Genomic DNA, 123028 nt, shown 5'->3' on the forward strand with positions numbered 1-123028 from the left:
ATGGTATCAATAATGTCACGAGTCATTAAAAACAATCAGCTGTCCCTATCAACAGAACCATGGAAACATCATTCTAGGTTTGGCTATCAACACTGAAACCTGATGAGAAAGGACTGTACGCAAGCAAAATAAAACTGAGCTTCTGTATTGGAAAGAGAGGCCATACATGACCTCCAAACGCCCTCTACAAAACCCTCAAACCCAAATCTATGTATTCCTTTAAACACATACTAAGTCACTATCCCAGTTGGTTTACAGTCATACTGCTTTCACAATGTATTCATTTTTCCCCTTTCTGAAATATATGTCCAGTGACATTTTACAGCGTCCCGTAAAAGTGAAAGGACATATTACTTCACTTAATCTGCATGCGGGCCAGGCGAGAGGCGCACAGAGACGATTTTCACATATTAGTTTCAAATGTTCCAGCAGCGCCCATCTAAAAAAGACCTAGCCACTGAATTTAATGTGAAATCCAACACTTTTCACAAATTAGCCAGATATTCCTGAAATTCAGACAGATACGTTTCTCCTTCTTCTTTTTTCCCCGGTTTGATCAAAAGACAAGGCGAAGCAGAACATTTTCCTTACACAACCCAGACATGACCTTAATAGGATTAAAATCCCTCAAAAGCCTACCTGAGGTTTCTTTTGGGGCCCTCGCCCCCCACCCCCCCTGTTTCAGCTGTTTGTTTTCACAGGTCCTCCGTGACACGTCCCCTCTGTTGCGCTTGCTCACAACTGTCAGCTCCCATTAAGGCCCAGGCTCCGTCATGGCAGCGCTCAAACGCCCGGGCCACAGGAAGCTCCATCGCAGTCACTTCCTGCTGGCTCAGCAGTGCCGCAGTGGCTCCTTCGGGCAGTGTGGGGAAAAGGGGTGGGCAGAGATGGGCCCCTGTGGAGGCAAGAAGGGGGCCCTTTGAGTCAAAAAATGTTCAAGCATAAAAGACAGGTTGCTTGACATAAAACGCAGCAAAGCTGCCAGGCCTGACACGTATGGCAGAAATAAAACAAAGCTCCGCTGAGTGACTGGGAAACCTGCGTGCGCTTGGGGCGCAGAATCACCGAGCGCACGAGCCCCCTCGAACGTCTCCACCGAGAAAAAATAATCTGTGTTTTGGCAGAAGATGAAGAATAATAAACAGTTGTTTAATTCACACCACACTGTAAATACAGCAAAGCAGTAGAAGGCGCGGGGTGCCATGCTTTATTGAGCTTAAATAAAGGGTATTACCTAATTTCACTTGTGGTTGATTTGTAAATGTTTCAGGTTTTGGAATATGCTTTTCTGGTTGGCTTCAGAACAGGGTTAGAGAAAGAAAGAGAAGGCAGACAGAGAGAGAGAGAGAGAGAAGGCAGATAATTTGATATAAAGCAGGTGCTTAAAATTTCATATTCATAAACAAGCATTGTACCTCATCCTTCTGCACATTACCCAACTGTGCGCTGCATTTTATTGAGGATTATTGCTTAAACATGGTTGGCCTCCAGAGAGGACTGCTGCAGTTTGCCCACTGACTACTGCCAAGACGTGTTTGGAGGCAAAACTGGGCTCAACCCTGAATGGATTGTATTTCTTTGGAAAGGAACGATGGCGAATACACACCATATGTGCCTGATTGCACATGTATATGTACAATATACACTCTATGTACAGGATTAGAGAAATACCAGTGTGTTGGTGTGAAAGGCAATATGTAAAGTGTATATCAAAAGCTAACTTTACTTAGGCCTCCTCACAATGATTAATTCAATGTTGTCTTGTCTTTAAAAGCAAACAAGATGTTCTTACTCCGAAGAGAAAACCAGCACATTTTGCCTAAGGCACTAAGGGACACAAATATAAGGAAAATATAGATATTAAATGACACATTTCCCTACTAACAATCTCTGCTGGAATGGCTGGGGGAAAGGAGAGGAATAACAAACCCATTTGGCTTTTTCCTCTAACACAGCACAGTACTAGGCACTCCATCCTCAGTGATCTGGAATGAGAATTAGGCCCCAGCAACACATTGCTTTTTCAGATAGGCCCCTGTGCTTTCCAAAAATCGTGAGCCATAACTCATAGCACTGATGGCCTGACAGGCTCGGCATCCTGGCCATGAAAGCTCATAGGCTGTGACAAGGTGTGTTCCCATGATGCCTCCCCTATGGCCACGGCTCGTAAAGGCCTGTCAGTGTGTGGTCATGTGACCCGTATTCCGCGGCGGATCCTCGGTTGGGCCATCTGGCCCGGAGCTCCTGGTAGTCCAACTCGTTCTTTAATGTCAAAATGACTGACGTGAGAAAAAAAAAAGCAACTAAAGAAAAAAATGCGCGTGTGAAAGGCATAATTGTCTTTCTGTGTGTGACGAGATGGAATAATATTTATGTGGATCAGCACATCAAGCCTGTGATGAATTCCTCTACCTGACATTCAACAGTAAGGTGAGGGTCACTGTAATGCTATTCTACAAAGAAAAGGTTTATGTCAACTTATTAAGATCTTACCAGCGCGATGTCTTTGGACAGGACATGCGCCTGGGTCACTTTTAAGAAAAGCATTCGTCATTACCTACGATTTCGTGAAAATCTGTTGTATAAATCTCGTAACGCTCATAATAAAAAATAAGACCCATCATTTTCCACATATAAACCATCCCTCCACTGCACAGTGCATTTAAAACACCGGAGCGCACGCAGGGTACTCCTTAACATGGGTTCGAGGCAGCATCACGTCCTCAGACGTGCTCTCCACAGCAGCATCCCTGTCCCTCCGTGTGCCAAGGGTCAGAAGGAGAAAGCTGAAGCGAGCCAGCAGACATGCGAGGGTGAATGGATGAGTGCAAAAGTGTGGGGGGTAATAAAGGGATATAAAAGTCGGGCTGTGGGATCGCTTCTGCGGCCGTAAATCTCGGCCGCTCTCCTTCGAGAGGGAGGGACGCGTCCTGCCGAGTGATTTACGATTTCAGCGTCGGTCCTGTGCAGCCATATCACACTGTCCACACAGTGTATCTCCTTCTATCAATACATCAACAATGTCTCGCCAGTTAAACGTCTTCTGCGTGAAACCTCATACATTAGTATGCGTGTTGTGCCTGGCGGCAATACACCAAGGCCAATTGGGTAGGGTATAGCCTACTGTGAAATTCAAAGAGGAAGAGCGCAGCAAATGCAAGATACCAATATAAATATTTAGACAAGGTTATGGCATATAGACACAGATAACACAAGGTAGACAACAACTGACCAGCAGTGCCAAGGTACACGGGCGCAGCGTATAGGCTATCCTATATCTATTATTCTCAACATATGACATTTGTCTGGGTTGCACGAGCGAATGCTAGATGCGCAGAAAGCAAAGCAATTCCAAGTGCTTGAAAAGCAAATCATTTCACCACAGGTAACACGCCCCAATGGGGAGAAAGAAAGTCAATTCACCAGCAAAGTTTTCCTCTGCAATTTCCCCTCGAATAAACCAGACACACGCTTCCTCTTGAGAAAACCACAATTTTAGTGCGCCGCTGCCCAACATGAAAACTATACATCATTAGTTCTAAGGGATCTTGACAATGTTAAGATAGAAATGTCATTCTCAGTTGCCCTTATACAGCTCGGCGTGTTCCCAGGATGGCAGCAGACTTGTGGACATGACACGGGATATCCCCCAGAGGGCATTGTGATCAAGTGATTGAGGCGAGGCGGCTCAGCGATGGTCGGTCGTTGACCAATAAACTTACCAGCTAACGTTGTACTATAGCATAGGCCTACATCAGTCACGCCACAAGCTTACAGAAACTGTTTACACGCATATAACTCATTTAAATACTAGATCTGACCTACTAAACCTCACTCGGAGTAGGGTGTCCTTTACAAAAAATAACTGTAGTTTATGCAGTTTGCAGTTTTTTAGTAATTCCTTGTTCACAGGAATGCATTTGGGACAAGGGAAATTGCATTGCACTGCGGAAATGGAGTATTTTGGACATGGAAATGCAATGTACTTCAGAAAAACGGCAATATCAGCGTGTTTTTTTTTGTCCCATAACTGAAGCTATTTTTACAAGGGGTTATCAGTTTTGAGATACGCAATAGACACTGTAAATATAATAAAATTCAGCTTTCAGCACTGATGAATATCCTCTAAACCCCAGATAAAAAAAATAGAATTGGCAAACACAGCACTTTGAAACAATATTGGGAGCGTTTATTTGATACCTATGGTTGGTAAACCTCAAAGTCAGGGTGCGTTACTTCAGGAGCCCGGGTGAAAAATAATTGTGGAAAATGAGGTAATGTGTGGCATACGATTTCAGGGTTTATTTATATTGTGGTTGCCGACTTCAACAAATGTAAGCGTATCAGAACTGAAATCACTTTCCTCGGCTCGCCGTCCATGCATTGTTTTCATTATGCACTGGAAGGATGCAAGTCAACCTTTTCCATGTAAGGATAAATGTTTCTCCTGATGTCTTATTGTGCCAGAGGAGATGACTGTGACTCCTGAAACACGTGTCACTACTTCCAATCCCCCGGAGAACCAGCCAGCAACGGGTGTTCAATACCACATAAACCACACACACACGCAATTCCAGTCCCATCAGGGGTTCACATCAGGTCATGAATAGACGCATCAGAAGGGCCTCTAGGGCTCATGACTTAATTATCACCATCACCGCTTTCATTACGGGAGCCTGGTGCTTTGTGTGACATTAGGCTCAGACCAGTTTCACAGTTTGACACGGTCTGTTTGACACATAAACAGGTTCAACAGGTTTAAATGTATGGCTCAATGGATGTGCATTATGAGCTTTTGTACTGCTTTTGTTCACTTTATTTATTACACACATACACACACACTTGTCTCCTTCATAGAAGAATACAATATCATTCAACTGGATTTTAAATGTATTTTGGGGAAAATAAATTGAAAATTAGAATGACAACATACGAGTATATTAATGTCACAACCAACCCTTCAACTAACTATTAAATTGTGAATTGGCATTCAATAGAAAACTGTCAGCAAAGAATTTCAGTTCAATGATATGTTTGTTCATCTTTAAACTTATAACAACATGAATAATAATTAAGAGAAAACAAGACCACAATCTAAAAAAAAAATGTTGTTTTAAAAAGTAAATAAGGAACTGGAACAAAAACAGCTGTAAGATAAACAAAAACAAAATGTATTTAGACTGAACATGTCACTCCATTAGCAACCCTGTCATCCTCCTCTGGCATGCAACACTTCCTTCCTAAATGAACTAAAGCCTGGAGCTTGTAAACAGCCCCATACTGACACAGGAGAAATGTCCAAGAAAAAGACATGGAAAAAGGCAGAGTGAGTGGCGTGTACAGTCAGATGGTGGTCATCCCACTCCCCCTCTCTTCCTTTACATCTTCTTCATCATCCTCATCTTCCTCTTCCTCCTACTCCTCCAGATTTAGCAGGCCAGAAAAGTCATTCCACTCCTGCGGTAGGCACTCTGGAGGAGAGAAAGACAGGGAAAGAGAGAGAAGGGGAGAGAGAGGGAGAGAGAGAGAGGCAGAGGTGGGTGGAGAGAGAGGGGGGTGGAGAGAGAGAGGCAGAGGTGGGTGGAGAGAGAGGGAGAGGGAGAGAGATGAAAATCTGCTATGAATTAGCACTCCAGCTCCACAGAGGCGAAAGGCAGGCCCTTGTTTTCCGGTTTTGTAGACAACACTGGCTGGAATGTCAGATTTCCTCCCTCCCCCTCTTTCATGTTTAATCTAGGCATTTTCTGGTGGTGGCCTAGCACAGACCACTCCAGAGTATTGGAAAAGGGTTCGACCTAAAAAAGACTCCTTTCGGTGTGGTTGACAAGTGGCTAGGACATCTATTTAAGGAAGACTGTGGGGTCTTGGAGGCATTTTATGCATTTTAATAAGGGTGTGGGTATTGCAGCAGAGAGGAGTATGCTTACACATAAGGGTTAAAATAGATGCCCCCACCCCCTCCACCCACTCCAGATGTCATTCCTGTCAGTAATCTTGAGTTTTATACACAAAATATAAATTTAACCTTCATTTGAAATGTTTTATAAATAATATGACCCTCATTGTGCCTTGTTAACAGATTCCCTCTGGGCAAAATTCAGAACAGATGAAAGGATTTATTGACAACCTAAAAGATACAACAGCATCTAAGGACAATTTTATGGTAGTATTTCCATATTAATATAAAACCATTCAATACAAAATGGATATCAAACGGGAAAATAAGCAAACCAACCCAAACTGCCTATTGGAAAAACCACAAATGCACGCAATTCTTAGGAAGGAGATCTTAGACTATCCCAACGAGACGTGTGATATGAATGAATCATGAATTTTAATGAATCAAAGGAGCAACAGTGTGAACAGCAGAGAGTGGAACTTGAGAAGTGAATAACTCATTTATTTGGTTAGGCCGTGCTACTCTGCATGAAACACTGCAGCGTCTGAAGGCCACTCCGGATGAATTGAAGCCTTTACTGATGAGCACTTCAGCCTGTTTCCTACACCAATGGAGGACCTCCAAACCAGAGACACCACACACCGACACCCACACCCTCACACTCACACACACACACACTCTCTCTCTCTCTCACACACAACACAGAAGACCATAGATGGAGTGGCTTCGTCAAGATCGGCTTCAAAATAATGCCCCGAAACTATTTGTAAGCTTCAGAAAGCACAGTGTGACATGCATGAATGAGCGGAAAAGGGAGGAGGTGTAAGAGCCGCTGAATCCCCTGTTCAATTCTCCTGGGGTGGCACATTGTTATATATGTCATTTAATTTCCTCGTCATAAAAGAAATCCAAAACGCAAACCAGATGCTTGCTGCTTGGCCGCGTTTACTATGCGATTTGTTTTTGATGAACGCTTCCCTTTTTTTTCCGGAAAAGTCTCTCATTATCGTGCACTTTCCCAGTTTGTCTGGCATTCTCAGAGTAAATAAGAGAATGGAGACAGGGCCCAAACAGTGAAGAGTTTCATTAAAAAAAAAAAGACAGACAGACAGGCAGGCAGACTGGGCCCTCAAACGAGGTACAGGCCCCTGAAACACAAACTGGCTGGCACTGGAAAAAAAAAAATAACACATGGGGACCAAGAGTGAGGGAGGCCTAAAGAAAGAGAGGGAGAGAGGGATAGAGAGAGAGGGAGAGAGAGAGGGGGAGGGAGAGAGAGAGAGGGAGAGAGAGATCCTGTAAAGGAGACACAATCATGGCCTCCTCCAAGTCTGCCCGAATCAAATATCTGAGGGAAAGAGCTGGACCTTACCGACAGGCCTTCCTTCCCTTACATGATGATCCCCAGGGGGTCGGCCCTTGATTTGCCCAGGCTTCTGTTTCACACTGACATTATCTGCAGGTTCAATTAAAGGATCAGCACAGGGCTCTGCAGATCCCCAATCAGGAGAGAGAACTGTGTGTGTGTGTGTGTGCGTGCGTGTGTGTGTGTGCGTGTGCGTGCGTGTGGTGGAGGGGGGTCTGGATGGATGACTGGGCAGCTACTCTGGGCTCTGCCTCCCTGGACACCTGTATCCATTACAGGGCCGACACCGCTGTGTCGGTTTGTAACAGACGGCCACTTTAATTCACTTCAACTGAAGTTTTGTTTAACTGGTGCTTCTTACAAGTGTTTTCGGTCACACACATTAGTAAGATCCAGAGCCGGATTTCCCCTAAAGCAAGCCTGCAGGAATCACAGTAGGGCAGAGAATCACTTCAGGCCTTATATGATAACTATCTTCACCTTAGGAGTATGCCTATATTTTGGGATTTACAATATAATTAAAACATAGAAAATGATGTGTTCAGTCATGGTCAGAATAAATAAGACTGACATCTCTCACTACAATATATTTGACTTTAAAACAACTGACCACATTTTAAAACAACTGACCATTATATGGTCAGTTATGTGATGTGCAATATGTGATACTCAATTTGATACGAAGCCAAGCAAAACATGGCTACATACAACATCTCTTCTTAAAGAGCAGCAAGCTTCTCTTCTTAGAGGGCAGAAAAGCAAAGTTTAGACGCCCATTCCAGACCGTAGTGACTAGACCCTCGTAATCTCAGGGGACTGGAGCTTGCGGATGAAACTTCCTGTTTGCAGAGTTTTTTTGGAAAATGAAAGACAAGCTGATTGCAGAAATAAACACTCAGCTCCGCAAGCAAACCCCAGCCACCGAGTCTTCGCATCAGTCTCTCTGTCAGAGGGCACACCAACCAAAGGCTAGCGAGGTCTTTGATCATCCAGGGATGGGGTGGGCATTATTCATCACTTGGCTCTGATCAAAGGCTCTCTCTCCAAAATGCATTACGTTGTGGAAGAACGGGGCATGTCTGTATATCTTTCAAATGTGTCCATCTATTAAAACATCAGATGAGGAAATCGCTGAAAATAGCAGTCAGATTAAAAAGTAATGCAATGAGTTTCTACATGATCCTTTACAAGGCGCTGTTTTATTGCGTATTAAGCTTAACAAGTCGGACTACTTAGCCTCAGGTCTCAGCTCTCACTTGAGCAGAAACTAAAATATATCTGCTGAGTGGAATACTTCTGGCGGCCATTCAGTTCAGGGCAATGTATGGAGTTTCACTGTAATAAAAGTTAATGTCTGCTATCCCAGCAATTGTGTCTGAAGCCACATGTGTGATTCCTTAAATCACGTGAATGATGAATGCATCGGTCTCAACAGCTCCTAAAAGAGGACAGCTCAAGGGCCACTGACATAAAATCATGACTGGTCTCAAAACAAAAGTCTTCCTGCTGGGAAAGTTCATTCACAACCCCAGTGTTACAGACCAACCCCCAGCACACACACACACACACACACACAGTGATACGCAGATAAGCACTCAAGGACAAATCCATCTGCTCTCCTGCAGCTATCATGAAAATTCATCTAGGCCTCACTTGAGGAATCACGTTTTAAAACACTACTCACACACCTTACAGGAAGCTGGCAAAGAGAGAGAGAGAGAGAAAGAGGTAGAGAGAGAGAGGGCCCGGTAGAGGAAACATAAATAAATACAAACCCCTTTCTTTCCCCCCTGATGAATGTCTAATATGTGGATATCCAGAGTGGAAGTAAGCGAGATCTATCTCAGGAAGGAGCTCCTTCCTGGATGGGAATATATTTTCATTTTGCCTTGGAGTTGCATTAACAGGTCAGGGACCCAGCATGCCTTGACTTCCTATGATCCTCTTTGGCACTAATTATTTATACTGCACGAGCGGAGAAGGAAAATAAATTAAACGTTTACAAGACGAGCGGCTCTCTGGGGCTGCGTATCAGGTTCTTTCTCCTAGGAGGATGAGGGCCATCCTGAGGGTCATCCTTGCATAAGGCCAGCTACTGGGGACCACGCGTTTAGAGTGGCGAGACACAATATTTAGGAAAAACTACTATAGGTGGCTATGGGAGCAGCTGTCTATCAGACCACTCCAGCCTAGAGGGGATAAGTACAGTACTAATACTGTGATATGACTGGTGCATTTGTTTAATGGTGTCTTAAGTGTTTACTCTGTAGTCACGGCAATGAGAAGTGTTCTACTCACTGAAAAACAGTTTCCCTTCAGGGACAATAAAGCACCTATCCTATCATTCTCACCTGAAAACGCAGACAATAAGGTACTGTACCTACTGTATCCTATCATTCTCACCTGAAAACGCAGACAATAAGGTACTGTACCTACTGTATCCTATCATTCTCACCTGAAAACGCAGACAATAAGGTACTGTACCTACTGTATCCTATCATTCTCACCTGAAAACGCAGACAATAAGGTACTGTACCTACTGTATCCTATCATTCTCACCTGAAAATTACTGTACCTATCCTAGACAAAAAGGTACTGTACCTACTGTATCCTATCATTCTCACCTGAAAACGCAGACAATAAGGTACTGTACCTACTGTATCCTATCATTCTCACCTGAAAACGACTGACAATAAGGTACTGTACCTACTGTATCCTATCATTCTCACCTGAAAAGCAGACAATAAGGTACTGTACCTACTGTATCCTATCATTCTCAACTGAAAACGCATGACAATAAGGTACTGTACCTACTGTATCCTATCATTCTCACCTGAAAACGCAGACAATAAGGTACTGTACCTACTGTATCCTATCATTCTCACCTGAAAAGCGCTTGAGACAATAAGGTACTGTACCTACTGTATCCTATCATTCTCACCTGAAAACGCAGACAATAAGGTACTGTACCTACTGTATCCTATCATTCTCACCTGAAAAAGCAGACAATAAGGTACTGTACCTACTGTATCCTATCATTCTCACCTGAAAAAGCAGACAATAAGGTACTGTACCTACTGTATCCTATCATTCTCACCTGAAAACGCAGACAATAAGGTACTGTACCTACTGTATCCTATCATTCTCACCTGAAAACGCAGACAATAAGGTACTGTACCTACTGTATCCTATCATTCTCACCTGAAAAAGCAGACAATAAGGTACCTATCCTAAAAAAGTAGAAGAATAGAAAAAAAGTGCAAAATGTCAAAGCTGGCGGGAGTCAAAATTTTAGCTTTTAATGCAAAAATGACTGGACCAAGTAAAACACACATCCTTACATAGGAATAAAAAAGATGACTTTCCAGTGCTCGTGAAGGTCTTAAATAATAATGTCTTTGAAGTTATTTGTCCTCCTTGAGCACATATGCTGACGTGACGTCTACCATCCCCTATGGAGGCACTTTCAGAGGCGTCTGAGATAGCGATCACTCTTACATCCTTACAGAACACTGGCACATGAAGTGCTGCGGGGTTTCCTCCAACTCATTCATAAATCCCCTTCACCCGGCTGAATACTGCTAAGTAAGACCTTCTCTCCCACCCTTAGAAAACACTCCACGGAGGTCCTCAGGTTTAAGTCAGCCATCCCACCCACCCACCTACACTCTGCACCACAAGCTCTCTCTCTCTCTCTCTCATACACACACACACAATGAGACAGATACACTCAACCACACACACACTTTCCCTCGTTCAGGACCCTGGCCTTGGCCATGGGTGGTAGGTGGTAGGCAGCTGCTGCCATTAGCAGTCAGGCAGGGGCGCAAGGCGACCCTGTCCAAGAAAAACGAAAGACGAGGAAAAAAAATCCCAGAGAAGGAGGAGGAAGGAGTGGGGGCAAGAGAGTCCAATGCATGGAGAGAGAGAGAGAGAGAGAGAGAGAGAGAGAGAGAGAGAGAGAGAGAGAGAGAGAGAGTGTTGGGCAGTGTGACCAGCTTTCCTTGATGATCTACTGCCAGCTGACAGAATCACCATGGTGGAGGAGCGGCTGCGTACACACTCAACCTTCTAGAGCTCCTACACCCAACACCCCCAGAGAACTTTTCAGAACTACACCCAATACCCCCAGAGAACCTTCTTGAAACTCCAACCAATACCCCCAGACAACCTTCTAGAACTCCACCCAATACCCCCAGAGAACTTTCTAGAGCTCCTACACCCAATAACCCCAGAGAACCTTCTAGAACTCCTACAACCAACACCCCCATGACTTTACAGCCTAAATCCACTGGTTCTAAAAACACACCAGAAGACATCTGAACTGGGGCATGTATGGACTAGGAGGACATGTTCCTGGTCATTCACATCCTGTAGGAAAATGGGGTGGGTGGCCGTGGTGGTGATGGTGGAAGCTGTCACCACATGTCGGTGGTTATCACAACACACCCACTCAGTTTAAACCATTCGCTGCTCACCAGATTCAAAGCCAGTGATTTGGCCAAATAAAAATAAAACTGCACGGGGGAGCGTATTCTGTTCTACTCGGTTTGGTCTTTGGTCTTTAAACCAAACCAAATGAAGACATGAGTGATAGATAGTTACAACCCATTATATTCAAACATAATGACTAGAGGGGAGAACTACAGTAGTAACTGTACTTTGTCTCAATAGAACCTCAACCTCCCTGCCAAAGTATCTCCACATCAGAAACAGTCTTCCACGAACAGTCTCTGCGAGGCCTTAAAAAACATGACTGAATAAACAGATCAATGCGCTCCAAATCCATTCCATGGTGGGGCCTTGTGCTGCCATATGACCCGATCGTCTCGCACTGTTCCCCTCCTCCCTGTGAGTACGCAACTCTCTCTCAGGGAGGCGGCAACACAAGAGAAGAAAAAGATCAAGAACAGAGAGTAAAAGCAGGGATGGATGGATGACCCTATGACTGAGAGAGAGAGAGAGAGAGAGAGAGAGAGAGAGAGAGAGAGAGAGAGAGAGAGAGAGGGAGAGAGGGAGAGAGCTGGGGGGTTCGGCTGATCTTTGATCAATGCTGTGCGGTGTCCTCAGCTTGGCTGTGGCAGCTGAGGTGGCCCGGGCGACAGCCAGAAACGAAGCATCTCTTCTTCACAGCGGAATGACACTCCAATTACCCGAATCGCGCCGGAGGGGACGCACACATGCTCGGCATTAGGGCCCAGTGTTTCTGTCTGCCGCGCGGGCCCTCCGTCATCCTGCTTCTCCTTCTCCTGTCTCCTCCGCTCTCCTCCTCTCTCCTCCTCAGCAGTCAGGCAGTGTGGCAGGCCCAGAAGAGGAGGGCGCCACATTAGCCTTTGTTTGTGTCCCGGGCTGCAATAAACAATGTGCCATGTGAAAGGGTTCTGTGGAAGCTTGGCGCCCCCCCCCTGTCTTCCAGACCCACAGCGACTCACCAGGACACGCTCGGGACAGGATGTTTGAGGAGTGCTTTGCGAAGCAAGGACAACAAAAGCAGAACCTTTTGCTTAAACGGCCCATAAAAACCCAAACAGTGCCATGCGCGCTGCAGAGTCTCGGCACTTTTTTCACAGTTGTTGTTATTTTTTCTTTTTTGGGTCCGCCGCTGCACGAAGGGGTCGCGGGCCAAGGAACACACACACAGGACACGGGGTCAAGCATACTCTGAAAAACTCTCTCGGACATATCGAACATATATAAACACGCCATGGAACCACAGGCAAACAATGAGCCATGTGTCTAAATGGACAGAGATGGTGTCTGGGAGCCACGAGGGCGAGGGGGGGGGGAGGAAGAGGCCTGTTGGGAAGAGGAAGAGCTGCACAGCTCAAAATGTCACAAAATAAAAAAGATTATGAATGGAAGCTATCGGGTCTGCGGATCACCTCTTATCCTCTTGTGATACTCTCATACTGGATCCTGCACCCATCCAACTTTGGCCTGGGATGTGCGTGGCCTTACACTTGAGAAGACGTGGAAAACGTGGAGAAATGCAAGTGACCATGGAAGCAAAACCCAAAATAAAGACAAGATAGCGGGAGCTGGCATGAACGCTGCAAAGTACAGCACTGCTAGCCACAACCATAATGAGATGTGGCCATAAGCTCTCCATATTCATGAGTGGAGCTTAGCAGATGGGCCTGTGTCAGGGGAAAAAAGAGAGAGAGAGAAGGAGAGAGAGAGGGAGTGAGAGAGTGAGACAAACAGACAAACACAAGAGATAGAAGTAGAGATAGAAGGAAGGCCCAAATTTCAGGACCCCTGCAGAGAACGAGAGAGAAAGAGAGAGAGAGAGAGAGAGAGAGAGAGAGAGAGAGAGAGAGAAATGGAGAGTGAAAAGGACAAAAGCAATTGGATGATCAGGCAATCAGACCAAAACAAATCAACGGCTCTGCCTAGAGCCTACTGGAACCCGCTGATCCTCCATACTCATGCATACACACACACGCACACACACAGGCAGCCTGACCAGGCTCTGCCCCTGGCGGCTCAGAGACAGCTAGTCTGCCTGGCTGTCAGAGCTGGGGCTGCACGTTCACATGATCCTCACAGACTCAGTGTCATTCTCCCGTTCAGTGCAGTGCTCTTCTTCCCCGTCTTATCCAATCGCCATCACCCGCCCCCACACCCACACCCACACCCACTCCCACGGCTTTGTGTTCAGATTTACAGGGTCGTATTGGTGTACCAGAATATGACAGACGGAAGGTTTTCACACCCGCAGAGCAAGCAGTAAAAGAGTGCTGTGGTTTTAAGTGTGCCGTCAAGTGAAGACGGCAGAGTTCCTCCTCCTTGCCACACAAAATAACAGAGCGCTGCAGAGGGCCAGGTTGCACGCCAACTTGGCACTAATTGATATCTTCTTGCACAACAAGAGGCAAGTCATCTTATCTTGGCAGAACAGAGTGCTCCATTTATCTTGGGCAGTTGTCTGACTACACAGGACTGGACAACACTGTAATAATTTCCTCCGAAGTGGGGATAAAAAAAGACAACAACAAAAACATAGGAATTCCTCTACAAAAAACAAAAACAAAGTTAACTATGATGGTGAAGAGTCACTCACCAAAAAAATGACACAAGAAAAAAAAAAAGAAAAAAAATTCTCATTCTGTTCTTATGAGTCTACAGTGGTGACAGGGGAAGACCTGGTGAGACGCCGGTGATTTACAACGAAGCGGCACCTCCGAGATTTCTGTGCAAAGGATTAAGAGCTGTTATTGTTGCTGCCAGGCCCCAGCACTCCTCTGCCTTTCCTGTGTGTGTGTGTGTGTGGGGGTGTCCCTGGGAGTGTGGGGTAATGGACCGTACTGTACACCACCTTACTATAGACGAGGAGAGACGAGGAGAGGGGGAGCGGTGCACTCAGGACAAACCCACCGTAAATCAGGGAGCATCTCACAGGGGCCACAGAGAGACAAGAATATTAAGGGACTTCACAAGAGAGAGAGAGAGAGAGAGAGGGAGGGGAGGGCAAGGAAGAGAGATACAGATGGTGTGAGAGAGGGAGAGAAAGAATATTTAGAGAGAAAAGAGAGAGAGAGAGAGAGAGAGAGAGAGAGAGAGAGAGAGAGAGAGAGAGAGAGCCACAGGGAGGGACAGAAAGGGATGAGGAGAGGAGATGAGATGAGGGAGGAGAGAGAGAAGTGAGGCCCAGGATTTCACAGAAAGCCCCGGCTCCCAAACGTTTAAGACCAGAGCTTTGCTCAAAAATAATAGGCAGCCTGTTTACTACGCCGAGAGATGGATTACATGGCACCAAAATAAATACTTCCAGATGGAGCTAGACAAAAATTATGCAGAAAAAAAAAGCAAAATGAAATTTCCATAAATCTGGAGAGAAAGAAATATAAGGGACTTTTTTTTGCTGCCAAGGAAAGCTTGGCTTTGTGTTGTCCAATGGCATCATGCTCTCATATCACAGTGACATGACAAAAACCCAGGCCTGCCAAGTGTTATGGTGCAAAGTACGGAAACAAACACCAAGGTGTTTTGCAGGCTGTATATGGTGTCTGCGTATCCTTTTGATATGCCACTTTATGGAGATATGTAACTTCACTGACATGGCTCACAGCCTGCCAGTCCAAAACAACATTCTGACTCTAATCCATTATATCCCCTTTAAGTAAGGCCTCTACCAAGACCTTTAATAGGACTCCCTCAAAATGCTGACACTTCTGGATGTTGTATTGATAAAATGCTGCCCGGTTGGACCGAGTTCGCCTTCTTTCCCCTCATATTTTTCCATCAACCCATTTCAACAAGATCTTAAAAGCTGACGCTTTAGTCATTCTGCTTCACGGCGCCTCAGTAAAGGGCCTATTCAGGGCCTTCGAAAATAACATGCTCCAAAACCACAGACAAGAGGTGTCTCTGCTCGTGCTGAAAAAAAAAGGATTGTTCAGACGCTCTTTTAACGACCCCTGGAGATAGCTAACGAGCGGAGGAGCACTGGGTTGCCCTCGCCGCCCCTCGACCAGGCCACCGTCCGAGATGTCCGAGTCGAAAGGGGCCCGCGGTGGAATGCCAAAGGAGGCAAACGGCCTGGACGGGCCATTTAAAGCCAGCCTTTATGAGGCATTGAGAAGGGCAAGGCCTCACGGAAAACAGTGAGTTCTGCGGATGTCAGCAGCACAGCACGAGATGTCTGTCCTCGCGCCGAGATACGGAGACGGCGGGGCAATAAACAAAGGCTGAGGCTCATCACTCCCACGGCTGTTGTCGTTGGCACAAAAGCACGCCGCGCGCAGACAAAAAAGAGTGGGACCCGAGAAAACCACAAGTAACGTACAAAATACTGCAGTCACGGCAACTTCTAAATATGCAAGACTGCCAGTAAAGGTTAAAGGTATCCAAAGTGGACTCAGGAGATATGAAGGGGGAGACTGTATTTATTTATAATGTGGACTCACTTTTGACTTCCTTTCTGGTAAATGACTGGCTGAGGTTTTGCGATATACCCCTTGACTCCTGTAGCCAATCAGGGAGTGGATGTGTTGATGTACATGAAATCCAATACAGCCTACTTAAATTCTTGTGTAACCTCAGTTACCTACATGATAAGATCAGCTGCATGTTTATTAGATACACACTTCATGAGTTTCACATATTTGCATTCTTTTACAATAAACACACATAGCTACTGACAGTATCCATAATTCAACCATTGTACATGATGATTACTAAAGTAATGCAAACATGTACAGTATGTCTAATGAAAAACTATAAATGAGCTACAAAACACAATCTAACAACTTGTCATCACACTCATCTTACTCACTCTTGGAGATGGAAGAGTGCATTCCCATGGCTTTTCAAATGAGCATATGCTGCATGGCCAAAAGTATTAAAGAATAGAAAAGATTGAATGTCAAACCAAAACTAAAATAACTATACCTCCTCCTTGACTCCCTTAATTTAATTCTGGAGTTTAATAATCTCAAAATGACTTCACTGTTGTAATACGAGCAAGCACAACTAACAACACTGCCCAATCAAGCAGTCTGACATTTCAATTGCACACTCACAAACAGACTTAATGCTAAATTGTTCTCTGTAACTTGACTTTTAACATTCTTTTGCTGAAGTATTTCCAGATTGTCTCTGTAAATAAACAGCTATTTAGGCTAAAGAGTTTGACTTCTCTTGATTTTAAAGACAGGCAGAGCTAAAAAAAATCTTTAAACCAACTCTTCAGTTGTCAGGCTATGAACAGTGTTCACATGCAACCGAGCATAACAAGAGCTGGATCTGATCTGCACAGTGTACAGGCAAACGAGATGACAACCGTGTGGGCCGGAGCAGGGGTATGGCACAGTTGTGTCAGTAGCCCACTGCTTGCTTGGCTTGGTCTACTGAACAAGCTCTTAATTTTATCTCCGGGGGTTTTTGGGCTAACCATGTGGTAGAAGGCCAGAGTGAAAATTGCTTATTGGTTCAATTAATCATGGTTTTCAAAATGGCCTCAGTCGCAATAAAAATCCAAACCGATTAGATGACGCGCCACACACGTGCGCATGTGTTTGTGTGGGTGTGTGTGTGCGTGTGCATGCGCACGCACACAGACACACATGCCTGTGTGATCACTGTGCAGTGGCTGTGAAGGTCTCATGAAAGGCCAGTGCAAAAATGACCCTCTCAAACATCTGGAAGCCTTCACTTATCATCATAGGTTAGCAAACTAGCAAACCATGGAGCACCTGTTTTTTATATTAAACTAGAAGGGCGTCTCTGACTAACTATTTCCTGCTCCTGTTTACTGCGGGGCAATCAAGGCTGCAACCCAGAGGGCTCCGTCACAGTGACCAGTCATGGTGTTGGCCATGGCCTCTCCATCCAATCCCAATCCCTCCCCAACACACAGCCCAGGCCAAACAAACCAAATGGCCTCTCTCGAACAGCTGCTCCAAGCTAGGCTTTTATCCAAACATCATTATGCATGTTCTATTCTATGTTTGACTTTGACATTTTCCCCACTCGTTTCATTTCAAATTATTTTTTTTTAGAAATTAAATATAAAATATGAGAAATACTATGTAAAGCATACATGGTATGATGGGAAAGTAACATGGTATAAATAAAATGCTATAACGATATTTTGTTATGCATTAAGAAGGGCATAAATCGATTTTTCAAAATAGATTATTTTAGGTGCCAAACAAAACCCAAATAAGGCATCACTCATCCAGCGACCGCTTTCAATTCATCATGTTAGTCTTGAGTGAAATTGCTCATTACCTGTGAATTACTGATTGCCCACAATAGTGTAAGCCTCAAAACTGGCTGTGAGACTTCAGTTTGTGCTCCAAGAGCTATTTCTCAGGCGCAAGCTAGCATTTATGACACCCACACAACTAGAACGGACAGAAAATTATATCTTTCAGCATTAAATTTCACATTTGGTGCTGACTTTGTGCGTGTTGGACAAACAGGTATTTCTTGCCTGAGAACAAGAATTGTGACAAAACAAAACATTGCATTAGATGCGCTTTTGCGTTAAAAAAATGTTTAAAAAAAAAAGATTGCGATTGCGCTATTTAATTCTCCAGTAGAATTATGCAGCTTTTATGAGGAAAATTACACAAACCACAAATTGCTCTCAACAATTCCAATACCTCTGAGCTTGACCACTTTAAAATGGAGCTGCTCGGAGATGATAAATATAACTCTTTTACGGCTCTGTTATTACGCACTGAGAACGGAGAGAGCGGGCCAATCTTGTGGCTGTAGCGCCTGATGGCTTCTCTGATGTGGGCGGGCTGGATGGCACTGCTCTGAGCCTCTGCGCCACAGGCTGCTGCACTCTGCAACGAGAAGAGAGGGAGAGAGGGGGAGAGAGAGAGAGAGAGGGAGGGAGAGAGAGGGTGGGCAAGAAAAAAAAGAGAGAGAGGGAAAGAGAGATAGAGGGAGAAAGAGTGAGAGAGAGGGAAGGGGGGATGGGGTGAATGAGGTGGGAGAGGAAGACGGATGAGAAAGAGGGACATGGATGGGAGTGGATGGAGGGAGAGAGAAAGAGAGAATGAGGAGGGGGGCACACAGAAACACAGCCAACATTACTAAATCAAAAACATAGTGCGACACACACACACACACACACAGCATACATCTACCCCCCGAATTAATATTTGCCGACAATGGATTCAAGGACAAAAGAGGAGAACCATATGGCTAGCCCTGCTCTGCACTTCCACACTGTATATAAGCATCATATGTACAGTGCATTCAGCATGGGAGCTGCTGGGGCTTTATTTGATATACAGGGGCCTGACAGTAAATGTTAGTTAACTACGCTATGCCATATGTGATCTGCAGTAATTGCGCTGTGTCGCCAAATGTATTTGGCTTGTGACGGAAAGGAACAATTTGACTAAATATCTCTCCTAGGAGGGAGGGAGGGAGAGAGAGGGGGTTAAATGAAAAAAAAAAGAACACAGCTTCCCTGTTTTGATTCTTGCAATAAACTGGCTCCAGTAAAACTGACATGGCAGAACATATGAGGAACTGCAACAGAGCTGGTCTTGCCAAGGTTTCCACTGCCATTCTGCATGGGGCAGCCCAGGGGCTGTGCAACGCCTTCGCTGCACTGTGATGGACTGTGGTGGGCAGGGCTGCCCACTACACTTCCTCAGTCCTGGTTCTAATTCCGCCGGCCTAATGCACATCATCATCTCGTCCTCCTCCTCCAGACCGGCCAGCCAGCGAGGCCGAGCAGAATGCTGCACAAGCGGCGACGGCACCAGTCAGAGGAGGAGGAAGACCGTGCGGGGCCGGCCGGCCACACATGACACATGTCACAGGGAGATTAAAGAGTGGCCGGGATCAAAACAAGGCTCAGCGTCTGATGAAGCATTTCCTGAGTCGGGGCCAGTGTTTTTCACTCTTGTCAACAGAACACGCGAGACACCCAGGGAGAAGAGGAGATACAAAGGAAACGCGCTAGAAAACAAACTCCAAATTGATTCCCAAATTGCACACGCATGGTATAAACAACAATGCATGGCTATACTGAAAGAACTTCAGAGAATTCCTTAGTCTGAGAAAAACAAGGTCCAGACTTTCCACAGATCAACTGTCTTTTAAGTGCTCTGCTGAACTCATTCAGTGTTTGCATGCTTGTACTTTTTATGCTGACTTGCATCCTCAGCTATGATAATGATTTGTTTCCAGGATTAGTAACTGGATGTGTGTACTTTGCCATTCATCAAAGGTACACGGTTAAAAAGGACAAACAACTACTAGATGTGAAATCATCAGACTAAACTAGTGGTCTGTCAGTTTAACAATCATCCCTCAATTTACAAGGCCAAGCATTTGGCTCATAAATCATTGGGATCATCTGTGAAGCTTGTTCGTCTTCCAACACCCACACACACACCACACATACACACCACACACACTCACACACACACACACACACACACACACCCCACACACACAGACACACCAGCCCTCACATGCCCAGCCAGCCCGGGTGAGTGAGGCTGCTGGAGGCAGATGGATTGTGGGTGTTGGGGCTTCCTGGCGGCTGGCGCTCGCTCGCTCACTCGCTCACTCACCTTCTTCCTCTTCCTCTGCTTGGTCTTGCTGTTGGGCTCCTGGGCCTGGGCCAGGCCCCCGTTGCCATGGGCCAAGGAGGGGAGTTTGCCCTGCAGGGCAGCTGTGAGGGGGCCGCTGGGGGTGGACGGGGGGGTATTATCCGGAGAGTCAGTGTCTCTCCTGCCAGAGTGGACCTGTGCAAACAAAACAAACAAGATGGCAGCTGATGGTCCTTAAATGACACATTATAATTCTGTTGACATTCTGACATTGTATGAATGATGCGCTTGTATTATATACTGTATGATACACATAAGTCATCCATATATAACGCACATACATAATTCAGAACATAATACCAATCCAGTGGAAAAGTATGTGGTTAGTTTGAGTTTATAATTACTAATTGACATGAAAATATTTCTAAACACACAAGTTCAATAGGGGTTGATAGATGGGGTAAAACCATAGGGTAAAACATGCATTATTTTCTGCTAGCCAAATGCCTTGTCGTCCACAATCTCTTACATATGAAATCTGTACATGAGCCCTGATGTTATTTTTCAGTTTTCATACATTCTTCTGACACAGGGCCAAAAGATTATATGGAAATCATTGCTGGTCTAAATATTCTGGTGTGTATCCATAGGAAGGCTAACAAAACACCCGACATCTGATAACACAGTGGAATGATAGAAAAACACATAGGCTTCATTTTTCGCCCTAAGCCTAACTGCATCAACTGGGGTCTATGTGGATGTCCAGTGATCCTTGAAATATAGCTCTGAAAAGACCTCAGGGTGTACGTTACAGTTATCCTATGTGAGTTAATTCTGAACAGAGCCAACACGTGAGCCGTCAGGCTTTGTGAATGACAAAATCTCTCAGAAGGCAACAGCAACAGCAAGACAACCCAGACTGAAACACCACATGGAGTTCCAAAGCCCGAGTGGCCTTGGCCAGGTCCAGGATGGGAGATCAGAGGTTTGGTGGTTTCGGGGGGACAGATTTCAGCCCCTTCAGTGCAAGCGATCCGGCGGCGCAAAACCACCTTGCACAAACTTGGCAGGTCCACTTGGCCTGAGGTCAAGCCCCTGAGTTGCAGGGACTGGACTGGTTAGCCTCTAGGGGGACTGGCTCTCTAACAGACAAACTGACATAGACTTGCTGACATATAGTGGGAGATCTGAAAACCTGAGAGGACAACATGGTTCTGGTCATCTGGATTACGGGTTGGGGTGACACATTCCAGCCCGAAGCCCAAACCCTGAATGCCTCAGTACAAATAAAGAAGTCGAGAGATGAATAATGACTGCCGGCCACTGTGCACCGCAGCGACCACCGAACCTGACGCTCGGTTACCTCGGCAGCAGAGTTGTGGTACTGGATGAACGTGGCAGAAATAGCGTGGCTGAACGGGTCACCGGCTTTCGGCGTCATGTCCTGCTTGACTAACAGGGCCAAGTCCACTACCTGTGGAGGGGTAGAGAAAGATATAAAGAACGATAAATAAAACTCACAAACCATAATGGGCGTTCAGTTCACATGGACATTCAGCATCACTATGAAGACTTGGTGAAAGCCAAAGTGTGCCGATTGTGAATGGGAGAAAATGGCAAGAATAACATCCTGGAGATGAAGCTGGAAGTGGTGGGTGAACTGGAGGTAATTTTATACTCTATATTTAAGTGAACATGAGAGTGATGGGAGTTAAAGCATGTCTCCTTAGTCTCTGTGATCACTCTGCTTAAGCGAAGCAATCAGACTTGTGGCATACCTGGGCAACTGTCTCATAGGCTAAGTATGACAGAATCTCCATGGAGACAGCATTAGGCTTCACGTCCAGACTGCTGCAGTCAAGCCACTCTCGAAACTTAGAGGCCTTTTTGGCTGAAAGAGTCAAGAAATTAGACACAGACACACACACACAGACACACACACACACACGTCAGTCCACAAGTACTTAAACTTTTCAGAAGTTTCAGGTCATACTAAGTACAAGAGTCTGTTTTTGACATTTTGCTTGTATATAGTGCACATCATGTTACAGGTTATATTATCATGAGAAAATGTCACTTATGTGGAAAAAGAATTTAGGCAACACAGACATATGTTGTATCCCCAGAGGTGAGTAAAACCTCTGGTCTAGGTAGTGTTGGTAGTGTTACATGAAATGTAAATGTGTTGGACTAAATTGAAATTCCACCACATGACCAAGCTTCCCGAAACACAACATTTCCTAAATTCTGTACATCTATCTCATGTACTTGTGGTGATCACATCACCAATTAATTTAACATGAATCACAAATTCCTTTCTTGCGTTTGTGGAAGAAGCACTTCTGGACGTGGTCTGGGAAACATGTGGCAACTGATAATCTGTGTGACCACTGGCTTAATCCAAGACCACAAACTAGACGTGTCGGTCCACACGTCCCCAGATGGGCTAGTACAGGGGTGCGGGAGCTGTGGCCGAGTGAGATCTATTAATCTGCACCGTGGCTCTGTCACAACCTGCTCACAGCTACCAGGAAGAAGGCTGGGGTGCTGGTAAAGGAGACGATCCTGTCAACATGCTATTATTGTAGGAATGTGGCCTTCAGAAATGCACTGCTTGGATTCGCAGCGCACAATCAAGAGGCCTTTTAAAAAAATAAAAAAAGACAGACAGACAGAAGAAACCTCTCTCTGCTCTTTACTGGGTAAAGATGCTTCTGATTCGGCCCACCCCATCGAAAAACAATCCCTTGCTGTTTATAGAAATTGAGGAGATTGTCTGGGTTACTTTCCAAGTCTATGGGCTTCATTTTATCATTCAACACCGAAAGTGGACAAGAGCAACTAGAGCATGACAATGAAACCGTCTTTATTTTTGGAAACAGTTTATCTGATTGACAAAAAAAAGACATATATTTAAAGACTCTGAACACAAACATCTTGAGGAAAACAATGCAACCATGTTTTATGGAGTGATTTATCTGATGAAAAATGACTAGATAATTGATTTGGGTAAAAAATGATGGTAACACAAAGACTTAAAAAAAAAAAAAAAAAAAAAAAAAAAAAAAAAACTTAAATACTTACAGAAGCTGAGCTGTCGACTTTCACAGAACTCCGAGTACTGTGCCATGTCCATGGTTCTTGTCTGTCTCTCCATTCTCTGTTTAGAGGGGTAGAAAAACAGACTTTGTCTGTACAGCATTGTTCTGCCACTGAGCATGCCTAATAGCTGTGGTTGTAAGGTACGCTGAGATTATCCAGAAAATAACGGGCATATTTAACTAATGAATATGTGTGCTAGATTCATTTCACAAAATATGTTATTGATGTATATTATCTATTTTTTTTTTATTTGAATAACTGGCAAGTGTTCCATCATTTTATGAGACTCTGTTTGTGTAATACAAGAAGCTGCAGTTTAGACTGTGGTGTCATTTTGCTTCTCATTCTAAAGTGTGTTACTTGTGGCACTACTGCCAATACACACGAGCAAAAACAAAACAAGCATCACTGACCACAGCAAGGTAAACATACAATTTTGGGGTGAGGCGATGGAGCAATGTTCCGCTGGCCTTTATGAAGGCACAGCGTTAAGAGAGAAAATTCTGTGAAAAATCACACATAAAAAGCACTTAGCCAAATGCATGGGCTCAGCAAAAAAAAAAGATAAAGTCAACTGGGATCAAAGCGGGAGCCATGACTCAACCAACACCCTTGGTGGAGTACAAGTATGGCACTTGTGCCTTCAAAGGAATGACTCGGCAAGGTACAAATTTAGAAGCCCTGCAGTTGCATAACCTTGACTCTGCTGAATCAAACATCCTGAGTGGGCCACAGCTGTGGCCGACACCTGGGCCCGTTTCAGGACCACTCGCTGGCTCCAGCTGCCCAGAGCCCCAGGCACAGGGATTCCCCGGCCTAGGTCACACACACTCACTCACCGAGGGAGTGACCGCATTCCTATCAAGCTCATGCAACACACTGCTCATCCAACAAGACGCCCCTTTGTTGCGTCAGCGCAATGAAACCAAACACTGACGGTAAATGCTTGGCCTTTAATGCGATTTGGAATCCTGGAAGCAGAGACGGCCCTGGCGTACCGTGTAATAACGACGGTCTAATGAAACAAATGGCACGCTTGTCATGCGTAAACAGATCTCTTTCTTCAGCCGGGCAGCATAATCCAAAGACTGTGTTACATCTTAAGGGGCCAGTGTGATCAGTGCGGAGAAATGTTCTCCCTGCATACGATACCAGCGATGCAATTATCCTGATGAACAATCTCACTAGTGTTTGCTCACGAAAAAAAAAGCTAAGAAAATGATGGTATTGAGGTGATTGCACAATAGCGGTATTCATTTAATTCTTGTTTGTTTTATCACAATCTCCTCCATCAATGTGTAATGGTGTTCTGTCAAATCTGGCCAGGAGCCACGGCAGCTGAACTGCAGGTCCTCTACAGTAGTTAGAGGTCAAAGGTCAGGTCTACCACTTGCAAAATACTCCACAAGACTTCAGTATCCAAGAGCCCTCCGTCATGTGTCCAGACCTACTCTGACAAGGAAACACTGTCTGTCCACGGACAGGGGCCAGCAGGCTGTTACGGACCCTCTTAATAGCCAGCAAAATGCATTCAGCCTGGATTTATAGCAGATGGTGTTAAGTCGCAGGTCAGAACCTGTAATTAGACGTTTCCTACACTTGGTCCAATGTAATACCTTTAGAGAGTTCAGCAAACAATAAATTTGTGCGTTCTAGTGGGGTGCAGGTTGTAAAATCCCGCTCAAGGTTTACAGCTTTTTTTTTCTCCAGCTCAAAACCTACGTGCTGCTAATGTCTTTTAATAGGCTGGAGAGCGATCCGTCTCGGAGCCTCAGGTTGGGTAAGTGGGCCTGTGAGAGAGGCGCCGCACTCTATCTCCTCTGGAGGTCTTAGGACAGTCTGACAACGAGTCCGGGGCACCGTGCCCAAACGCGAGGCTTTGCTGGATCACTTTCAGGCCACCCAAACCAACCGGAGTCTTTTTATTTAGTTAGCTGGCAGTCGTTGGAAATTCCATCTCTGAAAATACATATTAATGATGCCGAAAACCCGCCGCTCCCTGTCTGTGCGCAGGGCTGCACACAGCCTCTGGAGCTGTGATTTCTATTAGTGTCGTTAAGAGCCGAGCGGAGTTTGGTGTGCGGAGGGGGAATTCGCAGCAGCCTTCGTGTCTGGGTTCTGGTCCAAATTGGGCTGTGAGCGATACGCGACTGGAGCCGCTGAACTTAAATAACTCTTGTCAACCGTGCTGGCCGAGACAGGAGAAATGTTATGACTGTGGCTTACTGACTGAAGTGAGACGGTGTGTGTGTGAGGGGGGGCGGATTTTTTTTCCTCCAGATGAATGCTATATTTGGGGGGGGGGGGGGTTGATTAAATGAAAACTCTGACCAACCTGCTAATAGCTAAATTACAGCCACAACTGAGGCTGCGGCCCATACTGAGGGACATCGGCAAATATTTGATTTGGCTTGTAAATGCTCTTGCTTAATGCCAGTGTGGTCTGGAGACAGGGAATCTCAATTTGTACCACTGGTAGCTGAGTGATTTCGCTCCTGCCACATATATAAAAAGGTTTCCACTACAGTAAAGTGTTATACTTGCATATGGGTTATGTTTTATTTCTTTTTACTCTGTTTTTATAATGTCCAATACCATGGTGTTCATGGTTATTCTTGAATGTTAAAGTTGCTTTGTGTAAGTGAATATTGTTTCAGTGTTGATAAACACGTTTCATCAAAGTTAAATGTGAAAAAATACGTTCAGTGCATGTGTCTATGTTGGAGAGAAGAATTCTCCTATGCATCGAAGGAGACTGGAAAAGCAGGCAGAAGGAGAAGAGAAGGCGGCGGTCTCGTGATCCACTTGGGCTGTTTTTAATGAGCCTTAACAAAACACATTAAAGTGTGAAAAATTGAACAAGACACCTGATGCTACTTACAGCTTTGACGAGACCACAAAATCATATCCGGAATCTCCCGCTGCATCATGGATAGCAAACAGGGAGAAGGGATGGGAGAATCTTATCCATGACCCCTTAACTAGGTTAGACGTTTAACTAATGTGGACAAAAAATATATATTTTTGCCAATATCACCACAATATTTTTATTGTAGCAACGGTGAAACATTCAAAAAAAAAATCTTTTAAAAATTGAACCGTCTCCCCTGATGATTTTTGCCCAGTTGTATGTATGTTTGCTTGCTTTATTTGTTTGCCAATGAGTCCATCATATTTAGACTGATAGGAAAAAAATCGTTTTGTATCCCCCAGGAAGCCAAAGACGTAGGGAGGGGAGGTTCCACTAAGCTAAGGGGTTTCAAATCTTGGCCTTCTCAGAGTATCAAGGGGAAAGAACACCAAAAATGTAAATCAAGCCAGTAATTCTGGGCTGAGCCCTGTGGTGCTTATTCATCTTCAGTGACATAAAGCGATCCCCGGCCTAACACATGAAGCCTGAGGAGTGTGCCTGTTGGACGCCATGTCCAAAAAATGTCCAGAACTCTTGATCTTCACTGACTGTGTGGCATCATATTTATGACATAACTACAGCAGCCAACAGTGTCTACGGTGAACAAAGTCATCTGAGTTGCCATAAAACACCAAGGTAGAAATGGAGAAGTAGAAGTTGTCATTTTAACTTTACTTTTCAGCACTTTTTTATGTGGGTCAGTATGCAGAATGCATATCCCTCCTGTCCCAGAATAGCATCCTCTGGAGACTGCTGTCATCATGGCATTAAAAATGGCACACAGGGATAAAAACACAAAACAATGTGGATATCCACACAACATGACAAAGAGACTTTTAAGCATTCCCATCTGAACGTGGCCGAGAAAATAACAGATTGTCAGGAGATCTTAGCGGGTCATTGAGATGATTGATGGTCCGCCTGAGGAAGCGCAATCCTCGCCGCTGACAAAAGCCCCAGCATCCTCCCCGTCTGATCACCAGCAGGAGCTAGCCAGCTAAATTATACCTCTGCATGACCTGGACGTATGACTGCCTTGGCTGGGCACATATGTATTTTGGGAGATGGAGCTCTGACAACATACTTGACCAGAGGTTGTGGGTTTGGATTTCCAGTGGAATAATGGCCATGATATTTACACAAGGCTGATTCAAGAATTTGTGCATCAACAAAATATATATTTAGAAATGCAAAACCAGCGAGAGCAACGAGACAATCACATTAAGCACAAAGCATTCTGAAACAAATTCTTTGTTTTGTAAAAAAAAAAAATCAATAAATATTCAGTTGCTATTGGAGCTGTTTTTCAACAGATTCTCATATCAAAATGCTCCAAAATGAAATAGGATAGTAGCAAGGCCTTAAGGTAACACTCAGTAGTGATTTCTACAGAGGCTCTTCCAAACACTTGAATTTACTCTATTTTTATTTCCAAATTTACTTGAATTATGTGCCTGATTTTGAAGTCAAATTGGCAGCATGGCAAAGCCATCAGGGGCGTGTTGTAAGCCACGTGAGAGGGGGCAGAGCTACTTCAGGTGGAGGCTGAGGGCGTAGCAAGATAAAGCAGCGGCTCTCTGTGGGTACGGCAATAAAAAGGCTCCACAGGCCCCTTCACCAGCTCCAGCTAAGTGGGAGGGCCACACGGATATAGTTCCTTGTCCCCCAAAGATCGTTCCTGATAGCTAAAACATACCCATTAAAATCCTAGCTAGGAACAAAGTTTTTTGGGGGGGTGGAAACCACAGTCTTTCTGGGCCACCTCCAGATTGACTGGGACTTGGTTTTAATTGAAACGAGGTGGGTAGGAGCCTCATGGCAGAGGAACCCCCCACCACCTCCAGCCCCAGTCGCTCTTTCTTTTCTCCCAACATGCGATTCTTCAGCCACATACACACAAGGTGAACTTCAGTTTAAAACACCCAGGGTTTAGGCAGGAAGAGACACAAGAAAAAAAAACAGTAGTGTCTAGCTCATGATTTGACCCTCTTCCCCAACCCCCCATAACATGGTCAGAGCCATATGCAGAGGAACCTCCACAGCTTGACCGTATCATTAGTGGCCATTTCAGAAAACCCAAGAGTGTAACGCTGACAGCCAAGTCACTCTTGCCGTCCTGTGTTTGGTTCTGTTTGGCTTTGGGAGGTGTAACTAGCGCTGCGGACTGCGGCTTCGCTGGACCGCCACGCTGCACAGACCGAGGCCGACACCAGAGTGTGACATTATCACACAGGAGGGAAGCCCCAGGCTTGTCCTCAGTGAAAATGACCCGGCTCTTAGCAGCCCAGACATGGGAGATCGTGTGCTCCTGCGGTTTTGTGAAATACCTTGAACGTGTTTAAGCACCTTGCGGACGTGGATCCAGTGGATCTAGTTCCCTGGTGGGTGCATAACAGGGAAACGGTCTCTCTCTCTCTCTCTCTCTCTCTCTCTCTCTCTCTCTCTCTCTCTCTCGCTCTCTCGCTCTCTCGCTCTCTCGCTCTCTCTCTCTCTCTCTCGCTCTCTCTCTCCCTTACTGACCACACAACCACAGTAGACCCACAGCACTGTCCGTCTTTACAATATTTGGCCCTAAGTGTATGCATGTGCATACAGTAGATGAGTAAATGAAGTGTGCGTGCGTAAATGCGTGCGTCGCGTCGCGCAAGCGCGTCGCGTGCGTGTCGTCGTAAGCGGGCGTGTCGTGTCTGTAAGGGCTGTCAGCACCCTTTCTTCCACTCACCTCCAATCTCTCCTGCTTGACTTCGTCCACGTCATCCTCCTCCAGCAGGGCCAAGAATTCCCCCGTCTGGTCAATGGAGCTGAGGAAGTCCTGGACCAGCCGTTTCCTTTTGTTCACACTGCTGCTGCTGTATTTGTCTGTAAGTGGGCACAGACAGAGGTAGGAGGTGTGTGTGTGTGTGTGTGTGGATTTACATCTGGGAAGCAGCTGCGGTTGTTTACACCTGACTCAGTGGAGGGACATGTTGGAGGCTGAATCCACACGACTCCATGCATTGTTTTTTCCCTTACCTTCAGTCACTTCACCCAGACTACACACACACACACACACACACACACACACACACACACACACCTCACCTCACGGCTTGAGGAATTATAACTCACAGTTATACAATTATTTCTTGTTTGACAGGATCTCTATGCAGTGCTACAGGAGTCAGAGGTGTCACTGTTGGGTGTATTGGGGGGGGGGTTACGATGCTGACTGTTTCACTGTTTCAGGGCTTGATGAGAGATCTCTTTGTTCAACCCTGGGTTGCACACTGAGGGCATATCTTGAGGTTCATGACAGTTTATGGAAGGCAGGAGCATAGCTCATAACATTTCTCTGCCCTCGTCAACTTAATGAGATCACTCGCAGGCTCAGAGTCCCAGCAGCAGCAGAGTACAGTGTCTTTCCTTCTGCAGATTCTTATTGTCCATCTAGCTCAGGTTGAGTTTTAAAATCCAATTCACACTGTAAGAAAATGGTTTTAAAAAAGGTTTTCTAGTTTGGTTTCCTGAGTGAGGATACAATACAGACTGCTTACATGAGAAGCAGGAATAGCAATGTTTAGTCTTTCTGAGCTTTTTTTTTCTCCCTGAGGCAATGCCTTGTTCAGGATGATGTCTCAAACTTTTTTTCATCAATTGGATGAAATTTATGACACCTTAATGACTGCAAATTTATGTGACTAAAGTTCTTTCAGAACGGTCACATCTAAACCTTGAACAGACCTGTAATTGTGGACCCTCTAAATAAACCTGGCAACCCAATCAAAACATGAAGAAATGCCACTTTGTATAAACTTGCCTTCACATTGCACAAATTTGTTGACGTACGTAATTAGTCCTATACTTCTGGCTTTAATGTTTTCTAAATTTGCCATTTGATGCAGCGGGGTGTTTACACGAATAAAAGAGCTAGGAAAATCTTGGTTTGGCTATATAGTAAACAAAGCTAATCTGCAGTGATGAAACAGAGGAAGCATGACCATCTTTGATGAAACGACAAGCATCCCACTGAAAATGAAAGAAAAAGTCATTAAATAATTAAATTGTTGCATCTGTATGTTTAGAACTGGTTGCACACAATTTTAAGAATAATAGGTTCTTTAAATTGTGATAGTTGCATGCTGTGTTCCACTGCTCTCACTACAAGCTTAATGGCAGTGTGCTTTGACCGTAGTCTTTTACTTGTTTGTTTAAAAACGAATGAAAACAAATGTCTTTTTCTGTCACTGTATTCTTAGTTTAATTTGCTTTATAGTAAGGAGTTTAGAAAAGACTTGTAGTAGAAGCTAACCAGATGAGACCACGACCACACACACACACACACACACACACACACACACACACACACACACACACACACACACACACACGTTTTTAAGAGGAACACTCAGGACTGATGCTGAGAGACGTTGAGAGGAGCGTGAGGAGAAGAGGAAAGAGGAAACTGATGTTCTTTTTTTTCAGAGCCATCACAAAACATACTGTACTCACCACACCACACGTTCACCCTATGAACTAGCCCTTGCAAACATGCAGTACTCTACACTCTGGCCTTGGCATGGGTTGGTCATGCCCTGTACAGTACTGCATTTGTACACTGGACTGAATTCTGTTGGGGCCTTTTGTGGTAGTCAATGAGTCACCCTTGAGGTACCTCACTAAACAAAATGTTTACAAGGAAACATTTCACAACATCCATCTGAACTTTTCCTGGGAAGAAAAAAGGCTTCATGATGGAGAGAGAGAAGCAGGTCAGAGAGAGAGAGAGAGCGAGACAGAGACAGAGAGAGAGAAAAAGAGAGAGACAGAGAGACAAAGAGAGGCAGAGAGACAGAGAGAGAAAGAGAGGCAGAGAAAGAGAGAGCAGTTCTGTTTCCCTACACAGACATACAGGCTCCTTTTCAATAGACTGAAATGGCGTCTTTTTGGAAGGGCTATGTGTGCATATTATTCCATTTCTCCAGTTACGGGGGTCTTGGATGCAAGGCTAAATGTCCTAATGATTCTCATTTCATGAGAACCTCAGTCAACCTCTTTTTTGGGGGGTTGGCTTTCACTTCCCCCTCGTTGCCCCCTTTGCCTTCTTGGGGATCCTGATGAGAGCAGGGTCGAAGCCCTGGAGGAAACGCTCGGCAAGAACAGGAGCCGTCATGCCAAAGCTTCTGTCTGCATTCTGGGTAATGACTGCGGCTGATTGACTGTGGCATACACAATTACCTTGGCTGACTCCGGTCATTACTAGTGCCTTCATCTCTGACGGGGGAGAGGGGATTGTGAAACTGAACCCCCGAGGCTAGACGGGCCTCGCTCCTCAGACTCTCAGAGACAGAGACAGCGCTGTGCCAAACACCCTAGCAAATGCAATCTAGACTGTGGGCACGGTGGCTGGACAGTAAATGTTGTGCATTTGTGGAACGACTGTGCCAAGGGTGGGTGTGTTTGTAGTAGGGAGTAGGGACCATGCAGAGCGCATGAGCTGGGTGAGGGGCATCGGCCGTACCTTGCTCCAGAGGTTCTTCGTCATCAATGGTCTTGAGGACTTTAGACTTGTAGTCTCGGAACTGCATGTACCTCAACAGCCTCCGTACTTTTTTCTGTGTGTGTGAGAGAGAGAAAGAGAGATGGAGAGGGAGAGAGATGGAGAGGGAGAGAGAGAAGTGGAGGGGTCCAAGGAGAGAGGTGGAGCAAGACAGAAACACAAGATGGGAAGAGAGAGAGAGAGAGAGAGAGAGAGAGAGAGAGAGAGAGAGAGAGAGAGAGAGAGAGGAGGGAATGAGAAACATGAAGTGCAAGTCAGGTAGGGGAAGGCAGGAAGAGAGGGAGGTAGAAGAGTTCAAGAGAGTGAGGGGGGTGGGGAGAGGTCCAGTAGTAAAAGTCATAAATCTGTACAGTTCTGAGAGGAAAGGCACTGTCTTTTTCAACTGATGCAGAAACCAAAGGGGGAAACATTTCATGGATTAGTAATGAAATCAGAGCATGACAGAGTACAGGAACAACCTCTATGGGATGCAGGGCTCACTGTAGCAGAAAAGGAAAACCAATTCCTAGGAATATACCAAAAAATAGCAACCAAGTATTAACATTTATGTTTTACTCAATGAAAGGGCACATGAGCCTATGAGAAAATGTTATATAAATAAAATGAACATGGTGGTCATGGAACAGAACTTTTGGTGCAAACTGAGGTGACATTGGGTACTTGTGTATGTCTGTGTGTGCACTAGTGTGTGTGTGTGTGTGTGAGAGAGAGAGAGAGTGAGAGAGAGAGAAATACATTTTACCTTGTCTTTCCTCATTAAAAACAGAATGTCCTCAGCTGATATGACTCTTGCTCCTCTTAAGAGAGAAACTTCCGCAGCCTGATGGAGCTGAAGAGCAGAGAAGAAGAGGAGGAGGAGGAGGAGGAGGAGGAGGAGGAGGAGGAGGAGGAGGAGGAGGAGGAGGAGGAGTGGGAGGAGAGAGAAGGAAAGAGGGAAGAGAGAGATTTGATTACTAAGTACCTAAGTCTTTGCAGTCATCAGCAATTCAAAATAACAATCCAGGGATGTGTTTGCACAAAGTCCAGGGGAGGACGGCAGAATTAGCCAAACTTAACAGTTGGCAAGGCATCTGTTGTTTTGAAAGCCTTGAATGGAGAGATAACGAGTAGTGTGTTTTTCGAAAGGGTGAAGAGAGGAGGGGATGTAAAAACAGCCTGAGAGCTTTTTGATGTCATTAAGAGTTTGGTCTTGGACACTTCCATTGGAAACCCAGATGGACACCTACTGTAGAATCAAAGCTGGGCAGACAACTTTCCCCTACTGACAAACACATTTGTGACTGACAGATGACAGTCGAACTGAAATCCATGCAGCGCTGTCACCATCCTCCACATAGCTCACAACATGGATAGTCAGTTACATGGGTCCACAATGCCATTTAGTTAGCAGTTTGTAGTTAGATAGTTAGTTAGTCAGTCAGTTAGTTAGTTAGTTACAGTAGTTAGTTAGTTACGGTAGTTAGTTAGTTAGCAGTGTGTAGTGGGATAGTTAGTTAGTTTGTTAGTTAGTTAGTAGGACCTACACATATAAAATAAGTTAATAAAGAGACTTCAAGTTGGAAATGTTTTATATTCTTTCACGAAGTCAACTTCAGCAAAGGGCAATATTACTCAGTAGCAGTTAAAATATAAATGTGTAGGTGTGGAATATGTGGTCCTTCTTTCCATTATTCAGGGCCTAAGCAAAGGTTGCCTAAGCAAAGGTTGCCTATTAAGTTTATTCTGAGGGTGCTTCTAAAATTTTAATGAATGAAAGGATTTCACTTTTATTAGATTAGGCCCAGCGTAGGGAAATTGGGATGCTGCAATCATATGGAAACAATCTTTATAAGGTCTGGAGAGAGTGAGAAAGAGAGTGAGAGTGAATGAGTGAGTTTCTGGGGGGGAAAGGGAGAAAAGAGAAAGAGAGAGGAAGGGAGATGAAGAATGTCTTTTCAGTGCAGCACTATAATTTGGTTTTATTGCTTAAGAGCCAAAACACCTCATCTATCACTGCCACCTTCCTCACAAAATGATAGCTGTCCACATGTAAATCAGCAAATAAAACAGATGCCGTGGAATTAAGCGAGTTCTTTTGCTCTATGAAAAGACTGCCGTGTCAACATCTTGATATTTTTAACCTTAACCCCTGAAGTGAGAAATGGACCAAAAAGCTCGACCACTGATTTAAATCTGTTCAAAACCACTCTGATTAAGTGCAGTGCCATATTAGGACTTGAATGCTGTCTCCATAAACATTGCATATAAAACAAATAAACAACTTAAAAATAAATTTTTAGAATTGCCAAACATAACGGAAGAGGGTTCTTGCCAATAGAATCCTTTTAAATGCTAAAATGGTATTGGCTTGCTAACATGACTGATTGAGTAAATGTGTTAAAACAACACCTAGTTTGTTACTATGCATAGTTCAGCAAAGAATTGGTTTTATTGTATGTATTTATACTTTTACAGGGTATAACAAGATATACACACATAGGTATATAACCTTCTGCAAAGTAATCAGTGCAATTATAAAGCAATGTGTAGCATTCGCCCTTACAGCTTGAAGCATCAAAACGTCTTGGCACAATGTAAATGGTGAAAGCAATGATGGCATCACAGATGTTTACAGGCTTATCCAATAGCATCATAACACTTGTTGACTGATTGCTTGTCTGCAGAAGTGACTGGGTACAGAAATATCTATACAAAATACCCATTATGCATTCATCTGATATCAAATACTATAAATCATAAGGAAAAAGTTGGAAGGTTTTACTGAAAATTATTGTTACTTGATTGGTAATGGTCACACTTCATTTTCCAACCTCCAAACTGTGTATGAGTCCTTTTGGATAAAAAGACATCATTTTTACCTGTTCTGGCAAACGTACAGAACTCCATGTAAGTCATTTTTAGGTGCCTGTAAACATTTGTTGGTCATAAATATGTTTGCCTGCAAACACAGGTCTCAGCATGGCACAAGTGTGAGCAGCCCCCACACAGACACACACACAGGGGGCGTTTTGATTTTGACGAGGTACGGGGCCGGCAACGCTTAATTTAGATCCGTCTGGCCTGGCATCCTACCAAAGCCGACAGACCGGCTGCCATGTCTGTCGCTCCCGTTCGGAGACGGACACGTTTTAAATAGACAGAATGCCTTTTAGTGCACATCCCGAGCCTTCATTTAGCACTCTTAATGGCGCCAAATCACACAACAAGCCAGGGCAGTGAGTGACACCTCTAATTATATTTACTCTGCTAAGCATGAAGGGTTGCAGAGCAGGCCTAGTTTGGGGCCCAACACTAGACCAGAGTGAGCACTCTCTGCACTACACTACCTAGAAGGCAGAGGAGGAACTGATCGTTTCATAATGGAAGCTTTAATGTTAAAAAGTGACAGTAAGTAGTGTTGGGATTCATACAACAAGAGAATCACAAAGGAAAATGCAGTCAAGCAGTCTATAACTCGTCCATTTTATTCCAACAGAGGGACTGGTGCACTGAAACGCAAACCAGGCCTAGGATCACAGTCTCTCTGTACGGCCTTAAAGAAAGTGTGCGTATATGTATTTGTGTGTGTGTGTGTGTGTGTGTGTGTGTGTGTGTGTGTGTGTGTGTGGGGGTGTTGGATCAGCAGAAAGCTGGAAGGTGTAGATGAGGTGAGGGACAGGAGAAAGACCTCTTGGCTCCAAAGTGAGCCTTGGAAGTGGTTGGAGAAGGCGACTGGGGAACCTTTAGTCAGTCTCATCTAATGGCCCTTCTGAGGGGAACGGTTTTCATTTCTCCAGAACTTATGAAGGGGAGGGGAGGCCGTGCCGGTGGGCAAACACAAGCACGCCTTTGTTGGTGGCGCGAGTGCAGGAAAACCGACTTAACCAGTCTTTATGATGTTTTAATAACTGCAGAAAAGACTGTGTGGTCCTACACTGCTCAAACTCCAGAGAACATGTTATATAATATAAAGGGCCATGTAAGCTGGGAAGACATTACCATACTGTTGTTTTAATATGTGTTGTCAATTTACATATACTAAAGGTCGATTACATGGAGACAAATGAATATTCTGTGGTTTCATTACCGGGTGGTTGTCACATCTACAGTGTTATGAGATTCGATTACATGCATAATCAACTAGTCTACAACATGTACGTGACCCACATTTCTGTTCCCTTTCCAAAAGTAACAACCAATCAGCAGAGTTCTTGGTGTTAGAATTTCAGATCTGCATAGTACATGACCGTTATGTGGACACACACACCTACTTTTCATTCACTGAAACAAGACAATTGCTGCATTTGGCAGAACTGCAGGATTTCTCAACAGTTTAGATTTTAAATACACTATTACCTCTTCATGTACCCATAATCTTTTTTCCCTTCAGTAAATTAAAAGGAATACATCATATGTGTCTATCTAGGTCATATATATAATATAATATATCATCACATTGGTTTAACAGTGTTCAGTGTAACTTATTCTGGAACCTTCAAAGGGCTGTACATCTAAGTGGGAAGATAACAGAGGTCCGTGTCTGAAGCTGGCACGAAATGGTTAAAAGAAATTTTAACCTTACACATTTCCTACTAATAAACTTTCCACTTCCATCTAGAATCGCTGGGCTCGTTCCATACTCCTCTGCTATATATCAGAATAATTCACATAATTGCTCTAATTTTACCGAGTGATCAAAGTTCGTCCCCTGTTGGTGAGCTTTTTTCCATGAGGGATGCCTTAGCCCAGGCCTGAACAGTGGGATCACTGTGGACTATTTCCAGTAGTGCGCGCTCTCTCCCACTTTGTTGACAGTTCGGTCGGGCACTGAAGGACTGTTTTACCATTTCTGGGATGCCTGAGCTATCACACCTCTGAAAAGTTAGAGGAAAAATTCTGTTTATTGCCTTTTTGATATAGTAGTTTATGGTTTCTGTGGTCCTAAAACTCAACCAAGAGCGAAACCGGACAGCAGAGGAAGGCCAAACACAGGCTCTCGGAACCTGCTACATCTTAACATATGGCCTTGGTCTGATGTGGCCTCCCCTGTACAGTATGAAACATCTACTCTCACCTTGCTTACATTTCAAACTAATGCCCCAACGGAGACAGTAATGTAAGGGCAAATCGATTCCTATCTCAACTGTAAACTGCACATAACCCGTGCACAAATCAGAGGCCTATGTCCCTGGTCATGGGTGGCTTCCACACTATATACAAATTACAATACAATAAAAAAAAAAACAACAGCAGCTCAGAGCGGCCCTAAACTGCCACTGAGTGCCGATATACACACCTGATATAGACCCTTTCAAGAGAGTTCCATTATCAGCATCATAGTTGGCCCCACAAGACTTCCGTTTTAACATGCCATATGTTATCTTAATGCAGAGGAAGTAGATTGGGGCCCAAATAGAACATTCAAGCATTGTTTTTGTTTACCTTGTTGAAAGGGTCTATACTGACACTGAGTGGCTATGAACATGTGAATGAATAAGAGGCATGGTGGAGTAAGCGATAGACATACAGGGGGAAAGGAGAGAGAGAGGGAGGGAGAGAGAGAGAGAGAGAGAGAGAGAGAGACTGAGAGAGAGAGAGAGAGAGAGAGAGAGAGAGAGAGAGAGAGAGAGAGAGAGAGAGAGAATGAGAAGGAGAGAGAGGGAGAGAGAGAGGGAGAGAGAAGGGGAATAGGGGGAGAGAGGAGAGAGGGAGAGAGGAAAGAAGAGAGGGAGAGAGAGCGCCTGTCAGTCTTATGCTCTAATTAAAGGGATCATTTTTAATTACACCACATTTTCAATTGACATAGGCTTTGGCAAGCTGGTTTATGTCACGTTACAGTGCAGGAAGAAAAGGACTAGCTTTCATGGCATGGGATGGCAGAAGTCAAATAAACACGCCTGCTGAACATAATTTCCTCTGCACGGCTACTGCTTGGGGTTGAAATGAAATCCATTATTTGATTACACTGGAAAAGGTAACAGGAAGCCAAGGGACTATTCCAGTCACAGACTCCTTGTAAAGATCAATTCGGTGTTTCCTTTGAAATGGGAGCAAACAGAGATACTTCATGTTTTCAAAAGCAGGGTCAGAGTCGGACTGTGTTGTTCCTGGTTGCTAGGGGTGGACTTCTTCCACTCGCTGTCCGAACATTTTCAGCCCTCCAGTCTAGGTGTGTGCTCATAGGGTCCTACAGTGAGGCTAATAGGAATTGTCTGACTCGCCCAACGGACCCAAGTCTGACTGAAGCGCATACAGTATATAAATATGCAGCTTTGAAAGGCGACAGTTTCAAGAATACAGATTCAGTACAGAACAACAGTGAATTCACAATACACTTGGAAAGGAAAACAGACAAGAGCAACAACTATAATTAGAGCTGATCTTAAAAACATGAAAAAAATTACGAAAAAGAGGATGGTTATCGCAAGAAGCTGCATTCCGAGACCGCTTGCACAGACAAAATATTTTGCTAGTATTTTGCGGTTTAATGATGGTGTTTGGCAGCGCGAGTTATCAATGTTTTTCCGAGACGAGAAGTCCCTGAGAGAAGAGCAGAGGTAAACACGACGGCAGCTTCTCATCTGCGCTGCTATCAGTGTGATAGCACAGGGACTAATAACAACTTACTGGGATTGCCTCGCTGCTCTCCTCAAAACAGAGGAGGGTGTTCTGTAAGACACTGTGTCGCACGTACACTCTCTTTTGCTGTTGCTCAGCAGCAGGCGAAGATCAGAACATATATAACTTTGAAATGAGGTCACAAATATTAATACATGTGGAAGAGACAAAAAAGAAGATTTAGGATAAAAAAAGTACAGGCTGGTGATGGACTTGATGCTTAATGGGGCATACCAAAAAGTTCAGTGACTTCATAGGTGGTGAAAAACACGTGAAAACATGACAGATCATGGCAGCATCAACATCAACAATGTGCTGTGCCGAGAAAAAACAGAAAGCAACATAAAAGTCCACAACATGCTGCTATGATTAATGTGCACATGAGATCATGGCACTTGAAGAGGGCCGATGCAGAGCATTTTATATAAAACCAGCTTAGATAATATCAAGGAATTTCATGTAAGGAGATAAAAAACATAGGCCTAAACACAAACTAAATTCTGTAAAAGTTCATTAAAACAAAATTTAAAAGCAAATTCATGTTAATTTTGTGAACACCTCAAGGTGTAATATGCTCTAACCTGGCCTTGACAAGCTGTCCACTTCATGCTGTGTTTCATACAACAAAAGCAGCAGCTAAACACTGTTTGACCGTGAGCTCTCACATGTCCCCGTCAGTCCTGACCGTGGGCCTCCATCCCCTGACGGAGTGAGGCTACGGATACGTGCTGCCGCGGCTCCACCAGCTGCACCGCACTTCACTTTGCTTCATTCCCCCTTCAGGAAGTGGCTGGCTAATTGGCCTCGGCACACTGCAGGCCTCTGACATATCTCAGGAAGAGCACCTGAAGGAGAGGTGACATGCTAATTTCATGCATACCTCCTCCTCCGCCCCCGAACCGTCGCGGCCTGTCGGCACACGGGCCAAACGGCCCCCCGCACCCCTGCTGCATGGTGTGGGGGGGGGGGGGATCAGGCGCGGGACTGGGTTTCACTCGGGACGCTGCCAGGTCAGACCCTCACAAAAACCAGACCGACCACAGTCCACCAGCATGAATGGCTTCTCAGAACATGAAAATAGTGGAAGATGGCGGGGAGCGGCCGTATTTTTTGACCTGATTGCTAAAAAATAATCTCAAGCAAAACAGGGTCGTCGCTGGTTAGGGACCACCCATGGCGCAGATGTCCACAAAGTAAACAGGAGTCAACAGAAATATAGAGAAGACAACCAGACAAACACCCTCTAAAAACATAAACAAGTCTGAGTATTCTGAGGTTCAAGGTTTTCCCTTTTGCTGAAGAGCCTGATTTGGTGAGGGTAAGCCCTGGCTCAGACTGTAACTGTTCCGCTTTCCGTGCAAAGGTGCCTGCCCTGATTATTTTAACAACTGGCAAATTACCTCACGGTTATGAAGTAAATTTCATGGAGAGGTAGCAGGCTTTAGCCTCACGACAAACTGTGAGTCTATCCTTTATTAGCAAGCTGCCTTGAAATCATATGTAAACGTCATTGAAGAATGAGAGAAATTCCAATCATGTCTGCCCAGTTCAACTCTAAACCGGAGAAGTGAAGGGCCAGCACAAAATCCTATTCATATTATGGGCACGAAAACCTCACTGGAGCCGGTGAAGCCGATAAAACGCACCATGCATTATTAAGAGAGAGAGAGAAACATGGTTCAAATGTAGCAGATAGCCCCATCCAAACGTTTAGCAGTTAGCTACTGGTAATTACACTGATCTGTGTGATGGACTCTCAACTACATTTATTACAGACACAGACGGAGGAGATTTTCATGTCCCCAATCAAAATGGTGGCCCCATTTCAAGCAGTCGTAGAAAGAAATTGCTGCAGTAGCAAAAGAAACAGGGAGCAAAAACAAGGCCCTGGGGATCAACTGAAACACAGGAATCATAGAAACTTCTTAGGAATAACTGCCTGTGAAAGCGGATCCAGCCAACTTCTGCACCTGGAGCCTGAGGAAGCAGCCAGGCCGAGTGAACCCTGATTCACATGCAGCGCGTCAGGCAGAGCTGATGGCTTTTCACTGCTCTGTTTGGGTTACCAAGGGAGCCTGACATCTACCACCAAGACCTACGAGAAGCACATCAAATCACGAACCAGACAAGGGCTCAAGTTCTCAAGGAGAATGATGAATGGTTACCTGGAGAGTGTGCCAGAAAGTGGACCATTGTAGTGCTCTCATGACAGACATCACAGCACGGGTGAAGTATTGCTAATTACAGTGACTATTAAATAGATTTTTTTTTTTAGGAGAGCGTGAAAAACCCTGAACACAGACTCCTCCGTGGTTATGGATTTCTGATAACACACAAGCCAGCATTCATTTGAGTGACAGACGCAGCTACTTCAGTGTCAGACTCTCTGACAAGGCCATGTCACTGAACACTAGGGGTCACTGTAATGATCTCTCCCTCACAGATCCTTACAAATAAGCCCCAAAGCCCTTTCCATTCACAAGCCTATTTCCCTTCAGTGCTAGACAGCCAGGCATCAGCAACATCTCAGGGTCAACACAGAGGGAAACTGAAACTGAGAGAAAAAGAGTGTTATATTTACATGAGACCCTCATACACAAAGCAAACGGGAGTCATTATTATGAATAAACTCAGTTCTTATCAGTTCTGAGAGCAAGTTCATCAATTGTAGACAGGAGGAATACTTCACAGTTCCCAGAAACACAGAGAAATAAATTGTTTCGCTGTGATAGTAAGTGAACACTGAAGGTTCCGGAACTGTCAGTCCCCCTTTAAATGTCCTGAATGGCACGTCCAACACACCTTATTAGCCTCTTCATCTCCCAGCTCAGGCAGACAATGTGAGACTGTGTGTCTGCTTATCTGTGTATGTGCATGAGTATGAGTATGTGCATGAGTATGAGTACGTATGTGTGAGTGAGTTTCGGCAAGTTTGTTTCTTGATAGATGAGACTTTTAGGCATGCTGCCTCTAACTATGCGCGTGTGTGAAAGACATGTAGGTGTGTGGGCCTGCTATTAATAGGCTCAATATTAGATTGTGGTTGAGGTTTTCCCCTTTATTCTGAGGGGGGTGGGATTGCATCGGCCAATCGGTGAATGACTGAAAACTTCATATCAGGTCCCTACACAAACACAATGAGTAAATCATGAAACTAAGATGAGCTGGACAGATCATTACTCATAATGACTCACTGGAAAAGTCATGTTCTGTATCGTTTGTTAAGATACATTTGCAAGTAGAGTTGCTATTTAATTTGTTGAATGAAATGTGTGCATAACAAACATCCTCAGCATTTAGAAACTGCAGCAACAGACGGTGAGACATGCATTCTTAGATATGACTATGAGACATAAAGACATGAGGCTCTAACACAACACTAAATATGAGGGTAGGATTACGACTGCATGTTCCATAGCCAGGCCAGAGGGCCACATAAGTATGTTAACAGAGTGTAAAATGAGGAGGCTCACAGACTGGCCAGGAAATGTAGGGGGGAGAAACGCATACACTGGAGTTAACAGCTCACACACACATTATATATATATATATATATATAAAATATACACACACACACACACACACACACACACAGATATACACACACACACCCTTTAACGTCTCCAATCAGTTAACAAATTCTTTAATACGTTTAACTAGTAGTGAATATGGACCAATAATCTGCATCCATCAAGTGTGATGATAAAATGTAAAAAAAAAAAATCAGGAGCAAAAGCAGACTTTCCATATTTAAAAGCCCCATTGTTTTTAGAAAGGCACCAAATAGCTTTCAAAGCCAGACACCAATTAAGAGGTTATCAAAACAGGCCGGCTAATACAGTTGGTGTGTGGAAGGAGAGGAAGTGAAGGCACGGCTCTGAGGCCTAATGATTAGCTGGATGGAAACAATCTTTCACCTAAGCAAACATTTAAACACTATGCACTCTCACTACCTCTAGATGAGCATGTGTGAGCATGTGTGTGTGAACATGTGTGTGTGTGTGTGTGTATGGGTGAATGCCAGTGTGCATGGATTTGCAGATGCCACCATGTGTGTGCTCAGATGAGTCGTGTGTGTGTGTGTGTGTGCCACGTGTTCTACGCCAGATCACATACATACATACATACATACATACACACACGGCACACTCACCAACAGAGTAGCAGAGAAATGTTTGCGGGCCATCTGGGAAGAATTTATTGTGTAATTTCGTTTATTACCATTGCGGTCTTTGCCTAAGTAGCATGCACACAATTACGGTCCACTCTGCTGGGCTACACCTGGCCTCTCCTAAGAATAATAAATCCAGCCGAGGGGAAGCTGGGGATTAATTGAGGGTTATCACCATCATGCTCCGTTGAATGCTTACGGCCCTAACTGCCGGGGTTATTTATGGTGGCGTAAAAATAAATATTCAAAAGGGTGGCATTACACTTTTTTATCATAACAAACAGACCGTCTTTCCTGAGAGGGCGCCTCCAAACAGAAAGATGAGAAGTCGGGAGATGTGTAGATAACAGCAAAGTCGAAGGCAGACTTGGAGGTGAACAGTTGGTCTTGATCAGATGAGGGGGAGGGGGAGGGGTATCAGGGGAAGTCTCCGAGAGGCTGTGCGTCTATGATCGGCTATATCTCTGTGATACCCTCATATGAAAGCCATTACGGAGATATATACAAAACATTATACAGTACCTGCTAGCTTTATATGACACAATATTTAGGGAGCATGTTACAACTTTTATCATGCTCTCCGTGGAGCCTGCTGTGTAATACACGGCCCTGGACCTACAGACCTGAGTTATACATCCTTTGGGAGCAGTCACTAAATTACTTTGGGCTGTCCAGGCTTTTAAGTTTGGCAAGTGGGCTCCACAATCGTTTTCAGTGTAGGGATTTATTCCACACCGACCCTTCCGTTTATCTGATTGGAAGTCAAAGCTGCCCCCATATAAATCTGTCTGGAACCGGCCACTGTCCGCAACTACGGCACGAGCAGATGACAGTTTACATTAATGCATTAAGTGAACAAGACAAGAGGGTTCGCTTCCGGACGTGAGGTAAGGGGGAAAGGGGGGCTGAGGCTGCTTCCTCCTGGCCTGCAAGGCAGCTGTGAGCAGCAGTGATTTAGGGAAACAGATGCGAGGCCAGGGGCTCGAGAGCAGCTCCTCAGAACTCCGACAGCCTCCATTGATGTCCCGAAGTGAAATACAGGCTAAGGGATACTTGGACGAGGGCCCAGAGAGGAACGGTTTGATTACATTGCTTGAACATGACGGTGATTTGGAGGGAAGATCCTCCAGCATGCTCGTCGCTAATAAAATGTGCTATATCCATATTGCATTGGAACTGAGATGGAAAACAAATGCCCCAGCTAACTGGTACCCATCTGAAAAGTAGAAAGATTCAAGCTGACCCGAACAGAACAGGTCAGAACCTTCAATTTTTCTTACATCACATCCACCAATATCGCAAGTCTCCTACACTTCAATCAGCTCATAGCACCAAGCCCTGCTGGTGAAGACTCCAGCTCTCTGGCTAACATTACTCTGTGGGTGCGACATGGAAACAGGAAAGAAAGAAATAACAGGACCTGTCCAGCGGCGAGCCCAAAAGAGGCACATTTCCTCCCTCACCCCATGGCCTCTGGTTGCCGTCGGAGTGAAATTGCAGAGGAGAGGCGAGGGTGTCCCGTCCTGCTAGCTCTCCCAGCACAGACCAAACCACTCGGCTGCTTGATTTAAGAGGTCCAGACTCCAGAGGGGAAAGGTCAAAGCAATGAATTTAGTGAGACACTTTTCCCCTCATTGTGGCAAAGGGGCACCATGGAGCTGTGAGGTGAAAGGTTAAAACAGCACGGCATGTCAGAGTCTACTCCAGTTGACCCTCCGCAGATAACTAACACCCCATCACTCTCCACACACACACACACACCACCGGGGCAAGGAGCAGTCTGACCCATGAGGCGAAGCCAAGGAAGCTTTGCAGGCAGACAGCAGTCTCTCTCGTAAACCAACACACAGGAATGAGAGTGGGAGGTTGGACAGTTAAAATAAACCCCTGTGGGGAAGTCATGTGGGCTTGAAGTCTACTGTAAATGACATGCTAATGAATGAAGTTCATCCCCACCCACATGCCACGTTTTTTACATCACGCATTTCAGGAGGAATTTAGGCCAGTCAGATTTCAATTATACCAGGTCCACCAATTTTTTAATTTCATAGAACTAAATTATTTGGCAGTGTGACCTCATGACATCACATCTGACTGGGAAGCTTAGATGACTCCAGAGATCACATTGTATTTATGAATAAGCAATGCCATATAGCTGGCATTTCAAAGGTCATTTATCATTATATTTCATAGTTAAGACAAATGTGCAAGATTTGATTTATGGATCACTGAAAACATATTTCCATGTATTCAGAAAACTGGATTGACCTTATAGTTCCTATTTTGTTTGTGGTGAGCTTGTGATAATGTGCTAGCAAAGGGGGGTTTACCCATGTGTTTGCACAAGAAATGACAGCACTTGAATTCGCAAGCAGCCCTGTTTACTTTCCTTTGAGCATTTCTGTTTTTTTGTCTTCGGGCCGAGTTGAATGGAGATCGACTTTCAGAGGAGTCTGCTGCAGGGGATTTCTGGGAAGCTTTTTGAAATGGCCGGGCCTTTTGGAATGGTGCAAACTAAAATGGTCAGAGACGGGGCTGCTGCTTCTCATTGTTCTATTTCTGTTTAATTACAGATCTCTCTTCAACCGTTTTCACAGATGTTGTAAATGTCTGTGCCTTTTGTCTGACAGCTCAACGGCTTTCCGTCAGCTCCCCTCCCCTTCCTCAACAAAAGTCTTATGTTTTAAGCAGTACTGTGGAATTTTGGTCTAAAGCTAGCAAGCTCCCTACCTAGAAAGCCTTTAAAGATCTTGCAACATTCCAGCTGAAGATGATGAAAGTTTGCTAACATGCTAACTGATGTCTGTTGGTGTTACCGTTGGTGATGTGCAGTGAAGTAGAGCAGCAACAATTACCCAAATCAATTAATTTGTTTGAGTAATTGTTTTAATAAAAAAGTCAAACGAGTCCACCCTGTTAAATTTGTGGTATCTTGTGGTTTCTGTAACCAGTGACAGTAAATAGAATACCTTTAGATGTAGATGAACACAATTTGGGGTGTCAACATTTTTCATATTCATTTTAACCATAATCACCATAGCAAATGTACAATTAATCAAGGAAATAATCAACTTATTAATGTACGTTTAATGTAGTTGGTATTGGCTTGCTCACGCACAACACAGTCAATCTGGTGGAGAATTACCTACTGAACCAATAGATGATGGCTTAGGATGCCTATCAATTGGACAGATTTACTTTGAGCACAACAATCAGTTGTTAGTAAGTGCTGAATCATTAATTTTGTTCTTTGGTGCACAACCAAAGCTTTTGCGGTTTTTACAAATGGCATTACAGTGTTTACGTTATTTTGTAATAAATAATGCATTTGGTAGCCCATTATACAGTGTCTGTGAGTTAACATCTTTTACAGTTAAAGCTCCTAGCTGCCAAAACAAATTGGTTCAACTGGATTTGCAACATCAGAGTAGCTGATCTCATCTCGAGTATCTCAAGGTCAGAAAATGTTCTCTTCTTGGATATATTATGCACCTCCATGTTGTAAATTTGTAGGAGGAGATGGAGAATATACAGTAAAGAGGTGTGACATGCAATTCTACGACTGACTGTTCAGCCACTGCATGCATCAACACCTGTTCATTCTTAAATTTGGTTTGGCGTGATGTGGTAGGGCTCACATGCGATTCATGAACATTTCTTAAGACGATACCTGCGCACTAATTTGCGCTGATTTCTATGTTCAATTGATAAAAATGATGGTAAATGAATGCAAGAACACATAACTGAACCACAACATACAGAATTTTTAAAGATCTTACAATGGCAGTGCAGGAAAAGGGCTGTGTTGCCACTATGGTTCACTGGTATGTTCACTATAATGCCACGCAGACACTATGCGACTTTGACACAATATTAGCCCCAAATCAGTCAGATCCCGCACATTTTTAATTGGGCCGAATTAGTCTCTGATTTGTCATGTACCTTGAGCAGGCTCATGATGTCCATTTAGAAGTCACAATCAATGTTTGAGGTCCAGTCCGATCCGAGTGGATTTCTGGCATGTCAGAAATTGTTGTCGTTTGTCTTGCAACGTCGATTGTTAACGTGTGAGCACAGCAATTGCGTCCAATCAAAACGTGTAGCGGGAGTTACCATATCGTATGTGACTAAAAAAAACACACAGTGTCTGGATGGCTTAAGGAGATCTGTGGTAGTCTCACCATGTTGATGAGCTGGGTGTGCACAATGTCCTCCACCAGCGCTGCCGTCTCATGTAGAGGTCTACGCGAGTCTCCCAAGGCAAACCTGGTGGGAATTAGAGAGACAGTCCAAGAGAAACACATCAGTAACAACAAACTCTTATTCTTATCTTACTGTCTATCAGCAGTGCCCTTATGATTAATATGCTTAATTGAAATTCGAATTAAAATATTAACATTGTAAAAAGATCCCTGATAGGAGAGAAAGCAGAGGTTTGTTTTGGCATGCCTCTATCACTACAGCATATTTGAAAGGTCTTCACTGTGTGTGTACGAGCATGATTGTATTGTGTTGCTGTGTGTGTGCATGTGTGTGTGTGCGTGCGCATGTATGTGTGTGTGCGCGCGCATGTGTGTGTGTGTGTGTGTGTGTGTGTGTGTGTGTGTGTGTGTATATACATATGGGAATGAAGTGTTGCTACTGTGCTACTCAGCACATTTGTTTTGTCGATGACATATGTCAGGAAAACCTTTCCAGACATCATTAAAACAATTCCACCAGACAAAGAGATCCCTCTCCTCAGCCAAAGCCCAAGGGTTCAGCTGTAAACATCAACAGGCTAAGATTGCCTTTACTGTACTAGCTCTGTGCATTGCCAGAGAGCTGTTTACAAATACTGAAGCCCTACATTCACAGTTTTTTTCCCACAGAACTCCTGCCAAGGTTCCCCACATTCACTGTGCTTAATATCGACACAGTGGTTTCATCCAATAGAGGCGAAAACCACAGAGCAGCCACACACCCTGGTTTTAACAGAGGGAAAGAAGGAGAGTGCAATGGGAAGTGACCATGGGAAGCTTGAAGCTTAATCTGTCAGTGGCATCATTAACAGACTTAGTGGCGTAAATGATTAGGCTCTCTTTGCAATTTTATCCAATTCTATTTGAAAAAAAAACAAAACAAACTATAGCGAAATTAACATCAGGCATACAGTCAATGAGGATGGCTTTTAAGACATATGGTTATTTGAGCTATTACTTCTAGAGGTCTCTTTCATTGGGCCTTAATGATCTCCCCTGGGCTTGGCATATGAAAGCAGTGTGCCACTCGCTCTTGTGCTGCTTAAGTCATGTGAAATGCTTAGACTGAATGGGAAACTTAGCAAAGCAGTATATTGGTATACTTGTATAACGACATACTGTACCATTGCACTGAAAATATATATATATATGAGTTCCAAAATGCTTTATATTCTGCGGCCACCTGGATAACTCACATCTTGTTTGTGAAACAAGCCCAGGTATTTCAAATCATCTCATGTCCTGTGTTCATCTGCATTGGGTACTGCTTAAGCAAAGGCACAGAGGAAACAAGACCACCCCAAATCACTGGATCAGGAAGTAATTCACTAGGTAGGAGGAGAGTAAGAGGAAAATATGTGTGGCAGATGGTAACGGCAATGTGAGGGTCGATTATTGATGCTAATCTGGTCCTTATCAATGTCCTACCTGCCAGAGTGCTGCCTTTGAAAAGGTGTGGAGGTCCTGGGGGAGGACATATTTAGTTCCCTACATAAACTTGGGGTCTCTCTGCATCCACAACCAGATCAAAAGACTCGTTTCTAGCTGTGAAGCAGAAAGAGGATTATTTTCCTCAAATACCACTTCACCAGCTGGCTCTCCTTTTCATATAGGCCCAAAAAAGACACATAAATGGACATACAGAATCACCTACCCGTGAGAGTTTAAAAAAAACTCTCCATACATCTGGATATTGGATATCTCAGGCATAACCCTGTCAATTAACTTTTATTATATCCCTGTTTCGTTCTTTTCTTCACATGAATACATTTTTAATCCAAATGACTTCCAGAGGAGGACCAGTAATTCGCTCCAGTTGCATAATTTATTCCACTTGTTTAGTCACAAAGCCGTTTCAGTTCAGACCAGGAAACTCTCGAGACAACAGACCTTCTAGGAGCTTGCAGACTGGACAACGATCAATCATTTTTTTCTTTCTGCACAAAACGAGGGAAACCTCTTTTGTCTGTTGTCTCAACAAGTCTTCCAAAATAAAGTGCAGTTTATGGGGGCTGGACAAGCTTCAGTTTAAAGAGACCCAATCAAGAGACTTTGATAGAACACAATTAAGAAGTGCCGGGAAGCAGCAAAACAACAACGGCTGGAACATGAATAATGGCGCAATAAACAGCACAAACAATAAAGTGTAATTGTGAGCATGCATTCCCCCATCACATGTTGTGAGCATGCTCTCTCTCCTTCGCCTAGCTCTGATTTCCAGCCTAATATGACAAGAGTTTTTGTCGCCGTATCAGACATTACAGCACAGCAGACAAGGATCCTCGGAGAGAGAAATAACTCCTCGCCTCCTCGCAGACCCTTGACAAGCATCTGTTTATGCCCAGCAGGCATGCTCCTGAGCCTGCATATACAACACCAAACAAAAGCCTGCCAGATCACAATTGGATTTCTAAAAGTGACTGTGTATTTGGATGGAGCTTTGTGTCCAAATGCATACCGTGAACCGGCGGCCTGTGATTATTTACTTGCGGTGTGGGGGGGACGGCCCCCTCTAGTCTCCCTCAATGACACCAGCCCTCCAGTTTGGCGTGGAATCAGAGAGGCCAGTGGGGACATTGTAAACACATTGATTTGACAACCCCTGATGCCTGGAGAGAGAAAAAAAAACAACTGTACAATTAAATTCCAAATATTCAACCCAGAAAAGTCCACAGAAAGCCCTGCCGACTAGTCGCCTGCCAATATTTATAGATTTGGATATGCAGATCTATTTAAAGACGATGATAGGGAGCCCACTAGAGTAGGAATCAGAGAGAGCCATCGACTCCTCCTATCAGCATATCTGTATTCCTCTACATCTGACTCTCTAGTCTACAGCCTTGTACGAATTAGAGACTGCGAGTTGGAGAGAGTCCACGTTCAACTTCTGACCTCCCCAATTAACTGAGCCTTATCCTCTGTACACTAATGCTATGTGAAAACCATGCATCAGTGCGGTTGTGTACAGGTCAAGACTTCTGATAAGAACATCCTCACCTCAAGAATATAAGGATATATGTGAACATCACCAATGTCATCTTAGAGCGGTCCAGCTAAGCTGCATGCAGCCATGGAGGCAAAAATAATCAATACAACCAGCAACAGTGGGCATTTATGCCATGACAGTAGGGAAAAAATGCTGGATCTCTTAAATCACCACATCCATTTTCATAACCAAACTATAGGCGGAAACGGTTAATAAAAGAAAACAGCTACTTAGTCTAGTACTTACTACTTGGTGACAGTAACAGGGCATTTTAATGAATCTTAATTCTAAAAAGCATCAAAAGCGCCCTGCAATAATAGTTGTAGGGTTAACCAAAATAAAGCACATTCAATTCATTGAGTGAATTTCCAGACCCAACACAATTAGTGAGGTTACAGAACAGCCAGACCTATTGTTTTAACAGTTGCCTTTTATTTGTATATTTCTACCAGTTCACGAGTCTTTCATTACACACACACAACACCACAGATGAATCAGTTGTGTGTGAAAAATAAAAAGGGATAATATGTTGGGTTTGGGCAGACCCAATTCCGCAGCTTGACTAAAGTGCAGCTTAGTGCCATAGAAAGAGTAGATTTATCCTGTTCCATCAGAAACGGCCTTTATCCAAAAGTAAGCACTAAAAACTAGACCATTGAGCAGTTTCACACCCAAGATAAACGTCAGGAAAACAAGTTCTGTTTATTTTATGGACACTTCTGCAGGTTAGCGTGAAGTACCCGAGGCGGTGCTGGCACAGACTGTACACTGACAGGGGAGGAGGAACTGGCCTCTCCTCTCCTCTCACAATGTCCCTGGGCACAGGCCGTTCGTCTGGGGCTGTTTACCTGCACTTTCACATCACTGAATGGAGAGTATGATGTCAAAGACGGGCACACGACAGGCATTTTGAGTCTCACATAACTCATCTATTCTGGGGGTTGCGGGAGACACTGCAATAAAGCAAATGTGTTTAGTCCTCAACAGCAGTTTGTTTACTGATTCCCAACATATGAGCTGGAATGTGTGTGTATGATCTTTCCTAACGGTCATCCTTGCTCCATCCAGTGAAAACATACAAACATCACGATCTTTATATATTTTTTATGTTTTCTTTATTTTGAAATGTCTCTCTCTGATGTGCCATGTGATGGATGGTTTATTCTGACTCAGAGGAAGAGGGCCGTGTGGGTTAGCCAGCCAGGCACACTGTAAACCGGAAGAATCAGCATCTTTCTTACTTGGACTTCACTTTCTTTTCTTTTTTTTCTTCTTTAAAAGACACAGCCCTGCAGGAAGGACTCAGACTAAGCTTTAGTACTTGTCCAGGTTTCCCCTTATTTTTCCGTTTTGAAATGCATTTACAGTGTGTGTCTCTCACTGTCCGTGCCATGCCGCGCGTCTCTGCTGGCTAAAAGGCGTTTATGGAGATTGGGTGGGGCCGGGGCCGGGCCGGGCCAGGCTGGTCTGGGCTGGCTCGGACCTAGTCTATTTTGGGACTGTGGGGTGCTTGCCTCCAGACAGCAAAACAGCCTTGAATTTTGATACAGGAGCCCGACACGGAACGAAAGAGATGAAAAAATATTCGGAGAGGCTGGAACTAAGAGATGAGAAAAGAAAAAGAAACATGGATCGTGGAGAAATAAGGTGGTAGTGCAGTGGCTAAGGAGCTTGCAGTAGCCACAGAAGTTCTGGGTTCCATTCCCCTTGTGCCCTTGTGCTCCCGAGTTGCTCCAGAGAGACTGGCCCCCTGCACTTGGTATCTGTCCCTATAAGTCCCTTTGAATAAAAGCATCAGCTACATAAATACATAAACATAAATATGGACATCTGAAGTGAGAGAATATGGGCAATGTGGTGCCATAAAAAGGGACGCTCGGCAGGGTACTGCTTTTACTGCTCCAACTGCACTTGTGTAAAATGTCGAGGTTTGACCTTGTTGGTTGTGCGTACATGTTCAACAGTGTCCTGCTCAACTACACAATTTCCTTAAATCTGTCTGTTTAAAAAATTGTAATGGTATTGGCAGAGACTATCCAAGAAAATAAACGTGTGTAGCAGCTCCAGTCATAACTGAAGGCAGAGTTTGTTATTTTGTTCAATGCATTGGCAGGCAATATTGAGACCTTCAGCACTTATTATGGAGAGCTTATTTGAGTATGTCTGGTCAGAGCGAGCCAGTCCATGAAAAAACTGAAAATACTATTGTAACCGGAGCCTGACATATTAGCTCCATACATAAATGACTTGGCACGAGACCGGGGTGCCGGAGTTTAGTCCATTTGCTCTGGCTTGTCCATTTCATCTCCCTCAAAAAGCTTAATGATCTCACTTTGCCAGGGTTCCCAGAGAAGGGCGATATCTAAAATTGTTTAAATTTAGGAAGGCTTGGCAGACTAGCATCAACTTAAAAGAATTTTCCTGAATTGATATAAAGTGTGCATGGTATTGTCATAACTATTCTGAAAAGGTATGGCGGTGCACATCCTGTCTTTTCGGAAGAAAAGCAACTCATCCATCTCTTTTCCCATTTAGAAAGACAGAAAGACAAAGGTGACTGACAAAAAGACTGCCTGCTGTCCCATTTGAAAAGGTGCACATGTCTGGCCCCAGGAAACACCTAATATATTACAAGACCAAAATACTAACAACTGTATATGTGGGGCACTTTCATTTTCTACCAAACCTCTGCAAAAGAACCAGCTGGACCTGAGTGCTCCCCAACATATGAACCCAGCTCCACTTTGCCCAAAGGCCCCAAGAGAATTCCTTTATCACAAACACATGTTACCTGCAAATCACTGTTGCTCTTGCAACCTGAATAATGACTATAAGTGGGTGATTATTGATATGTGCTCTCTCTCTCTCCAGTAATCACATTAAAGCTTCACATGTTTTCAGAGAGATAGGGAATCAAAAGAGGGCTTAGAGCGTTAAAGCCACAAGTATGTAAAGGGCTTATCCCGCCCAGGCCGAGAGAGCTGGCTATGGGAGGCTGGGAGAGTGAGACTTCTGTGTTTTCATCTGGAGAGTCCAACAGCTTCCACGAGGCTTTTTAAAAGCGATACTTAGGCCACCGCAACAATCTATAGTGTAACCCCAGACAAAACACCCACGTCAAACAACCAAATAGAGACCTTAGATTCAATAAAGATAGAGGATTAATAGGTTATTGCAATCCCAGGAAAGAGCAAACTATAGGCCTACTGGTAAACATATAAAAGATGAAGCATGAAGCTGAGGGTCAGGCCTTGCCATTAGCCTACCTTATGAACTGCTGGACAAGAGATGTAAACAGTTGGACAAGAGGAATAAAAGTGCAATATGTAATTGATGTTGTTAAAAGTTAAAAAAATGATGTCTAGACATCCACTGATGGCACTGATTTGAAGACAGAGCTCTAGACTGTGACCAAAAACGGTCGCAAATGCTTGGTGGACTTGGTTTGATATGGGTTCTGCATAATCAATTGTGATAAAAACTAGATGTACCGCAGAGCGGTAGAAAATATGACCGCTGCCCAGTCCAGCACATTTTTTCCACAAAAAGAAATCACGCTGAAAGGCCTATATAATTCTAACTGTCTCACTAAATTGCATTATCCACACTCAATTCTCAATATCTACTAGACAACAAGTACCAAAACATGATTAGTTCATAGATTTCACATGTAAAATTCATTTTATATAACCCCACCTCCATCTTGCCTGTTCATAATTCTGAGAAATTCTTGATTGTTTGTGTTATGTGTGTGGGTGTGTGTGAGTGTGTGTGTGTGTGTGTGTGCATGCTTGTGTGTGTGCCTGCGTATGTGCCTGTGCATGCAAGCGTACATATGTCGACTGTGTGAGTATGTGTCATACGTATGATTACTGTGAATGTATGTGTGTGCATGTGTATCTGTTTATGCACATGTGTGCACATGGAATGGGTTAACATGACCCCTGGAGGCAAACATACAGAAAAAATTGGTCATTCTAGGCCCTACGGTTCTCAAGATATTCACAGAAAACTGTGTCTGCCCTACCCTCTTTTCGGGGGGTCCAGTCCAGCGGGGGGGCTACAGATCAAAACAAAAAACGATGGTTCCATGCTACCCATGTGGGGTTACATGCCCACCAAGTTTCGTGTACCCCGGTCTTTCAGTGTCCCAGGAATCCTTGTTGGTGTACGGTCACTAAATGTACACATAAATAATTTTATTGTAAGGCCCCCCATGAACGAAAGTTCACAAAACTTGGCATGCATTCGGAAGGTGTCATAATGATCCTACACTTTCAATTTCGTGCAGTTTTGACCATTTCAGCCAGAGATATTGTGATGAAAACAACACATTTTTTGCTTTTTAATTTTTAACTAGGTGGCGCTATACATGAAATAAGTGGCAATGGGATGGGTTGACATGCCCCTTTAAGACCAACATACAAAAAAAAGGTGGACCTCCTAGGCCCTACGGTTCTCGAGATATTCACAGAAAACTGTCTCCGGCAACCTACAGGCCAGTTGGTGTATAGTAACATAAATTAATTTATTGTGTGGCCCCCCTATGAACGGAATTCCATGAAACTTGGTGTGCATTCAGAGGGTGTCATAATGATCCTACACTTCCAATTTCGTGCAGTTTTGACTATGTTAGGTCACAGATACAGTACCTGCGATTACAACACCTCATTTTTACTTTTTTGTGTTTAACTAGGTGGCGCTATACATGAAATGAGTGGTTATTGAATGGGTTGACATGGCCCCTTGAGATCAACATACAAAAAAAAATGGTCCTCCTAAACCCTACGGTTCTCGAGATATTCACAGAAAACTGTGTCTGCCCTACCCTCCTTTTCGGGGTCCAGTCCAGCGGGGGGGCTACAGATCAAAACGAAAAACGATGGTTCCATGCTATCCATGTGGGGTTACATGCCTACCAAGTTTCGTGTACCCTGGTCTTTCAGTGTCCTGGGAATACTAGACGGAAATTTGGACATGCGAAAAAATAAATAAATAAATAAATTAAAAAATCTGACTAAACCTATATGACCGCCACTTCGCTGCGCGGCGGTCATAAATATAACGTTAATGCTTCCCATTATTATTGGGTATGTTCATTGGCCTGATTTTGGCCCAGATTTCAGTCGGACCCAACTAGCTTTAGAATCGAGCTGAATTCCCATCCGATTTGTTGTGCAGTTTAAGCAGGCTCATGTCTGATAAGCAGACAATAACAATTAACATCCGATGTGATTGGATTTCTGTCATGTCCAAAAAAATGTTTTCATCTGTCTTGCAGCATGAGCATTTCAAAGTAGCGTGTGAGCACAGCAATGGCAAGTCTATTCTGAGTTACCATGTTGTCAAATCTGCCCAGCTTTAGATATAAGTGGTAATTAGATATTCTTCATCAAAAATACAAAGAAGTATTTTTATTTTTAGCATTATTTGTCTATGAAAAAATTAATCTCTGTTTGTATGTGCTTCATATCTTATGAACTGTTCATCTGACCCATTTTGCACTTGATGGATGTATTGCTGAGGACCCAATTGAGAGTAGTGTTGAGTGTGAAGTTGTTTTGATGTGAAACAATAAATTACTACAGATGCAGATGGCGATACAATGTGTTTGTAAAAGTAATAAAAAATAAAAAGTCCAAAAGAGTCATTCAAAATGCAATATTTATCTCTTGTCCACAACAACATGATGACTGACTACAGAGGCAGTGTGCCAGCAGCCACAAAAACATTTAGGAGATCTTGACGTCACAATATGGCGATACAATGTGTTTGTAAAAGTAAAAAACAATGGACAAAAAGTAAAAAAAAAAAATATTCTGTGTAAGCATGAGCGGTCAGAGCATGAAACTGTATGGTATACACTTAGCATTCTAAATAAGATTTGTAAATCATCATATGTCATATTAGTCTTTGATTGGCCAGACTGGAATGATATAATCCTGATCTCTTCATTCTGCATAGTTTGGCTCAGTATTTTGTTTCACCATCTGGGCATGGCTAGGTCAGATGTGTGGTGCAGTTGTATGAGAAGTGATGCCAAACAATCCTTCTGCAAGCTGGTCCATTGGAGGGGGGGCTTTTTAAAAATCCTAACCATTATATAAGTAGAAGTACACCAACACAAGACCACAGCAAATGGTAAAATTAGGGAGAAAGCCACACCCACACAACCACTATGTCAAAATGGAATACCGCTCATAAGGTGACAATTGTCCATTGCCTGGAAAGCATGTACGATCATGTTGTCAAGTGACATATTCTGAATGAGCTCCAACAGAGGAAATCTGGGAATTTCACTCGTATCAGTCACAACACAGTTAAGATAGCATAGCTTCAATAACAGGATATGGTTGGTATTGGTAATTTTGAAAATACGCACAAACAGCACTTAAAATCAACCACAGCTTCTGTGAGTAAAAACGGTTCAAGAGGCTGGTTAAACCGCCCACTTCTTGGGGACTTTTCGAAGTATTTTTTTTTCCTGCCCTGTTTAACTATATTTTTCCTGTTATGAAGTTTGGTTTGCTAAAGCTGTCCTTGTAAATCTGTGGAATGTGCTTAGGTAAATGAATCAATGTTATAAACGAGAGACAGGGTGCTGTGTATAAAACACTTTCACATGCAAGTGTCGTCAGGAAGGCTGAGCAACCCCTGTGCGGCACTATTCAGATCAGTCGTTTAAGTTTTAACAAGTGAATTAAAAATTATTGTCACACAACCACACCCAGACTACGACTGAGAACAGACTGTTACCATCTGCCGGGGATGGCATGGGTAGCTGCTCAGACAGCACTATGCTAATCCTGCCGTGTTTTTCTTGCTACTGACTCTTGCTTGACTCCCACATTTTCTTCATTGTGAAAGTTCTCAGTCTAATTACTATGAATTACAGTGGAAAAACTCAATACAAAAGGAACATGTAAAATGTGGGTTTTATAACCAATTATTGAAGGTTCCAAAACACACACACACACACACACACACACACACACACACACACACACACACACACACACACACACACACACACACACACACACACACACACACAAAGGGGACAGCTTGAAAGTGATACGTAAGAAAGGAAAAGAAATTGAGGCATCATCAGACTGAGATGAAAACGTTCTGTTTTCCACACAGAGTTTGAGACGAGTGAGCGAGTGTCTCACAGTTCTATTCAGACACCCTGTGGGGGGCTCCCTTGCCCAACACGCTAAGGGCGTGGGCCAGTGATGGACTGGAACTTCTCAAACTTGCCCAGTGACAGCATAAAGCCCTGCTTCCGTTTGCATGGACGCTTCGCTTGTCTCGTCTGGAACAACAGGTCCTGACTGAAGCCACATCCTGAGCCACAAAGGCTCCAGCACCTGTCAACTGCCCACTCCTCTCACGCTTGGGCTAGGACACTTCCTTTCCATTTGGATACCGTATTTTACCTAACAAACGAAAAGGTGACCGCCAGGAAAATGCTCTGGACCACGGGCATCACCCTGTCAATCACGTCCACTAGACTGTGTCTTTATGACCTCTATGGTTTTTGCATCATCTGAAAAGGATTCTGTTTCAAGTCTAGGTCAGTAGACATAGACAACCAGTGCAGATACTGACCGACAAGTATTCCCCAAAAGAATATGTTAATAGCAAAGAATAAACCACATGCATAATACATTAATGTAAGCCAGGTTTAACCGTAATGATCTAGTGCTCAATAAACTCACTAAGACCAGGCCGCCTGAGCTGGGTTTGGCCCTCGTTGGGCCAATAAAGTAATTAAAAACTTCACTGAGGTGATTAAGACAGCTGAGTCACACAGGAGCTGCAAGCGTTTTGCTATCCTTTAGTTACAAGCTCCCCGCAACAGCACGACAACAGAAAGCCGACACCACCGGGCACCCCAGTGCCACCTCATCCCTGGGTGGTGAGCAGCCGTGTGGAGCCTACCATCCTACCACCCCTGCCCCCCCCCCATCCTCTAAGCGCCTCTTGAGTGGTTCCATATGCGAGCGCCCTAAGGAGTGACTCGTGGCCTGATGCACTCCAATCAGAGGTCAGGCCAAGAGGCTTCTGTTTGCAAGCGTGGACTGAGACACTTGTATGGTCATTTCATTACAGTCAACTTCCTGCCATGCTGTAAACCGCAACGGACAGGCGTCTTGACCAGAAAGGAAGTGAATCCATTTCCAGATTATGGCATGTTTTTACACCAATCATCCTGGGTGAGACTGAATCATTTTACTTAAGAGTTAAATTGGTTGTGAGAAAGAGACAGATCAGCCCTGTTGATGACCTTGACAATGAGCCACAGTGGAAGTGCGCTCATATCCATGCGCTGCAAAAAGCTAATTTGGAGAATTGGTAAACATGTTTCTTGCATTGAATGTGGGATGCAATAAACTCACACTCAAAGACAGACACATCAACATGTGTTTCATTTAAAAGACTGGGAAGTACAGAAATGCTATTTTAAAAACGGTGCCTCTTCGATACACAACCAAGTCAGAAAAACAGTTTCCCAACGCCTAAGAGCATATCTAAAAATACTAGAGCACAGCTGTTAGACATTTATTTTCAAGACCATAGCAACAATGTTTGGTTGTTTCCAATTTCTTTCACCGCAAATAGTAAAAATGTACTCAAAATATGTCAAATGTAAATAGCAAATGCACGCTTCAGCACTTTCAACAGGACATGAAAACTGTAAAGTGAAATCTGTATCAGAGGTCTACCTTTCATCGTTTTTGCTATGTGAGTATGGATGGCGATACGATTAGTTTTACCCAGAAAAGAACGACTAGTCTACTACATGAATTAGAGAGACACAGTAGGTACGTAAAGCGCACTGCACCCTAACGATAGGGTAGGGCATGAAATTGTCCCCACAAACTGCCACACTAAAAGATCTACTTATTTAACTGGTGTGCAAAGTGCAAAGTCTAACGACTAACTAAAGCTAATTTAATAACATTGGGAAATCTATTTGCTAACATTGGTAAATCTATTTGCTAATTTACCACCATGAGCACGACCCTAAGCACAAACATCGGTGGGTCACCTCAATGCTCCCACACTCCACACTATAGTTTTAGTTAATTTACCTGACATGTTGGTCACTACACTGCACCTATCTGTACATGTTGTTCATACATTGTTCATAAATTGTTCATACTGCATATCCATATCTATTCTGTTGCTAATACATTGCACATGTTTATATTTAATTTATATTACTGTAACCCATACCATTTTAACTGTATACTACGGTCTACATTGCACTATATTGTCTTATACACAGTATAGACAGGTGGTGCAGTGTAAACAGTATATGACGTTGCGTTTTTCTGCTTTTTTGCACTTCTGGTTAGACACAAACTGCATTTTGTTGTCTCTGTACTTGTACTCTGCACAAGGACAATAAAGTTGAATCTAATCTAATCTAAAAAACTATAAGAGACTGCACTTTGCACTTTTTTTTTTAATTATGGCCCTACATGTATATGTTATTCCGGTAGTCAGTGTCAACCTACATGGATTCAAATAATTAAGCAAACTGTAAACATGTAAATACAATTTTGTCAGAAAATACATGGAGAAAATAAAGAAGGTAATTTGAGTCATTCAGCCATGCTGTTCAGCTCTAAAAACCTTGGATTCGTTCTCAAGCTTCGAACACAGGAAATACAGTAACTCTAGCTTACTGTGAGTGATGATATGTGAATGACAGTCATTTTAGGTTCTATTATAAATATTTATTTTGTGATATGTGTAAACAAACCAGTTACATATTCATTCAAATCTACATTTAAGATATTCAGTTGTTTTCCACCATTTTTTACAGGATTATTGTGAAGAAACTCAAATGTATAGGCTTCTGTCCACTGTCTTCTGTCCAGGTAGCCATCTTCAGGTTACACTGCCTCAGTTCATTAAATTCCAATACTCTTTTTCTACCTCTCTGTTTCAAGTCTGCATCCCAAAATGCTCTGTTTGGAGTGATACGTCGAAGAGTAGATCACCACTACCCATTGGTCTCCAAAAGAAACAGGACACCCTACATGGGAATGCGCAAAACAGGTGGCTAGGGCACAAGTGGTAGGGTGAAGGGATAGTAGATTTGAAATTAATTGTTTGCCTTAGAAATAGCATCTTCTGTCTGTTTTATATACAGCTAGTCCCGCAGACAAGAAATGCTATTTTCTGACTGGCTGAACAGATGGCTATTAATTCTTTATGTTGGGACACATATTAAGTAGATATATATAAAAAAAGTTTAATCACCTTTCCATATCAATGCTCTTTGAACTATAACAACCACAGTAAGCAACCATTGAGTTAGGAAGCAGGCTTCGCAACAATGGAATCAACTGTAAACAAGCTAACTGTCGGTAACCAAAGAAAGTTGTATAATAAACTGAACAAGTAGGCTTCTTTTAAAACTGAGCCACACCTTTCCTCTGTGTGCTGTAAATGCATGGCTATTGTCTACATACGGGACTTGTGACCGGGGAATAAGCGGGATGACGGGCCTTCGAGGTGTCCTGATATACAGAATTAATGGACTTGGCTTCATGGAGTTCTTTGCCTCCGTCTAATCCATTCATTTTGAATGTTATCGGGACACCTTGGCGGCCGTTATCCCTTACTTATAAACAAAGCATCACTTCCCCAAACGCCCAAACAAAGCATCTGCTTGCCCCGATGCTGAGGACAAAGTACAAACAGTGCAGCTTCCCTATCTAGTGGTGGAAAAGAGGACTCTGCAGTCATTCACTGGGTAGCTTCAGGTTTCACTGGTAAGGGAGAGAGTGTGGGGTATTGGAAAACCCATCGCTGCTAGGCGTAGGGTCTTAGTATGACTGTTTAGTGACCGCCGGGAGGAGGGCTTCAGAAAAGATCACATGAAACCACAAGCCCACAGAACTGGCCAGAGAAGCGTGGCTTCTTTCAGCAGAGTAGAGCCATCTCTCCGTCCTAACCTCCCCGACGTCACATTCACCCCCCCCCCCCCCCCCCCACCACCCACCATCAGCAGCTCCTGCACTGCTCCTCCAGCTAGAGCCCCCCATTACCGCCATTAGCCAATGTCTTTAGAGGTTTACTATTATATTGTTCCTTTTCATCAGTAGACGGGCTGGGCAGCGCCTCTCTGCGGTGCGGCTTGTCATCATCCGCGCATGGAAACACATGTGGCGACAGGGTGGGCAGGCAGAGAAGAGGTCTGCAAGGCAGCACAGCAGAGGCAAAGGACCCCAACCAGTACCCCTTCTGCTCCGCAACAAAGGGCCATCACGAGGCAAGACATTCAGAGTTGGACGTCACAACTACTAATAATGCTGACCTTCATAAGATAAACAAGACAGCAATGGACACAAATCCCTAACTAAAACCTATGGTAGTACAATGTGAGAAAAATATTTAAATAGCTTTTTTGTGTGCTTGAGGATAAGTTAATTGAGTCTAAATGTGCTCATTTGCATAGGGCTGTAAATTTACGTAATTTTATTAACCCCAGAAAGCACCATAATAAGGCTGATTAACTTGCACCTCATCTCAGCGAAGCCAAGGAAAATCCTACCGAAAGAAAGAGTAATTACTTTCATATGGTTCCTGATGGAGGGAAGAACCAGAGGCAGTTTTTTTTATTTTATTTATAATAATCCCAGGTCATGGTGCAACGTTCTCACTTAAAAATAAGAGGAAATTGAGGGGAAAAATATGAACTCATTTGGAATGGTGTTCTCATCACATTAAATTACAGGATTGTTCATCTGAGCTGTTATGTATGCAGAAACAGCATTTTGGATCTCCCCACATTGACCCGGCAAGCAAAGCTGGCTAAACTGAAACTTTTATTTTAAGGATTACTTACTGACGCAAAACACATGCACACACACAGACACAGACACACACAGATACACACAGATACACACACACACACACACACAGAGGTGTCCAGCTAGGCTCACCTTTGCCAGCAGGGCAGGGCTGGAGAGTGTCTGGTGAGCTCATTCCTCAACTCAGACAGCCTCTCATTACCGACGTGACCGAGCATCACCACCACGTCAGCTCCAGCAGCCCCCCCCACCCCCTCTCTGTCTCTCTCTGGTCGGGCCTCAGCGAAGTGGCGTAAAGGTGTCGCATTCTGGGATGCAGTCGGTGAGCTCGCGTTTTACTCACAGCACACGGACGTCTCATTCAGTCAAAGTGAATAGGATTGTGCAGAATGTGATGAAATATATTTCTTGATATAGCAAGTACCACTGGTGTAAGAATGTACGAGAGAACTCTCTGAACTGCATACACAGAAGCAAATGGCATCCTATGACAACAATATAGATGAAATGTATTTCATTCTATTTTATCTCACTTTTTTTGATCTAGCAATGGTGTAATGAATGAACACAGTTCTACATTTAACAAGTATTAGGGCAAAGCGAGTTAATTTAATCTGGATTATTTACCCATGAATTAATTATTTCCTAAAATGTTAACAAAACTAGACAGGGCAAGGCACAAAGCCAATCCTCCCGTGCAAAAGGCCCTGAAACAGCTTATCTGAAACAGGTTAGAACCTACATCATTCCTCCACTCATACATACACTCACCATATCCAAAATCTGAAAACACTGATTGACTCATCTTCATTAATGAGTCATGATTGCGCATGATAAACAGGAAATTAAAAATACTACAAGTAGCCCACACATTCATTTTATTGACCTGCATAGGTCATTGCATCCACACTGCTATATTTTCTCATTTTTCCACAAGTGCATATTCAGGAATATTTCTGACACTGTTTTCATAGTCTAAATTAAAATAACTCCCAAGAAGACCTCTAATAAAAAAACAATTTTTGTCACTGATTAAACAATATTCAGTTAACTTTGGAGTTGGATCCTTCCGACCACATCCCTCATTTAGTCTCCGCTTCAGACGCTATGGATAAATATTACCAGACTCAATTCATTAGGACCTGTATATATTTCTGCTCCTTTGAAATCCTAACTAGTAGTAATCATGCAAGTTCTTGGCTTAATCTCCTCACTCGAGTTGCCACGAGAGAAAAAAACATCCCCTAAAATCATGTCCAAGTCACTTATTTTGACAGCAGTTTTTATCCTTAGGTAGCAGAAATAAGCATGTGGTATCCAGCTAAGTCCTGTGACAAGCACACCATTATATTACGTACTTAATGCAGTTTGGTAGGAGGCTGGCACGGTGGTTCCTGCCATCCCTGTGCCCTATATGAGCTGTCTCTTGGAGCTGGTTCCCTTAATCATTACCACACCAGCAGGCACCACGGGATGATGTGAGCAATTATTAATATCACTTAAAAAACATTGTGATGGCCGTTACAACATCCTGTCTTCAAGATGTCGAAGTGGATTTAATTTGATGCAAAATCATTCATCTGATTCTGATTAAATTTCAATCATGCTTTTCCCCTCTCAGAAACTTTTTTTTTTTTGTAATATAGTTGTGTCTACTGAAGACCATATGATGGTGACTGACGTCTGCTAAATCTAAAACATGCTAAAGACGGCTGTAAAATGGCTTGCAGCTTCCGTTATTCCACAGAGTTAATGAGCTGACATTGCAGCTTCAGACCATTCATTTCTCAACAGTGATGAATTCTATTACCTTTGTTGGCTTTGTGTGGCTCCATATTATTGCTTCAATTTATGTCAAGATATCTGCCATGCTATACTCATTTTACGTCTACATCCTACCATGGTTTATTTGACCAGGTTGAGTTCCGAAATGAAACAAATCATTAGAGCTCATGTAAGATGGGGCAGGTGGTGAAATCTAAAACATTTTCATGAAGTAAAAAATAGCTACTGCACACTGTGATTTTCCGAACGGGGAATCGGTATCAGGCATCTAATTCATTTTTGCAGTCACTGGTCCTCAATCTAACTATGAAAAGCTACAGTATGCAATGGCCCACACTCATTACCAGTGCCTGCATGCAGCACCACTTTTACCTGTACTAGATGCAGTTCCACTGGTACCAGTGCAGATGTATGCAGTATCACTGTTCCACGATTGAAGAAATGTAATATTTCTCAGTTCTCAGACAGCCTTTGAGCCTCCAACTATTGTAAACGCACTTCCCCAAGCAACCCCTTCTGCTTTATATAAAACAAAGAAGATAGACTTTAAATGATTAATTTTATTTTATTGAAAATCATAAAGATTCAGTGCGCTGAACATTTTTTTTTTGTCTGCCAGGACTTTGAATCAGTCCAAGAGGTGCGGCTACCCTCCATCTCGGTCGGAGGACCACCGTCTTTGAAACATTAAGGACTGGCACGGTGCCTGACAGCCACTAAAAAATGCCTAAATTATGCCAATCCCAATAAAGCTCCACATTCTCTCTCAAATATTATTCACGTTTGAGTAATATTTACAGTGGGCCCGGCTGTGATGGATTGCCAAAACACACTCGCCAAATACAAGCGGAGGGATAACCTTGTATTGTACATGTAAATTATCTACAATCCAGTTGACTCCAATCAAGTGTGTCTTTTGCAACGAACAAGGAGTCTACAGTAGACACCAAACGCCACCTCGACAGAATTTGTCCTTGAAATGGTTTCATTCCTTATTGGCATGATTTCAATATGGAGCCCTCTGCACATAGCATATGTGTATATTCGTCAGTCAACACATGAACTTTGTTTTAGAGAAACTGCTGAACTGAGATGCATCATAGGGCAATTACGATCTAACAACTGTAACTATTCCAGAGGTGGCCTATACTTGAAAGAAAAGCATTCTCTGGCTCTCAATAAAATCATGCTGGGCCAACCGTGAACTGCTAGTCACATTTCCTCTTCACTCAGAAAGCTCCACAGTTCACCAAGTGACCATGATTACAGACAGACATATTTCCAACAAAAAGACAGACTTCATTGTTACTTTTGACCAACATGATCACTTGCATTACCAATATATTGAACCTGAGGTGCTAGAGCCATGATGGGGATCCATAGACAGCATAGCCACGGCACGGTGTAGATTTTCACTGATTTCCTAATGGAAGGTGTGTGTGTGTGTGTGTGTGTGTGTGTGTGTGTGTGTGTGTGTGTGTGTGTGTGTATATGTGTGTGTGTGTGTGTGTGTCATCATTATTTGAAGTATTACATATATAGGCCTATTTAGTTTATAGTCGTGCTGTTAAGATATTGACCTCATAATGAATGGAATTCCTCTGACCAGTGTTGCAGGAACTGTACAGTACAGTACATGTTTTCCACATTGGGAATACATGCAAGCATGTTCTCCTCAGGGGTCAAGCAGGCAAACTCAAACCAGCCCAGGACTCCCAAATCACATCTCCTACTGTACCTGGTCGTTATGGCTGCCTCCTATTTACAAGGCACTATCCACTTTCATTAAGAGTGAACGTTTCTGGCATGGCGCTCTCAGAAGGCCTGCCAGAAACGCAGCTTCTGAAAAACGACGCGAGACCTGCCAAAACCTCGAAGTGCTCCCAGACCCGGCAGTGAGGAGGAAGGGAGACCTGAATTACACCGAAGTGTGGTCCCCCTGAACACTACCACATGTTAACGCAGGGCCTCTGAATCACATTAGCCTGAGCCACTGCAGCAGGAACATGGCACGTGGAGAGAGAGGAGCCATGCTCGACTCTCCCACACTTCCCCAAACCAAACACAAATACTTGGAGCAGAGGAGGCTGATCAAATATTGATACCACAACACTGTTGGCTCATAACATGGCTGGTGACCGTGTTTGTTAGAAGACTTAGGAGCAAAATGTGTCTCTTGTGTTGATTAGAATCATGTGCGTACGCACTGCACTGTATTTGATACGCACGACGCGGTGTTATCGTATTTTGAAAGAGAGGGAGTGTTTCCCTTTTAATAGGTCGAGCTTCTATGGTTTAGGTTACGCTTTAACATCGATTCCTTTACTCTCAGAGAATACGGTGCGATAATAAACACTCACAGCAAACAGACTAAAGAGGCGTGCAAGCCCATGGCAACAGCTAGGACACCCAAACGTCTGAAACTCACGCAGAAAAACAAGAATGTGCTTTCATAATAAACACCTTGGAGAAACTCAAGTGTCAACAGCTCCTATCCAGCCCTCGCGCTAGACACCACCTGACCACAGTCCAGTCATCTGCCCCAATCATTCATACCATTGCCAATAAACACGTCTACATATTTGTAAGCCAAGTCTGTAATTTTTAAAAGTGAGATACGGAGGCAAGGGGGACTACTAAATCTGTTTAAATATCTCACCCACTAACGGTTTTCAGTCTCCATACTCATAAAGGGTAAAGAGAAGCAGGAAGAAGCAGAAATAGATAGAGAGCCAGACAGCCATCATAGTCTCACTCCCTCACTCAGGCCATTATTACTTAATGCCTGACAACATACTAGACAATGTTATTCTCAACTGTAAAGTCTCATGACCTTGTTTAACTAGTAAAGATACATTTGTGCTTTTATTATATATATTTTTTTTGTATATACTGTAAGCAGCCCAGTCACTCCTCTATTGCATAAGTATGTTGAACATTTTCATCAGGGGAGTAGGACCTCTTCATAGACACAACATTTGAGTAGGCAATACAAAAATAGAGTAGTGAGCAAACACCAGGGGTGTCTAAATATCAGTAGACCTCGTAGATGGGTGGACCTGACTGAAAAAAGAAAAACATCAAAACTAAATTATGCCTTCCACTGACAGACCTGAGCAAATAATAGAGTTCAGGTTGAGACTAGTTTGAAAGTAATATATGTTGTTCTTTGTTGTAATTTGTTTGCCTTCCTTCTTTAATGATGGACGTTGGGAGAGACAGGCAGAACACTGAGGCTCAAATCAAATAATGACTGGTCCCTGTGTTTAACTGTTGACAAATGGCGCACCCTTACACTACTATGTCAAACAAGCACAAAAAAGAAAAAAAAGTCTTGGTAAAGGCCAGAGCCATGATTGTACTAATTTAAAAACAGCACAAACACGATAATGTGCTCTTAAATATTTTTCAGTTTGATGTGCTTTGCATCATTTCTTTTCATCGTTGTGGAGCCCCTGACCACAACTAAGGCCACCGGACTATTGAGAAAGGCAAGCAATTAGACATCAAAAACAAAACACTGTTCGGCCCAACCATGTGAGCTCTTTCCGAGAACTTAAAGAAATGGAAAATGCAGTCGCACATCTTGCAGAAGTGATAGCAGCAGTATAGCTCACACGATCCTGGCTTCATAAGAGAGCGGCCTCGTACCAGGTCTTTATGGATTGGACCCAACAACAAAACGAATAAAGTAATTGCTTCCTCTCCGACTCTCCGCCATGCATGGGGATTTGCCGTAACGGCTCTGATGTGAGAATGAGAGCGGTGCCGAGAACAACAGCAGCCTTTCAAATTTCATTTGATTTTACCGTCCTGATTTAATATCCCTGTCTGAGCGAATGCCAGCATATTCATGAGTCTCTGAGCGAGAGAGAGCGAGTCTCCACACAGATTTAATCACACTGAAAGACAGATCGTCCCAGTGCTGGAACCAGGACCAAACTGTGAAATGAAGTGCTGCTACATGATGTGCTGTGGTCTGATGTGCTGTCAATGCAGACACAGACACACACACACAGACACAGACACACGCAATAAAAGTACTTTGCCTAAAAGTATAATGTTGCCAAAAAGGCAATGGCAATTCCTCAAGTTGACTTTTCAACACTACGAAGGATAAACATGAAACTGAAAATACTTGATGTAAACAAAACATAGATAGGGCTCTGTGTACATGAAGCATTCAGATGGGGAGCAGTAAGAGCTACACTGTAATTTGGTGTGGGAGGTGGTTCCATGCGCCATGCTTTCAATCCATGCTCCATGCTCAAGCTGAAGAAAAAAGGCCATCTTTTCAACTCAAAATATGCATTTCATCCTATATAAATGTTTAAAAAGATGCAACCAACTGAACATGTGTCAGTTGGTCAAGGTTGTTAAATGTGAAATACCAGCCAAAGATAAGATTTTAAAACAGGATGTTCTAAGACAGGCATTCATTTGTCCTGTCGCCCATGTTGAGAAGATACTGTGCACTGACAGTACCAGGAAGTGGATATTGACGGGAACAAGTTTGTAACATATTCAAACATGATGCTGTAACAGAATGCACATTTCATTTCAGCATCATCTTTGTCTCTATGTTCTGCGTTCAACTATTTCTAAGTCGATCTGAATCCCTTTCATTGATTAAGGATGGATTACTGATGAAGACAAATGCAAAAAAAAACAAACAAAAAAACACTCAGTCTAGCATCATAACTAGTTCAACTGACAGCACGATTCCATCGCATGAGGAGCCCTAATGTTGTCCATGTCATGGAGAAGACACAGGGTCTCCAGACACTTAAGCCATATTAAGATAATTGGAGTAGATCCAGACAACATTCCAAATCAAGGCTCTCACTACCCTCTTAATAATAATTCAATAATAAAATCAATCTAGGGCTGTATATGGCATAGTATGGAGAGGCCTAGCTCACTTCAAATAGTATTCAAGAGAGATTTGTGGGTAATGGTTTCTAAAGGAGACAACAGGGAAAAAAGACCAGAGGAACATTTGGGGCAGTTATGTCTACGTGCCACATGTTGGCGGCTAATCTACAATATGAGAAAAACATTTTTTTAATACTATAATTTTAGACTTCATTTCTCAAAGCAATATTGAATTCCAAGCGACTGGGACAAGATTGAACTCCATGGCTTTCGCAAGTCATTTGAGTATGCCGATGGCCTGACATGAAAGCTTTTTCAAAAATCCACAAACGGAGTCAGACAAAGTCTGCATTGTGTCCTCTATTGTTCATGGCAAATGGCTGCTCCCAGTTCGTCAATGACTTACAAACTGCATTTTACTGTGCATAATGCTGCATTGTTCTGGAACGCATTCAGGTAGGGGAGACCCTCAAGGCCTCGGAGACTATGGTGTTGTTATCCATAAGCACTCTGTGTGTGTGTGTGTGTGTGTGTGTGGGGGGGGGGGGACACAGTCTCAAATGTCCTGGATACAGTTAAAGGTGTCATCATGAGGTTACCAACCACATTTGAAATCTCAAGAGTTGGGAGAGCGGGGGAAGGGGGGTAGAGAGAGAGAAAAGAAGAAAACAAAAAACGATCATCCATCTGACGATGATGAGTCATGACCCTCTCCAGATCCCTGTGAGTGCTGGAGCAGCGGCAGCAGCAGCAGCGACAGGGCTAATGTGCTGAACTGGCCAGAGCCGTGATGACTGTCTTAAATGACAGGCTGCTCGCCGTTAATTGCCATTCTCATGATGGGCATGTGCCGCAGGCGAAAGCCACTGGTGCTGGGCAGGGAGCGCCAAGCATGATCAAGCACTTATGGCTGCAGCGGAGACGTCAAGAGAGCACCAGCCGAGATCAGACCATACGTCACATAGCTCTCTCTCTCTCTCTCTCTCTCTCTCTCTCTCTCTCTCTCTCTCTCTCTCTCTCTCTCTCTCTCTCTCTCTGGCACACAAAATCCCAAGCGATGACACTGACGCACAAAAGGTCTTTTAAGAACAATTGTTGTTCACTGCAAGTAGTGGTCTGTGGACCCAAGAGGATGACGCTTGTCTAATAGTGGTGTGGACACAAGAGGATGAAGCTTGTCTACTACACGGCAGGGGAAAATTTCACGGCCTTACAATTCACTGCATGAGACTGTACTCTTTAATATCCTATATGGGCCTAACCAGGACAGTTTTCTTAATTACAGCAAAAAAGACAAGAATAATATCAATTTGAAATGGTCAGCCACCGACGCTACAACATATTTTCTGTGTAAACACAGTCATTGTAGTCTTGTCCAATAATCCTATTTTGCAATATGCAATTTCAAATTTCAAGGGTCTATTTTTAATGTGTGTTTGACTTGTAAGAATGCCATTTGGTATTAAACATTTCCCTTGCTATGAAAAGTTTGGTATTATTTTTCCACCAAGCTGCAACTCCAAAAAAAGCTGAGAACGTGGTCGTCTCAGCACCACAAGAAAGGAATGGAGGTATTCTGAGAGAGAGGACAGATACTGTACAACTCTTCTGTACCAGCTTTAAGAGAAAGAATATTTCTTTCATTTTCATCATTCAACTCCAACAACATCCTTTTGATACTTTCGCACAGTAGCATATTTCCATTACTCAACCCTTGATATGTTCTCACAGTAGTTTAATTATATTCCCGAAAAGTCATGAATATATACAGTTTGGACAAAGCGGCAGAGGGATGTTGTGGCAACAAATGAAACAAATTATACAATACAGAAATATAGCAAGACATTAAAATGAACAACATGATACACATGTAATTCGGCTGTCAAAATACAAATAGAACACGCTTAATTATACTTGGACATGTGTCTTTATTTAATCCAAAGGCTACAACCGTACATCAACAATAATACCCTCTGTAGTTGTTAATTTTCCTGATACATACTCCTTTATGGACCCACATGGGGGAATCGTGTCTCAGGGCAACATTAATGTACACTCCGGCAGAAGCCAGGAATAATGTTTTAACTTCTAATGCCCCGCCGAAGTCCTGTGTGGTCCGTGCAGAGATCGGGCCAAACTAAAGGCAGGGCTCCGCTCGGGCGCGCACACGCACGCACACACGCGCACACACACACACACACACACACACACACACACACACACACACACACACACACACACACACACACAGACGCTCCGGCTTTCAGAGGCTGGCCAATGGAAAGGGCCGGGTCGAGCCGTGGCGTCTCACGTGGGGACCACCAGCGCTAACCTGACGGAGAGCAGACGCCGACGCCACCACCGCCGTCTGCGTCACAGCTGTGCCCGATACCGGCGTCTGCTGGGGCGACAGACAGCCGCGAGCAAGCGGGTGAGCGGGCACGGAGCGTCAAAATTTACTCCTCAACGGCCTCCAGGAAGGGCCGGATAAACAATCAAGTCCAGAATGTGCCGGAACAAGGAGGTGCTATTAGGCCATAGCACCTACGGTTTACGTAAACTGCCATTATGGTGAGATGTTATCACCACCCCTTGGAAAGGCTTTGGTCGTGGTACACAGATGAAGGTTTCACTGAGCCGACTAAGCGTGAGGTCTGTCTCCAGTCACTATCGAAGGGAAGAACAACAAGAAGTGGATGTGAAAGGAAATCTGGAGGGAGAGATGCCAGTACCCCCAAGCATCTTTCAGCACATTGTAAATCTATCACAGTAAAATGGGCTTGTCCATTAAAATTTCGCTGCACTCCAAAATTTAACTATATTTACTATAGAATAAAACCTTCAAATTGCTCAGAGGCAAAATGGTAAAAGTTCCATATATTGGAGGAAAAAAATATTCAACTCATGAAATTTATATTAACAAAGTTTCAGAATGTCAGCAGTCCTTTAAATATGGTACAAACTGCATAGGGTGACCCACAGAAGAACTATCCAGCTCTCTAAAATCGATACTCTCCATGTACAGTATTGCATTCCCGCGCTGACGGTTTTTCACTTTGTTCTGAGGCCTAAGATGACAACCGACTTTATTGAGGGGGAGTTCATAGAACATTGCATTGTGGGTAGAATTTCCTGTTTTTGTAAAGCCACATCCTTGCCTGCCACTGGCTTTTCCATGATTTCTATATCGATCTACATTTGTTTTTTACAAAAGAAGGAAGCTTTTTCCATTCGCACACCATCCCTTTTATGGAAATTATGCAAAAACATTGCCTTAGAAATCCTTGAATGAAGAGTAAAGATTTATCGTGTGTGCTTTTAGGTTATATAATTTATGGAGTTCATCTCTTCGTTGTGTACATTAAGTTATGGGAAGACTATGCCATTTCCATGCATTAATTATTCAATATAATAGAAAAAAAAAAATCAATATCTGTTTATTTTCATTTATGTTTCCTGCCCTCTGTACTGACACCTACAGTAAAATCAGTTCACATGGTAAACACATATCTGCAATGCAACAGATGATCTCACCATCTCCCATCCATCACCCAACTCCAAACACTATGCTGAAGCCTAATTGCTTTGACGTAGGGGCTCCACGTGCGCTACCTGCTAACACAAACACCTGACGTGCGGCCACCAGACCAGACCAGCCTGGTTGAAGCCCCGCCAAAACCCCCAGGACTGCTGAGGCGGATGAAGCAGACAGATGAATCATCGGCCCTAATTCTCCGTGTGGAGGCACTTGCTCACTCAGACGCCTGGGCCAGGCGAGACAAGGTGAGGTGCGGCCAAGTGTGGGGTGGTGCGGCAGAGTACTACTGCTGAGGGCTGAGGGCTACAGGGAGCGAGGGAGCGAGCAGGCGGGTGAGAGGCAGACGGATATGATTTAAGAGCTCCGCACATGACACCGCCAGACTGACACGTCTGTGAGAAGAGCTCAGAGCTTGACACAGGGTCAGACAGGCAGCCAGAGCAAGTCAGAGACAGACACAATCATCCAGGAAAAGAGAGAAAAATGGATAAGAAAAGACAGATAGAGAGGCATCAGATAGATAGAGAGGCATCAGATAGATAGATAGATAGATAGATAGAGAGGCATCAGATAGATAGAGAGATAGAGAGATAGAGAGATAGATAGATAGATGGAGAGAAAAAAATAAAATGGGGAGCAGACCCTGGACTGATGTAGTGGTCCCCAGTTGTAATTTAGTGTTAATCGTCACAGTTGTTAAGAATTTGACACTGCTACAGTGCCAACCGCCTCTCCACTGATATGATAACAAAGACGGGAGGCCAAAGAGCGCATGAGAGGCAGGGAGAGAGAGGGGTAGAGTAGAGGGAGAGAGAGAGAAGGACAGAGAGAGGGAGGCAGGGAGGGTAAGAGAAGGAGAGAGAGAAAGAGACAGAGGGAGGGAGGGAGAGAGGGAGGCAGGGAGGGAAAGAGAGAGAGGAGAGAGGGAGAGAGAGAAATGAGGGAGAGAGAGAGGAGAGAGGGAGGGAGGGAGAGTGAAAAACAGTCTCTGCTTTCCATCCGCTCAGCCTGCCAATGAGAGGGAGCTTTGGTGAACATTTGAGCACTCCTTCTCTCTGACTCACAGCGCTGAAGTTGCATCCCTCTGGATGTCAAGGAGAACTGCTGTACCAGTGTCAAGAGAGAAGGAGAGAAAGAGAGAGAGGGAGGGAGAGAGGGAGGGAGAAAGAGAGAGAGAGGGAGGAAAAAAGGGAAGACGATAGGCTGTCCCACTTAACTTTTGTGCTCTGATGTCACAAACACATGACCCAGCCTCTCCAGTAACGGCACTTGAGAGGGAAAAAAAGCGCATTTTAAAGCTTACACGTTTTTGGATGGTGAGAATGTTTCATTCCCCTCACAAACAACCACAGAACCACAAGTGCGGTGCAAGATTTTTCCCCAGGACGACAGGAGGGAGCCACTGGGGCCTAAATGGTTAATGAGCGTGGGTCAGCCCCAGTCACACAGCCCCAGCAACCCAGTAAGTAGCCTACTCTTTAACCACACTCACTCTCGTACATGCAGCAAATTTTGCTCCATCCAATTTTTGTGCCGGCTTTTTTTTTTTTTTTTTGGATATTTATTTATTACAAACTTGTGTAAGACATACTTAGCATCTGAGCTTACTGTACGTGTCATTTGTGAAATTTAGTGCAGAGGGTAGCAGCTCCCTTCTTTCTTTTTTGGTCGGGGGAAGTAACCATAATCCCTGATATGGTCTGTGTCCTCAGTTTAGGACTTCAAAGGTCATAACGACCTCAAAGGGAGAAATATCCTAGGAGGATAACCAAGCGTGGCTATGGCATCCAACAGCCTATTCAGTTCGGTGACTCCATGTCAGCAGAACTTCTTCTGGGGTAAGTGCTCTGTTCGAGTAAAAAAAAAAAAACTATTTTCTTTTTGGTGTGCTGCGTGGTTCAGGCTCAGGTCACTCAGGAGCAAGCTCCGCTGAGGCACCGGCTCCGAGGTCAAAAGCCAGTTACACACGTCTGATCATATCTACGGCCGAGCAGAAAACAAAAAGCCACTTCTGAGAGGTTAATAGTTGCTGTGTTTACGTTTGCAAACATGTTAAGAAGCTGACATGTTTGTATAAGTTAAAACTACATTTGTGGAATGAACAGGAGAGCAGCAGCGAAAAAAAGGCTTCGAACGTATAAACATGCACTCTGTTTCAATTTACAGACGCACATTAAAACAAGATGTGGGAGGGAGAAAAACCGGTCTAAAGAGGTGCAGGAATAGTTTTATATTATGTGTGGGATCTGGTGTGTTCAAACAGGCCGTTGATTTGTTGGGCCAACTTAACAGAGTTATATGTCTGAATGTACACATATTAGCCCATGTGAGAGACATTTTCTTATACACATGTGTGTGCCTGTAAGTCTCTCTTCTGGAAATCATTGAGAGTCTTTATTTTTCCTGAGCAGCCTAGTTTTGATTTCTGCCTTTACAAACAAGACCAGGAAGCAGGCATCGGAAATAAAATTCTTGCTTGAATGGGGCTTTTTATCAAATAAGATGGGTGGTGGCATGTTTGAGGCAGGTTTTTGTAGACATCATTTTAGTAAAAAGAAAAAGATAGAATTTTGGAGAAATCCTCAGACTATTTTAGCGAGACAAGAGATAGAAAACAGTCAGCTGGAGTGATAAAAATGTGAAAATGTGTCAAATGCAGACACCTTAACAACAAACATGCCAAAAAGTATGCATAACCGGAATGCTTTAATATGAAATATCAAACAAACTCAAAATACCAAAAAGTACATGAGGGAACCGAATCTATTTTGAAAAGCCAGAGTAGATTTATTTCAAACAAATTATGTTATGCTGTAAAGTCAAAGCCTCCTTTATAGTCATCCTAAAATATTGATATTGACATACATAGAGTAGAGCATACAAGTGTATTTCATATTAAACTCACAAGGTCAGCCTGCTAAATAATTTGGACACCTGTGAAGTCTCTGCTCATTAATGAATGAAGATTGTACTTACAGCATTTTCGCTATGACATCCCTCATGTTATGCCCCTAATGGCGTGCCAGGGATTATGTGGACTTAGAAAACTCTTGCCAGTAAATTCAGAATGAACTGATCAGTGCGGCGTACATGGTTTTGTCATCACTGTCCGCTTACATCAAGCCATGAGTGAAGGTGTCACCACACCATGGGGAGAACCGCTGAGCCATGAAACTCAAAGCTACCGCACTGCGTTTGACCAGAATAGATTCCAGATATACCCCCAACCAAAAATATATCTGAAAATATGTGTCAAAAGCAAGGGCTTGCACCACAGGAAAGAATGTAAAATTAATGTACTGGAGACTGAGCAAATACAATGTTCTGGAATATGCACTGAATTTATTGACATTGAAGCAGACCTGAGAATAGCTCTTTTATGACATGTAACAAGTTGAACACTGAAGGGAAAACCTCTACATTAACAGCCTAACCTTTACTAATGTCATAATGCCAAAATATACTTGTCATAGAATTATCTCCACAAGGCCCATAGATAGGACAGCGAATGCGCAGACAAGTCATTCCTGGACTTGAAAAGACAAAACAAATCCTCCTCAACCAACAGGAACATTCAGTGCTTTTTCTGGCTGTGTTCAACAACGATGTGAATTGATCTTGCAGTTCATTAGAACTACTGGTCTGTGCTTGTTTTTTACAAAGTGGACGAAAGGACTATCTCTCTGTTAGCCTGAAACAAGAACTACTGGCTAATGCTGCAAGACATACTTAGGTCAGCAGTAGCGGAAAAAGAGGGAGAGAATTTCAACTTCTCAACGGTACAGCACAGGTAGTGCGTGTCACAAAAAAACCATAACAATGTTTAAACAAAACACCACAGAGATTTTTTTCGACCATTGCTAATCAATTACAAGCGTGTGCCTGGTATCGAGATCCATGTGCTTCTCATTTGGTGACCGTGGTGGTGGTCTTGCAGGGCTGAACAGCGCGGGTTAATTCAACTAATTGGTTATCACAACTCGACTAGGCCAAAGGAAAACAACATTAACGGTGGGAAAGCGACCTCGATGGCAGGCTTTCACAGCGCGAGTGAGGGACTGCTGTAGACTATTAGAGGTCTGGACTTACAGCAAGGAGCTGGAGGTTAATGAAACATAATGTCTCAAACAAAAACGAGAACACACGTGTCCAGGGGGAGCTGGAGCTGTGAATGGATTTCAGTTTCCTACGGCAACAGGTGACCAGAGCGTTCTCTTTTGGACATTCTAGAAGCCCGCATCTAGGCTGCAACAGTTAATATGCTGACTAGAGAGTGTGTGTGTGTGTGTGTGTGTGTGTGTGTGTGTGTGATTATTAGAAATAATGAAGGCAAAGAAAGTTATACCTGTTAGATATCTCTCACCAGAACCCATCAAGTGTGGTTTACAGGGGTGTGGGATTGGGAGAGCATGTACGTCCCTCGTGGGTTTGTGTGGGTTTTTTTGTGTACAAGTTGGGTGTGTGTGTGTGTGTGTGTGTGTGTGTGTGTGTGTGTGTGTGTGTGTGTGTGTGTGTGGTGTAAGAGAGTGAGAGAGAGAGAAAGAAAGAAAGGAATTGTAAGAGAGGAAGAGAGACAGTGCATGTGCAAGTGTGTGACTAAAAGAACTTACAATGCTTTAGATCAACAAACGTTAATTTGGAATGGTGTGGACAAATACTTAATCACATTCAGTTGACTTTGGCTTTCACATCAAGAAAGGCAGCTGCATGGATACATTTCTATAACTTTGCATATTGGCAGCAGTGGGGCTTAGAATAATATTCTTCATGTGTGGCGCCCAGGACCTACGTCTCAGCATCTTGCTGTTCATGCAGACCACATCGACTCACAGGGAATTCTGCTCCGACAATAGTGATAATAAGGCCTATACACATTGTGTTCTGCTTAGCAACCTGTAATCCATTACAAACAATTAAGTCATGTCATATATCAAACCTCGTGATAATTGGATGGGGGGGGGGGGCTTGAAGGGCATAGCTACACCACACAGTTTAACACCTACAGAAAAAAAGAGACTTAAATACACTGAAAAGAGAATGAGCCAGAAAAAAAAAAAAAAAAAAAAAAAAAAAAAAAAAAAAAAAAAAAAAAACTCATAGCAAGAATAGCAGAGAAACCCGATATGGACAACACTGTCGAGCACGCTCATTTTTCAGCGTTTCATACGAGTAGAAAAGATTTCAAAAGTTAACCAGCTCTCCAAACAGCGCCCCTAAGAAAATATCAACACCCTACTATGGGTCATTTGAGGCATGCCATGAATTTTGCCAAACAATGCTGGATTACTATCCACAAGTCAAAGCAGAGGTATTTTTTTCCAGATGGATATACATGATGGATAGAAATGTCTATGTTCTAAACTACCTGTGTTAGTTTAACAATGAATTTAACTACATGCTCAAAAACTGTGTTACATTTATCAATTCATCAAGAAAGGAATGACAAGTACAAGCAAATGTAAAAATAACAATTAACAATAATTTGTCAACTTTACATTTCTGTAATTATTGATGTTTGCTAAATAGTATACTTGACATTGTAGCAACAATATCCAGATATATGACAACAATACTTATAAAAGCAGTAGCCTAAAATCATTTGATAACTACCCTGAAAAATCTACTGAATTTAACATTTGAGAGATTGAGAGAGAGACTAAAATGTTTTATAAGCACATCAGATCACCAAGCAGGTAATACAAATATACTGAGTGCTTTAAAAAAATAAATACCATGTCAAACGGAGAAGTTGGGCAGATCCAAGCTTCACACAACTACTGAAAAACAATAAATAGACCAACAATATTTCTAAACGAAGCGCTATGTAGAAATCCAGTCAACAAACCATCAGACAAGCCACAAAACCATTCATCAGACCGCTTTGTGCCAAGCGTTTCTCTCCAAGTGTCACACTACAGTTCAATGAGACTCTGAGGTAAAATAATTCACTGTATTATAAATTAACAAAAAACAAATGACCCTCCAAATGCCATCCGGGTGGCATTAAGATCAAAGCTTTGTTTGACAATCAGAACTTTTCTTTCTTTCTAAACATCATCACTTCAGTTTCCGACACATTTACATGTATTCACTTAGCAGACACGCTTCCATCCAAAGCAACTTACAGAAGAATAACAGAGGAATAACATTCAAGATACAGCACAGGAGACCTCAGCTAGCAGTTACTACTGCATTAGTCAATACTATTACTAGACACGGCAGCAGTCAAAGGCAGGGCTCAGAGTTGACCAGAACATCTCTGTATGCTGTAGTGAGTTTTCAGCACAGAGCGAGTGTACTTTAAAAATGGCCACGGCTGTAATTCAACACTGTTGTGTAGCTCATGTCTAAACTGAGACGGAGTGCGTTGTGAGTCAAGCGCGGGAGATGTCCCTAATGCTCTGCTACAAAACAAAACACAGACCAACGGCAAGAGGTAACACACACCACAAAATGCCACCGGGAGTTAGTCAATCCTACTCGTGAAATTACTTAGTACATTTTCCACAAATTAAATAAGGATCAGGTTGGACATTTTGGAGACCTTTATGTATATTTTAACTGTATTGGGAGTGATTAGTTGTTTTAAAAAAGCAAATTTATTAACCTACCTTGATATGCAATTTGGAAGAAAAAGAAACCAAAATGAAATAAAGTTTTCGAAAAATAACAAATAACCTATGGCTTACTGAATTTGACAATGGACCGTAAAAAAACACTACCTATTATTTATCAGGAAATTCTATCAGGCACTAAGCACGGTTTCTGCCTCAGGCACTTTCAGACAGAAAAACTGAAAATGTTCAGATAAGTTTGCCTGCCGTTTGCTGTTTTGATTCCACCATAATGAAGTGATTCCAAGAGGGGAGAGCCTCTGCACTTAACAAGGCTTTACCTGTTCTGCCCAACACACACACACAGCCAAATCGTTCTCCCCCTTATTGATTTAACCTTAGCTGGAATGTGGAATATTCCTGGAGTGGGGCATTGCTTTAAAATATTTATAATATGATACACACAAGGGCTATGTGGAGGAACAACATGTAAAAATGTCAAGAATGAGTTTGGCTGTATCCACAGAAGTATGGACCTGCAGTCCAGCCGCCCAGCTCACCCTCTGTATTCCACATCCCAATGAAAAATCTAGGGTTCAAAAATGCTAGATGCTTTGTGTCATTTCTCTTAGAAAATGTATACTCAGTGGAAACAGTGACATTTACATAACGATTGGGTAGTAGCAAGTGCAGAAAAGCTAAGGTTGTCCTATAAAAAAGAAATCAGACAAGACCTCTTCCTGCTTAAGATGTTTGCCCCACCACTAGGTCATAGTGTGGTGTTCTAGACTAGAGAGCAGTTAGCCCCCTCTGGCACATTTGACATCACAGAATTTGTGACAGCACATACATACTGCACAAGAGATGTGTCTGGCTGCTGACTAATGGCTACCCCAAACAAACCCTATATGATTACTGACCAGGCAACGAGGGGGAGGGAGAGAGACAATGAGAAAGACAGAGAGAGAGAATGAGAAAGGAGAGAGAGAGAGACAGACTGACAGTCTCTCTGGCAGGGAGACTGATTGATAGTGAGAGAGACTGAGAACGACGTGATGAATTGACATTGAGCTGCTGTTGAATCATCTGCTATGCTGGTCATCTCCTCTGCTCATCTGTGTGCCCGTCCCCATGCGCTCATCCCCTCCTCCAACAGCGGCGTGACGGACGCCTCCGCTCCAGTCTGTCACGCATCACACCAGCTAAGGGCCATGGATTAGTGCTCGCACCGTAACCCGAGCCCGCTGATGACACCCCAGCGCCACACTAATACAGACAGACCTGAACAGGCCCCGTGGTGTCGATGACCTCCCCCGGGGGTACGAGAGGACCTTAAAGGGGCCTTGCATGTGTGCGCCCTGCAGCCTGTATAGACACAGTATAGTGCACAGCAGGTGTCCAGTGGCGGCACTTTGTCACCTGAACGCCACACAATCACAGATGGCTCTTTGGCTACTCAGCTGAAGTGTGAGCATCATGTTGACATATTGCAACTATACGTCGCTAACTAAAAGGCACAGCCCCACGGTAGGACAAACATCCATTACCTGTGGATGGGATTTGCCTAGATTCACTAGTGAATATTTCCCCATATGTTGGGGACATTGTTTGAGAAGAGAATGCATGACCCGGGGTTCCTAATGACTTGACAGATAACTTGCTGGGACAAAACTGACTAAAGAAAATAATAAAACCCTGTTGGCCCATTTGTCAATCATTAAATTGACCTACGTTGCTTGTAATGATGGCAGAGATAAGAGAAGGTTTTTACACCAGTTAGGGACTCCTCAAATCCAGATTGGAAGTCTATGTGGCATTTCCACATGTGGTTTTTCCTCCCACGGGAGTCACTGTGGACTGACCAGCATCAGTGATCTCAACCAAAGACTCTAGAGCGCTCTGCTCTAGAATCTTTGGTCTCAACAGCTCCTCAAATTCAAACGGCAGTTGACTCATTCCGACAACACTGTTACTACGGGGGTTGCCACGGATACTGCACCGCGCTCTGGCTTCTGTTTCAGCGGCTCCTGTGCGAGTCGAGAGGGTGATAGCCCTGTCCATGTGAAGGTGTTCTCAAGATTTCCTGAGCCAGGCTTGTTTGAGGCATAAATCAAGAGGACTGGAGGAAGAGCTAATGCAAAATTAATAAGGCTCTAGTCCCTGGGGAGACTGACTATTAAATCGTTCCTCTTTGACTTCAAATAAGCATTTTTAATAGGAAAAACACAAAAACAATGGGGAAAATACAGGCACAGGAAACTGTTTTGATGGCAAAATTCTTTGGAAGCAACTTAGAGGGGGAAAGATTTGCAGTTAGAGATGCTTTTTTTGGAAGAAGCTTTTTTTGCTGACAAGAAGCTATAAGGCACTTTTCACTCTTTTCTCCTGGAATGTTCACAGTAAAACACATTAATAAACATGACATGAAAATAGCACAATAACGAACAGGCCTATTCAATAAATGGGAAAGAGGAGTGCATGAGCGGAGGAAATAGGTACAAACACATCTGTACTGACGCATCTGAAATACATTCGCCGAATGAAAGGGGCGGGGATGGGAGAGCTTTTTAAAATATTGATCAAAGCTAAACTGCAGGAAGCAATAGGCATTGAATAACAGTTTGGAGTTACTTTCATGGAATTTCTTTCATTTATCTGGGAGACTACACAGCGCATGCTACTTCGTCAGTTGACTCTTTCTCTCTCTCTCTCTCTCTCTTTCTGGCTCTCTTCCTCCCTTTCTCTCTCTCTCTCTCTCTCTCTCTCTCTCTCTCTCGGTGTGAAAAGTGATCTGGAAGGCATGTTTCTAATGAAAGAGAGTGTGTGTGTGTTCCGATCACACTGCTTTTGCGCTTGCAAAATGGAGCAAGCAAGTTATGCAAGATGTATATCTTTTTCAAATGTGTTGGATTTCACACTCTCTACCTCCCACAAAACTTTGCTTTGTAGAGCTCTCTGGTGTCTGAGAAACACAGGCAGATAGCACTGTAGCTAACCATATCAACAGATCTGCACCACAATAACAAATCTTTAAAAAAAAAACAACAAAAAAAAACCTGACTCCAATTTTCTAGAACCATAAAAGTGAGAAGTTGATAAAACCAAATAAGATGCCAAAAGAGTAGCGGAACACTCTGCCTGTCAGGAAGTTCTAGAGGCAGTGAATAATTTACGAGGTATATTTTGCCTTTTCATGAGGAGGATAAAACCAAGTAAACTGCTGATATGAACAGAAGCTGAATAGCATAGGAATAATAGATATATACAAGTTTACTTCCCAACATGTGTGTGTGTGTACACTATGTGTATGTGTGCACTGTGTATGTGTTTGTGTGTGCAGTGTGTATGTGTATGTGTGTGTGTACACTGTGTGTGTATGCGTGCACTGTGTATGTGTGTGTGTGTGTGTGTGTGCACTGTGTGTGTGTGTGTGTGTGTGTGTGTGCACTGTGTGTGTGTGTGTGTGTGTGTGTGTGTGTGTGGGTACACTGTGTGTGTATGCATGCACTGTGTATGTGTGTGTGTGTGTGTGTGTGCACTGTGTGTGTGTGTGTGTGTGTGTGTGTGTGTGTGTGTGTGTGTACAGTATGTGTATATGTGTGTGTGCGTGTGTGTAGACACAAAACCCTTCTACACACAGTTGATCCCTGAGAACAATAAGGGTTAACTGGGCAGCGCTCAGGCCCGCTGCGTTCTCAGCAGAAACACTGAGCTGGAGTCGCACTGTGGTAAACAAATGCTCAATAGTGATGAGAGGCTCCTTTCAGTCCCCAAATTACAGTCTGGTTAACCAGAGAGGCTGAGAGCCAGCTCATTAGAGCTGTTTGCTTCCAGTGGGACCCGTAACAATCCAGCGTTTACCAAAACATTCGAGGGCCCTCCGAAAAATAAAACAGGGGGGCTATGTGGAGAGCTTCCCTTCCTGAAGACGGTAGCTCAGGAAAGATACGTCCATGCCCACAAGGCATATGAGAACCATCAGCTGCCGGGCTGAGTAGAGTATAAGTTCAGGCTCTCCTGCGTCACTGTATCGAAGCTTTGATTCCGGTAAATGGGGGCAGACTATAGGCAGCGCTGGCGCACTGGAAGAGCGGGGCCTGCTAGGTCTGAGACTGACATGCCAAATCCCAACGGACGAGCCAGAGATTTAACATTGTGTTTAATTACAGGGAGCAGGCTAATTGCTTTGGGGAAAGAAAATAATGCAGTAATGTTGTGCATCCACCAAGAGTGTGAGTCAGCTTATGGGGGCTTTCAGTCTGGAACAACAGCCGTGTTGACGCAAAGAAATGACACATATGTTTTTGTGCCATGTGTGATACTCCCATTGTAAACAAGAAAATAGATACAAGGGGAAATTATCTTGACATTTAACACAATTGTTGGAGTGTAAACAGACAATACAAGGCTCCTGAGAAATTCCCAAGGGTAGTAATTCCGTGTGAGACAGATCTGACAGACAACACTGGCTTTATTAAAATTGCCTTGTCTTCCATACGTTCACACTCATTTAGTATATAGTACATTTTTTTACATTTTGTTTTATTTTATTAATATTTACATACTTAGGAGTTAAAGGAACATGCCAACGTTTTTGGTAAATTAGCTAATTTGCCAAAAAGTATCGGATTTCTCTTCATCAGCCTACATGCCTACAATTCCTTCATTTCTAAGACAAATGCAGTTGTCAGATAAAGTACTGTTTCACTACTGTCTAGAGATTATGCAGAGGCATTCACAAAAGTGTGCCTGAGAGTGTGAGTGTGTGTGAGTGAGAGTGCGTGTCTCTGTGTGTGTGTCTGTGTGTGTGTCTGTTTGTGTGTCTGTGTGTGTGTGCACTTCTGTATGTGTGTACGTCTGCATGTCTCTGTGTGTGAGAGTGTCTAACACTTGCATAATAAGGAAAAACAATAAGTGGTTCTAGTATGTCACAATGATCCTCCACCATCTGCAGGCAGGCCGGGCCGGTCAGGGCGGGGCCCGAGTTCTGGGCTGGTTCTGACAGACAGGCTCTCCAAACAGCCCGTGGGTGTAGAGGCAGCTGCAGCCCTCCCTCCCTCCACCCGCCCTCGCCTACCCACCCGCCTGTTGCCTGCCCACCACCACTAATTACAGATAGGGCTGCTGGGACGTTTTTGTACCTCATTTAACATAACAACACCAAATACAGCCAATACCACTGCAAGTGCACAGGTCCCATATGGGGTCTGCAAGCAAAGCAAAGCAAAGCACAGGGTAGGTTTGGGTAGGTTACGGCCATGCTATGATGTAGTCCCTCTAGGTCTGTTTATTTCTGGGCATTATTAATTGCTTCCCAATGTGGCCACTTTAATGGTACCATGATGTTATGGGCATTGTTACGGCATGGGCAATTTTATATGCAAAATTCAAGCTCTACTTAAAGTGAAAAATAAAACCACTGGAAAGTCTACTGTAAATAATACCAAATACCCAGAGGAGTCGTCTACAATTTTAAGAAATGCAACTCAAGTTACACATTTAACAAAAGCCTGATGCTACCAGGCAGTTAAAAAGGCAGAGAAATGTGGTTCATATAAAGCCACAAAAATGCTGGAGTGGGCTTTGTCTGAGAATTTGCATTCTGTAGTATTAGCACCATGGCAAAAATAAATAAAGTTCATGCATTGCACAACACCTGGGCAATTATTTTGATACCTCTATGCAAAACTATAGACTAATTACATGTCTTCAAGCATATTTTAAGGATGGGGTGACTTACTGTAGCATAACTGTTTAGGAAAGGACTATATAACCATCAAAAACCTACAACCACAAATATGCAGTGTCACATTGTTGGGGTTGAAGAATTTCGTTTGACGAGGTAACCAAGCAATGACGGCCCCTGGAATGTACAGTGCATTTACCATAGATGCTATTATTAACTTGGATCAGGTTACAACCACAAGCAATAACACACTTTGAAGATGGCATTATCTTACAGGCCATAGAGAGTAGCAAAATGGGAGGCCATGTTGCATACAATTATATGACAGAAAGAGTGGGTAGAGAATAGAAGAGAGAGAGGAAATGGCAGGTAATGCAGGTTAGGTAATATATCTATTTGAGAAAATAGGCTCCAATACATTCAAGTTTATTAAAACCTTGGATATTTCAGAGTGATATCTCTCCATTGTAGTGCATCAAAGTGTTCCTAAGGCTATAAAGGAACTTGAATGTCATGTATACTGAAAGTATCTGCACGTTTGGAACAGGAGACCACCGAGTGAACATGGGTTTAGAGGATGAGAGGGAAGTAGGGAACCTTAAAGTTTGGCTTGAGGAGGGAACTATGCATTGATTTCCATGCATCATCTCCGGTTGCATAGTCTGTGAGAAGCCATCGACCAGGGCGAGAACTAAACATGATCCGTCTCCTCTCGTGTCATTAATATCGGGAGACGGCGGGTCCTCCCTTCCATAGCACTGCTTGCTTTACAGATGTAGTATAAATATTTTTTCAATTGGACAAGTGATTCGGAGAGAGGATGTCGGCTAGTCTAACCCACAGAGAGCAAGAAAGTGGAATGTTGGCTTTGTCCAAAAGTCTATATTATCCTTAGCACCTTCTTCATGGAGCACAGGATCCCCCCTGTCCAAAGTAAGCACTTTTCACACCGTATTTGAATATTACATATCAGGAGGCTTTCGAGAGCACATTGAAAAAAACACCTTTTTTTATCACCGGCGCTGCTCTCTGAAGGATGAGGTATCGGGTGACGAACGCTGGTCCCCCAGGCTTGAGCTGAGAGCGGTGCTGGGTTCACGTTATCCTAACGGCAGCGGTGGTGGTGGCCATCTCTGGCGCAGGCGCGCGGCGAGGCCAGCAGATACCTGACAGCCTGAGTAATTTCATACACGGGTGACAAAGGCAATCTCTGGCAGCCGTCCTGAGCAAATGCAGCTAAGCTCCGTGGTCGTTTCTGTCTTTCGTGTCAAATTAGCAGCCAGCTGCACTGCTTAATCCCTTGCTAATAGTGCTGTTGTCATTACGCCGGCTATTGTTGCTATGGTATTTACTACTGCAAAGCAGTATTTGGCAGGGAACACTGTGGCCAAACATGCTGTTTAAACAAAGACAATAATTCCCTTCACGGTCTCCATGTTCTAGCAACGTGAGATGGTCCTCCTTTAATTGGCTAATGGGGAGCTTTTTGTTGGCGGCTGGAAGCAGAAACATTGTATTTGGGGGATCAAAACTGATTTACAGAAGGGAGGATTCATTACTGCTGTTCTATCATGCCGGGGCAGGACCTTTGCAGACAAGCACTGAAAGAACTTGGCTCAGTGTGGCTTGCTGGATTTAACACCATTATGGAAAAAAAGCACAACACAAAAATGCTCAAAAAGGGACTCTCAATTAGACCATTAGGAAAGTAAAACAGTAGCGTTCCCTTTTTTATTTTAAGAGGCATTTTCTACAGTTCCATTTTCTGCTCCCATGAACCACAGAACTTCCTGCCATTTATAAGTCCAAGTGATCTCAATTAGGGACCTCCATGAAGGCTCAAGGCGGCAGACAGTCACGGCAATAGGAGCCAGAGGAAACCGTCTTTACATTTTCCTCCCCCTCACTATTCCAGACAGCCTTGCCATGCCCAAAGCACACATCATCAAAAGCACACACATGGAGAAATGTGCCATTTTTCTGTTAGAGCAAACATAAAAATGTCACAGATGTATTCGTTATTGCCGTCAATGTAGATGGGGCTTTTTTTGCTGACTTTTGGTGGAAGGGGGAAATAAGATTTATGACCCTTTGTGCTTATGCACTTTTTTTTTATGTGGCTACTCTTTCCATACGTGTAGTTGATGTAGTATCATTGATAATCAGCAAGTAGAAAAGACACAAATGACGCAAAACTTAGGAGTGATTGCGAAAACTTTCACATAAACAGAACCAAAGGTAAATAGCGGCAGTGGATTGCTTTAAGCCCTCTCCATGAGGCAAGGAATATAATGTCTCTACATCACCATTCTGAACGGCACAGAGCCTGCCAAGGATGGAATGTAATCTCTCCAATTGGACGGCATTTAGGCTCCATCAGAAACGCTTCTCACAGAAAGCTATAATTAAATGTCTTGCAAAATATAGGACTGCAAAATGGAGCTCTTTCCGGAGTCTTGTGTTTATGTACTTTTCATTTCAACAAAGAGAAGTTTGAGGGGAGAGGACAAAAAGTGTTTGTGCAGTTTGTCACATAATCTCCCCTTAAAAATAAATAAAAGGTTCACATGAATCACGTTGTGTTAGAATGGACCCTGGATATTATTTCATATGGCTTAAATACTGCATACTAAATATATCACAGACTTTTCAAATGTCAAGTGACACGTGTAGTACCTAATTAATCACTCTATTAAAAGTTTTAGCACATTTGTGTAGATTTCTGTGCTTATTTCTGCTCTATACGTAATACATTATCACTTTCATACTAAAGAAAGATTAATGCATCTTGCAGTCCCATGTTTTACCTAGCATATATGCAACATGGAATCTTTGGATGCTATTTACAACTTAAAATACGAAGGAACAAACGTAAACATTGCTGTGACTCGGCATAATAGACGGATACAAAGGCTAAAAGCAGCTAGAAATTGCTTCACAGCCCATGGCACTGTGACTCCTGGAAGAGAGTCCAGCCCTCTCGTGTGGGTGAGTACTCTCCTCCATGGGAGAGACGACCACCCTTTGAGCTCCCAGATCAAGGCAACAGCTACTGACACCGGTGTAAACATGCAGATAAATATGTCAGAGTGGGTGCATATAAATGTTGTACGTGTGTATACATGTATTTCTGTATGCATGATGCACATGTATGTACTGTATGTATGTTCACTTAAACATATAGACAGACAGAGAGAGACAAAGAGAGAGAACGGAGAGAGAGAGAGAGAGAGAAAGAGAGAGACAGAGAGAGAGCGAGACAGAGAAAGGGAGAGAGACAGAGAGAAAGAGAGAGAGAGAGAGAGAGAGAGAGAGAGAGAGAGAGAGATGTTGAGTGAGGCTGCAGTAGGGTGGGGGAGTTTCAATAACTTACATCATGCTCTGAAGCTCAGGGATGAAGTTGGTGGCCTTTCCGGTTCCTCTCCCCGCCACGCCACTGCTGCTGCTGCTACTGCTGCCTGCCATGGGGCTGGCCCCACTGCTGCTCATCTGTTGCACACAAAGCACACGGGCTTTCATGTAACACTCGTCTGACTGAGACCCGCTCATCAAAGCCTTGGCAATTAGAAAGCCACTTCACAAAGAAAGTGCTTCCTGATGCGTCAACTGACAAAGAGGGGGGTTGAAACCTACCACATGTTCACAGAGAAGAGGGTATTAGTTCAACCTCAATCAGAAGTAAGGTGATGCAGTTGCTGTTGTAGATGCGTTGGGTGGTTTAATGCATAACCATGTACCGTTTTGCAGGCACAGGGGCCTCAACATTACAAATAGAAAAGGTCAGATTTACTCTGCTGGCTATGGCACAATCTCATAACAAGCTTTATTTTTCGAATATGACTTCCGATGAATTAATGGTTCAAATCGACAGTTCAGATGTGCCTAGTCTGTTGTGTCCTCATGCCTAAGAAACATGGTATTTACATACACAACTTCAGCAAGTGTCATAATTTGACATTGATCTTCATAGTCAGGTCCAATATGTTTACTTAGAGATTATAAAATTGCAAGTACATGATTATGTAAATCTTCATCTGCCACCTAATTTTAACAAATCTAACACCGTGTCCTAACTCCATTGGATGCAAGCGAGTGTTAGCGACAAAATCAGTTTGATTACATTGTTGTTGATGTCCTAACTTGATGTGACGCTACACAGTGCTGTGCACTTTTGTCCGACTCCCTGTCTCTATTTTCTTTCTGTTGTTTACGTTGTTCGACTATTTTGAACAAGAAATATGATGTAATGAAATACCATATTTAACGGATTCAGTGTGGACAAACAGCCCTCAATGCTACTAGGCAGTCTGACACTCGCTTGCAGTTAGGATAAGGTATAGAATAATATTTACTGTATGTCTGAATTGACCCATTTGGCTGCACTGACCTCTAGGCCTATAGGCTACTTTTTGTGAGAGAGCTGTTCCTGTTCCAGGAGCATGTCAACTGGGGAACTGAAAAGATGAAAATATTATCTGCTAGCTAGCTAATAACAGATAGCTAAGAGCTAATAACAGACGTGTCTGTCTTCATAACTCTTGCAGCTCAGCAGCTCTATTTCTGGTATAAAGTTATGAACAGTCCATCACACTGAGGTTGCATTCGTTTGGTATCTGGTGCGTAATTAGATGGATTGACAACCACTGACAAAAGTTAGCTTGATATAAGTTTAGCTAGTTAGCTTGATACATTTTACTTTTTATAATCAACTGCTGTGTGGTTAAGTCTAAAGAAACATTCAAGAGCTCTAATATGGGTATCTGTACTAAACTAATCTAGGGGTATAAACCTTGTTTTAAGCAAGAAAGTGAACTGAAACGGAGTGAAAATTATGGGCATGTCATAATTTTTATACAGTACATATATGTCTTATTGCCTCAGTAAAGTACAGCTCTGAGCAGACTACAAGATTATTTGATCTAAGAACTGAAGATGTAACAAGCATAAGGGGCCACCAGTTCAATCCCCAAGACTGGTAGGAAAACATATCCCTAGTCACTGCAGCTTAAGCATGGCACCTAACCCCAAACTGATCCCTAGTCACTGCAGCTTAAGCATGGCACCTAACCCCAAACTGATCCCTAGTCACTGCAGCTTAAGCATGGCACCTAACCCAAATATGATACCTAGTCACTGCAGCTTAAGGTTCGCACCTAACCCCAAACTGATCCCTAGTCACTGCAGCTGAAGTGGCTGCCCAGTGGTCAGGATGGGTTTGTTCACTGCCAACAGATGCAAAGCTTTCCCTCAGGGAATTAATCATCTATTAATATATCTAAAAGGAAAAAAAAACAATAAATTAGGGTTGCGAGTGCACTAATATGTCTATAACTAAACCATACAATTGATAATGTATGATATAGTTAACTGTAGAACATAAAATGTTTTGTTTCGCTAAAGAGTGGGAAGATGCTACAGCTTAGCTCCACTACCTGCATCTACGCTTGTCAAAAAAGGAAACAGGAAAAAGAGATTTACATTGCTTTGGCCTTAGTCAAATTACCTTCAGGTATTGTTACGCTTATGCACCACAAAACCTGCATTTAGAAGGGTGGGCAGGTGAGTTTTTATGCCCCATAAATTTTATTTGCGCAAAATGACCTGGAGCACAGCTGTGAGCCTGGCCGCTTCCAAAACCACAGTCCTTCCTATGCTAAACCAGAAAATAAGACTATCAAATCTCACAGGTGGATGGGCTTTTTATATGGCCGAAAACAAAAAAAACAATAAACCAGGGCTTGCTCTTAACTTAACTCCCACATGAGACAGCTTTTTTTTTGATGCTTTAGATTCATGTTGTCTTGGGCACATCAAAGGCAGCAATCATGCAAATTACGTTTCCATTCTCACGAACGTAAAAAAAACAAAAAAAAACAGAGATGCCTGAATGTGTGACAAAAGCCCAGACGGCACGCTTTCCTCTCATACATACATTTAAACATAACATTTTGAATCCCCTCTGTTTCTTCCTTCACCTCTCCTACCCACCAACCCCCCACACTGGATGAAAGCTGGAGCCTTCGCTTTGAGTTGTGAAGGCAGATGGTCCCCATACTAAGCAAAATGAATTCAGATGTGGCAAATGAATCCAGATTACTTCAACATGCAAGGGGCTGAAAGAGTACTGGAGTCGAGCAGGCTTGAATAGGAGACTCTTTTCTATTTATTGCATTTTCCTCTGTAATTAAATAGACTTTTATGTAGCTATGCTTCCCTACAGACGCCTAGTTAATTTACAGATTTAATCTCAAGAAAGACAGGCTAGACTCTAGAAGTCTACAGTTAGGTGATGTTTAGTCTGACTGACCAAAGAAATATATTTTAATAATTCTGCATGTTGTGGTTTTAAATAAATATAATTAGCACACATAAAATGAATCACTGCAATATATAATACAGAATATTCGAGACTGGGAGGGTTATGACTACACTATCCTAAAATTCATTAATGATCTTCATAGAATACATACCTTTTGGTATTTATTGGTCTAGTCTGGCAATTACAACAATTAGGCTGGTAGGCACTGTGAATCTGCAGTGTGTCATTATAATTTAGGGAAGTCGGAGTTATATTTGGGGTAATATGAGAAACCCAAGATGTCATGTAACCTCATAGTGCCTAAGAGTCAGCTCTTTTAATTCACCTCAACTGGGTAGTACCACACACACACACACACACACACACACACACACACACACACACACACACACACACACACACACACACACACACGCCTTCCTAAATAGTTGGCATAAAAAGTAAAATCATGCATAATCCATTTCCCTCTATCCAAAAAGTGTGGATTAAAAGCCCTTGGACATGGCTTTCAAAGGGAACCAGTGTAAGCCCCCTTCCCCAGTAAAACAAGCGAACGTATTAAAATCTCCCCACGCTTCACCTCCTGGGGATTTCCACAATAAATTCAGAGGGCATGTCAACTCCATCTCCTCTCCTCCTTTCTCATCTCACGTATGAATTCTTTTCAAACAAACCTTTTCTGCAATAAAACGAATGGAGACCGCCAGTAGAAAAAAAATCTCTAACTGAGCTTTCAAATGCTTCAGCCAATCCAATACTGACCCCTAAAATAAAGTAGAAAAAAAAAAATAGAAGGTGAATATCCATCACACGTTTTAATCTGCTTGAAATGAAATGCCAACACATGGCATAGGCTAGGCTATGTGTACATCTGTATTTGCACTGAACTGTACTGCTGATAGACTGATGTGATTCTGCGGAGTTGCTGTGAAAGAGAAAAGATTGTATGGCATTCAGGCTTGTTTTAATTCACCACCGAGGTCCAACTTCAGATAGTGGTGAGTAAATGTTTTTGGCCAGGCTTGCCAAATGACTGTGTGTGGCGGCAGGGAGGGGCACCTCCACACCGAACCAGCCAAAGCCACTTTGCAATTTGAAGCAAGCACACTGATCCACAATACGCTTGCAGAAAAACATAAACAGATCACATTGGCTGGGAAAATAAATGAAAATAACACCAGCCTTGAGAGGTTTGTGAAAGGGTTCTTTGACTCACATTGAATATTGACTTTTCTGTCTTATTTTGGCCCAAACCGACTGAAGTTGAATGAAAAAAAGTGTTTTAAGTACCTCCAAAGTTGAGTTTCATCCTTTTCATTGCACTCACATACTAAAAAGGTTCCATTTAAAGCAGGTTAAATGTGAGAGACTGCACTGAATCCACCTCTGCAAGTGCTATGCAGCTGTTTCAAACAACGTTTGATTAGCATCAACTGTGTCGTGTGCATAGATAACTATTTAGATTAGAGGGGGAGAAATCTCTCATTCTCTGCCACATCGGTGCAAACAACCTTACAAAATCAGAGCTATTAGGCTACTCCTCGCGCTGTTGCACAACGACTGTTCATGTAAATAGTAGTAGACATAAGTTTATGAATACGTTGGTACCTAATTAACATGCAATACTGGGATAAGGCCTATTTCGTGAACTATTTTCTTCTTGCTCAAAAGATAAGCTAGTGTTGTGGGAACCTTGTGCAGCAATTGTAGCCTAGGCTTATCCTGCACTGGGAAGCGGTCGTTGAGTGGTGTAGGCTTTAAGGTAGATTATTCACTCTCTGACCATATGAAATGTTGTTCAAGAAGAATATTTACCTGTTGATTTTAAATTTCCTCCAATCTATCAAGTTATGTGCTCCTCCGCGTGCCCTTCGCTCCCATGTAAACAGTTCTTCACCGGCGACGTTTTAGAGCGTCACAGATTTCCGGACAGCGGTGGTGTGTGGGTGTTGCAGTTTATAGGAGTTATATAACACGCTAACACTGATTCACGAACGTACAGCTTTTGTAGTTTTGAGTCGCACACTGAAATACGCAATTGATGGTAAAAAAATGACGAGCGCCACCTAAAGAGATTTCTTTGGATAACCAAGTGGCGCGCGGTATTTTTAACATGACAGTCCATATAGGCAATAATACCGTCATTCTGAAAGGGATGGTGATGGTATCCTAATGGTTATAATGACAAGCTAATGTCGATTACAGGCTACCAGAAAGAAATAATAATTATTAAGCTGCTGCTGCTGCTCCAACAATAATAATAATAGGCTAATAATAATAATAATAATAATAATAATAATAGCCTAATACTAATAATAATAGCCATGGACATAGGCCTATCAATAATGATTTATGTTAAGGTTGCTCCAGAGGTCTTCCTGCAACTCGAAATAGGTATTTGTTGTCTTTTCATCCTAGCACCATGATAAAGAGGAAGGGAGTCACTTCTCGATGGCCTTTTCTGTTCTCAACGTTTCTAAACCAAGGCTATTGACTATATTTTACAAAGCACGAACACACCTTCACCGAGCAGGAAATCCCTATAGAAATATGTAATTACATAGCCTTTATTTTAATCCAACTTGACCATCATTATCTTGCTATCAGAATGGTCTGTTCCTGACACAAGTTCACAAAATAAGCAAAACGTTTTAGCCTTGTTGACCTTTGGCTATGCCGAAACAGGTTGTCTATGTGTCTTTCCAACAAGCGAATTTAGCCTATTTTATTCATATGGACCTCGTCTACCTACCAGTGCGCTAGGTATTACAAGGTCACCTTCGCCTAAACCATTCTATCTAAACTACACAGGAAGGCTAGGAATAAAGACCGGAGCTTTTTAGTTAAAGGTGATAATTTCACAGTGGAAATACGAGGTTTTGACCCGCGCCAAACAGTAGAATTCTTCGATTTATTTTGATGCGGAGAGATGACTGGCCTTACGCACCACGTGCTCCGGTCTCATCAGCATAATATTCGTCCTGGTTCTGCTTATATATAAACCACAAAAACCTGAGCCGTAGAAGTCCCTGCCTCCTAAGACAAACCACACAGAGAGACAAAAAACTGCGGGTTTACATCTCCTTCATCTGTCTGACCGCAACGTGTGGGATCACCTTTTTAACCCTTAAAAACTGGGACTCCTGTTATGCGAGAGAAGTTTAATTCTTTAACACATTTCTGCTCAGACTTCGAATTGTTTTCGCTATTTCACGCTTTCGAGTTTCTCTTTGACGCAGCCACTCCGTCTGATTTACGCGACGTGCCCGTCGATGTTTGTGTTGTTAGACAGCGTTGGATACACGATGAAACTTATTTATTGTGTGCTTTTAAGCTGTATTCACGACATCATCGCTGAAAAGAAAAAATGACCACAGACCATTAACATCACGGGTCCATTTCAAGAGGATAAGCTGTTTTTGCCTCTGACAGTTTTCATCGTGAAGTTCAAGTCCAACATAGTTTTTGCACACTGATGAGAGAAGATACGCGTTTGAACGCTTTTAGCCTTTATCAAGGACGCTGAAACTTGTGGTCTATGCATCGATCGTAAGCTATAACCTTATGGCAGCGTAGCGGAATGCTCATCTCCCAAAAGACTCCGATTTAAAAGAAAACCTTCGTATTCTTCCTAAGTGTCCTTACCTCTACTCACAGTGTTGTGATGCGCATTCCCGTAGATCCCAGCACAAGTCGGAGGTTCAGTCCGCCGTCCAACAGTCTTCAAACAGTCCCCGGGAAAATGAACGATGTGAACACAGCCACGACTCAGCAAGACGGGACCTCAGCTGTGCCGAGACTTCGGCCCCACGACAATCGGACGATGGTAGAGATCATCGCGGATCACCCCGCAGAACTTGTTCGGACGGATAGTCCAAACTTCCTTTGCTCCGTATTGCCATCGCACTGGAGGTGTAATAAAACTTTGCCTGTTGCTTTTAAGGTAAGACGTGTTTTTCTTTGTCTAGCAGTGAATGTTTCTTAATGTAAAGAAGAATAGATTAGCCTTTGATGTTTTCACATTTACATCTGAGATTGACCCACTGTTTGGATTGTTTTTTGAACAGATAGGCTATGTTTTCTCCAAAAACAGTAGCCCCATATCCAAGTCTAGGTTAGTCTAATTAAACTGACTGTTGATAATGGGGTGAATGAGATTGGTGTGACAGGCGTAGGCGATGGTTAATTATGGTTTTGCATCAAATTGTTAAGATGGTTCGAAGGGGTTAAACAAATAGCTTTAATCCAGGTACAAGCGTCGCCAGTGTTTAAAAATAGAAATGCCACCGCACTTGCCCCACCGCAATGATGGAAACTCCTGAAATCCGAGAGAGCCGCGCTATTCATAGCGACAAACGCATGCATCTTTAATAAAGTTAACACCTATGACTAAATAATATAGGCCTAATTACACGTACAGTACACTAACTCCGATTGGATTCACCAAAAAAAGTTTTTGTTTAAGCGTTTTCTTATCGTTAAATGGTTGAACATCCCTAAACCATAGCCAGCTGAGCAAAAGTGGACGAGATTGTATTTTCAAGTTGGCACGCAATCAGGTATTTGAACATGCAGGTTTACATGAAAAATATATGGCTCATGCAGTGGAGGATTTGCGGAAATGCAGTCTTTATTTTTGAAAAACTTAAATTATGGTATTTTTAATTTAGCCCTTAATTAAAGGGCTAAATTAAGTGCCTGCAAAATCACATATTTTTTGTTTTATAGCAATGATATTATGAACCATGTCTGACATTTTGTTGTGGAGTATGGTCCTCAATAACAATTATTTCCTATGTAAATGTTTTAGCAATAAAACATTGTGGCCATTGTGATGGAAAAGTTTGACAAAAATCACTGATAGAAAATACAAATATTATATATAAAATAGACGTGCTTACTGCCAAAGTATGGATTTTCTTTGTAAACAAGAAAACAGGTAATTCTTCCACAGTGCATGGTCGTAATCCATGAGTAAAATCACTGGTCACTTTTCAATGTCAGACTATTTTCTTGCCTTTGAAAAAAAATATATTTCTCAAACTAAAAAAAAAAAATTAGGCCTACCATGACATGTTGGAAAATATATATTTACCACCAATGTTTTTGCTTGCTCTTTTAGCCAATATAGTCCAGTCATATACACATACAGCAATGCCATTGGGTCATTACCACATTTATGCATGCCATCCTCTGTATGTATTTTTATGATTGAATGTGGAATAACATAACAGTCATTTAATTGTTTAAAAAACTGTGTTGTTATTCTTTGTAAAGGCATTTTCCACCTGTGTATAGTGAACTCTAGTTCAGCTGAATACAAATTATCTGTGGCTCACTCTCTGTGTCTGAAAGTCTGTTGTGACTCTCCTAACGTTTCCCCTCTGTACTCCTCAGGTTGTAGCATTAGGGGATGTGCCTGATGGGACAGTTGTCACAGTTATGGCAGGGAATGACGAGAACTATTCGGCAGAGCTCCGCAACGCTTCAGCTGTCATGAAGAATCAAGTCGCTCGATTTAATGACCTGAGATTCGTGGGCAGGAGTGGTCGAGGTTAGTCCAACAGTACCCATAACACATCTTATTCCCCACTGTGCCAGAATAAGCCAGAACTACAGTGGTTTACCTAATAGACCCCATGTACACCAAACCGCATACAGCAGTGCATGCTCACAGAGGAACAAATAAAGCTTGATTGCAATAATTCAGCCTGTAGATAATCTATAGAGATACTAAACCACTTCTTAGGTCAAGTGGAGACCATTTCTTTATCGTTTAGTTTTTTTCAAAATGACCTCTCAAACTCTGTGGCATGAAAGGCAAAAAAAGAAATGCCATGTTGATATTTCTAATTACATTGATCAATAACAGCTGTATTGTGGGGCAGGTCTGACCAGCAGATTGGCTGTAGACTTTAAAAGGGCTGAAAACAAACAAAAGGGTTGTGTCTTTTAGCAGCTTTGGGCCCAAGTGAGGAGAGTTTGTCTTTGAGTAGAATTCTTGCGCCTCCCTTCAGCAGAATGAAGAAAGCCGAAGGGTGTGTTCCATCGCTAACAGAATTTTTGTTCTGAGCTTCAAATTGCTACTGCTGCAAAAAAGAAACAGATATGTGTCTGCACACACAGATATTGTATAAGTATGCACACATACTCAAATAATTACATATAATCAGAACAGGGTTCATCATTCGGTGTAAGATGGACCGTGCGTTATTGCCCGGTCAGGATTGTGTTGACTGTGAATGGACTACAGTGGATACAGTGCAGTGCTTGCAGTCTGGTCATGTGTGGATGAATGCTGCTTTTGATATGGGAGCAATTATGCCCCCCATCCCCTTCTCAAAAAAAAAAAAATGAAGGGAAAAAAAGAAAAAATGCATCTACATGAGCCCTGTGATCCTGTCGGAAGAGCCCCATTGAAGACGTAGGCCTTTGAAGAGGACAGCAGCCGGGCTCACTGAAGCTAGAGGCAGGGCAAGCAAAGTGTGCGTAGTCTAGACTTGCCTCCATACCTTCTACAGACCCCTCAAAGTGGAGTTTGACACACAGCACACAGCAAAGTAACTCCAGAAGGGCCTCTTGAATCGATTACGATAGATAAACAGGAGAAGGTGTTTGGTTTTGAAGTTTAAAACAATTTACGCAAACGCATGATGAAGTCGGAGCCCTTGATGAAGCAATTAGACTTGAGGTTTTTTTTTTTTTTTGCTCCCCCTCATTCAAGGGACTGCTCAAAAATAAATTAATGTTTGCTCTGGCAGCATTGACAACAGCTAACATGTTTCCAAACATTTTTCTCTGTAACCCCCCCACACACACACAGACACACAGAGCAGAGACACCCCCCCATTCCATTTTTGATGGATTGGTATGTGTGTGTGTCCATGGATTGGTATGTGTGTGTGTCCAAAAATACATGGTCATATACATAGAGAATTATAGTGCTCGCCCTCTTACTCGCTTTCCTGTCACGCTTGCAAAAGCAAACACATACATACACACACACACACACACACACACACACACACACACAGAGAGATGCACAATGCATCTTTAACACACATACACACATGCACTATATTTAATTCACACACTTGCACACAAATTCTTTCTCTTTCTCAAACACACCTTCACACACACTCATGCACAAACAAACACCACTCCAAACACACACACACACACACACACACACACACACACACACACACACACACACACACACACACACAGTCACCGTCTTACACACAGACTGCATGTGTAAGTGTTATCTTCTCCCAGAGTGAAGGCTTTAAGGCCCGCATGAGTCCCATACCTCTACAGGCTTGAGTTTCTCCTATCTGTGTCAGAAGATCTGTGGGAGGAAGTCACACAGCAGATAGCAGAGTATTCGTTATTGAACATGGGAAACAATACTGCATGCAGGGAGGGAGGCTGATTAGAATGAGATATAAATTATCCATGTAAACAAATCAGGAACACAAATGCCATGACCCACACACCGAGACACACAGAAACACACACACACACACACACACACACACTTACACACACGCACACACTTACACACACGCACACATCCTGTCTCACACTGTCCCTCTCACATTCACCTTTGTTTAGAGATCATGATGTTTGAATATGTGTTGGTCAATTGAGAAATAGTTGTGGGCAGCATGCGAATTACTCAAATAGTTTATTTATGTTTGTTTATTTGTTTTATCAAACAGTGCTTGAGACAGAAAGCAGTGGAGATTAGAAACATATCAATCAAGCATCCTTTTAAATAAAAGAACCTTCTGTTGCTATTTTGTTGCTAAGTGTTGCTATTACACTTACTATTACAGTTTATATCGTAGGTTGATTTTGTGTATTTTACAAAACACACTATACAACCAACAAAAGTAATCATCATCATGTAAATCTAAAATAAATAAATCTTTGACCTAATATTGATCACCTCATGTTACTACAAAACCTTTAAATCTGACCACACCTCAAGAAAAGCTACAAATCTGATTAATCATTTTCAGCTCAAAGCTTTTTGTGCTGTAACTGTCTATTTCAAACATATTACATCACCCTTCCAGTAAAGGCATGTCTGTACGTCCAAATGCTGTCACATGTATCGTTTGCAGTCTGGGATAGTCAAAGTCTGGCAAATTTGCACATGATTAGAAAATATGTGTTTCCTGAATTTAGATTGAGTCAGATAGGGCACAGAACTGGATCAGAGAGTCTGATAATGGCAACCACAGTTCTATCACCGTTCTTAGACCATGAGCCAAAACAGTGCAGCAGTGGCAGCATAATCGAAGCAGTATTAGAAGGCAAGCATCATGGAAGACACATGACGCCAAGTGTGGCTAGCAGCTTTATTAAGTCACCCATCTTTTTCCACCCACCTCTTCCTGTCTCTGCAGCAGATTGCAGGCCAGAGAGCGTGCCATGCCTGACTTCACGGCATACTTTACAGATTACTGTTGCTGCTGAGTTCACCACTTTGACAAGCTGGGCTAGTCAGAGTTTTTTTTTTCTTTTTTTTTTCCTATAAGCAGTGGTCTTCCTCAGAATAATAAAAAAGAAACTCTCACTACATGAAAAGGTCGTGCGAGGCTAGAGAAAGCGAGAGAGAATGAAAGAGAGAGAGGGGGAGAGAGAGGCAGAAGTCAACACAGACGTGTTTGCCTTCTCACCCCTCCCACTGATTTCTACACCATGAGGCCATGGGGACTGTAGCTTTGCTACACTTCTCTGCTGGGCGGCACACACACACACACACACACACACACACACACACACACACACACACACACAGAGGCACATTAGTGTGTCTCCACGCTTGTGTATGAGTATACAGCCTGGTAGAAATTACCATTAGTCCACATTACAGCAGCCTTCCATACACAAGTCACGTTTCCTCTGTCTCTTGATTTATGTCAATATAATAACATATTTCTTCTGTCCCTGACACCTTATTTCCGCTCCCAAATCATGAAATGATACAGTGTTACATTACACCATGAGATGAGTGTTACACACTTTGAAGGCACTGTATGAAAATGACTTCACTTTTCAATGTTGCATTCATTAACCCAGAGATGCAGATGACAAAGGCTAGTGAACTTGCTCGAACTTATCAATTATACAGTGTTAACCATGTAAGTGTCATTTTGCCCCCATCGCCACAATCGACTATTGTTGGCCTTTCTTTTCTAGCCATTAACTCCCCGGCCAACTCTGCTCAAAGCCCACTGTCAGCACTATCACCACAAGGCGCAGCGCAAATGGGTGGCCAACACTGAATGTGTGGCATTGTGCACACGACTAATGGTGCCTGAACCTCTTTTTTGTGTGTTTTGCAGGCAAGAGCTTCACGCTGACAATCACAGTATTCACGAACCCACCCCAAGTGGCCACTTACCACCGAGCCATAAAGGTCACCGTGGACGGCCCGCGGGAGCCTAGACGTGAGTACCCCCTCCGACCGAGAGAGAGAGAGAGAGAAAGCCTACCGTCATGTGATAATGATTAGCCAGCACAAAGAGGTGCACGGATCCAAATGCCGTGTGCGAGATAAATGATGCTGTCTGACGTTGTCGTTGTAGCTGGTGTGCCGCAAACCACCCCCAAACCCCCCCCCCTCCATCTCATCTCCATCCAGAAGGTGGTGTGGCGGAGGGCCGGGGGAGGAGCGGATGATGGATGGACCAGTGCATGGATTGTGTTAGGGTCCGGCTTTTTAAAGATGGATTCGGCATGGCCCCCGAACGCACAAAGATGCCTTTTGTGTGAGCGAGAAAGAAGGCACTTGATTTCAAGTGAGGGGCAAACACAAACACGTGTGTCCAGCCCTCTCGCCTTGCGAAAATGTTTACTGTATCAGCATCTCTGTGTCCGTGTCCCACGGAGAGCGTCACCACGGTGACCAGCGGCCAGGCCGCAGTGACCCCTGACCCCCCCACCCCGGAGCTTAGCTTTTTTGTCTCGCTTTCTCATTCGCTAGCATGCTCACACGCTTCCATTTCACCCACTGAAACCATGATACCGGGGTTTTGTGAGAGCAGGCCCGTGTGTGTGCCAAATCTACACTGGGGTGGGTGCTGTGAGAGCTGACAGAGAATTCGCAAAAATGTCACATCTTGGCTTCAAGTGAGAGGCTGCCAAGTCGTCTGGCCCGACTTCTCCTATGGAGGAACTGGAGGCCCAGGGGCGCAGCTACCAAATGCAGATTTAGTGTGAAACTCAGGGGAGGCTATATTTAATAATGCAGATTATGAGACCTTCGCTGCACAATAGTCGTCTTGTTTTCTATAGAGACAGAGTGAGACATTTTTTTTAAAAGAATTTTCCCATAGCAAAGCAATTCCCTTATGGAAAAGTCAGCTTATTTTTCTCACTTAGAGAAATTTTAGATGGCAAATCTATCCTATAGTTATAGTTATCCTGTTATTATGAAAATGTAGACTGTCATCACAATTAATGCTCTGACTTGCATATGCAGGGTACCTCCTATGTGACCAGGTCCAAGTCATACATAAAATATGTGGCTCCATTTTCACAAAAAAAGAAAGTTTAGGTCCAAATTTTAGTCTTCACACCAGGGCCTCATAAGACACAGAAACCCGTAGGCTGCCACAGACATCTTTGATGTGGCACAGCAGGGAACAAAGACCATATAATATTTTAGAGTCTGCAGTAAGTATTGACCTTCCTATTATAGGCTAAAAAATCTACAACACATGAATCTGCACACATCAAACTGTCTTTCATTCTGGTTGTGTTGTAGGGTACTAAAATTCTGCACTTTCTGATAGTAAACTTGTAGTAGTCTGATAGTAGACTTGTAGTAGTCCGATAGTAGTGAGTGGTGTCATTGTTCTCATATGCTTTTTCAGATTATCAAGTCATTCACTGATTAATTTCCTTTAATGGTGATTATTGTATTTCCTTTAATGATGATCTCATTAGATATTTTATTGTATTCACTATGTGGTAAATATCACTGTAAGATGAGCATTATGAATAACACACAATGAATGGAATAGTATGAGTGTCACATGCACAGTAGAGGTTAGAATTAATGCAGTACAACAGCAGGTTGTATAAAGTGACAGACATGGTCAACAGGCTTTCAGCTCGGAGGCCGGTCTCTGATGTCATTCTCGACCCTGAACTGCTCTGTCATGAAATATGCAAAGGAAACTGACCGCTTCCTTTTTTGAGTGCAGATCATTCTCTTGGATGTCATCATTGTGTCATTGTGGTGCATGATGTCAGGAGTTATTTGTGAGTTGATACCATGTTATATACAACACACACACACACACACACACACACACACACATTTTATGTGAAGACTGCAATATTGGGTAATATAGTAAATCTGACTAGTCTGTGGAAGCATCAACTGGTGTGCAAAAAGAAGAGAACTATTCAGTGCAACAAGTCTGGCACACAGCTGTTGCGAGATGTGCCTCTGTTCATGAAAACACACACACACACACACACACACACACACACACACACACACACACACACACACACATACACACAATAACATTTGCATATGTATATTTTCTTTATCCAGTACATTTTTAAATTCAAGGCTCAAAGTTAGTGCTGTCACGTTACAAACAATGGTCCTCACACACACACACACACACACACACACACACACACACACACACACACACACACACACACACACTTCTTCTCTCCATTAACACATCTGGCAGTAGACATTTGGAGCTGCTTCATACCAGTGTGTGATCATTCTCATCGTCATCATCATTCATTACGGGATTAAAGTTGCCCTGTGGCCTCTCCCAGGGCTCCTGCACTCAGCCCTTTGATCCTGAGTCTCCTTCTGATGCCTGTATTTTTACTGGAAATACCAGTAGACAACTTCCAAACATCTTTTCCATGACTGTAAACATTAGGCTTGTCACACAGCTGTGTATGCGTGTGAATCTGTGCGTGAGTGTGTGTGTGTGTCGGTGTCTGTTTTGTGTGTGTGTGTGTAGGTGTGTGTGTGTGTGTGTGTGTGTGTGTGTGTGTGTGTGTGTGTGTGTGTGAATGTGCATGCTTGAGGCAAGTTGAATTATAAACAAAGTCTTTAATCATTTTGATTCATCTCCTGCTGGAGAATAGCACGCCTGCGTGTGTACACACAAGACAGAGTTAAGACAGTTAAAACAAAGATCAACACACACAACTTGTCAAGTAGCATTTGACTGACTCATTCCTCTTCAGGTTGTTGGCTGTCAGTAGTCGGCTGTCAGTAGTCATTTCTTTAGCTACCCTAGAAGCTGCCCTTGTTTGCTTGTTTTAGTTCAGTTGGAGTAAAGGCCTTCACCTCCATGAGGGCTGTGCAGAGCAGGCTGATGTATTGAATGCAGCCGTGGCATCATGCTACATCCACGTGTTAGGCAACGCTGAACTAGAACTTGGTGTCTCAATATCTTGGCTGCAAAGAGGCTATATATGTCAGCCATTTCTATCATTCCCTATCTACCTCTCTCCATCTTCTCTTTTGGCATTCACCTCTTTCTCATTCTGTCGTCCCTCTCTCTCTCCCCCCTTCTCTCTCTTTTTCTTTTCTCCTCTCTCTCTATCTCCCCCTTTCTCTCTCTTTCTCGCCTCTCTCTCTCCCCTCTCTCTCTCTCTCTCCCTTGTTCTCTTTCTCATACATGCAGTTGCTAGGACGCAGGCAGGTGGCCAAGCAGGAAATGACACATGCAGAGGCATCTAGTGTTGTGCAACCTCCTGTTAGTCTGATGCGAAGCTGCCTCTGCCTGCCTGTTTATGCATTCCTCCGGTCCGGAACTCAGAAAGAGAGAGAGAGAGACAGAGGAGGAGGGGGGGGGAGGGAGACAGACAAAAATTAAATGTCTGGATCACTGGTTCATCAGAAGTGCTAAACAGTGCCCCATTGTTTTGTATTTATTCAAAGTATTTACTGGAAAGGGGGAAACTGCATAATGAGTTAAGTAAATTAGTTTGGACATCAGTTCATCTTTAAAAATCTATTATGTAAATGTGTCTATCAGATTCTTATTTGGGCATCACTGACAAAGCTAAGCTGCATCTTAAATGGAGACATACTGTTGTATTACAGCTCATTTTTGGCCAATTTGGAAGAAAAGACTCCTTGTGTGGCTCAGGTTTGCAGCAGCAAAAGCCATCATACATAGAGGCTCAGTTCTGAAGGTTGGAATCCTTGTTTATTCCAACGAATAAGTAGTCAGTGAAAATAGAGGGGAGTCCAACTATTAGAACTCTTAAGCTTCAAATATTTACTAGCATTACATACATAAATGCTATAAAAAAGACAGAAAACTTTTGAAAGTATTGTGTAAAGCTAATACTTTGCCAATCTGGAAGTCATTGACTGGAGTCCTGGGTTGTTCTCAAAATATTTTGTTAATTGAATCCCCATATCACCATGCGCTGTCTCTGTTTCCCACTGGAGGACTATGGGGTAATGTGTATAAATATTTAAGCTCATTTGCCAACACTGAGGAGGAGGGCAGAGCAAAATTGCTTTTGTTCACAGACAGCCTGAGCAGATAAGTCAGACAGGAACGGCGGTGTCAGCACTCATGCCACTGAATGGCGAATGCTCTGTTTGTTTGGATCATGCCACCAAAGCCTGTCACTATAATCTTAACATGAGGAGAGACAAGGCACAATGGAAGTTGGCAAATGCTTCTGTATTCAGTGTTTGTTGACTTCCTGGAGGGAGTAGAATGCTAGCTGGCACAGATGGCAAAACCAACCAACTTGGACAAGTCCGGCTCCACTAGTATGGCAGTTGTCTGTGTAAGGGGTTTGATATTGATCACATCTGAAATTTAGGAATTGGAAAATTCTTGTTGTGTTTTTGGAAAAAAAATATTTGCTGTGTTATGCATGTAATAGCCACATTGTTTAGAGACCCAAAAACAGAAGAAGAAGAAAAAAAAAGAATCATACTGAAATACGACCTCCCCTCCTACCCCTTCTCCTCCCCTCCTACCCCCTCTCCTCCCCTCCTACCCCCTCTCCTCCCTTCCTACCCCCTCTCCTCCCCTCCCCATTTTCTGTGTTTGACAAGTTTTGGTCCATGAGTGGCGTGTGTGTTGCGAGCCCTCCCTGCGCAGGCCTGGGTTAGAGTGTGGTGTGCTGAGCACACAGCGCCTGGCGTCAGAGAGGGGACTGTAATTATCTGGTGCGGCGGGCTTAGAGGAGGCCCCAGCTGGTTATTAAAAGTCATTTGGCTAATAGGCTGGGTGGGGATGGTTGGACCAGGAGACCATTTATAGAGGACCCACTGTTGTTTCTACCACTGTGCCCGACTGTTTAATGTGAGCAGGGCTACCTTGGTGTTTTTGCTTGAGAGCGCTTTAAAAGTTCAGAGTAAGCCACCCAAGCTCAGATCGAAGCGGATATCGGCGGATCTGGCGCTTATTCTCGGCACCCTGATGGACAGCGATGGCAGATGTTTTCGTAACTTTCAGAGGAAATGGAATCTGTTAATTATAAGGGATCCACACATGAAATGTGGCTCTTTTTATGAGCAGGCGAAAGAAATACTGTCGCCTATTGTCACTGCGCTGTAGCACACATAACGACGCATATGAAGCCAATCAGAAAACTGTTTATGGAATGTTGGCTGGCTCCATCCACTTGGTTTGGATCAAGACACTCTGAGAGGAGTGAGAGGCAGAGATCCAGTTTGGATGTGTGCTTCCAGTGTGTGTGTGTGTGTGTGTGTGAGAGAGAGAGAGACAGAGAGAGAGTGGGTGTAGGTGGTGGGGGGGCTTCAGATGACATTGAATCTCGGTAGAATGGAGAGAATGTTGGGCTTGTCTCCTCGTGACAGCATGATCTGATGAAGTGACACGTCCAGAGTCACTGGAAGTAAAAGATGTTGCCATTTATCACCACGGTGCTACCACGAGCCAGTCTTTCACAAGCAATTACATCTCGTGATGTTGCTCTTTTTGTTAGCATTTGTCCTCACCGACTTCCAGTGTGGTGTTGTTCATCCAAAGGCCCATCATGTAGTTGCGAAGGATTTGTGCTTAGGTTGTTTAAATAATTCAGATCACATACACACCCAATACACCTACATGTTTATTTTTTTTTTTGCAAAGGCACTTAATTTTCCAAGCTTATTCCTAAATCTGTTTTGACTGCCAGTCAGACGGCTGGAAAAGCACTATTGTCTGGCGCAGGGCTCCAATAAAGCAGTAGCCAGACAGTCTTCAAAGCTTCACCTCTGTGTTTGTCAGCTTACAGAGGCTGGTAAATGACGTCAGTGGGGGCACTCTTCACTCCTGGAGTCTTTCCTCCCACCTCTCTTTCCCATTCGCTCCGTCTCCACTCGTTTGCTTTATTTCCTCTCGTTCTTTTGTCCTTCGGTTCAAAGGAACGATATTAAAAGTGTTCAGCAAACCCACATTTCATGGAGCGGCCTCTGAACATGACAAATCCCTTTTCTATTCAGGTGTTTCTCTTCCCTGCTGACTTTTTTATGCTTGTTGTTTTCTTACAAGTAATCTTTTAAATCGCAAGCGGAGTCATTACATTTTGAGACCGTTTATGTAGACTAGCCAGTAACTTAAGCCCCTAATTTTCGGAGAATTATTTCACCGTAGATTTCAATAGCCACCTCTGCCTTTGAACATTCGGAGCATGTCCTGACAGGTAGGCGCACATGAAGTTGGACTAGCAGACAAAAGAAAGAGCAGTCCATAGAAAATAAACACCACTCAGGACTAGCTCATTTGTGCAGAATATCTGGTTGTACTTTCCTTTCCCTTGTGCACCTCTGAGAGCAGAACGCCAGTTTTAAAGAAAAGTATGTTACTGTTGCTGTTGGCAAGTGAGAAACTGTGAGCTTTGTATCAACGACAGGAGGCTGACAGCCTCAGTCCGAGCCGTACAGTAGGGTAAAATACACCTTGTCTTTTCCAGTGCAAAGCCATAGTCTGTTGGCCCCCAGTGAGTTCACTGGACACCACCGAAGCAAAGCCTTATTTTCCGTCCCGCACAATGTAGGAATTGTACAATACATATTCATGTGCGAGAATATTTCATCGGCTCACTTGCATGGCGCACGTAGAGGTAGTGAAATCTTTAGCAGTTCACCCGAATATATCTGACAGGAGGCTTAAAGCTCATGTGGGATGTTTATCCCATGAGGAAGATCCTTGGCTTGAATCCCTGCAATAAATATCTGCAGTACTTCAAAAACACTTGCTAGACTTACACTGATATGTGCTCTCCGTAAGCTAGAACCAACTTTTGGACTAAAGCAATTTATGGCTCAGTAAGCAAAATTTTTGTACCGTTGTAGAAACTCATGCAGTCAGTTTGACAAGGTTCATATTAGGTTTCTGATTAAGTTGTCAGGGTCTTTTTGTTCGTTCATTTTGCTATGAAATTAATTTCTCCTCATTTTTCAAAATATAAAAAACAAATTCTTATGGGGGAAGTGTTTTTTTCCATGTTTGTTTAGCAATGCTGCATTATGTCTGACTCCTGAAGACAACCCGTCGATTTAAAAAGAGCCCTGCTAGCGTGTGTGCCCTCTCTTGGCCTGCTTCGCTTCCTGAGGCCTGGAACACGCAGACCACACAGGCTTCTGGCCATGGGCCAGTGCAGCTTGGCTGGCTGCTGTTACTCCCTCTCCTTCTCTCCCTCATTCACTCTCTCTTCCCCTCTCTCTTTTTCTCTCTGTGTCTCCTTTGCTCCCTGTCTTAAACTTCTACGTTTTAGCCCCCGCTTATGGACCCTTTCAGGAGAGTTCCATTCTCAGCATCATAGTTGGCCCCACAAGACTTCCTTTTTAACATTCCATATGTTATCTTAATGCAGAGGAAGTAGATTGGGGCCCAAATAGAACGTTCAAGCATTGTTTTTGTTTACCTTGTTGAAAGGGTCCATAGTAAGATAGTTAGTGCAGACTGTCTCTTGGCCTGCCCCAAGTCTCTTGTTCTATCTTCCAGTCCATTCTTTCCCCTCCCTCTTCTCCCTCCCTCCCCCTCTCTCTCTCTCTGTCTGTCTCTTTCTCTCCCTCTCTCCTTCTCTCTCTCCCTCTTCTCCCTTCCTCCCTCTCTCTCTCTCTCTTTGTCTGGCTCTCTCTCTCTCTCTCTCTCTCTCTCTCTCTCTCTCTCTTCTTGCTGATAATTTCACAGGCTCCCAGTGCATAGCTGCCATGTGAAATAATCCATTGTTTCAGTCTTCAGAGGAGTGGGCTCTCCCCACACCACAGCAATTAAAGAAATTAAATCTAGACGGATGTATGTTTCCTTTTCTTCTGCCATGCGTTTCATTCCCTGTGTCGCCACCGGATGATTGATGCACACTGACGGCCAGTGAGGCGATATTTGATGTTAAAAGCGTGCTTGTGTTTAACGTGCGGAGGGTGTTATTGCAGGTCGTAGCGCTATCAGATGGCAATTTCACATTCGCTCGGGAACGCTGCCAGCAATACGGCCTTGCTGGATTATTTACAGTCTGTGGTGCGGCAGATTTGCATGAGAAAGACAAAGCTTTCATAGTCTCTTGTTTTTTTAACAGCAGCTTGGTCCCGTCTTTTTTGCATTGTCCATTTGGTGCTCGAGGCACTCATTATTTTCTCTGCTTCAGGTTGTGTCTAAGGTGTCAGCAGACCTCTGACCGTCCTTCAAGTTGAGGTATGATTAGGTGCATCTACTTCAGAGCGCTTGAAACTCATAGCCCTTTTTAAAGTATCACTATCCATTGTTACATGAAGCTCAATAGGCCTTTGTTGCACGTGTAACATAAAAGTGTGACTGTCAGGGACTTTCCATTGTTAGCGATGAATCATGCAGGGTCAAGGCCAAGATGCCCCCTGGACTTTCAGTTGAAAATTTAACTGAAGATCAAAGCCACATTCGCCACTGTCTGGGGTGGGGGAATGTGGGTGTCTGAACTTAGTCTAAGTGGGGTTTTTTTTTTTCAATAAGATATGCACTGACGCATAAAGACTAGTGTTTCAGTCCCTCCAGAGCTTCCATAAGCCAACATGCGCACAGCCGTTACTCATGGCTGGCCAAGTGTTATGGCATATCAGGCACTGCCATCCTGGATTCACTGATAGCCATCACAGTTTACAAGAGCATTGTTGCACAAGCATTATCAGACTCTAGTGCCTCATTTGTCTTGAACACACACACACTCTCTCGCTCTCTTACTCAGGGAATGAACACACTCTCTCACTCTCTTACTCAGAGAGTCTGCTGGAGGATGCGAGCAATTCTCACAGGTCCAGTGAGCACAGCAGGCAGACTTCTCCAGGCGCTGGTAATTAGCCTCCTCCATTAGCGCCGTGTTTCTGTGGCGTCAACCTCCTTTTCCTCATCAACCAGAGAGCCCTAATACCTCAATGTGCAGATCAACTTAATTGAATATAGAAAAGGTCTTTGTGGAGTTCATGATCCTTTTAATTCTGCGGTGAGCGAGAAGCTTACCACAATACACACACCAGAGGAAGAGTCAGCAGCCCATTAAACTAGTTTAAATGGAGCTCAACTGGTTCCCCCTTTCAACAGTAAAGCCAGTGGCTGATGGCATGGGGGAAGGGGGTGGGCTATGTTTTTATTTAGCCTTCTGTGCTGAATGCACCTTGGGATTAATCTTGCTCCGTGTGTATAGGCCCGCTTTCTCTGAAAGAAGGACAGCGAAAGAGAGAGAGAGAGAGAGATAGAAAGAGAGAGAGTTTGTCCCTGAATAAGGCCAGCTTCTCAGAAAGTGTTATTTGCTCAGCTTAGCCGTGAAGCACAATCAGGTTTTGCAGGATCGGAGGTAGCGCTAGCTCGAGCGCTGCCAGTTGGAGGCCGGCCAAGCTTCAGCAGGAGTTTCTCTTTTCTTCTGTTTGATATTTACTTTACAGCCATTCAGGGCAGCCAACCAGGGGCTAGACAGACAGGCACGCTCTGAGTCAGGGGAGACAGAGGCAGAGAAGCACAATGAGAGAGAGAGAGAGAGGGGAGAGAGAGAGAGAGAGAAAGGGAGAGGGAGGGGGAGAAGAAGACAGAACCAGAAAAAAACAGACAAAAGGGACTTGACTCACAAAGTCTCTCTTTAACTTCTATTATCCTCTTTTATTGACGCATACGTTCAGACTAAACCAGTGTGTGTCCCTATGGCCTTTTAGAAGATTATGCCCAGTGTGTCCATGGGATGGTACGGCGGCTGTTCCCCTGGGCAAAGCCCACTGAGTCCTGGCTGTCTCACAGAAAGGTGGGCATGGCGTGACGGCTCTGAGGGATGGGCCTGTAATCCTTTGTTGTCATACTCCGGTGGAGAAAGTTGCATGCATGTGTTTTAATCTTCTTCTTCTTCTTCGTCTTCTTCTTCTTCCTCATGGCAGTCAGTAAACAGCAGAGGTTTTTTTCTGAGTGAAAGATGCTCGAGCATTTGAAATAGTTGACGCGTATGTGCTGAGTTTGTTTTGGCTATACAGGACCAATGCTGCGTCATCGCTCCCTTTTACAGCATTTTCCGACTGGCTCAGATTCTGTCTGTGTGTGTGTGGGGGCTGTCGCGAGGGGGGTTGGGGTTGTCATCATTGAGTGTCTTTTACTGTTGCTGTACCTACACTTTGTCTGTAAAACCATCAAGGCCAACTCTATGCAGGCAGTTAGAGACTGTTTTTAATTCTTCCATGTTTCACAGTTGTCATTTGTAATACTTATACACTTTATGGTAAGAATGTATGATACAGAATTAATCTTTTAATGTGTGATACAACATTAATCTAATGTATGATACAGCATTAATCTTTGAAACTAACCATGGCATAGATTAACCCATGGGCGTAGATTTAGGGTGGGACGCTAGTCCTAATCAATCAAAAGGACTAGTCCTAATCAATATTTTAAGCTGACAAAATTGTCCCCACCAATATTTTAGCGAACTTATTTGTGCTGCTGATCATTCCGACAGCCAGCACAACAGTACAAAAAACGTCGTCATATGATTTGCTGAAAAACAGAGGGGGAGGGGAAGGGTTATCTGACATGCACGCTACAGTAGGCCTACACGCACGGAGAGTGTCAAAGGCTACTTGTTTGCACCGGCAGTCAAGCGAGCGGGTGTGTCAACGACAACGGTAAGTTAGGGCTGTCTGCCAATACTTAGCCTATCCCAAAAAAGGCCAGAGTAAAACATTGTGATATTCCCTTTGCCCTTCAGCATGTACATCTTTGCCCCTTTTTGTGGTTTGTAGATCAGCTTTGCCACCCCAAAAATACGAAGCTTTTTCATTGCAGTTTATAGAAATAAAGTGATAAAAGATAAACTGGTGCATTTCCATACTCATAAATGAACATTGCGAGACACTTATCTCTTCTATGATCTCATCCCAGAAAGATTTTCTTTGACTTGTTAGTTTTTTTAACATTTATTTTATCTAATGACATAGCAAACATGCTGAATTGAATCCACATATCCTTGCACTTGCGAAACTAAACAGGCACTCAATTAGATTTACACACCAAATTTAGACAAGATATAGACAAGTGTAGCCTAATAATTTAAATATCAATATGATGTAATCAAATGACTAAATATGTTTAGCTATTAGTAATCATGTAGATCATAAAATACTATAAATAATTATCAATATAAATTTATAGTTTATATGAATTCCAAAATATGAAAAAGAAACCTACGACAACCATCACATTCTATGTGTGTGTGTGTGTGTGTGTGGAGGGTCAATCAAATTCTATGATTACCACTGATGTGAATGATCTCACAAATCACTCAAATCAAATTTTAAAAAATCGCAATAGTATCGAAATCGAGATTCTTCACTTGCTATTGGTATTGAAACAATAATGTTGGTATCGTGACAACAGGAGTTGTGGATGTGTCCCTACCAAAGCTGAGACCAACGCCCTTGGATTACCCACATCAGAACAACTTTCTTTGTCAAAATCCTGATTGTGATCTTTACCTCAGGCAAACAGATGGCATGGCATATCAATCACAGGATCAGATGATGTTATGTTGCTTTGCTCTCTCTCTCTCTCTCTCTCTCTCTCTCTCTCTCTCTCTCTCTCTCTCTCTCAAATCAATTCAATTAAATTCAAGTGAGCTTTATTAGCATGACAAATATTTTCTGCATTGCCAAAGCAGAACATTTAAACATGAGGTTTAACATGAGGTCATAGAGAATGTTTGGAGTACAATCTCTCTCTTTCCCCAGGACACAGACAGAAGCTGGAGGACCCACCAAAGGCCGGCTTGTTTTCGGAGCGCCTGAGCGAGCTAGAGCGCCTCCGACAGACCACTATGAGGGTCGCCGTGCCAACGCAGAGTCCACGGCCATCACTCAACACCACGGCCAACTCCTTCAACCCACAGGGTCAGAATCAGATCTCAGGTGAGAGAACAGTGATGTAATTGTGACAGTGTGAATGAATGAATGAAAGGTTGCACTCATAAAGTGTGTTTTTTGACACATGCCCTCTTAGATACCCCAAATGGTTTTGCATACACTGTATTACAGAAACTTTTCCCAACACCACAAATGTGGATGGTGTGGCAGCACCTCTGACCGCTGCTATAAGCTGTATGGTGGGGTGACCTTTTTGTTCTAGTTTGTGAATACTGTAGGACACCTCAATTGGAAATAAATCAATTTGGGACACTACCACTAGTTACCACATCTTGTCTTCACATTTGGTATATCGGAACCCTTTTATAAGAACTGTGAGTTGGAACCTCAGTTTTCCATTTCGTTTGAAAGCCATTTCCATCCCAACTGACCACCATTTGAACACAACCTGAAAGTGTAAATACTGGTTGGTTGGTTAACATATTTTTGTTAGTGTGTGTAATAATTTCTCGCCTAAAATTGCTTATTACCTGATCTATCACTGTCACCTGACTGCTCCTTCTGATCCAGTGCCACAGCGTTCATGACTTAACATGCAGGCTAAGGAATGCTATAGTGACACACTTCCACTCCACTCAGCCTTGCCCTTATGATAGCATGTTGTTTCAATCGAATCTAGCTACTCATACTGATGAGTAGAAACAACAAAAAAAGACTATGACCTTTTATGGGTGAGGAGGAAAGATTGTGATTACAATTGCACTGCATCACTTGAGTCCACTAAGCATGAATACTATTGGACAGTATGTGTTTGCTTGGCACAGTCCATTCACATGCCATGCTATGCCATTCATGTATTCATTGTCATCTCAGACAGCCATTTGTCATTCTTTTCATGGCACAAATGCCAATTTTAATTAAATCTAATATCTAATCTCAAATCATATCTAGCAAATGCAATGTAATATACGTTACAGTAATATTGTCTGGGGTGATTAGCGTGGCAGCAAAGCAGTCTTTTGCTCAATAGTGCATAACTTTGTGCTCGTGGGAAGAACACTCCACCTCTCTGGAAGGCCTCCAGATGTGATCCTGTTCAAGGAAACACCCTGTCAACGGCATAAATGCAAATGATTAGGCAGAAGACATACTTGGATTGTGCAGACTGTCGCTCTGCCAAACCACTTCACACCACAGTCTTATTTATTTTTCAAGACACTCCTGCACTCCAAACCTGATTGAATAAATCACTATCAAGACCTTATCTGCTGATATAAGCGTGCTATCTTTATAAAGTTAATGTTTTATCTACAGAATTTTATCTGTATATTAACATGCTAACTTGCTAACGTGCTATGAAACTGTGATAGGTTAGGATTTGCTGTGTAAGTGGCTGTAGGAGTTGTTCACTTGGTTGTGTGTGGTTCTCCCTACAGACCCTAGGCAATCGCAGTCCTCTCCGCCCTGGTCCTACGAGCAGCCGTACACCCCTTACCTGAGCCAAATGACCTCGCCTTCTATTCACTCCACCACGCCCCTGTCTGCCACCCGAGCTACCGGCCTGCCCGCCATCAGCGATGTGCCAAGACGGCTCTCAGGTAGGGGAAACTCCCTCTCGCCTCTCACCTCTCGGCTTCAAAGAGCCGCCGTCTCAGCTGACGCGGAGACCTACACGAAGCAGTTAGGTCTTCTGAGGTGTCTGACAAGGCTCCTGTTATTTAGGAATGTGTGTGTGTGTGTGTTTGTGTGTGTGTGTATGTGTGGAAGGTGTGTGTGTGTGTGTGTGATGGGGGGGGGGGGGTTATGAATGTGGGTGAGTAGGTGTGTGTGGATGTGTGTTTGTGTGTGTGTGTGTGTGTTTGATGGGGGGGTTATGTGTGTGGGTGAGTAGGTGTGTGTGTGGGTGGATGTGTGTGTGTGTGTGTAGGTAAATATATGTCTGTCATCTATCTCTATACCTGAGAGTTTCAAGTTCACAAGGAGAATGAGTGAGCAGACTTAACTAGCTGAGGAGTGATTGCATTAACCGTGTGAACTTTTCTCAAGTCTGTCTGTCCGTTCTCTACCCCCTCACTATGCGCTGGAGCTTCATCAAAGACCCTTCTTTTCTCCACTTCAACTCTCGTTTTGTGAGCAATCGTTGCACAGAAGAAATTGCCCTCGAGCCAAATGTCTTCAAACCAATGGCACCTTTGTGAAAGAGTGAAAATCTGAAAGAATATCTCTCCACTCCCAGTATCCCTCCAGTTAAGGTCTTTGAACTTGTGAGAGTCTGTCTTTGAGACGGGCATTAAAAGGAACAATAAAAAAAGAATTGAGTTTCTGACTCACAGGCAGCAGTAGATATATGCCTCTGTGAAAGCGATTGTGGACATACAGGATGAGAGATGGCCTCACAACTATGCCTTTTACTAAATAAAGAAGTAATCCCCTCCCCCCACCGCCACCCCAACTCAGGGTTGGTTTGAAACAAACACATAGACATGTTTGCCTTCGATACACCTGTTTGACTCTCTGCCAGGTTTTCTTTTTTCTTTTTTTTTCTTCTTTTTTTCTCTCTCTCTCCTGCCTTCTCTCCACCCTAACTGTTTTCTTGGTGCTCAGAGCGAACGTGAAAGTTTCAATTACCTCTCGGCTGTGTGGCTGTTCGTTGCCTGCAATTTTTTTTATTATTTGAACCGCGGCCAGCTGCCTTGTTGGGTTTGATTAGTTTAGATTTCATCCTCCTTTCATCTCTGAGATGTCAGCCTTTGTTCTACCCTCAAAGAGACACGCGCACCTCCCTGGTCCTAACGCCCCCCTCATTCTTCGCTGAGTGCTGCCTTAATGGAGCTCAGACTGGCACCGGCATCCGGTGTAGCCTCACCAGCAACAGATGCTGGGGCGGGGGGTGGGGGGGTTCATGGGCCCGGCCTTGCCCGCCCCACTCCACCTCTGCCTGGGGGTCATGCTCAAATATGCCCCCCGGATGTTCCCATGCTTAAGTAATAAAAAATGAACAGGCGGGCACCACTGCTTAATACATTGGAGGAAAATCTATTCCTGCATTTATTCAGCCATGTGCTGGAAAGTAGTTTCTTTGTCTTTCTGATGCAGATTAGGTGAAATAAAAAAAAAACCTTGAAGGAAGAAATTGATGGATCAGAATGTAATGTTTGTTCAAAGTTACTTCTCGGGCTCGATTATTTCCTTAATACCAATGGATCTTTGCCAGCTCAGGCTAAGCTCAGTTCCCTAGTCCTCTGCAATCTGGCTTGTTTCCCTCAAAATCACCTGCATCAACATGACAGGATCATTTTGCATAGCTTGGCTCTGCGTCTTGGCAGTTGGCTCTGGTGAGCAGGCCATCCAGCCTCTATCTCCCTCTTGGAATAGGTACAGAGGAGAGCGCCCTGTTTTATCTTGTTGTCTCCTTCTACGGAGAACTTCCTTTTTCATCTGAGATGGCCGCGATCTGATAATGCAAAGAGACACCGTCGTCATAATTGACCACACATGCGGCCCCGGCGCACATCTGCCGACGTGCCACTCACGGCTCCGTAAACACTCGGCTGCAGCAGACGTGCTGACAAAGAGGACGCCTCATGATTTATGATAAGAGGGAATGCACCTCAGCACCAGGGTTACAGGGCAGGGAGGAGACAGCACAGAACGACAGCAGACCCCAGAGAGGGAGAGAGAGAGAGAGGGAGGAAGAGCAGGAGGAGGGAGGGAGGGAGAGAGAGGGAGTAGATCAGTGGAGGGAATCAGGGGGCAGAAGAGCATCCAACAGCCTAGCAGCAAAGCAATGCCACGCGCAGATGAGGAGAGAGGAGAGGAGGAGGAGGAGGAGGAAGAGAGAGAGGAGGAGGAGACGGCCAGTGGAGAGGAGAGCCACAGGAGGACGAGCGGACAGTCTCACTTCTTTCTTCTCACTCCCCTGCGCAGTGTGCTGGTAGCCACAGCCCATTAGTGGTTTATAATTTTTAGAAAAGCCAACAGAAGGTCTGAAAGAGCAGAACTGCCCCTTTTCTTTGGCTAATCGGAGACATACAACCACATCTGAGGGGCCTGATTATGCATCCCATGAAAACTGTTTTTTTTCCTCAAAGTGTTTCCATATGTGCACCCGATTTATCCCTGAGATTTTTTGGGGTTGTACTTTGATATTCATACAAATGCATGCATCCACACACACACACACAAACACGCACAAGCTGGAAGACATATTCAAAACATCATATAGACAATTGATTGTATCACAACAATGCAAACTGGCCAGGACAAAGATGGCCTTCCTTTACTATGGCTTGGCATTCCTTTACTTTTAACCTCCTTTACTAAAGAGCTGCTTTCACAAAAAAAGCAACAGGTTTCAAGTAGCCATGCTCACATTAGCCATATGCACGTTCTCGTATTTGTCTGTGCACAAGATTACACTCAGTGATGCATTCAGTCTTGCTGATATCATGAACAGAAGTCGTGTTCTATCTCAATTTTCTAATCTCTTTGTGAAACACTGGTCCGGCTGTATCAAGGAAAGGCATTGTCATTATGAGTCAGTGGTATTTCCATCTATAACGTTCAGCTGCTGTCACACAGTCACATTCTGTGCAGAAACTTTTGTATTACCTGTTTTTCCACAGAAGGGCTGCAAATTTCCAGTGCTTTCTCCTTTTAACTAGTACATCATGAACTGTACCCTATTCTGATTCAGTCTATCTAGACAGATTGTCTTTTAAACAGGAAAAATCGCAGCAGAGACTGCATGAGTTGGTCCCCACTCCCTTTGACCAATCCTTTCCAGTAATTCTTAACTAAGTAATTATAGTGTGCTTGACAGAACACTCGCCTTCTCTCACTAGGGAGGCTCATAACTCACCTATTTTTGCTCAACAACTAATTCAGAGGACGCCTGGTATTCTGCAGCATGAATAACAAACCTGACAGGCTGTCATTACCATTACGTCTTGCAGTGTTAGAAATTAAAGTATATAAGCCATTGCTTTGAATGACTCAAATGGTGCAGTGATTTTGTGTTCATGTAAGATGTTGTGACAGCGCCCCCTAATGTCAAAGATGAAGTGCCTTGGAATGTAGAGGACGTAGATCAGAACCTGGAATTTCATGATGAATATATTGTATTAACATGTCCTGAATAAGTCTCTGAATGTGTAGTTCGGGCTAGCTACTGGGTCTCCACTGTGATACTAAGCTGTTTCTGTCTCTCTCCCTCTGTCTGTCAGGTACCTCTGATCTGAGCCCATTCTCTGCTGACCCACGCCAGTTTGAGCGTCAGTTCCCTGGTCTCTCCTCGCTGACCGAGAGCCGCTTCTCCAGCCCTAGGATGCACTACCCGGCCACATTCACCTACACGCCCACCCCGGTCACCTCGGGCATGTCCCTGGGCATGTCCACCACCACCCACTACCACACCTACCTGCCTCCGCCATACCCGGGCTCCACGCAGAACCAAACCGGGCCGTTCCAGACCAGCAGCACTCCCTACCTGTACTACGGCGCCTCGTCCGGCTCCTACCAGTTCTCCATGGTCCCGGGGGGTGACCGCTCTCCGTCCAGGATGCTCCCGCCGTGCACAAGCGCGTCCACAGGTAGCTCGCTCATCAATCCCAACCTCCCCAACCAGACGGACGGAGGCGAGGCAGACGGGAGCCACAGCAGCTCCCCCACAGTGCTCAACTCCAGCGGCAGGATGGATGAGTCTGTGTGGCGGCCATATTGAGAGACACCAAATATTTTAGAACGCAATGGAAAAAAAAAATAGACCTGTTCACTGAGCACTGTTTGCCTTGAAGTAAAACAAGAGCGTTTTTGGCTTTAAGTGGCTTCAACAAGTTGTTCAGAATATCCCTGAAGTACAATCGTTTGTGTCAAAACTTCAGTTTTAAATACTCTTCTTGGCAGAAACATCAGTGTGTTATTTACTATTACACTGTTGTCATATATTTCTAAATCCTGTTTTCAACAAATATTTATCCACAAAGGTACCAGCTTTTGATGCATCCCTGAGGAAAGAAGGGAACCATTCAAGGCATTACAGTATATAGATAAACCTGACATTCCACTGCAGAACCAGTGATAGCTGCACAGTCAGTCACTGAATTACTGAACTGACGTAAATAATGTTTATTACGTGAATATAATTTTTTATTTGACTATTGGCTGAGTATATTTTTGGTACTAACTAAATTTATTTTGCATTTTTCACACTGAATGCCTGTTTCTTTGATATTTATGCAAGTGAGAGAGGATAAGTTATGCTCACCAGTACCGGCATTAAGTAACTGTGCTCATTCTCTCTAATTGTTTTAATTTAAAAGTAAAATTGTAGCAGGAATGGTACTGTTTGAAAAGCAATTTAATAAAGCCATAGCGATCTTTAAATTATGCAATGTTTTGGAATGAAACTGGGTTTTTGTGGACACTTAATAAATGTTATTATATGGAACCTCTCATAATAACTTAATTACCTATTCTCTTTTGTAATTTAAAAAAGCAGTTTTATTGTAAAATAACCAAATATGCTGAGGTACATAAGCAATGAAGGTCAGAGAAATAGATGTCAGACTGTTTGCAAGTGAAATACTTTATTTATGGGGTTTGTTTGAAACTCAAAGTCTGATCATCTAATCTTTAATAAGATAATGATAATGAATGATCATTAGATAATGATCTTAATCCTCACCTGATATATGTTCAAAATAACCTTGAGACTACACTGAGTGATGCATATCATGTCAATGAAACAACGACCAACTTAACCAAGGAATGGCTCTTCCATGATGATGAAATTAATATATGCAGTTTTGTGAATGGAGAAGACCTAGTCTACCCTCCGCTCTCTGTCCAAGTTTGTTATTGTATGTGTCTGTCAATTTAATTTATTCTGAATCTCTTTTTCATGTCCTTGAGTGACTATAAACATGACCAAAAAATGCTTATTCAGCTGTTGCCTCAGCCTTTTCCCCAGTGTATGTACAATTGACAATTGGCTTGTAGGTCGGCTACTGTATAGTCACCACTGATACAGTGCATTGCTGTAGGATAACTTAGCAGACCAGTGCGTGATGCATGTAAAGCGGTAAACTGCTCCTTCCAGCACTTCAGGTTTCACCAGCATTGATTGCTCCTCACGTGCCCACTTCAGTCATGTCATGTCCTGGGCTGCCCTTAAACTGGAAGACCGGACACTGACGCCTCAGACTTACCGTTTAAACACTAGAAAACTCTCACTTTATTTGAAGTCATTGTGCAGTGAATGCTGTGTTTGGTCACTACGGCTGTGTCCTGCTTTTTTTCTTTCATGCCCTCTGTTTGTGTACTTGTTTATGATCTGATCAGATAACTGATTGAGTTGTTTGTGAGTTTAATCAAGGACTAAACAATTCAGTTTGATTAAAGTGTATCAGCACTTAAACATTCTGTGGGAGAAGAATGCTTGGTAGGGGACAGCGGAGTGCCGAAATCTCAATTCATTACCTGTAGTTGCTTATGAACAATACTGAACACAGGCTCATTAAGGTACGCAAATACCTTTCCCACTGTCTGCAGGACAGTATGGATGTGCAAGAATTTTAGTGTTCAAGTTCAGGCACGTAAACAATCTTCCTAAAGATAATATGTGATACCAAAGATGATCCTGCTTTGGACAAAACGGCATAGTCCATTTTAAGTCTTTTTGACTTTGGGCTGTGAAGGGTCAAGGGGTGAATTCTGTTTATATAACAAACATTAAAAAAGTCAAGTGGTACTTTATGAAATGTTTACTGAAATGCTATGTAAAAGGCTGCAGGCAGCATGCTGAGAAAACCCTTGTGAGTTTGATTTCTTTGTTTTGCGTGGACAAAAGCACTTCAACTTGTTCTTTGTTTGTTTGTTTGTTTGTTGTCTTTACTTTTGCTCGACTGGCTTAGGTTCATTTTACAGTTGAATGAAGCATAAAGATCCATTGGATGAAAGGGAAGCCCCCTCTGGCGAGGTTTTTTAAAGGTTAGGGGATATGATAATCATGATAACACTAGATGGCAGCACTAAGGGGGAATGTACACACCCCTTCCAGTCCATTAGGCAACCTCCTAATCAGAGGCCTGATTTCACACACTCAGCTATTATATCAGGAGCGATCATGACATATGACAGATGACATTGGAATGATCTGGCTTTAAACTGAAAAGAAACCAAAGGAAAATTGTAGATTGTTTTTTCCTACAGTCTGTACATGCAACCATGGTTTCAAGACAGTATTACTAAATAGCTGTGTTTGTGTGTTTGTGAGCTTATGTCTGTGTTGCTTATTGTAATGATAAGTACTCTACAACTCTCCCAGGCTTTGAAGCTCTGTTACATTTCATATGTTTGATAACATGATATCCTTCGGCTGTGAGAAGAGAAAATCTGTTTACAAAATGTTTACAAAGCTGCAAGCAATCTTAGCAAGCCCATGCACTGTCTAACTTTTTTAATATGGGGAGGGGGATTTTTAAACAAAAAACAATACAATGAGGAAAGACTTTTAAAGTGAATTGCCCAGTGACAATCATTGTGATTGTATAGGAAACATGTCAACACAGTTGAAGAAAACAGAGCAGTCATTGACATTAGATGACACATGTGACGTTTGGACCTCAAATTGCCAATACAAAAATGTTGAGCAGGATATGTTGAAGATCTTTTCTCTTTATCATTTTATCATCATGCTAGATATGTCTCTGAGTGTAGTCCTGTTATATTAATTCCCCTACGAGTCCGAGTAGTTTTCTTGATGTTTCAATATGACTATGGTTTGTGTCCATGATGTTTTCTAGCTGCAAGGAGAGAACCAGTGGAGTTCCATATGCATCACCCTTAGTCAACAAGCAATGCTTTCCATGCACATACTGTACAGTTCTTGTTTTGTTTGTCATTTGTCAGTTATTTAGTTTTTCTCAAACATCATGGTGAAAAAAGGCTTTTTCCCCTTTCCCCAACGTTATGAGGGTCTAACAGTCCTAAAGAAATTGATTGTCCAGCATTTCTAATGATTGTATCATTTGGTCTTTTTAGAATAAACATGACATTTTGTTATAATGTCTCATCTCACTGTCTTTTTTTGCATTGTATAGTACATTGTATATACCATATTGAGTAGTCGGTATAGCCTATATTAACCAACCAGACAATGTCTCATATCACTGTGCTAGAAGGCAGAGTTTATGAGGGCAAGGAAGGACTCGTAACTCAAAGACGAAGAGGCTCTTCATTTACAGCCTTTTCACAATTAATTTATCTACAAATGGGTCATTAAATGTGGTTAACGATTGTAAATGTTTATTTAATGGGAGATTATGAGACATTTCACAGACAGACAAGTGATGACAGGCACATTTTATTGCCAAATTAATAATCTTGATCAGAACCAGGGGGTTCTTTCATTCATAGCTCATTCTATACTACCAAAGCTATGACCTTGCACGGGGTCAGCCCTATGTTCCCACAGCACAATGGTCCCACGGCCCTATGTTTCCACATTTCTAGGTTAGGGTTAGGTTAGGGTTAGAGTTAGGTTAGGGTTAGGTTAGGGTTAGAGTTAGTTGCTCCCACATGCACAGTAGTTTTTTTATGCTGTCACAATGTGGTCCATCTATATACATTGGTAATAATGGTGGTCCATCTATATACACTGGTAATGAATGTGGTCCATCTTTATACACTGGTAATAATGGTGGTCCATTTATATACACTGGTAATGAATGTGGTCCATATACAGTACGGTATTAATGGTGGTCCATCTATATACACTGGTAATGAATGTGGTCCATCTGGTACACTGGTAATGATGGTAAGCATCAGAGAGTACGAGTTGTAAAGCTTCTTCGATAAACTGAAGTAATTTAGGAATAAACGCCAGCATTCTCAAATCTATTGGATAAGGACACTGCAGCTGCTGTCATGTTAGGTTTGCCTACAATGTTGACACTAGGATGATCCTACCATTACAGAATCTATAAAAGCTTGGTGTTCTCCTATGTTAGTATAATGCTGTCATTTTGTCAGTTACATCATGAACACTTTTACAAATAGACAGGAATGATAAAATAATCCAATCGACTCATCACTGGACAATTGACCAATTGCACACTTTTGTTCAGTAAAGTAAAATTATAAGATGATTAAGGCATCAATCCTGCTTAATGGGCTATCAGCAAAGCAATGATCCCACTGTAGATATGAAACTGGTCTAAGTCTGTTCATACGCCCTGACAAAGAACCTTGGCTTTCACAACATGCTTCAGCAGAGAGACATTCTGCAGTTTCCTTCCCTTTCCCTCTCTGTCTGTCATGATTTCTTCCCCCACTAGATTTAACGTTGCCACCTCCAGAAATATGGGAAAGAGCTGTTGCCAGGGGTACTCTGCTGGTGTTTACTCTGTGTGTGAGTTATGTGTTCAATGCAGTAAAGGGTAGACATCAGCTTCCAGGGAAAATAAGACACCAAAGCATAAATGACAAGGCACATGCAAAGCACACTGATGACAAATCGATGTTCTTTATGTTGGATATATGGCGCATGCACACCCAGTAGAATCCGTATGAATCTTCCTTCTAATACATCCCACTCACAGACTTTGCTAAAACTCACAGGGAGAGGATTGTGTGTATCCATGTTAAAGCCCTTAGTAGCACAGTTAAGCACCTAGCCAGTGTCTTTTGTCATGACACAAGATATACGCACCAATCAATCTTTCAGGTCAGCTGAACTCCATCCATTATGAGCTGTACAAGATGTGTCCAGATGTAGAGGCTCACTCACAGACAGGCTGCTGTTCACAGTTGCCTAGTTGAGACTTAGAATGAATGAACACAGGTGAATTGTGAGACATTTTTACTGAGTTTTAAAACAAGAAGGAAATCTGGACACATTTTTGATGAATAAACTATAACTGAATGCCATGAGTGAATTACAAAACAATAATTGCCTCTCTAAATGTCAGTGACTCTTCACATTTTTGGCACACAACACTGTTACAGAGTTGCCCTGAGTGCTATCTGCATGGCAGGAAATCTTAAATCCTGCCCCATCAGTGAGGCCCCTCCTGCTAATAAAGCAGTTGCTATGTATGGGAGCGAACCAGCCAAACTTGGCTTTCCTGAAAGAGCGTGTCTGAACATAATGAAGAAATTGTGGTCCAGGCCCTGTCATGGCTCTCCTCAGCACTCACTCAACTGGGCATTCTCTCTTTCTCTGTGTGTATGTGTGTATGTG

General features: G+C 43.3%; 2 protein-coding genes across 3 annotated transcripts; one reads left to right on the top strand and one right to left on the bottom strand.

Annotated features, from left to right (window-relative positions):
* Nucleotides 1–4800: 4800 nt before the first annotated feature.
* On the bottom strand, nt 4801–94115 carry supt3h (SPT3 homolog, SAGA and STAGA complex component). 2 transcript variants are annotated; one of them, XM_048227452.1, is made up of 12 exons: nt 94077–94115; nt 87486–87601; nt 46795–46879; nt 32588–32674; nt 31807–31900; nt 29032–29168; nt 23381–23456; nt 22075–22187; nt 21660–21770; nt 20318–20491; nt 18455–18565; nt 4801–5471 (listed from the first exon to the last, which is right to left on the bottom strand). In XM_048227452.1, exons 2-12 carry the CDS (start codon nt 87599–87601, stop codon nt 5430–5432), a joined length of 1146 nt encoding a protein of 381 aa, XP_048083409.1. In that variant the 5' UTR covers nt 94077–94115; the 3' UTR covers nt 4801–5429. The 2 variants fall into 2 exon arrangements, with proteins under 2 accessions (XP_048083409.1, XP_048083408.1); XM_048227451.1 differs by lacking the exon at nt 94077–94115 and adding an exon at nt 92247–92353.
* Nucleotides 73253–120849, top strand: runx2a (RUNX family transcription factor 2a). Its single transcript, XM_048227450.1, has 8 exons — nt 73253–73334; nt 73585–73710; nt 94112–94374; nt 95829–95985; nt 99791–99895; nt 111655–111831; nt 113223–113384; nt 117012–120849. The coding sequence occupies exons 2-8, from the start codon at nt 73653–73655 to the stop codon at nt 117506–117508; spliced, it is 1419 nt and encodes a 472-aa protein (XP_048083407.1). The 5' UTR covers nt 73253–73334; nt 73585–73652; the 3' UTR covers nt 117509–120849.
* Nucleotides 120850–123028: the final 2179 nt, after the last annotated feature.

Source organism: Alosa alosa, chromosome 19, assembly GCF_017589495.1.
Source record: "Alosa alosa isolate M-15738 ecotype Scorff River chromosome 19, AALO_Geno_1.1, whole genome shotgun sequence".
In the NCBI taxonomy this organism is placed as follows: Eukaryota; Metazoa; Chordata; class Actinopteri; order Clupeiformes; family Clupeidae; genus Alosa; species Alosa alosa.

Excerpts from the sequence above, each read along its gene's own strand:
- supt3h (XM_048227452.1), bottom strand. The coding sequence starts at position 87,601 with ATGAGCAGCAGTGGGGCCAGCCCCATGGCAGGCAGCAGTAGCAGCAGC. Across the intron at positions 46,880-87,485 it reads CCTGAGCTTCAGAGCATGAT|GTTTGCCTTGGGAGACTCGC; the intron begins GTAAGTTATTGA and ends AATTCCCACCAG. Across the intron at positions 32,675-46,794 it reads ACACCCAGCTCATCAACATG|CTCCATCAGGCTGCGGAAGT; the intron begins GTGAGACTACCA and ends TCTGCTCTTCAG.
- runx2a (XM_048227450.1), top strand. The coding sequence starts at position 73,653 with ATGGCATCCAACAGCCTATTCAGTTCGGTGACTCCATGTCAGCAGAAC. Across the intron at positions 94,375-95,828 it reads CTTTGCCTGTTGCTTTTAAG|GTTGTAGCATTAGGGGATGT; the intron begins GTAAGACGTGTT and ends TGTACTCCTCAG. Across the intron at positions 95,986-99,790 it reads CGTGGGCAGGAGTGGTCGAG|GCAAGAGCTTCACGCTGACA; the intron begins GTTAGTCCAACA and ends TGTGTTTTGCAG.